General features: G+C 45.3%; 1 protein-coding gene across 1 annotated transcript; it reads left to right on the forward strand.

The window, feature by feature from the left end:
* The first annotated feature begins 16,853 nt into the window (after nt 1–16,853).
* Nucleotides 16,854–111,560, forward strand: LOC122927339 (low affinity immunoglobulin epsilon Fc receptor-like). Its single transcript, XM_044279089.1, has 18 exons — nt 16,854–16,935; nt 24,603–24,737; nt 31,546–31,599; nt 33,028–33,072; nt 35,501–35,551; nt 43,138–43,188; nt 43,264–43,380; nt 48,088–48,159; nt 49,562–49,615; nt 57,304–57,375; nt 58,776–58,829; nt 67,109–67,180; nt 68,580–68,633; nt 89,535–89,606; nt 90,956–91,009; nt 103,829–103,980; nt 106,880–106,992; nt 111,274–111,560. Exons 1-18 carry the CDS (start codon nt 16,902–16,904, stop codon nt 111,404–111,406), a joined length of 1,389 nt encoding a protein of 462 aa, XP_044135024.1. The 5' UTR covers nt 16,854–16,901; the 3' UTR covers nt 111,407–111,560.
* Nucleotides 111,561–136,453: the final 24,893 nt, after the last annotated feature.

A 136,453-nucleotide genomic window follows, 5' to 3' on the forward strand; every position in this document is an offset into this window, starting at 1 on the left:
TCCCATGCTGTTCTAGATTTCTGTGTTGGTGCACGCACCTGCACAGATGCACCACAATCATAAAACGCTGTGTGCCTCTTAACAATTATGGTGCATCTTATGCCAGGGAGAGACAGATTAAGACCGACCTGTTTTACACTGGTCTTAGTAAATGTCCCTATATGTGCTTCCGAAGCTTTGTATCTTAATCCATAGGGATCTTCTGGCGGCATTAATAATTGCCAATGAACGGGACGCAAATCTCAACAAATCTAGTGGAGAATCGCACAAGAATTCAGAAGCATGTTTAAACCCGGAATACTTTTTAGAATTTCCTCCCTTGGGACCCTATCTTCTAGGTCATGGGATAATTGGGAAAGCCAGATCCCCAAAGATCTTGCCACTGGTGCAGAGGCTAGGGCCGGTAAACAGGAAGTGGGCGCATATGTTTTTTTAAGAAGAGACTCTGCCTTTTTGTCAACCAGATCCCTGATAAGGGAAGCCTCTTCAGAGGGAAAAAACACCCTTTTTGACAATCTGGCTACTGGAAGATCTACTTTAGGGACCGACATTCATTCTTTGCATGTATCGTCCGCTAACCTATACGTATACTTGAATCTGGAACTTGGATCTGGTTTCTTGTCTGGTCTGTCCCAGTCCTGCTTCAGCCAATCATTAAGCAGCGGGTGCCCTGGAAAGACTTTGCCTCCCATTTTAGGAAAATAAAACAATTTGTCACATTTTAATTTGTCAGAAACATCTCTGTCGGATTCAATAGTGTCCTTGACTGCTTAACCCCTTAAGGACACATGACGTACCGGTACGGCATGTTTCCCAAGTCCTTAAGGACACATGACGTACCGGTACATCATATGTTGTTCCAATCACTCGCGCCCGGCCGGCTGTGATCGGAACAAGGTGCCTGCTCAAATCATTGAGCAGGCACCTCGGCTAAATGCGCGGGGGGGTCCCGTGACCCCCCCCCATGTCCGCGATCGCAACAAACCACAGGTCAATTCAGACCTGCGGTTTGTTGCGATTTCTGCAGTTTCTGATCCCCGCTGTCCCTAACCGCAGCGATCAGAAACTTTAGTGTGCCGAAAATATATATTTATCACCCCCCCCCCTGCACCTCTGAATGATTTTAGCCCGGTGGGGGGTGCAGGGGGGGTGCGGGCGGTGCGGCAGGCGGGATCGCGATCACCCGCACGCCTCCCATTGAATAATCGTTGGTGTACAGTGGGTATACCAGGGTGCCAGCACATTGCTGACACCCTGGTATAAACGGCTGGACCGCTGTATGGAAAAGGTTAACAGCTCAGGGAGCTCCCTCCCTCTCCGATCGGGGGGCTGCTGTGCCTTTGTAGCCCCCCGATGGGAGAGGGAGAGAGCTCCCAGACAGCCCCCCGCCAGCCCCGTCCTCACCCTTCCCCGTCTGCGAAGTTGTGGCAGACGGGGAAGGTTCCCATGGCAACAGGACGCCTTCTCAGGCATCCTGCTGTCCATGGTGCTGAACAGATCTATGCTGAAGGCATGAAGGCATAGATCTGTTCAGTGTAAGTAAAATACAGTACAGTACCCTATATAGTGTACTGTACTGTATTATACAGACATCAGACCCACTGGATCTTCAAGAACCAAGTGGGTCTGGGTAAAAAAAAAAGTGAAAAGAAAGTAAAAATCAAAAAACACATTTATCACTGATTAAAAATTAGAAAAATAAAATTCCCTACACATGTTTGGTATCGCTGCGTCCGTAACGACCTGATCTATAAAACGGTCATGTTATTTTACCCGAACAGTAAACACCATAAAAATAAAAAACTATGATGAAATTGAAATTTTGCCCACCTTACTTCCCAAAAAAGGTAATAAAAGTGATCAAAAAAGTCGCATGTACGCCAAAATTGTAACAATCAAACAGTCATCTCATCCCGAAAATCATACCCTACCCAAGATAATGAAAAAACTGAAAAAACTATGGCTCTTAGACTATGGAAACACTAAAACATTATTTTTTTGTTTCAAAAATGAAATCATTGTGTAAAACTTACATAAAAAAATTACATAAAAAAAAAAAGTATACATATTAGGTATCGCCGCGTCCGTATTGACCGGCTCTACAGGGAGTGCAGAATTATTAGGCAAGTTGTATTTTTGAGGATTAATTTTATTATTGAACAACAACCATGTTCTCAATGAACCCAAAAAACTCATTAATATCAAAGCTGAATATTTTTGGAAGTAGTTTTTAGTTTGTTTTTAGTTTTAGCTATTTTAGGGGGATATCTGTGTGTGCAGGTGACTATTACTGTGCATAATTATTAGGCAACTTAACAAAAAACAAATATATACCCATTTCAATTATTTATTTTTAACAGTGAAACCAATATAACATCTCAACACTCACAAATATACATTTCTGACATTCAAAAACAAAACAAAAACAAATCAGTGACCAATATAGCCACCTTTCTTTGCAAGGACACTCAAAAGCCTGCCATCCATGGATTCTGTCAGTGTTTTGACCTGTTCACCATCAACATTGCGTGCAGCAGCAACCACAGCCTCCCAGACACTGTTCAGAGAGGTGTACTGTTTTCCCTCCTTGTAAATCTCACATTTGATGATGGACCACAGGTTCTCAATGGGGTTCAGATCAGGTGAACAAGGAGGCCATGTCATTAGATTTTCTTCTTTTATACCCTTTCTTCGCAGCCACGTTGTGGAGTACTTGGACGCGTGTGATGGAGCATTGTCCTGCATGAAAATCATGTTTTTCTTGAAGGATGCAGACTTCTTCCTGTACCACTGCTTGAAGAAGGTGTCTTCCAGAAACTGGCAGTAGGACTGGGAGTTGAGCTTGACTCCATCCTCAACCCGAAAAGGCCCCACAAGCTCATCTTTGATGATACCAGCCCAAACCAGTACTCCACCTCCACCTTGCTGGCGTCTGAGTCGGACTGGAGCTCTCTGCCCTTTACCAATCCAGCCATGGGCCCATCCATCTGGCCCATCAAGACTCACTCTCATTTCATCAGTCCATAAAACCTTAGAAAAATCAGTCTTGAGATATTTCTTGGCCCAGTCTTGACATTTCAGCTTGTGTGTCTTGTTCAGTGGTGGTCGTCTTTCAGCCTTTCTTACCTTGGCCATGTCTCTGAGTATTGCACACCTTGTGCTTTTGGGCACTCCAGTGATGTTGCAGCTCTGAAATATGGCCAAACTGGTGGCAAGTGGCATCTTGGCAGCTGCACGCTTTTCTCAGTTCATGGGCAGTTATTTTGCGCCTTGGTTTTTCCACACGCTTCTTGCGACCCTGTTGACTATTTTGAATGAAACGCTTGATTGTTCAATGATCACGCTTCAGAAGCTTTGCAATTTTAAGAGTGCTGCATCCCTCTGCAAGATATCTCACTATTTTTGACTTTTCTGAGCCTGTCAAGTCCTTCTTTTGACCCATTTTGCCAAAGGAAAGGAAGTTGCCTAATAATTATGCACACCTGATATAGGGTGTTGATGTCATTAGACCACACCCCTTCTCATTACAGATATGCACATCACCTAATATGCTTAATTGGTAGTAGGCTTTCGAGCCTATACAGCTTGGAGTAAGACAACATGCATAAAGAGGATGATGTGGTCAAAATACTCATTTGCCTAATAATTCTTCTTCTTATTTGAGGCTCTGAGTTTATCAAATATAGACGACAACTGATCTTTAAACCAGTCCAGAAAACCATTATTCTGAGGAGACTCAGATTCCACAGAAGTGCAGCCCTGACACAGATCAGAAGGAGCATCATCTGGCATAGGTTGTTTGCAATTCCTGCAGGAGTGGTGTCTGGACTTTTTCTCTTAAGAGATTCCTCTTGAGAGGCAGATATCTGAATAAATAAATAAATAAGGAGTATCAGCAAAGAGTTTCTTAATACCCCAACAACACCGAAGAGTGTGCCCAGAGGAAGACAGCCGCATCCCAAAGCTATGCCAGATCTTGCCAAGTATGTTATCCCCTTACGCTATCCTTTCTTACCTTGGCAAGCAGCAGGAGTAGCGTCCTGGTGAGCACACATAGTTACTGTGCCACGGAGTTAAATACTTCCGGGATGCGCCAGCGCGTGCACCTCCGCTATAGCGCGCGTCTCTGCTGCCTCAACCTCAACCCACGTCCATACAGAGGGAGGCAAGCAGAGAATGGAGCGAGGTGCTGCCTGAATGCACTGGGGAAAACACTCTCGCCACCATCTTCAGGGTGAGGGACAAAAGTATCACGCCTGGCAGGGGATAACTGTGGGTGATGGTCTCTTCAAGTTTTTCCTAGAGAAAATAAAATTAGTGGCTCTGCGTGTTCTGTGGGGCCTTATACTGGGAGGTACCATGCTAATTATTCAATCTATGGCTTGTTAATTGGTCTCTATTTCTGGTTGTACCTCACGTCCGTGTGTGCTGCCAAGGACGATCAGAAAATATATATATATATATATATATATACAGTATATCAAGAAAATACAACCTAAAATCTGGCACACAAGAATAATACATTCCATCACTAGTTGTGCTCTTGAGCTTCCCTAGAATCAGGCAATTTGCACAATCAAGCAGTTTTTTTGATGCATTAGCTTTGGTTAAGAAGTTTAGGTAAACATTTTACAGGCCTGCTGTATATTATTCTAGGATGCCTTGAAATCCTCCCTTGAAAATGTCAATTACTGGATTGGACTGAAGCGTGATACAAAACTTGGAAAATGGAAATGGTTAGATGGATCAGTGTTGTCTTACGGGTAAATATGACTTCTACTTAACTTAAAGGGACAAGCATTACGCACCAGATGCCCTTATGTTTCACTCTTTCCAGTTTAGTGGCATAGTCCAATTAGACCTCCGACAAGACCAGGCATTTAAGAGACCTTTTAGACATTTTAAATCTACGACAAGTGCATTTGGTGCATATCTGGTAATACTTGCACTTTTTACCAATAAAAACTAGACTGTGGGAACATGGTTACTTTTAATACTATTTGGATGTGCCCAAGGGTATACTGGTCAGTTTAGATTACCCACCATCATTTTTGGGAAATGGGGAAATGTAATCAAATATATTTATGCACTTTATCCTTATTGGCCTTGGTATTTGGTTTATAAATTTTCAATTACCCCAGATGGCAGCCCTATAATAAAGGAGGGGGTCTCCCACCCAGACCCCCCATTATGAGCCAGAAAGGAGTTCATCTCACTCTGGAGCCCCCGGGACTTCTGTGCATTACATGTACAGCCCATTGATTTTAGTTATGCCTATGATGATTTATTTTGCTTTTGTTGGCGTTGTCGAAGAATTTATTGTATTGATTAGTGGGCTCATGAACTGCGTACCCTTGTGATGCCAAACTTTACGTACCTTAGTCCCTCGTCCCTCTAGGTAGAGGTAAGAAGTTATCCCGATTAGTTAGACTTCTACCTATCTAATGTGTAATGCAATGGAATGATGGGGATCCCAGGATCGAATGTTGTCTCTCTAGTTTTGTTTTGAAGAAGGTAATGAATGTAGATTATTTTCTAGGAAAAAATATTCAATTTTTTGCTATTTTTTTTATCCTTCTCTAGTAACTGGAAGAATGGAAAGCCAAGCACATTGAATGATAAGAACTGTGTTGAATCCTCAAATGGGTGCTGGAATAATCTGTCCTGCAGCAGTAAAAAGAAGTATATTTGCAAGAAATGGTGCTGCTGCTGAATCTGGTGTACTTATAGCTTCTGAACCAAAGCTCTTCTGACTTCAAGAAGATTATCTCTACTATCATACATCAGTCAAGTTATCACAAAAAATAGCTCAGCAATATAATTTCAAATGGGATTAGAGGCTGGATGGGGCGGGGGGGGGGGGCACAATATTTTGTTTTTGCTTTTTTACACATTTTTCACATGCAGTCTTAATTCACAATAATTCACAAGACTAATGATGTTAAATAAAGATCTCTATTAAAGCGCCAAATCTGTCCCATTGCTTGTTGAATAAGAGTCCTACACTGAAATCTTAGCCAAGAACACACAAGAAGGGTTTTTTAGCACAAGGTAGGAACGAGAATCTATGGAAAAGTGAGTAGAATTTACAAAGGCCTACTGGTTACAGGGAGGAGTCTTCAGGAACTTGCACTTGGTCAAGGCAATGAAAACCTGAGCCACTTGACCATTCATGAAGTTTGGAAGAGGCTAGCTAATATATGAGGAATTACGAGATGTACTTCTATATGGCTGTGGCGAAACCAACCTCGCCACTGTGTTTTGGAGGGGGCTGTTTACCAGCCTCCTGCCCTGGGATTATGGTCCCTTAAGTTATTGGGTCTTAAGGCACTTGGGACGGAGCCCTCTGTCCCTGGATTGCATCATTTGCCTTACTTGCTTGGATGAAGCACATGGTGAGAACAATAGATAGCGGCCATTTTAGCTCACAGACACTGTTCTGACTTTTCAACACGGTGCTATCTTGCCTGTATTTGTTGCACAGAGACATCATTCAGTAGTTTGAAACTACCAAACAGGGGACACATTTATTAGTGACTATTTTCGGTATAACTTGTATATTTTCAGTGTAACTGTATCTTCCAAACTACTGAACGGATGTGGGTGAATTTTGGACATGTGGTTCACCCAGATCCCCTGGTTCCGAGGATATATTGGTTATGGGGTTATTGCATGTTTTGGGGTTCCTGTGATATGTTTTATAAAACTGTATTTCTCTGCCTTTGATAATTATATTCGCCCTTGTGTTCAAATAATCATCATCAGCAGAGGGGAGGATTTTGTGTGGGTGTGTTTCTATTGTCCCATTGTCCCATTGTGTGTTTAAATGGTGATGTCTGTCCTGTTGTCTCCACATGTGTATTGGCGATCTCCCCTTTGTCCTGAGAGATAATTGGATTGCCTTCAGTTGTCTCCCAGGCAGAGAGGAGGAACCCATGATGCATTGTGGGGATGTGTTGTATCTGTTCTGTATTTGCAAAACTGTAATAAAAACCAGGCTGGGTGTGCCAGCACATCAGAGCACTGCTTGACCCTCAACACGGAGCCTTGTCTCGTTATTGGGGGGATTCCCTGTATGCTGTTAGAGACTGATTGGCCAGGAGTGTAAGCTGACTGATATGCTTTTCCTGTTCGTCTGCTGACAGCTATTCGCGAGGTTCCAGTTTGGAGTGCTATTTTGTATCCAGTTCGGGAGGTTGGTGTTCTGCAGTAGCTGTGCCTGTCTCTCGGAAAGGGGCATATCGCCTAAACTGATTTTAACCCCTTGTCTGCTGAAACGGTCCGTTACATTGGTGGCAAGCAGCGGGATCGTTCTTACAGCCAGAAGGACAGCTACAGGAGACACCATTTCTTTAGATTTTACAACTTAAGGGCAACGCATGTCTCAGTACAGCGACCCTAAAAGCACCAGGATGGAACCAGCAGTGGAGTACAGATACTCTGTGGAGGAATTTGACCGTATGATGTGGTTGCGGCTGAACTTCTTCGGACCCAATCCAGCTGAGAAATACCTGAAGTTCGTGAGGAGTCTAGTGTCTAAGACCCTACTATACCCGGCAGAAGGTGACGGTCAGCTGCCATGTTGGCTGGACCTCCATCGGAAGTTACGGTTGCGGGACAGTGGGAGCCCAGTCTCCATTCCCCAGCGGCAGTGTGAAGTAGAGGGAGGGGAGAGCAGCGGCCTCCCTCCCCAGCGGCAGGCTGAGTTACAGGGGGCAGAGGTAGTTGTTCCTGCCCCCCAGCAGCAGCAGGATTTTTGGGGAATTGGGAGCCTAGTCTCCATTCCCCAGTGGCCGTGTGATGTACAGGGAATTGGGAGCCGAGTCTCCATTCCCCAGCGGCAGGCGGAGTTACAGGGGGCAGAGACAGTCGGTCCTGTCCCCCAGCAGCAGCAGGATTTGTTGGGAACTGGGAGCCTAGTCTCCATTCCCCAGCGGCAGCTTGGCGCACCAGGGGGAGACAGTGGGCCCCACAGCTGTGCAGATGGGACCGTGGTCTCTGCACTCACAGCACAGGGGGTAGGGACAGTCGGTCCTGTCCCCCAGCAACAGGGCTGTTTAGCCAAAGAGGAGACAGTCGGTCTCCCCCTTGAACGGCCAGATCTCCAGCCATCTCCGCAGGGATACCAGGAGGAGGAGGTAAGCGAGCCCTCCCCTTCCCAGCTACTTCCCAACCGAGTTCTGGGGGGCAGGTGATGAGCCTGCAATACCCGCTGATCCCTTCCCAGCGGAAGAGCTGGCATCAGGGCAGAGAGCCGCTAGCCTCTGCTCCACCAACCCCCTTGTTACAGGACTGGCTTGTACCCCCCTCACCCCAGCGGAAGAGCTGGCATCTGGGCAGAGCACAGTCGGCCTCTGCCCACCAAGTACCTACAGCTCCAAGCTGGAGAACCACAAAGCAAGGAGTAGCAGATGCCCACTCAACAGCTGGGGACCTACAGAACAGAGCCAGGCCCCAAAATTCAACAGGTCCAGTATTGGGTTGTGGGTGGGCTGCCAGGCTAACTCAGGTACCGACCGGCGTGAGGTCAGGTATCTGGTTAGTCTTCCCTGGGGGGGGGGGATGTGTGGCGAAACCAACCTCGCCACTGTGTTTTGGAGGGGGCTGTTTACCAGCCTCCTGCCCTGGAATTATGGTCCCTTAAGTTATTGGGTCTTAAGGCACTTGGGACGGAGCCCTCTGTCCCTGGATTGCATCATTTGCCTTACTTGCTTGGATGAAGCACATGGTGAGAAAAATAGATAGCGGCCATTTTAGCTCACAGACACTATTCTGACTTTTCAACACGGTGCTATTTGGTGCACAGAGACATCATTCAGTAGTTTGAAACTACCAAACAGGGGACACATTTATTAGTGACTATTTTCGGTATAACTTGTATATTTTCAGTGTAACTGTATCTTCCAAACTACTGAACGGATGTGGGTGAATTTTGTACATGTGGTTCACCCAGATCCCCCGGTTCCGAGGATATATTGGTTATGGGGTTATTGCATGTTTTGGGGTTCCTGTGATATGTTTTATAAAACTGTATTTCTCTGCCTTTGATAATTATATTCGCCCTTGTGTTCAAATAATCATCATCAGCAGAGGGGAGGATTTTGTGTGGGTGTGTTTCTATTGTCCCATTGTCCCATTGTGTGTCTCCACATGTGTATTGGCGATCTCCCCTTTGTCCTGAGAGATAATTGGATTGCCCTCAGTTGTCTCCCAGGCAGAGAGGAGGAACCCATGATGCATTGTGGGGATGTGTTGTATCTGTTCTGTATTTGCAAAACTGTAATAAAAACCAGGCTGGGTGTGCCAGCACATCAGAGCACTGCTTGACCCTCAACACGGAGCCTTGTCTCGTTATTGGGGGGATTCCCTGTATGCTGTTAGAGACTGATTGCCAGGAGTGTAAGCTGACTGATACGCTTTTCCTGTTCGTCTGCTGACAGCTATTCGCGAGGTTCCAGTTTGGAGTGCTATTTTGTATCCAGTTCGGGAGGTTGGTGTTCTGCAGTAGCTGTGCCTGTCTCTCGGAAAGGGGCATATCGCCTAAACGGATTTTAACCCCTTGTCTGCTGAAACGATCCGTTACAATGGACACTCCATATTTGAGATATCACATTCCAGTCTTTACCAATACCTCCAACTGCAACAAGTTGATAAGAGCTTGGTTAAGCCCCATCTAAGATATAAGTAGGAGAATGATTCGGTACCCATAGAGGATGGTTATCAGGTATCCTTAAGAGAGATGTTTATAGTACTTACATCTTGTGCTCTGTTGTATCATTTATAACTTAGACCAGATGTTCATGCTGTGTACTAGTTGCTGATATTATTCATATGGAATTGTCCCAAACTTAAGCGATATTGGGATAAAATATTTAGTCGCACCTACTGTCTCAAGAGAGGCAATGACATAATACTAAGTTCCATAATTGGCCATTGACTTTAATAAGATAAAAGTGCAACCTCCAGAAAAAGCTGGGCAAGGAGACAAAGTGGTATTACACTTTCCTGGCGATTCTTCTTGTTCTGATGATCGGTGCTTGTCCCCTAGTGATATTCCATTGATGTTTACAAAGACGGGTTCACATCTGCATCTGTCCTACGTATCTGGCACTTCCGTTATTCCGTTGGACACCAGAAGAAAAACTCCTGCTTGCAGATCTTTTTTGTAGGGTGAAAAAATTTAATTCAGAATGGAAACTGAATGGGCTCGATTAAAGTCAAAGAATTCTGTTCAGCAATGTTTGGGTCAGTTATGTGTCCATCTGGCACTTCCGTTATTACCATTATTCTCTTCCTCTAACTGAACAGAACAATGGAAATATAAAACGGTGGTGTGAATCGGGCCTTATGAGACAATTCCTATAAAATCTGCTGTCAGGCTTAGTTGCTTTGTACAGAACCACTGATATGTCTAGATTTTGTATGCAAAATAAATTTGCTGATTAGATTAGAAAGAGCAGTGGGGTAACTACCGGGGAAGCAGAGGAAGCGGCTGCTTCAGGGCCCTGGCTGACAAGGGGTCCGGGTGCGTGTCAGTCAGATTATTTAAAGACTAGGACCTTTCATGGGTCCGGACTTTGTTAACTAAGTAGCAGGACATGTAGAACGGCCCACTGTGGCCCCCGTTACCGCCAGGGAGAAGGTGAGTTTTTTTTCTCCCTGGCTGTGACACTCTGCGCTGCGATTGGACAGCGCTACAACCAGGAAAAACGGCTATTGAGGAAAAAGGGCAGTCTCCTCCTCCCTGCTCCGATAGTAGTAATTATCATACATACAGTGCGGGAGACAGACGCCACAGCGGGAGAATGGAGCGGCGCCCAGATATAATAGTAAGTGTAGGGAGATCCCTGGGCGCCGCTCAACATGTCCTGCTACATAGTTAACAAAGTCCAGACCCACGAAAGGTCCTAGTCTTTAAATAATCTGACTGACATGCTGCTGGGCACCGGGCCCCTTGTCAGCCGGCCCCCCGAAGCAGCTGCTTCCCCGGTAGTTACACCACTGCCTGTGTGCTCCCCTTGGCTGCACCTCCCTGGCCCCTGTATGTGCCCCTGGGCCCTGGCCCTTATCTGTGCCCCCCCCGGCCTTTGTCTGCACCCCTGGCCCTTGTCTCTGCCTCCTTAGCCCCTGTGTGCGCCACCCTGGACCTTTCTGTGCCCCCACCTGCCCCTGTCTGCACCTCCCTGGCCCCTGTCTGCGCCCCAGGGCCCTGGCACTTATCTGTGCCCCTCCTGACCCTTGTCTGTGCCCCTGGCCCTTATCTGTGCCCCCTTATCACATAACTTATGATGCTGTGAGCTCCTGTGCACACGATCAATGCCGCTCCAGGACATATGGCTCGCTCCGGACTGTATGTCTCGGAGGGCATACGGTTGTGTGCATGTGCCCTAACAATGATCAAAAAATTGCACGCACCACAAAAATGGTACCAATAAAAACTACAGTTCACCCACAAAAAAGCCCTCATAATGAAATTTGAAAAAGTTATCGCTGTCAAGGAAATGATCTGCTTTTGTGAAACTGATAACCGATCCGGATAGGACATCAACATTAGAGCTCATGCACACACTATAATTTTTCCCCCATGTCCATTTTTTTTTTTAGGCCTGTGTGTATAACCATTCACTACAATGGTCCTGCCAAAAAATTGAAATGACACAAAGTGCATTACATGCCTGTATGTCCACCGGCAAGGATAGGAAATTTCTGCAGGAGCCAAAAATAAAGGACGGCACGCCCTAGGGCATAATCAGTGTTTCGCGTTTTTTTTAAACCGATTTTAAAATGGGTATCAGAAGTCCGCTTCGGTACTGACTGGTACCTTGGTTCTGAAGCCGACTTCAGATACCTGTTTAAAATCTGTTTTAAGTTAAATAATCAAATACCAAAGTTATTGACCAAAGACTCCTAAGATTTCGGCAATAACGAAGTTTGAAGCGAACTGACTTTGGATCTTGGCTTCGAAGATCAGTACGCTCAACTCTAGTGAGGATGCTTGTTACTGATAATCTGACCATGTAAGGGGTCTTTCACACGAGCGGATCCTGTGTGTGGAATCCGCTGCGTGAAAGAGTGTCAAGCCCCGTTCCGGACAGCAGAGACACAGAGCATTAAAGTGTAACTGCCATTTCACTACCAAATATGAAATTCCTAACATATGTGATGCTGAAGGGAAGATATTCATGAAGCTGCATTTTTCAGCTAATTTTAACTTTCTGATGTGTGTATTCAGCCCTTAGCAACCATATTTCTCTGTGCCTCTATTTCAGCAACTTCCTAAGATGGCCTCTGCTGCTCTTCCTGTGATTATCTTTGCCCTCCCTTGAGGCCATCCTGTATTTCCCTCACTTCCCATAAGCCCTTGCTCTCCTCACATGAACTAGCAGAACCAATCAGAACGCAGATAACTTCCCACAGTACCCAGAGCAGTGTGTATCCTCACCAGGGGCAGCCATACCACCTGTGCAGCTGGTTCAGCTTTATTTTTTTTATCTCATCATATTTTTCATTCCTTACCTCTGCCAACAGGGTAACCTGGTCACCTTGGTGTGGAGATCGTGAGGGGGCTGAGTTTTTTTTTGGGGGGGGGGAGCCTGATTAGCACTTACTGAGTGTCTACACTCCATAGCTGAAGGACCTTTGATGACATCATAGTCATGTGATCTTTTCAGCAGTGGAAGTGGAGGTAGGACCTGTGATGAGGTCACCTTCATGTGACCCCAGCAGTGGAGACCTGTGATGCCATGGAATGGATGTAAGTGTCAGAGAAATGCTGGGAGATGTGGTTCTCCCATTATGCCTCCTCCCTGCTTAGTGGGAGGGAAATATGTTTTTTAACTGGGACTGTATGTTAGAGGGGCTGAAGGGAGGGGAGGGGTGTCAGTTACATAGGACTGTATGTTATAGAGGACTATAAGAAAGATATGTTTTTTTACATGGGACTGTATGTTATAGAAGATTGGAAGGAGATGACTGGTGTTATGTACATGGGACTGGATATTTTAGAAGACTGGAAGGTAAGGAGTGATGTTATTTATTTGGGACTATGTGTTGGAGGGGGGTGAGGGAGGGGATTTAAGTTATTTACATGGGACTGTATGTTATAGAGAACTGTAAGTAAGATACGTTATTTACATGGGACTGCATGGTATAGAAGACGGAAGTGGAGTGCTATAGCTGCTTATATCTCTGGTTTAGTACCAGCTAGAGATTTGTATTGTCTGAAAGCTGACATTCCAAGATTTCAGACAATACCAGAATGACATAAATCTGTTCAGTACAGGGTAAGATATTAATGATAAAAATATGGATGCTGACAATGAAGCTGAAAGTAAAAGCAGATTTTTCCCGCGATTATTCCCGACTCTATTTCTAACAGTGATTTCTTGGACTAGAGCTGTCATTCTGGTCTTGTATGAAAGCCTGGACTGTCAGCTTATAAACAAGATCAGTTGCATATTTATAGCTGCTACCATTGAGAAGATATCACCATCTAAAGCAGCCCTCCCCCTCCACTTTCTGCCTCAGCCCAGCTCCGGGCTGTCAGGGCTGAGCTCCTTCTCCCACAGCTCATCCGTCTCTTGTTATAATACTGAGAAGACGGACTACACATGGCAACGCTGTGAGATGAGACGGACTGCACATAGCTACGCTGTGAGATGAGACGAACTGCACATAGCTACGCTGCGAGATGAGAGCTGCTGAATAGGAAGGTAGCATCCATTTGTGGGAGTTATTAGCAGGTAAAACTGAAAATGATCAAATTTGAAAACACAAAAACACTTATACAGCAGGGTGTACTATACCATTAGGGAATAATACATGAAACGGCAGTTACACTTTAGCATGATTGATAATGCCTTTCTTTGACCTTTTTACTACAAAATCATGGTGACAACTTTATCTCACTGTGATTTTGTAGTAAAAAGGTCACAGAGAGGCACATAGCATTATCAATCATGTTACATAACAGATAGTGTGTGTGTGTGTGTGTATATACAGTGGATATAAAAAGTCTACACACCCCTGTTAAAATGTCAGGTTTCTGTGCTGTAAAAAATTTGAAAAAGATAAATCATTTCAGAACTTTTTCCACCTTTAATGTGACCTATAAACTGTACAAACAGAAATTATTTGGTAGAGGGAAGAAAAAATATAAAACTAAAATAATGGGGTTGCATAAGTGTGCACACCCAGGCTCGGACTGGCCCACAGGGGTACAGGGGAATCCCCCAATGGGCCCATGAGCAAAGTAGGCCCCTAGTCTCCCACCCCCTGCACAAGTGGCACATAACACAGTAGACTTACTACACTACATACATATATACAATGTACAGACCCTGAACCAGCCTCTGTTCATATAAAAACTTGTTAGATTATTTATTATATTTGAATGTATCCATACAGTGGGCCCCCAAAATAAATTTTACTGGTGGGCCCTAGGTAGCCTAGTCCGACACTGCGCACACCCTCTTATAACTGGGGATGTAGCTGTGTTCAGAATTAAGCAATCACATTCAAAATCATGTTAAATAGGAGTCAGCATACACCGGCCATCATTTCAAGTGCCTCTGATTAACCCCAAATAAAGTTCAGCTGCTCTAGTTGGTCTTTCCTGAAATTTTCTTAGTCGCATCCCACAGCAAAAGCCATGGTCCACAGAGAGCTTCCAAAGCATCAGAGGGATCTCATTGTTAAAAGGTATCAGTCATGAGAAGGGTACAAAAGAATTTCCAAGGCATTAGAACACATGGAACACAGTGAAGACATCATCAAGTGGAGAAAATATGGCACAACAGTGACATTACCAAGAACTGGACGTCCCTCCAAAATTGATAAAAAGACGAGAAGAAAACTGGTCTGGGAGGCTACCAAGAGGCCTACAGCAACATTAAACAAACTGCAGGAATATCTGGGAAGTAATGGCTGTGTGGTACATGTGACAACAATCTCCCTTATTCTTCATATGTCTGGGCTATGGGGTAGGGTGGCAAGACGAAAGCCTTTTCTTACGAAGAAAAACATCCAAGCCAGGCTACATTTTGCAAAAACACATCTGAAGTCTCCCAAAAGCAAGTGGGAAAAGGTGTTATGGTCTGATGAAACCAAGCCCCTGAGAAAGAGTCTTTACTGTCAGAGAGGCCTTTGTGATAAATTGTGTACACCAAAGCTTCATAGAGGACAATTATTAAGACCTATTTTGAATTATAAAATCTTAAAATTATGTGTATTCTCTTAAAGGGGTTATCCGAGGCTGGAAATGGCCCCACACACAAACGGCCCCCTCACACTGATTCTACTTACCTGGATCCCCACCCCCCACTTCGCTCCTGGTCCACGTACAGCCCCAGCTGCTTCTCCCCATGTGCGGATGAAAACATACGGTGTTGGGGAAGAGCAGCCAATGGCAGGTGCGTGACAGGAACAAGCCTCCCTGGGATCGCGGGTGACTCTATGAGCTTACTGGGGGGAAAGATTTAGCAAAACTTACATGTCCATAGCAACCAATCAAATTCCCTTTTTCAAAAAAATATTAATTAAAGGATAAAACTGATTGGTTGCTGTTAGAGATGAATGAAGTAGTAAAGAATTTAATTCGGCTGCTTCGCCGAATTTTAAAAATAAATTTGCCTTGTGACAAATGTGCTTCGTCTTTGTAAGTAGTGGGTGCAATGACAGGGAGCTGTGATCGCTGCGCCCACAAACATTGTACCCCTCAGATGCCGCATTCATAGCTGATCACGGCATTGGACAGTAATGATACAGTGTAAAATTTTAAGAAAAAAAAAATCATACCTCCTCAGTTTGATTATGAAGAGTCGGCCGCCGCCATCTTGATTGTACCGCCATTCAGGGAAAATCAATTTGCTACCACGAAGCACAAGGAAATTCAACTTCACAGCAAATTAAATTTTTCTTTCTTCGACTTCGATTCGCTCAACACTAGTTGCTGAGGGCAACAAATCCAGTTTTCCTTAGCATTAGTTTTGAGTTAAAAGTGTATCTGTGGAACAGATTTGGAGCGCTGATCGCTATAAAGATATCTGAAGCAATTTAACAGTTAATTAAAAAATATCACATCATTTTGGACTTAGGGCACTTTCACACTAGCGTTATTCTTTTCCGGTATTGAGTTCCGTCCTAGGGACTCAATACCGGAAAAAAACTGATCAGTTTTATCCTTATGCATTCTGAATGGAGAGCAATCCGTTCAGGATGCATCAGGATGTCTTCAGTTCAGTAACTCTTACAGTATTTGGCCGGAGAAAATTCGGCAGCATGCTCGGAACACTTGCCGGAATGCCGGATCTGGCATTATTTTCCATTGAAATGCATTAATGCCGGATCCGGCCCCAAGTGTTCCGGCATGCGCAGACCTTTAAAAAATGTGAAAAAGATAAATACCGGATCTGTTTTTCCAGGTGACAACCAGAGAGACCGGTGTTGCAATGCATTTGTGAGATGGATCCGCATCTGGCGGCGGAACTGCCTGCCGTAATCCAGCAACGCAAATGTGAAAGTAGCCTTAGATTTAAAAAAATGGAGCTCAGTGGTAAACATTTCCTTTAAGACCAAAACCGCTTCAGTACTGACTGCCTAAATATCATGAAAACATCATCCCTTGTAGAGTTGTTTCTAGTTGGGTGTGGGTATAGTTCTGCTTTGATGGTCTTGTAGAGGAAGGAAAAGTAAGCTTTGTAATAGCACTATAAACCCACAAAACAAACATTTACTGTACATGCCGATAAACCGCAACAACACAATCACCAAATATCTGGGCTGGGAAAGGGGAAGTTTGGTTGTGGGTTGATTATTTGAATGTGGTCTGACAGTCATCTTCTCATATAAAGGTTATCCTAACTCATAACGATTATCAGACGTCAAGTGGCAAAAAGAAGAACATGTATGGGAATTCAATTGGAACATCAAAACAAGGTATGGGAAGCCTTTTTTATTTTAGACTTATAGTTATTGTTTTTGGGGAGTTCAGGAGGAATAAGAACCATTAAATGCCAGTAAGAATCATGTTTTCGATTAGACACTTGTGTAACCGGGACAGCTATTGTTTTTTTTTGTTTTTGTATTTTTGTGTGTACGTGTTTTGTAGTGTTAGGCTAGGTCTACACGACGACATTTGTTGCGTGACATTTTGTTGCACCAATGTCACGCAACAATTTTTGAGATGGATTTTTCTGCGACTGTCGCGTCGCAGTCGCAGCATGTCACATGTTGCAGTGCGAGACAATAGACTGCCATTATAAAAATTGTTGTGCAACATTGGTGCAACAAAATGTTGCACAACGAATGTTGCAGTGTAGTTATGCCCCATCTGTCGGGCGACAAATGTCGTAGTGTAGACCCAGCCTTAGGGTGACCATACAAATTAGACTTATCTCGTGTGGGAACAAAGGATCTGACATTTGTAATGCAGCATGTTACACAGGTACAGTACAATGGTGGTAATCAGGCATTTTAAGGTTCCGATATATCCTTTAGGCTCTATATGGTACACCAAGGAGCGTCATCACAAGAAGCTACTACACACAACATGCCCAATCCTTTGTTTTCAAGGGAGACAACGCAAAACACTGATGGCAGGGGCTTAGCTATAGGGGAAGCAACTGCTTTGGGGCCCAAACTCAGATGGGGCCCGCTCAGGAGGAGGACTGAAAGATTTTATTGTCAGGGCCCCCTCAACATTACATACGGTGACAGTGTAGGAAACGGATGAAGCTGCTGACGGTTGTAGTCTGAGAGAATGATCTTGATTAGCCACAGGAGTGAGGGTTGCATAGGTGAAGGGGATTTCAAAGAAGTTGCTGGGAGGAGGGAACGGGAACGTTCAAAAATTTTCTTTGGGGTCTAGTCAGTTATAGTTACGCCACTGACCAAAAGTGTCTGCCCTCTCACCATTCAGAACACACAAGCAAGCTCTGCCAATGCAGGCGCTTGATGGGCTTCTGCCCACCAACAAAAAGGCAAGCAGGTCCTCCAGATGTGTTCCATAGCCTTACATTTCTTTAACTGTATTTTCACACATGGAAGATTTGTTTCTGAATGGGGCCTGCAGAAATCCATGATCATCATGCAGGAACAACCAATTCAGATGAGCGGACCTTCTGTAATTAATGTCAGTTGCAGAAGGTTCTGCAACAAATCTGAAAAGTGTGACTATGCCAATCATTTTTTTAAACTTTTGGCAGATTATAGTGACACATGAGAGGTTTCTCTTGTTGGTTGGTTAGTGCATTCGCCGAGCACTAAAACATGAGTGCAGAAGCGTTCCATTGAACGCCTGTGCCTCTTTGTTTCAATTTGTTTCTGCTCAGTTCTCGGAGAAGAACCGAGCGTGTGATGTTTGGATGTATAGAAAGCTGAGCATAAAAAATCTGATACCTTAGGAGGTAAAAGGAGGTAAAATTAATTTGGGTGGTAATTTATAGAGCTTTCATTTGGTAATATTTCATTGCTGCTGACATTTTTACTTTTTTGTTATTAATCGAAATTTACCGAAATTTTTGCAAAAAAATGACATTTTTCACTTTCAGTTGTAATATATATTTTTTTAAACTACATCTTTATATAAATTGTTCTCTAAACTTATTGTTCTACATTTCTTTGATAAAATAAAAAGTTTGGGTAAAAAAAAATGGTTTGGGTCAAAGTTATAGCGTTTACAAACTATGGTACAAAAATGTGAATTTCCGCTTTTTGAAGCCGCTCGTCATGTTTCCTAAGGTTCTACAATGCCCAGACAGTAGAAAACCCCCACAAATGACCCCATTTCGGAAAGTAGACACCCTAAGGTATTCGCTGATGGGCATAGTGAGTTCATAGAAGTTTTTATTTTTTGTCACAAGTTAGCGGAAAATTATGATTTTTTTTGTTTTTTTTTTCCTTACAAAGTCTCATATTCCACTAACTTGTGACAAAAAATAAAAACTTCCATGAACTCACTATGCCCATCACGAAATACCTTGGGGTGTCTTCTTTCCAAAATGGGGTCACTTGTGGGGTAGTTATACTGCCCTAGCTTTTTAGGGGCCCAAATGCATGCAAAGTAGTTTGAAATCAAAATGTGTAAAAAATGCCCTGTGAAATCCTAAAGGTGCTCTTTGGAATGTGTGCCCCTTTGCCCACCTTGGCTGCAAAAAAGTGTCACATGTGGTATCGCCGTACTCAGGAGAAGTTGGGCAATGTGTTTTGGCGAGTCATTTTACATATACCCATGCTGGGTGAGATAAATATCTCGGTCAAATGCTAACTTTGTATAAAAAAATGGGAAAAGTCTTTTGCCGAGATATTTCTCTCACCCAGCATGGGTATATGTAAAATGACACCCCAAAACACATTGCCCAACTTCTCCTGAGTACGGCCATACCAGATGTGTGACAATTTTTTGCAGCCTAGGTGCGCAAAGGGGCACACATTCCAAAGAGCACCTTTCGGATTTCACAGGCCATTTTTTACACATTTTGATTTCAAACTACTTCTTACACATTTGGGCCCCTAAAAAGCCAGGGCAGTATAACTACCCCACAAGTGACCCCATTTTGGAAAGAAGACACCCCAAGGTATTCCGTGAGGGGCATGGCGAGTTCCTAGAATTTTTTTTTTTTGTCAAAAGTTAGTGGAATATGAGACTTTGTAAGAAAAAAAATAAAAAATCATCATTTTCCGCTAACTTGTGACAAAAAATAAAAAATTCTAGGAACTCGCCATGCCCCTCACGGAATACCTTGGGGTGTCTTCTTTCCAAAATGGGGTCACTTGTGGGGTAGTTATACTGCCCTGGCTTTTTAGGGGCCCTAATGCGTGAGAAGTAGTTTGAAATCAAAATGTGTAAAAAAAAGCCCTGTGAAATCCGAAAGGTGCTCTTTGGAATGTGTGCCCATTTTGCCCACCTAGGCTGCAAAAAAGTGTCACACATGTGGTATCGCCGTACTCAGGAGAAGTTGGGGAATGTGTTTTGGGGTGTCATTTTACATATACCCATGCTGGGTGAGAGAAATATCTCGGCAAAGACAACTTTTCCAATTTTTTTATACAAAGTTAGCATTTGATCAAGATATTTCTCTCACCCAGCATGGGTATATGTAAGATGACACCCCGAAACACATTCCCCAACTTCTCCTGAGTACGACGATACCACATGTGACACTTTTTTGCAGCCTAGATGCGCAAAGCGGCCCAAATTCCTTTTAGGAGGGCATTTTTAGACATTTGGATCCCAGACTTCTTCTCAGAATCAGAATCAGAATCAGAATTAACTTTATTCGCCAAACATGACACGAGCGATCGTGCTCGGAATTGGGTTAGGCACAGGTACAGGCATAGTAACTAGGGGGTGGAAGGGGGGGGGGTTAAGCAATGGGCACATTAGGGGCGAGGGAGGGATTATGGGTGGGAGATGGGGCGTGATGAGTTCAGCAGTCTGACGGCTGTTAGGAAGAAAGTGTTCAGCCTCCTCGATGTCCTTGCAGGGATGGCCTGATACCTGCGGCTGGACTTTAGACGTCTGAAGAGATGATGGCCCGGATGGGAGTGGTCATCGAATATTTTCAGAGCCCTGGAGCGCAGTCTGTTGGAGAAAATAGAGTCAAGGGGTGGTAGTGGCAGTCGAGTAGTTCTCTCCGCCGAGCTGATGACCCTTTGTAGTTTGCGCTTGTCACTGGCTGATGAGCCGGCATACCACACCAGAAGGGACGAGCACAATACCGACTCGATGGTACAGGAGTAGAAGGACTTCAGTAGGTCCTGAGCCATGCCGAACTTCCTCAGTTGTTGAAGGAAATAGAGCCGCTGGTGAGCCTTCTTTATGATGGACGAGATGTTGGGACGCCAGGATAGGTCTTCAGAAATTGTCGTGCCTAGGAGGCGGGTACTGGGTACCCTTGCGACTTCAGATCCATCTATATGGGTCGGGGGGGGCTACCCTTCCCTTCCTGAAGTCGACGACCAGCTCGACCGTCTTTGTGGCGTTTAGGACCAGGTTGTGCGCGCCGCACCAGTTGCTGATCCTGTCAATTTCCTTACGGTAGGCCTGCTCATCGCTGTCGCTAATCAGGCCCACAAGTGTGGTGTCATCAGCGAACCTAATGACTTTAACTGAAGCCTCCTCCGATCTGCACTCGTTCGTGTACAGAGAGAACAGGAACGGCGATAGTACACATCCCTGAGGGGCGCCAGTGTTTGGAGGTCAGATTGCCTAATCTGACGACCTGGGACCTGTTAGTGAGAAAGTCCATGATCCAATGTCGTAGTGTTGGATGGACATCAAGTGCCGTAAGGTTCCTCTGCAGGATGCTGGGGGAGATGGTATTAAAAGCTGAGCTGAAGTCTAGGAGGAGGACTCTCGCGTATGTGTTGGGTTTGTCGAGGTGTTCAGTGATGTATTCTAGGCACATGTTAATCGCATCGTCAGTGGATCTGTTTGCCCTGTAGGCGAATTGCAGAAGGTCCAGCCGGTCCAGAGTGGCGGTCTTCAGGATGGAGAGGACCACCTTCTCTAGGGTCTTCATGACCACCGAAGTCAGAGCCACGGGCCGGAAGTTGTTTAGATCAGAAATGCCCTGTTTCTTCGGCACAGGGATGATAGTTGAGATCTTAAAGCAGGCGGGGACATGTCCTTCCTTAAGGGATCTGTCAAAGATTTGGGTGAGGGCCGGGGCCAGTTGGACTGAGCAATATTTCAGGCATGCAGGAGTGACACCATCGGGACCAGGGGCTTTACTCGCATTTAGCTTGGACAGCAGGGTGCGAACCGAAGTCACATTCACTGTAGGTGGATCAGCGAAGTCAGCGAGCGGGCCAGATAATGTGGTAGCCGGGACTGGGGTGCCCACTCTGGGGGGCATTGTACGAGTTACATCACCCTCGGTCGAGGTCTCGAATCTGCAGTAGAACCTGCCCAGCTCCTCTGTCAGCGCCTGACGAGGGGTGGTGAGCGCCGGGGGGGGGGTTTGTAGTTGGTCGCGGACCTAAGACCCTTCCAGATCGCCCTCTGGTCGTTAGAGCGCAAGGAATGGTGGATGCGTTCCGCGTATGCCCGTTTCGCCGCACGCAGTTCGCGATTAAGGCAGTTTTTGGCCAGTCTGTATTCTAATTGATTACCGGTTTTATGCGCGGTCTCCTTGTGCCTGCGTAGGTGTTTGAGCTTGTTTGCGAACCACGGTTTGTCATTTGGGTAAATCGTGTAAGATCTTGAGGGGACACAGGAGTCTTCGCAGAAACTGATGTACGAGGAGACAACAACCGCCCAGGTGTCAAGGTCATTCTCTTCTAGGGCTCCCCAGTCTGTGAAGTCAAAACAGGCCTGTAGTTGTAGCTTGGCCTCCTCGGACCACACTCTGGAAGTTCTACGGATCGGTTTCGAAGACTCTAGGCGACGTCTGTAGGAGGGGACCAGGTGGACAAGGCAGTGGTCGGATGAGCCTAATGCGGCTCTCGGGATGGCTTTGTACGCTTTCCTTAGAGGCGTGTAACGATGATCCAAGGTGTTCGAGAGTCTCGTGGGACAATCAATGTGCTGGGAGTAGCGTGGTAGGACACGACGGAGGTCCGCTTTATTAAAATCACCCAACACGATGAACAGTGAGCCAGGAAGGGCCGACTCCCAGTTTGTGATGGTATCGCTGAGGGCCTGTAGAGCATTACCGGTGTCAGCGTTGGGGGGAATGTAAACACCCACCAGCACGTACGAAGAGAACTCACGCTTTAGGGCCCCTCTAAAATGCTAGGGCAGTATAAATACCACACATGTGACCCCATTTTGGAAAGAAGACACCCCAAGGTATTCAATGAGGGGAATGGCGAGTTCATAGAAGATTTTTTTTTTTGGGCACATGTTAGCGGAAATTGATATATTTTTTTTTTTTCTCACAAAGTCTCCCTTTCCGCTAACTTGGGACAAAAAGTTAAATCTTTCATGGACTCAATATGCCCCTCAGCGAATACCTTGGGGTATCTTCTTTCCGAAATGATGTCACATGTGGGGTATTTATACTGCCCTGGCATTTTAGGGGCCCTAAAGCGCGAGAAGAAGTCTGGAATATAAATGTCTAAAAAATGTTACGCATTTGGATTCCGTGAGGGGTATGGTGAGTTCATGTGAGATTTTATTTTTTGACACAAGTTAGTGGAATATGAGACTTTGTAAGAAAAAACTAAAAAAATCAATTTCTGCTAACTTGTGCCCAAAAAATGTCTAAATGGAGCCTTACAGGGGGGTGATCAATGACAGGGGGATGATCTAGTCTATATGGGGTGGTCACCCCCCTGTCATTGATCACCTCCCTGTAAGGCTCCATTCAGACGTCTGTATGTGTTTTGCGGATCCGATCCATGGATGCGTGGATCCGTAAAACACATACGGACGTCTGAATGGAGCCCTACAGGGGGGTAATCAATGACAGGGGGGTGATCAATGACGGGGGGGTGATCAGGGAGTCTATATGGGGTGATCAGGGGTTAATAAGTGACAGGGGGGTGTAGTGTAGTGTAGTGTGGTGCTTGGTGCTACTTTACAGAGCTGCCTGTGTCCTCTGGTGGTCGATCCAAGCAAAAGGGACCACCAGAGGACCAGGTAGCAGGTATATTAGACGCTGTTATCAAAACAGCGTCTAATATACCTGTTAGGGGTTAAAAAAAATCGCATCTCCAGCCTGCCAGTGAACGATCGCCGCTGGCAGGCTGTAGATCCATTCTCTTACCTTCCGATCCTGTGAACGCGCGCGCCTGTGTGCGCGCGTTCACAGGAAATCTTGCGTCTCGCGAGATGACGCGTATAAGGCGTCACTCTGCCTGGGGCAGCCGCCTCCGGACCGCGATCCTGCGTTAGGCGGTCCCGAGGAGGTTAAAGGCGTTGTCCAGGATTTTGTTATTGATGACCTATCCTCAGTTGGAGTATGTTGGAGATTGTTGGAGTATGACACTCCGCACCCTGCCATGCAACTGTTTCAGTATAGCTCCAGATTCTGGAGCCGGAAATACACAGATCTGCCCATTGGGTGGTGGACAGAGCTGGTTGCTGCATCACTACTCTCACTGAAGTCATTGAAATTACAATCTTTTTTGATAGCTCGGCAATTCTAGACTTTCCAAAAAAAAATCCAATTCAAGGGGGTGCCTGGTTTAGAAAACGTATTTGAAAATCAGCAATAAGGTACATTAATATACATCTTAGAGCCTGTTCTCATCACGTTTTGACTTTTGAGCCTTCTATCACAAAGGTAGGTCTGGAGGACTTAAAACATATACCTCTGATGGAAGGCTCAAAAGTATATCACTGTATAGGCATATATGTTTTGTTGCTGTATACTGATGATACTCTTTTGGCCTCCATCTGACTAATGGAGCCCTATGTACACATTTAGCGTATACATCAGGAGGTTTCCTGGTGTACATGCTAGACGTAGGGCAAAAATGTTATATGATCAAGCCCTTACTGGGGAATGCGCAGGGAACAGAGGTGAGCCAGCAGAAGGTGCCCTATATATGTATTACTGTACTTGCTGGAGGTATCATATCCCCTATTAAGTACTGTAATTTGCACGATAAAATGAGCATTACTGACGTTATATCAACTTTGCCTTTATGTCCAGCCAACACTTTGACTAATGATATGGATGATGATGATGACTATGAGAACGCCAATCCTTGTGACTCAGAACCAGTTGTGCCCTCCAGGAAGACTAGGAGAATTAAGAATGCTATGAAAGAGGACCTGGCTTTGAAATGTAATGTATACACATTGAAAAACTAAGCTCTACTACGTCTATACTGAAGAACATTGCTGCTTTCGTTCTGCCAAATAACAGCCCAAAATGTTAAATTATATGCCAATGAGATTTCAATTCAGTATCTCCAGCAGAAGAATGACTTGAAAACCCAGTACAAAAAACGGTAACAGGGCCCCTGGCATTTATAGTATTGTCTCCTCATATATAGGCAGAAGTCCCCCTTAGTCTCCAGGGGATGGGTGTGAATAAATCTTCTGCATGCCCTATAGTTATTGTATACCACGGATGAACAGTAAGTGCTATCAACCCAAGTGCAGTGACTCACCAGGATACTGCTAGTGATAGGACTTGATATGTTACATAGTCTTAATGAGAGATGAGCAAAGTTTTGAAAAATTCGAATTGGCAACTTTGCCGAAGTTAGCCAAGAAAGTTAATTAGTTACAAATTAATTTGTAAAAAATTAGTATAAATCAGGTATACCCAGGCCACTTAGGGTACGGCCACATGGAGCAGCTAAACTGCTGTGAAGAACCGTGCGGCCAACTAGCTGGCAGCTGCCTTTCATTTATTTATGAAGACCACGCTGTACTGTATAGTTCTTCTTCAATGTTAAAGGCCATGTGGCACCTTTAAACAGGGGCTGTTGCTGTTATGGGGTGGCTGGTTAGGTGGGGGGACAATATGCATATTATTGCTGTTCTTCCCTGCAATCTCCTGCAGGTTATTTGACAGTAAACACAGAATATTAATCATCTCTGGCATACCCACTTCTCCAACCCCAGCGCTCTCCTGCCCTACAGGTGGAAGCCCTTCTTCAGCCATCTGCTTTTCCTCCTTTATCACATCATCTAATATCAATGAGAATTGTCATCAAGAACATCCAGCTCCTTCTCTCTCTGCATTTTGCTGACTTTTCTAGGACATGGAGACTTTGAAGGATGATTTGGAAGAAGTAAAGCCAGCAATAGATGAGGATGGTCATCATTAAGATCTGGCCACTCTAAGGGGTGTAGACTAGATGGTATTGGTTGGCACGCTGGCACCGGAATAATAAAGGCTTTTCATCTTATTGGTATTGAATTATATTTATGACTGATGTAGGAATGAGTAAAAAATAAAACTGATGCAGCATAAGTATCACTGCACTGTCCCTGCATTGTCCTTGCAGTCTCCCTGCACTCTCCATGCACTCTCCCTGCAGTCTCCCTCTCTAATATTAATATTAATCATTTTCAGTAACACTGTCCCTAGCACATCAGCACTTGTCACATCTCTCCCTACAATCAGCTCACAGGACAATGGCGCAGACGCGTAGGGTGGCCACTGGCTTCCCCCCAGAAAGCCGGACCACACCAGCCACGCCCCCATACTGATAATCCAATCCCGCCTCCGTAAACCATGCCCCCGCCTCCGTGAAGCCACACCCACATTGATGGCCAGGGAAAAAACGTAGGGAGGAGAGGGAAGAACTTTCTGAATGGAAGGTGAGCTGGGGGCAGCCGGGGTGATTCTCTCCCCCTCAGTCAGCCACAGGTCTCATGTCTGAGGCTCTAGTGACTGACTGGGGGTAAGAGAAGCCTCAGTCAGTTGCTGCAGCTCACGCTCAGACAGCGCAGTGCCGCTGTCTGAGCGTGAGCTACTGAATGGGTGGACATACCTGTGTCCGTCTAGGCTCTGCACCGGACGGAGGACAGGGAGCCAAAAAACCAGACTGTCTGGCCTAAAACTGTATGTCTGGCCACCCTAACCGCGCAGTATTAGGGTTTTATAGGGCTGTGACATCAAAGGGGGTGGCTATCCGCCGCACGGCTGGCTGCACGGCATTATGGGTGATCTCGTGTTCCCGGGCTTTCTAACCTTTTTAACATGTGCAGCCGCCATTTTAGGAAAACCTGATTTGTTACAATGAAGCACAAGAAAAGTTGGACTGAATTCCTCTTTGCATGCTTCGCTTCGCTCAATACTAGTCTTAATATTTCATAAAGTATTATACTATACTATGTCAATTATTTATACTTCTGGCTAAATCACATGTTTAAAGGGATTTTCTCATTTCAAATATTGGTGTCTTATCGCTAGGATATGACACCACCAATGCCAGATAGGTGTGGGACCCGCACCTATATCGAGAACGGAGCTCTGAAAGTGTTGGAGGGCACATTGCTCTTGCGCAGCCGTCCTCAATGAATTTTTTATGGGGCCACTGAAAATGGACGTGTGTTGACTTGGCTATTTCCACCTGGCCCATAGAAGTGAATGGGAGCAATGGCCGGTCATGTGCTGTGTGCTCCCATTCACTTCTATGGGGAGAGCGCTTGGTGGTGACTGGACCAGAGTCCTCCAGCCACCACTTTACAGGGCTCCGTTCCCAATATAGTTGCGGGTCCCAGCGGTGGGACCCGCCCCTATAAGACAATGGGGGCATATCCTAGCAATATGCCCCCATTGTCTGTGATGAGACATCCCCTTTAATGAAGAGCACACCGTAGGTGCAAGCTCTCCATTAACTTCTATGGGTGTTCCGATAATAGTGATGTCAGTCCAGCCATAAGTGGATACACTGGAGGCTTCACAGACAGTGGAGGAACGCAGCCACGGGGAGGATGGAAAGGACTGTAAGTATTCTCTTCTCCCTGTATAGCACTCTTTCCCTTCTCCAGAAGCTCCACTGAAACCAGTAAGTGCTGGCACCTACATATTGCCCACAGCACGTTGATGAAATCATGTAATCCTAGGGAAATGAATGATTTAGCTAAAACACACACTAATGCCAAAATAACAAGGGACCACCAATAACTAAGTGAGCCACAGCACATGAGCCAAAAGACAGGGCTAGGCATCAAAAGAGCAGGATGGAGTGAACGGAGTACAGGGATGTAGCAGTAGCAGCGCTCCATGCCAGCCTGTCAGTGCTTGAAATATGTAATTTGCTTAAATGTAAAAAGTATTATATCTCGACAGCTAGAGACAAAAGGAGGGTATCATTTTACTCAGCAACATGCCTGTTTTAATTGGGTTGATCATGCTCATTAAGGCAAAGGACCTTAGAATTCATTGATCCCTCAATGATCACAAGATGTCTAGGCCCTGAGGCAGGATGTTCCCTCTATTTCACTGTTGGGATGCGGTATTGGTTTTGTTGTACAGTGTTCTTTTTTCTCCAAGCATAGCATTGTGCATTTGTGCTAAATTGTCTCATCTGTCCATAGAAGGCTTTTCCTTGAAGCCTTATGGAGCATCCAGGTGGTCTGGAACATCTCAGACAAACTCGAAGAGGGTCACAACGTTTGTTTTGGACAGCAGTGGCTTGTGTCCTTCAGTGAACACAATTCTTGTTCATTGTTTTTCTAAAGGTATGGTCCAATATTCATGTTTTCTGGTGTAGTTTTGGAAGCTATAACCTGGCATGAACTCCAAAAAGATCTCCTTTTATGATGATCTATTCATTATTTAGGCTTTCAAACCTTTATCAAGCAACCTGAACTTGCGGTCATACCCTAGTAGTGAACATAGGTTATTAAAGTTTGTAGGATCTTCTGTAGGTCTTTTGCTTGTAGCTTTGGATCCTTTCTCACCTCTTTTAGAGGTGCTTATTGTGCTCTTGGAGTGATAGGAGCAGGATAGCCACTCCTAGGCAGATTAGTAACAGTCCTGCATTTTTTCCATTTGTATAGAACATTCATCTAAGCCTCCTGTACATGACTATATCCATTTTGTGGTCCGCAATTAACAGATCCACATAATACGTACACAGTCTGTGTGCATCCCACAATTCTCATGGGACCCATTGTAAAAAACAGCCTATTCTTGACTGCATTTACGGCCCAGCCGCATAGAAGCGGACAACTCACGGATGACATTTTTTTGTGCACCCATAGAAATTAATGGGTCTGTGTGCTATCTGCAAAAACTGCGGATCAGACACAGACCAAAAAGATTGTCATGTGCATGAGGCCTAACTGTGGAGTCATAAATACCCAGGTCTTTAGCAATGCTTTTTTTAAATCCTTTTTCACCTCATTTTGTCCTTTTAACATGTCTTCTGAAAGTTATTTGCATCAAGGCATGGTTCACCCTAAACAGGCTTTCTTGGGAAAAAAGATGTGTCAGTAACCAGGCTTTGAGTGAAATCCACACCTCCAATTTCACCTTTAGAAAAATTATTAACGCAGTGGTTAACTTATCCTTGCACCATGGATGTGCAGTACCCCATACCTGGGAATATCTGTAATTGTTTGCCTAGTTATTAGTGTTGAGTGAGCATGCTTGGCCGAAAAGCAGTTCGGGTTGAGCATCACTACGCTCAGCACATCAGAGTGTTCGGCTAAATGAAAATCAATGGGAGACCCGAGCAGTAAACCAGGCACCCCCTGCTCTGAAGAAGAGAGGGTGTCTGGTTCTCAGAAAAAGGTTAGAAATTAATGGGAACACTACTGAAATGGTTTGGAAACAGCATAGGGAGGATGTCTGGATGCATCTTGGACTCCTATTACCTATGACATGCAATAGACAACCACACAAAGCCTATATGCCAAAAGCCAGGTATGTGCAAGCCAACAATCTATCCATGAGACAGATACAGTCAGCACACATTACAATGGCAGCCTTGTGCACTATGAGACATTCAAAACCAGCTCTCAGCTGACTGAAAGCCAGTAAGCCTCAAAGTTGCTTCATATCTGTTGGATGGCTTGGGTGGACCTGTGTACCTAGATCAATATCATTAGGGTGACAAAAAGTTTTCTTATTGTCCTAACATAATATTCAATAACCTTTCTATACAGTTTTGTCATGTAAACTCATTTGCATAATCGTGGGCATATGCAAATTAGCTGAATCTGCTTGTTTTTCAGCTGAAACACCATTTGCATGGAAAATTCACGATAAAAATTTGCGATTAGAATATTCGCGATCAACACTACTCATGAACAGCGCCATCTATTGGATTCATAGTCTTGTCATGACTCATGAACAGAGCCATCTATTGGTTTAATAGTCTTTTTTTATATACATTTTATTAGGTTTTGATATAATTTGAACATTTACATTGAAAGGTACATATTGGATCAAATTACAGTTCATATTCCTTTTTTACAGATATGTGCAGTGAAAACAAAGATAAAACACATATAAAAAGTGCAATAATACTTTACCATAACATTTCCCTTCCCCCCCAACCCTCCCCCCTTCTATACAGGTGGTGTGGTTTAAAGTTTTCTTTTTATTATAGGTATTCCTGAAGGTGTACAGTGTTTTATTTCGGAGTTCATGTGGATTTGTTGTCATGTAGTCTCATTGTAGTGCGTCTTTATGTAAGGATTGATGATGCTTTATATGTTATTGGTTTCATAGTCTTATGACAAGACTATAAATCCAATAGATGGTGCTGTTCATAACTAATGAACAGCGCCATCTCTTGGTTTCATAGTCTTATGACAAGACTATGATTCCAATAGATGGTGCTGTTCATGACTCAGGAACAGCGCCATCTATTGGATTCATAGTCTTATGACAATATTGTAATCGCAAATTTTTATCGTGAATTTTCCATGCAAATGGTTTTTCAGCTGAAAAACAAGGCAGATTCTGCTCATTTGCATGTCTTTCCCATATGCCCATGTTTATGCAAATCAGTTTAAATGACAAAACTGTATAGAAAGGTTGTTGAATATTATGTTAGGACAATCAGAAAACTTTTTGTTACCCTAATGATATTGATCTAGGTACACAGGTCCACCCAAGCCATCCAACAGATATGAAGCAACTTTGAGGCTTACTGGCTCTCAGTCAGATGAGAGCTAGTTTTTAATGTCTCATAGTGAACAAGGCTGCCATTGTAATGTATGCTGACTGTATCTGTCTCATGGATAGATTGTTGGCTGGCATATAGCCTTTTGTGTTGGTTGTCTATTGCATGTCATAGGTAATAAGATTCCAAGATGCATCCAGATGTCCTCCCCATGCTGTTTCCAAGCCATTTTGGTGGTGTTTTTTCATCAATTTCTAACCTTTTTCCGTGAACCAGACAGACTCTCTTCTTCAGAGCAGGGGGTGCCTGGTTTACTGCTCGGGTTTTTCCAGCACCCGAGCATCACAATGTGATTGGCCAGAACACCCGGGCACTTTGGTGCTTGATCAACACTACTAGTTATGTTTTACAATGTTATGTAATGTACACCCAGCATAACATGGTATAGATGGCGAGGATAAGGCTAACCACCCTGATCATCCCATCTTGGCAGGAGTTGGAGTTCTAGTGTACATAGTGTGGAGTGAAGAAGCAAAGTCTAGAGCTCCTACTAAGGTTATTTGGGAACAGCACTATACTCTACTCTTCTGTAAGACCACTACTCCAGAGAGAGAGAGAAAGAGCTCAGGAAAGCCCAAGATAAAAAGCATTTTATAGTCAGCAGAGTGACCAGCCAGCCACAACTTTACAGATCTTGCTGCATGTGAGGGACTAAGGCTCAGACTCCCATCCTCTTAGTTTGCATCCAGGCCAGCCCAACTGAAAGCATGTATTACACAGTGGACACCTAAATCCACAAGTTCAAAGCAGAGTCATCAGCAACACATCATATCAGAGGTGCCTTTATCTGCCACTTTGCCAACCACCATACCTCCCCATCTGGAAACAGAAATTGCACTTTATACAAACTACTGCTGAATGTACTACAAGTTTTATTTAGCATTTTTGAATGCTATATTTTGGCCAACACAGATTATTTATGTTCTGTGTGAAATTATTATCCAATGCTAAAAAGTTTCTCCAATAAAAAGTAACATGTTAACTGATCTATAGGTATGGAAAAGCCTGCTAAGCAAGCTCCATCTGTCTGGACCACTCCCCAAAAAGGTAAGTCCCGCACTCTGAGGCCTTCATTTACTACTTCAAATGGCCTTATTTGATTTTTTTTCCTCCCTAATAAGTTTTTATTTCAGGGCGTAGTGAGAGGTGGGCTTGCTGGGCGATTGCCCAGGGTGCTAGGTGCCAAGCTACCCGGTCTTGAGCAGAAAATTTAGATACAGGTTTCAAATGTTTCCACTTTTCTTATTGTAAAAGGGTAGGTAACCAAGATAGGGTGTAGACACTGTTAACAGTTCTTTTGTATATCACACAGGAAGGGCTGGTGCACCGCTTACTCAATGCATCAATATTTATAGAACTCCCCATTTCCGAAAAATGTTCTGTGCTTACTGCCTGTTACGTGTGTGAATGGCGCATAAAAACAGGTTGTTTATCTCCATCAGTTATGAAAATTTGGAACAAGAAAGGGAGAAAAGAGCAGTAAAGTATAAACGTGGCGTGGGCGGTTATCTGGCCAATTATTTTCTACACTTGTCAAATGTGAAGGTGAGGTAGACAGGGGCTTATGTTAAACAAGGCTCCACATACTTCTGGAGCTAACTCTGCCCAGGACAGAAGGAAATGTGGACATTCTAGAAGTTAGGGTGGACACTTGCATACATAACATTAAAGGGCTTGTCCAAAGTACTTTTTTTAAAAATTTCTTTATAGAGAAGCAGTGACACTATAAAATAAATAAATAAAAATACCATCCCGAACCTCCTTCATTCCAACGCCGCCACTCTGTCCACCTAGCTAGTCTTTGTTTTCCTGACTGCAGCAGTCATGTGCCTGTATAAGGCATGTGGCCACTGCAGCCAATCACTGACCCCCAGGCCAGTAGTTGGCTGCAGTGGTCAATTGCGATAAACAAGCACATGGCATAATCATGGACAGAGTTGGCTTTTGTAACCCCTAGAAAATTTATGTCTGAGGGCCCCCATAGCAACACCCCATAACTCTGCTACGCTCCACCCAAATAGCCTGCAAATTCTCACCTCATTGGATATCCGAGCCTCACTGTCAGCTTAGCAGTGCAACCCGGGCACTTCTGCTACTGCTCTACAGAGTAGAAGGGCCCTTCTAACCCTCTGGGCCCCTGTGCACCTGCACAAGTGGTACGACAGCCCATTTAGTCAATTGTTTTCCAGTCAACTGCTTATAGCAAGCAGGGACCCCCTGATCTCTGGGGACCAACCATTTCCTGGTTTGCATGTTGGTCCACCACTAGACATCATGGCTGGTAGACATCATGGCTGCAGTGACGGGGAGCAGTGGCACTGGAATCAAAGGGGTTCAGGAGTATAATTTTTTTAAATTATTTTTATTTGAGAAAATAATAACTAGTAATACAGACAACCCCTTTCATCTTTTTGAGGTTGCGCGTTATGTCTTCTGTTAACCCATATAATCTTTTTTCATTTTCTGTACCTGTAGAAGTTTTTCCAAAACAAACCCCAAGTTTTCAGCCACCACCTATAGGTAAGAATAAAGTGTTATGTTGGATGATACCAAGTGCACCATAATCACGCCTTAGGCTACTTTCACACTAGCGTTTTGGCTTTCCGTTTGTGAGATCCAATCAGGGCTCTCACAAGCGGTCCAAAACGGATCAGCTTTGCCCTTATGCATTCTACATGGTAAAGGATCCGCTCAGAATGCATCAGTTTGCCTCCGATCAGTCACCATTCCGCTCTGGAGGCTGCCTGCAGCATTTTGCCGTCCGCCTGATGAAGCGGAGTCAAAGGGGATGGATCCGTTTTCTCTGGCACAGTAGAAAAACTGATCCGTCCAACCTTGACTTTCAATGGTGTTCAAGACGAATCTGTCATGGCTATAGAAGACATGATACAACCAGATCCGTTCATGACGGTTGTATTATTGTAACTGAAGCGTTTTTGCAGATCAATGACGGATCCGCCCAAAACGCGAGTGTGAAAGTAGCCTTACACTGCCTGTGCCGTACAGTGCGGTGCCTAAATTATCCTTCCATATAGTAATTTGGTTTTTAAAAAAATTACAGTGGCCTAAATAACAATGCTACACTGTATCACCATCACATAATATCATGTACAATGCCTAAGAAGCTACGCCATGTGATGCCTAGGTACAGTATACGCAGAACCATACATTGCTCAACATGTAATTCAAAGTGATAACATCCTACATAATCTTATGAAGGTGTAATACAATGTCAATACAAATAAAATGCTATAACATTTATATTAATGCCTTCCCACCGATGAATGTTCCCTTATGTACAAGATGCATTGCTCTTTCTGTAAATGGTCATGTCTGTGCTATTAGCAGCTGGAATTCCACTGCAACAGCTGGAATCAGGTAGCATTTGACAGATGGAGGAGACTACAGTACCTTTGCCATCCTTTAAAGGAGTTGGGCCATCTAATACACTGGTGTTATGTCATCACTGTCAGATAGGTATAGGCTCCACCTGTGGACCACGCTCCTATCTCCAGAACGGGGCCCACAAAGTGAAGGAGAGTTCCAAAAATAGCTGAGCGAGCACTATCGGTTGTTTTTGGTGATCCCATAGCGGAGTATGTGTATGTACAGCTGCTCTCTTTTCACATCAGAGGTCCTATTCTGGAGATAGGTATGGGTCCTAGAGGTGGGACCAACACCTATCTTATATTGATGACATATTCTAACGATATGCCATCAATGCCCAAGGTAGGCCAACCTCTTTAAGTTCCCCTAAAGCATTATGTATGAAAAACTGCTTTTAGTCCCCTATAGGGAACAAGAAAAAAAGTCAACTTAAGGTCAAGAAAAAACATTTGGAGGGACCCCCCCCCCCCCCCATAAAATACAAGCCTTCGTACGTCAACGACAACAAAAAAAATAAAAAGGTTATAAGCTTCTAGAATATATATATTTGGTATTTGTGGGTTGTGCCACAAATAAATATACATTTTTTTTGGTGGCACAGCGTTCACCTTTGTAATTGCAAATTTAGTATAGCCACAGAGCTTTTTAATAAAATGTATCTGTATATTGTCACCTACTGTTTGTTCTTTTCCTAATTTCTTGTCCACCTCACTGAGGTGTTCTTTACATCAATCATGGCATAATCCCTTTAAGGGGTTAAAAGCCTCAGGTACAGTACATGGCCATCTGCTGTGTCCACTTCAGCCAGGCCAGCATGTGCCATATGCAGCCGCACAGACAACATACTCCTTAGGCCATCAATGGGAGCAGTAAGGGGATCGTTTTATATAGTGTTTTATAATAAGTAAAAAGCCAGGTACACTGACTACATATAACTTTTTTCTAATTATGATGCACCAATAATATACTTATACCCTTGAGAAAACGGAGCGAAACGTGCGTCGGGGTGCGCTCCCTGCTGACCAGAGGTCTGATCTCTTTACTGGCTGACTACCAAGGTATTCTAACATTTCTCCTCTCCTTAGCCGTTAGTTATTTGTGTCTCCACAGTAGGTGACCTTGATTGAGCCCTATGGTGGACAATTCTATATATGGCAGTTGATATGTTTGTTGGAGTAACCTTGGGGGCTACATTTATCATTGCTCTTTCATTCATCTATGCATAGAGCATTGTAGTTTGTGGGGATCGGGCACCCTGTGGTGAGCTGCTTGTCGCAGGGCTAGCCTGCATTGCTGCTATATTGTAATAATTGACTTTGGATTTATGATTTGTTTGTAAGGATTTATTACTAAATAAAGATCTGATATTTAATGTGTGTCCCCTATGGTCTTTTTGGTGTTTTATTTGTTGTCACGCATTTTTCCATCTAATAGATGGTTAAGTAGGTTGTACCAATAATATACTGTAGATCCAAGTGAGTAAATGACAGCTCACATATTTAAACTGATAAAACATAAAAATGTAAGGATCCTGTTTGATGTTATTTTTCTCTATTTTAAGGTCTTGATTTTTCCTCCGGAGCAGTCAATGCAGCATTTTCAGATATAGAAGGTAATAATGACCTAGTAATTGGGAGTCGATGTGAAAGACACTGGTATTTCCAATATTAACCCGATCTGCCAGAGATGTCTCTTTATTACTGAAGGATTTTCTTCTTCCTTCTTTATCTCTCATTGTCCTTCTTTGTTCTAGTCTTAACCTTTTCTTTGTATCGTTCCCCTACTCACCTTCTCTTTTAAAAATTCCCTATTTCTCTTTCAGCTCCTACTTTGTTCTTCTTTTGCCTTCTTCTCCTCCTCTTCTCTTTTCTTCTCCTCCTTCACCTTCATCTCCTTTTTTACTCTTTTCTTCACTTCCTTCTACTTTATCTCCTTCATATTTTCCTTGTCTCCACCTTCTGTTTCTTTTCTCCTCCTCCACCACCTCCATTTTCTTCTCCTTAGTTACCTTTTAGGCCCCTTTCACACGGGCGAGATTTCCGTGCGGGTGCGATGCGTGAGTTGAACGCATTGCACCCGCACTGAATCCTGACCCATTCATTTCTATGGGGCTGTTCACATGAGCGGTGATTTTCACGCATCACTTATGCGTTGCGTGAAAATCGCAGCATGTTCTATATTCTGCGTTTTTCACGTAACGCAGGCCCCATAGAAATGAATGGGGTTGCGTGAAAATCGCAAGCATCCGCAAGCAAGTGCGGATGCGGTGCGATTTTCACGCATGGGTTCTAGGTGACAGTCTATTCACTGTATTATTTTCCCTTATAACATGGTTATAAGGGAAAATAATAGCATTCTGACTACAGAATGCTTAGTATAATGGTGCTGGGAGGGTTAAAAAAAATAAAAAAGTTAACTCACCTTATCCCCATGATCGCCTAGTTCCCGGTCGGTCTCTTCTTTAGCTGTGGCTAAAGGACCTTTGGTGATGTCAGATCACATGCTCCATCACCATGGTGATGGACCATGTGATTGGAGCATGTGATCTGACATCACCAAAGGTCATTCAGCCCAAGCCCACAGCTAAAGAAGAGACCGACCGGGAACTACACGATCATGGGGATAAGGTGAGTTAACGTTTTTTTTTTTTTTAACCCTTCCAGCACTATTATACTAAGCATTCTGTATTCAGAATGCTATTATTTTCCCTTATAACCATGTTATAAGGGAAAATAATAGAATCTTCAGAACATCAATCCCAAGCCCGAACTTCTGTGAAGAAGTTCGGGTTTGGGTACCAAACATGCGCGATTTTTCTCACGCGAGTGCAAAACGCATTACAATGTTTTGCACTCGCGCGGAAAAATCGCGGGTGTTTCCGCAACGCACCCGCACATTTTTCCGCAACGCCGGTGTGAAAGGGGCCTTAGGCTGAGTTCACAAGAGCGTGACAGATTAGGTCCGGATGCGTTCAGGGTGCGTTCAGTTAAACTCGCACCATTTTGCAAGCAAGTTCAGTCAGTTTTGGCTGCAATTGCATTTAGTTGTTCAGTTTTTTCCGCGCGGGTGCAATGCGTTTTGATGCGTTTTTCACGCGCGTGATAAAAAACTGAAGGTTTACAAACAACATCTCCTAGCAACCATCAGTGAAAAACGCATTGCATCCGCACTTGCTTGCAGATGCAATGCGTTATTAACGCAGCCCCATTCACTTCTATGGAGCCAGGGCTGCGTGAAAAACGCAGAATATAGAACATGCTGCGATTTTAAAGCATTGCAGAACTGATGCATGAAAAAAAATGCTCATGTGCACAGCCCCATTGAAATGAATGGGTCAGGATTCAGTGCAGGTGCAATGCGTTCACCTACTGCATTGCACCCGCGCGGAAATCTCGCCCGTGTGAACTCAGCCTTAGAGACAAGCGATCTTCTTGAAATCCCTGCCTGATTCATTACATTTTTCAATTCTTGTCCGATTCAATTCTACCTGGATTAAAAAAAGCTGCAATTACCACTCTGATGTCTCCTAGGAATTATATTTTTTCTATCTTGTTTTTCATTATTATTATTTTTGATCTCTCCCCCCCTTTCATTGCATTTTAATGCAATGACAGCAATAGCAAATAATATCAGAGTGACACTGACATATATATACATGGTTGACGGTTTTACCAAACAGCTTATTTACAACAGGTTCACTAGAACAGGTACAGGATACTAAGCAGTTATTGCAGTAAAATGCACAGTATCTCGGAGTACTACAGTGCATTCATTAGCACAGGATACTACTGCAGTTTGTGCAGTACAACGCAGTCACTGAAACGCCACAATATCTTGAAGTAATGCAATGTTTTAACTGAAACCAGGGCCGGCCTTAGGTGTTCAGGCGCCCTGTGCGAGCTAACCTTGTGGCGCCCCCCAACCCCCCCCCCCCGTCAAAAAAATAATAATATATATATATATATATATTGTGTGGCACAGTGTAGCGGTATATGTGTATAACAAACATATTTCACATGAAAACTTACAGTTACTTGGCTTGGCCCTTGGGGATCTCGGACGCCACTTCCACACTTTGGCCGGGGGCTCGGCGGAGCTGATGTTGTGTTTTATCCTAATGAGAAAGATTTCATAATAAGTATTTGGAGAAGGGGCAGAGGGATAGCAGAGCATGGAGAGGATGGTGCTGCTACTAGGGGGTCATACCATGGGGGAGTAATAAAGCCCACCATAATGCCCCCCCCCCCCAGTAGTAATAATTCTCCTTATAATGTGACAATGCAAAAAATACCCCCTTGTAATGCCCCCATTTGAGCTAATGTCCTCATAGTGCCCCCATAATGTGCCAGTATAAAATACCCCTATATAGTGCCCCTAGTAAATGACCCCATAGTGCTCCACACCCTCCTTCCTCCTAGTGCCCCCCATAATGCACCAGTATAAAATGCTCCAGTAGATGCCCTCAGTGTCCCCCATAATTTGCAAGTATAAAATACCCCTTAGTGCCCCCCGTAGATGACCCCATAGAACTCCTCTCCCCCCTTCCCCATAGTACCCACCATGTGTCCCAGTATAAAATTGTACTGTACAGAGAGCCCATATAAAATACCCCTTTTTTGTGGCCTCAGTAAATGCCCCTATAGTGCCCCCAATCATGTGCCAGTATTAACAGCCCCCCCCGTGCCAGTAATAATAGCCCCCTATGCCAGTAATAGCAGCCCCCCTGTGCCAGTAATAGCAGCCCCCAGTAATAACAGCCCCCCTGTGCCAGTAATAGCAGCCCCCAGTAATAAGAGCCCCTCTGTGCCAGTAATAACAGCCCCTGCCAGTAATAACAGCCCCCCCTTTGCCAGTAATAACAGCCCCCCCTTTGCCAGTAATAACAGCCCCCCCTTTGCCAGTAATAACAGCCCCCCCTTTGCCAGTAATAACAGCCCCCCCCTTTGCCAGTAATAACAGCCCCCCCTTTGCCAGTAATAACAGCCCCCCCCCTTTGCCAGTAATAACAGCCCCCCCTTTGCCAGTAATAACAGCCCCCCCTTCCCCCTTTGCCAGTAATAGTATTGTACATAATAAAAATAATAAAAAAAACCACATACTTACCTCCATGTCAGTGATGCGATGCAGGCCTCTTCTGGCCTGTGTCCCACGCTGTATGGCTCAGGCGGCGCGATGACGTCATCGCGCCGCCTGCGCCGGCCTCTGATAGGCTGCCGGCCTAGTGCCTGCAGCCTATCAGAGGAAGGGAAAGGGACACGCCTCTCCCTCCCCTACCGCAGCACAGGCAGCCATCTGTATCGCTGTCCTGAGGACGGCGATACAGATGACTGGAGATGAGCGCTTCCACAATGGAAGCGCTCATCTCCCTGTGCCCAGCCGCCGCCGCCATTACACTGCGGGCTGTCGGCCGCCGGCGCCCCTGTTGCTATGGCGCCCTGTGAGGCCGCACAGCCCGCCCACCCCAAAGGCCGGCCCTGACTGAAACAGGTATATTGATGCATTGAAATGCACTAATTGCCCAGTTACAAACAGTAGATAAACTGACACTGTTTTTTTGAAAAAAAAATGCGACAAATGCTCGACGTGTATGCTATTGACACTGTAGGTGCTGTTAATAATACGATTAACTGTAGAAACTTTAGGTTTTCACACAGAAAGGCTATCTGGCTGTCCATTTATGGAAAGAAGTAAAGGTTGCTGCAGGTATTTGTAATGTGACTGTATGAAACCCACAACGCTGAGTGACTCACTCTCTATGTTTTCCATGATAAAACCCGCTCATATGAAGCAGCCCTTAGAATGGTGTTCTTGCTTCTGAGAAATCAATTGGTTGTCAGCCTCTGTGTCACTCTGGACAAGCCCCTTCCTCCCTCCCAGTGTCATGTGATCTCTCATCCTCATCCTCCGGGTGCTGGGACACCCTGCAGTTGTGCTGCGTATTTGGTGCATCAAATAAACGCACACAAAAAATGCAACAACATACCTACATTTATGGTGCATTTTCTTCCATCAAACACAAAACACACAGCAAAACCGAATGACATTAATTACAAAATAAAAATGATGATTTACAATATACAGCAGTGGAGGTGCACAATGACAAAAATATGCAGAGTGGAGATTTGACAGTGCGGTGATTGTCTAGTAGCGGTTTCTACCTTCAGTGGGTACAGTAAATGGCTGTGTCCATTTGTGTGCAGTCCATAAAAATTGTCTTTCTGTACCACCGGTGTTGGTCACATAGAAAATATATAGTATATGGATAGAGCGGTAAAAAGGTAAAAAATATAAAAATATATATAGGTGGTAAGTCAGTCGGGTGCTGTACTTAGTGTGGCGTCCCACACATTAGAGAAGACTGCACCCTGACTGTTTACCTTCTTTGCGGGGTATCCTGGCTGTTGGAGCAGCCTTGCTGCGCTTTGCAGTGTCTGTTTCCAGGTCTTCTCGGCGTGCCGCGTGGGTATGACGTCACTTCGTTGGCGTCTCACGTGTCTTTGCCGGACTTGGTTTGGAGATTTTCGCTGGTGGTCTTTTTCGATCTGGAGGATTCAGATGGAGTTAGTTATTCGGAAGCGCTTCCAGGATAAGGTTCTTGGCAGGTTTTAGAGGGAGGTCACCAGACGCGTTTCGATGGACTTAGCTGCCTTCTTCATCAGTGGTAGCCCTCTGACTGCTGTTGTACTGCCTTTTATGCTGCTGGTGGATCTTTCAAAGACCTGGACTGGATCTCATTTTATATGGTCCAGACTTTTGGATGTGATGTATCTGGATAAGTACTAGTTAGGTGTCTTCTTTTATTTGCTTTATGTGTGTGTATGTTTGCTTTTTGTATTGTTGTTGGCAGTGTGATGTGTTTGCTGATTATTGCTTTGGTTCTTTGTTGACTTATGGTTTCTGATTAAATTCTGCGGTTTTTGCAGTGTCTATGTTTGCTGCGGTACCGCTGCGGCTTCTACTAGTTGTGTATTTTTGTATTGGGGCCTGTTTGGAGACCCTAGTGTAGGTTCTGTGGTTTTTTGTACCGCTGTGTTTTTTCTTCTCAGTGATTTGTTCTTTGTTGAATTCTGGTCTCTAATGTACTATGGATTCTGTGCTTTTGATCTTTCCTGCGGTATTTTATCCGTGTTGCGTTTTTATTTTTATTTTTTGGGCAAATTTGGTATCTGAGAGACCTTGTGTGGTTTTTTGTTACCCTGCGGTATTGCTGCGTATTTTCAATAGTGCATTTGGTGATCATAACAGTGTGTTATGATGAGTGTTAGCGGGGGTGTGTCTGTGGAGACATTGGTGACAGGTAATGTGGGTGGTTGGGTTGGTGCGTTCCGTTCTGGGTGTTAGTGGGGGAATAGATTTTTTTTGGGGGGGTGCGTATTATCCTATGTGGTTTGTGCTCATTATACTCAATTTTGGTCCAGGATTTGGATGCGGTTTTTGGGATCCATTATTGTGATTTATGTGGTATTTTCCTGTGGTGCCTTTGCGTTTCTATGGTGCGTTTTCGATGGTGCGTTTTTTTCTCAGCAATGCGTTTTTGGGTAGATTTTAGGGATTTTTGATTGGGGTGCGTTTTTTGGGTAGGTTAGATTTTTTGGGGATATTTGGTGTCTAAGAGGCCTAGTGTGATTATTGTGTATGTGTTTTACCTACAGTATTGCTGTGTTTTTAGGTGATGTACCCACTGAAGGTAGAAACTGCTACTAGACAATCACCGCACTGTCAAATCTACACTCTGCATATTTTTGTCATTGTGCACCTCCACTGCTGTATATTGCAAATCATCATTTTTACTTTTGAGAACTTCATTATTTAGAACTTCTACATTTTTAGAACTTCTACCTTTTAGTTCCTCATTCTTAAACGTACCCTTATAAAATTAAATACATATTTTTTACTATCATACGTGTATATTGCCTCCTTAGCATTACTGATAGATGTAGAGTGCCGGTTTTTCACTATATATCTTTATTGTCATAAACCGCCTTTCTGATTGGGTGAATCAGTCCAGAACCAGAGCACCTACACATTGTATTGATCAGGTGAGCCACCAATAACCTACCTTCTCTCCTTAAAATTACAAAATAAAGTTTCATTAATTCCATTGAGGTCTGCTGGGTGTTTTGCTCTGCCTGCTGCTATATTATTGCAAAAACTACATGCGTTTTTTTTATTTTTTTTTATTTTGTAGCACCAAAAAAAATATGTTTTCCTTACTACTTTTCACAGTAAAATGGCGCTGGCACAATTTTCACAAATTTTTTTGTGAAATTCAAAATTAATTTAGATTAATTTGCTCATCTCCAATGTCTATACCCTTTATTTACCTTCTTGTTCTTCTTCTCCTTCAGTTTCGCCTTCTTCTTCACCTTGTTCTCATTAATCTCTTCACCTTATTCCTCTCACTATATTAATTTACCTCTACCTCCTCTTCATTAACTTTCTCCTCAAAACTTGTTCATTCACCTTCTTTCTTCACTTTCCCTTTCTTCACCTCATTCTTCTCTTCTGCAGTTCTTTTTTACATAATAATGTTGTTATACAGGATATTCTTTGCTTTAAAGATGCAGTTTACCTGTTTGTTACATATCAGCGTAACACATAGCATGGTGTTATGTGGGTAGATGGATGGATAGACAGACAGTTTTGGGCTACTCATATTCTTATATGCCAGCATTAAGGGGCAGCTGTCAGCAGATTTGTACCTATGACACTGGCTGACCTGTTACATGTGCGCTTGGCAGCTGAAGGCATCTGTGTTGGTCCCATGGTCATATGTGCCCGCATTGCTGAGAAGAATGATGTTTTATTAATTACATGCAAATGAGCCTCTTGGAGCAGCGGGGGTGTTGCCATTGCACCTAGAGGCTCTGCTCATGCCCTCTGCACTTTGATTGACTTTAGGGAGAAGTCAGGGTCAACCAGTAAAAACATCATCACACCTGGCCCTGCAGAGAGTGCGCCAATTGCAGAGAGAGCTGAGCCTCTAGGTGTAAAGGCAACGCCCCCTAGAGGCTCATTTGCATATAGTAAAACATAATTTTTCTCAGCAATGAGGGCACATATGAACATGGGACCAACACAGATGTCTTCAGCTGCCAAGTGCACATGTAACAGGTCAGCCGGTGTCACAGGGACAAATCTGGCAAGCAAACCTGGTGCATTGGTGACCATTGCTCATTTCTTGTTTCTTGTTAATAGATATGAAAACGGCATCGACTTTTGCTAACAATACATTTTCAGACTTGGAAGGTAATTCAGTAAATGATATTTCAATATAATCCCACTAAAGTGCAATCTCTATGCAACCCCTTCTTTGTGTTTTAGTTATGCCAAATAGAAATAAGCAGAGATGTGGAAGGTCCATGTTGGTGGTCTTGATGTGGTTGATGTTCATCATGTTCATCGCCTTTGGGGTCATCACTGGATTCATATTCTTACATTGTGAGTAAAAGCTAAGCACATATTCTTCCTAAGAACGTCAAATTACCGTAGTCGTTCGCTTTGTCGATGGATGGCTTTACTTACAGTACCTGCTGTACTTCTCCATTTGTAGTTAGCGCTCCCTAGTGGTGGCTGCATGCAACTAAAAATGTATTATATAAAGAGGAGCTGTCACCTCTACTGACATGTGTGGTTTAGTAACTACTTGCTTTCCCCGTGTAATAACCAGGGGAGTAGCTAAAGGCTCATGGGTCCTGGTACAAGAGTTCAGCTTGGCCCCCCTTCCCTCAGTGCTTGGTGGCAAAGGGCAGGAAAGCACATAGGGCAGCACAGGGGCTCAGTGGTTAGCACTGGTGCCTTGCAGCACTGGGGTCCTGGGTTTGAATCCCACCAAGGACATCTGCATGGAAGTTTGTATGTTCTCTCTCTGTTTTCGTGGGTTTCCTCCCACACTCCAAAGACATACTGATAGGGAACTTAGATTGTGAGCCCCATTGGGGACAGTTGGATGCTAACGTCTGTAAAGCGCAGCGGAATATAGTAGCGCTATATAAGTGCATATAATAATAATAATAATAGTAGTAGGCTTTGTGCTGCCTGAGGCAAAAATAGTACCCCCCCCCCCCATGCCAAATTCTTGAACTAACCCCTTACCTCCAGCCAGAGGTGTAACTTGACCTGCATGCACTTTTATATAATACTTACCTCTGGTAATACCAATTCTGATGCATTTATCCTTATGACTCTAAGTTGTTCCATTCCTTTATGTATCCTGCTAGAATTTAGGAAATAATTGCTAACAGTTTGCAAACAAGGTCCACCTGAGTGTTACCATTTGAAGGGGGGTGTTCTTGCACAGTCGGACACTGGCAGCACTGATTGGATAGTGTCAGACTATGCAAGGACCCCCAACTGGTGACACCCAGCTGGACCTTTATTGCAAACTGTTAGAAATTACTTCATAACTTCGAGCAGGAATAATAAAAGAATGGCGCTACATAGAGTCATAAGAATAGAGGCTCCAGAATTGTTATTACATGGGGAATGTATGTAGCTACTAAAACAGACATGTCAGGAAAGGCGAGAGGTCCTCTTTAAAGGTATTGTCCAAGGCTTAATACTAGGTCATCAATATCAGATTGCTGGGGTAGATTCCCCTTGCCAATCAGCTGTTTGAAGGGGTCATGGCACCCGTACAAGAGCTGAAGCCTCTTCGTAATATACCAAGCACAGCGCTGTGCATTGTAGAGTGGCTGTGCTTGCGCTTGGTATCTGAGCTACAGAAAGGCCAGAAGCCCAATGGACGTCCCAGGAGTTGGACCCCCACCTGATGTGTCTGTTAAATTAAATGGACCATCATCTATTAGTGAAAGGAGAGAGCAGTTGCAACGAGCATCTCTCATTTGGAGGACTCAGACAACTCATTGATTTAAATGGAAACTGTGTAATACTTCATTTCCAGACCTTTTCTTGGCAGACCTTTTCATTCCATGTTTTGTTTTGTTTTACATTGCAGTTTTATATTGAAGACATGAAAACAGTGAAGGAACATATATGGGATTATGTATTAAACAAAAAACAAACCAGAATATGTTTTATATTTTAGATTTTTCAAAGTAGCCCCCTTTTGCTTTGTTGGCCGATTTGCACACTCTTGGCATTCTCTCAATAAGTTTCATGAGGTACAACCCTGGAATGCTTTTCCAACCATCTAGAAGAGGTGCCAGCGGTGCTGAGCACTTGTTGGCTGCTTTTCCTTCACTCTGCGGTCCGACTCATCCCAAACTATCTCAATTGGGTTAAGGTCAGATGATTGTGGTGGCCATGTCATCTCATGGAGCACTCCATTATGCTCCTTCTTGGTAAAATAGCCCTTACATACCCTAGAGGTGTGTTTGGTGTCATTGTCCTGTTCCAAAACAAATGATGGCCCCACTAAACTCAAACCAGATGGGAGAGCATGTCACTGCAGAATGCTGTGCTAGTCATACTGGCTAAATGTACCTTGAATAAATCACCAACTTTGTCACCTGCAAAGCTCTCCCACACTATTATATCTCCTCTTCCATACTTCATGGTGGGAAACACATATGTAGAAACAGTGTGCTCACCTTTTCTTCATCTCGTGAAGCCATGACGGTTGGAACCAAACATCTCAAATTTTGACCCAGGTTTCCACCAGTCTAATATACATTGTGCTTCTTTGTCCGAGCAATTCTTTTCTTATTCTCCTTGTTCCTCTTCAGTAGTGGCTTCATTGCTGCACTTCGACCACAAAGGCCAAAATTCTCACAGTCTACATTTGATCTTTAAGTTGTGTCTGGTATGTGATCTCTGTGAAGCATTTTTGTAGTAATTAATTTGAGGTGGTGTGTTAATTTGAAATTTCTGAGGCTGATAACTGTAGTGAACTTCTCCCCTGCTGCAGAGGTTACTCGTGGTCTTCCAATACTGAGGCGGCCCTCATGAGAGCCATATTTTTGCTATAGCATATGATAGTTTTTGTGACTGAACTTGAGGATACTTTCAAAGTTCTGGAAATTTTCTGGATTGATTGACCTTCATGTCTTAAAGTAATGAGGAAACATCGTTTCTCTTTACTTAGTTCAGTGGTTGCCATCATTTGGATTAGAACTGTAGAAGAATAGGGCTAAACACTGCATGAAACCAGGCCTGGATTGGCCCACCGGGGTAAAGGTGAATCCTCCGGTGGGCCCCTGAGCAAAGTAGACCCCTAGTCTCCCACCTCCTTCACAAGTAGCACATGACACAATATAGTTACTGCACTAGATATAGATAGGCATTGTATGGCACCAAAACCAGCCTATGTTCATATAAGATACTGGGTAGATAATTTAAGAAACTACCCAGTTATTATTTTTGACGCAGTCAGGTGGCTGAGATGACTTCTAGGTACAGAGGCCGCCAGCTTGTATCCTCTTTTTCCTGGGACCCACCTTCTCAATTACTTTGTAGGGACCCCCATAATCAATCATCTGGTAGCATCTTGCTGCTGTGTGAGCAGGTAATTTTAGAATTTATCCATATGGTGGGCCCTTAAAATAAATTTTACTGGTAGTCCCAAGAGTGTGCAAAGCTGTCATCAAAGGGGCTACTGTGAAGAATCTAAAATATAAAATATATTCAGGTTTGATTCCATATGTGTTCCTTTATCATTTTCATGTCTTCAATATGAATTTACAATGTAAAAATAAAAATAATACAAGAAAAGCCATGGAATAAAAAGGTGTGTCCAAATTTTCCACTAGTACTGCATGTTGTGTTTTTGGGACTATGAACACCCACGTTGTACAAAGCTGTAGTATGGAACCAAACCCACAGATGTTTATAAGGCACAAATGTAAGTCCATAGCATACTGATCGTATGGGACAAAAATGGTGGGACCAAAAAAATAGACCCCTGTTTCCACTTGTGTGGTTTGCACAGGATAATGCTTATTGGGCCTCATTCATAAAACTGCCAGTCATGTGGTTCACCTTGTGGAGGGCAGTAGTGTTGCTCTTGAGTGTGTCCAACATACAGGAATGTTTCTATCATTTACTTGCCCTTTACTCAAACCAAATCTCTATTCTTCGTGGGTTACACTCCCTTTAGTAATGCATCACCCCCCCCCCCCCCAAATGTACACGTGGGCCTCAGAGATCTGATGATGATATAGCATTAAGGTACATAAAGCACTGCTTTCTAAGAGTATACAGCCCTTTATGAGACACCTAGGAGATCTGCTAGCTCTTTTGAATGTCCAAGAGGAGGTCTATTCTTTTTTTAGGAGCCTCATCCACATACAGGACAATAAGCACTGTAGTGGAGGGCTATCTGTACACACAAGCTCATTCAAAGAAACCCACGGCTGTTTTGATGGTTGATTTCCCATTGGAAGGTCTAGAAAGTGGCTAACCCATGTGACTTGGTGAAGAAGTAGATCACAGAGGATCTGTGGTCAACCACAAAAAAAAAAAAAAAGAAACCGGACACCATATGTTCAGAAACCTGCCATTGTTGCAGTCATCTAGTAGAAGATTATGAGAAGCTTGAGGGAATTGGCGAAAAAATTATCTCAGAAGGCGCAGGTCAGCAGAACAGCATGTCGCTCGTAGCCATTTGCACCCATTGTTATACATCATGAATAGTGGTTCCATCTAACCGGGTGTGTTATTGCCACAGAACAATAGGTACTGGCGCACAGAAAATCCACACAGGCTGCACCAACAGCTACTTCATGATCCAAAAATTGTTTTTTGATGCACGGCTATGGGTACATGGATTGTGTGCCCAATAGTCTCTGATGGAAATGTGAACATAGCCATCATCAAGCAGTATACTTTCTTTAAGCAAGACTGTGGGGTTACCTGAAGGAAAGGATTTATAAAAGTGATCCCCAGACAGTGCCCACATTATCTCTAGAATATGTCATGTGGTGTTCCTCAACATAAGGTGGCACAGCTTTGTATAACCGCTGGCGGAAACCATTTCATAATGAGTAAGTACGTCATTCTTCCATTATCCTGTGTAAACCACCCAAGGGAAACACGCTTCTGTTTTTTTGTGGCCCACCTTGTATACCATTGTCATAGCGTATGATACAGATAGTATATGACGGACATAGCATAACAGTATAGTATACCATAGTCATAGCATATCCCAGTCCAGTTATTTCAGCAATACTCTAATATCTCCACCTTCAGATTTCCAGAAGAATTCTGAGGAGGAGCAGGGCAATCTAAAGACTAAAGTGGCCAATCTCAGCAATACGATGGGTAAGCCAATGTTCGTATGATTTTTCCTTTACTCTGATTCAGTTAGACATATCGTATGGTAAATGTCACAGACTTTAATACCATTTGGTTTATGTTAACCTAAACAAGTCCAATATCTTTATAGTTGTCCAAGCGTTTTTCGTGGTTGCTTGCAGTCACTATACGTTTAATGCATATACAGTATGTGGTAAGCTCCCACTAGTGGTGGCTGAAGTTTTTTTTTTTTTTTTTTTCCATTTACCTCTATCTCTACGCAGGAGATTTGGAGTTCTGTGTAAGCACCGACCACTGTAAAGATATCTGAAGAAATTAATCAGTCCACAGTCTTTGACCTAAAGAGGGTCTGTCTTCAGTTCTACTGAGCACTGAAGACTGCAGGGTGATGGGCAGTAACAGGGCACATGAACATAGTCAGGGACTTGGGTAGTGACAAGAGACAAGCTGGAAGGGTCTTCAGTGCTCGGTAGAACTAAAGACAGACTCTCTATAGCAATGCTCAGTTAAAGTGATGTTTAGAAGACTCTTTGCATGCTGTTTCCTAGTACAAAGAAAATCTTTCACTAATAAATTACATTACTGAAAATGAAATGACAATTACATGTTAAGGACCTTCAGAAGTTGCACAAAGCAGTTTTGTTGCAATTTTGGCATGACTTATGCTAAAAACAGCTGTAATAGTGCACAGTCTTTTAAAGGGCATCTGTCAGCAGATTTGTACCTATGACACTGGCTGACCTACAACATGTGCACTCGGCAGCTGAAGGCATTAGTGTTGGTCCCATGTTCATATGTGCCTGCATTGCAGAGAAAAATTAAGTTTTAATGTATGCAAATGAGCCTCTAGGAGCAACGGGGGCGTTACCATTACTCCTAGAGGCTCTGCTCTCTCTGCAACTGCTCCACCTCTGCACTTTGATTGACAGGTCCACATGTGATCACGTTTTCACTGCCTGGCCCTGTCACTCAAAGGGCGCATCAGTTGCAGAGAGAGCAGAGCTTCAAGGAGTAATGGCAATATCCCCATCATTTTTCACAGCAATGCGGGCACATACCGTATGAACATAGGACCAACACAGATATCTTTAGCTGCTAATAGAAAGATGCCCTTTAAGTCACAGGCCAGAGATCATTGCACAAAGCAGTTTTGCTGTGGTTGTGATCAAACCACAATTTGTATCAAGTATCTGAGCCACCCAAACGCCCATATTATAATCTGCCATTGCCTTGAGGGGTGGTATGTTAAGAAGAAGGCAATATACATAGGATATAATAAATTGCAAATTTATCAAAGAAAAATCTGACCTTGATCGGGGTGGTCTACTCAGAAGCGGTTCACTGTACCAGTTCTCTATTCATTGCCATACTCGCTAGCTGTGTGCTCATATTTTGTTTTATGTTGCAGGGAACTTGCAAGACACACTTATGGCCAACATCAAGCACACTAACAAGACATTGGGTACGTTGTAAACTTAGATGTATTACTATTGTTTTCATTCCTAGTGATGGATCTTGCTACTTGTAGTGTTTTATAGGTTCTCTTTACATTAGTCTTACTGAGCCTCTAGCTATCATCCCTGACAGTGTTGTTACAAGAGAATTTTCTAGACAGTTCCTTCAAAACACTGGGAAAGTTCTATGGCATTCCTCCCAACTGTCTTGGATCTGGCAGGACAGTCCCTTATTGCAGTGGCTGTCCGGCGGTCCCGGTATGGGGGAGGTATGTCCTGCTTTCTGGCTGCTGTTCCTGCGTTCATAGGAAGTATAAACAGCTGCCTGTAATGATGAAGCAAGACCCGGCCGTCCGCTCTCTGCTTCATCATTCCTCCTCCCTGCCGGCGCTCCACACTGCAGGTCTGGGTAAGGGGTGGGGCTGGGGGCGTGGCAGGGGTGGGGCCGGCCACAAGCTCCGTGTGTCCTGCTGCTTCTGGGGAAGGAGGTGAGTATGTGGAGTCTGTTTTATTTTATTTTCTACTGCCTGTGAAGGGGGCATTTTACTGGCCATATTACTGTCAGGGGACACTTTACTGGGCATATTGCTATCAGGGGGCACTTTACTGGGCATATTACTATCAGGGGGCACTTTACTGGCATATTACTGTCAGGGGGTACTTTACTGGCATATTACTGTCAGGGGGCACTTTACTGGGCAAATTACTGTCAGGGGACACATAACTGGGCATACTATTATAAGGGGCACATATCTGGGCATGACTACTGTGACGGGGCACCTATCTGTGCATAGCTACTGTGAGGGGGCACCTATCTGGCCATAACTAGTGAGAGGGGACACATATCTGGCCATAACTACTGTGAGAGGGCAAAAATCAGGGCATAATTGCTGTGAGGGAGCACATATCTGGGCATAACTACTGAGAGGGGGCAAATATCTGAGCATTGCTACGGTCAGGGGGCACATATATGAGCATACCTACTGTGAGGGTCACATATCTGGCCATAACTACTGTGAAGGGAGCACAATACTGGCATAACTACTGTGTGGTGGCATAAAGGGGGAATAATTACTATGTGGGGGCATTTAGGGGACTGGTTAGGATTAGGTGTTTAGTTATGTGGAAAAAATTTGCCGCACATAGTGTCCCTCTACCTTTGTTTCAAAGGTTGGAAGGCATGCTATGGGCGATAACATGGAACATATAATGTGGCCTTCCCCTTGTCTTTAAATATATACTTACTGTTTCAAAAAAGCAGGAAAATTATGAAAAGCTGAAAATTTAGACAGCATAAAATGGGACCGGCAGATGTGACTGTGTGATAGATTTGGAGCCTCTTGGTACATCTTGCAAGTTAAGGATTTTTTCACTTTTTTACACCAGATCAATGCTGGCTTACTTTTCCATAAAAAGTATTTTATTGTGAAAAATTTGTAAAATAAAGAGAAACTATACATATTTTTTTTGTTGTATAAATTTTTATTTGTAAAAGCATGGATACAAATAAACACGGCGCAGAGGAGAGTTATGACATTTCTCCCTGTACCACATGAGAATTAAACAATCAACATTAGTATGATACATGTATGATCGTAGACTGAAAATAAGACAGCACAATGTTTACTTATATGACTATTATTGGTCTAATAATAGGTAGCGAGAGTTCTAGCAGATGACCAAATTCCAAGAGAGAAACTTCACTTTTGGACTATGCTACTCAGACAGAGGATATATATACCACTTTGAACGTGTGCGACATGATTATATTGAGCGAATTGGGAGAGAAGAAATAGGAGATTCCCAATTTACCTGAATACTACCGATGGTTACCCATTCTTGAAACCTCTGTATGATTCCCAAGCAAGCCAGTTGGATCAAAATTTTTGAATAGTTCTGCATTCCCAGTTGGATATTTCCTCAAGCCTATATACCTGGTCTACTCTGGAGCACCATTTTTCAATAGAAGGGACTTCAGGTGACAGCCAGTGGAGCGGGATCAAGAATCTAGCTGCGTTGATCAATTGTTTATATAGGCCGTTATTTAGGATTCCATTGGTTTTAGGAAATAAGTTTAACAAAGCCAGCTCCGGTTGAGGTGCTAGTGAAGAAGAACAGACTTTATTGCATATTACAAATATCTGTTTCCACCATTCCTTTAAGGGAGGGCAATCCCACCAAATGTGTATGAAGGATCCTCGGGCTTTTAAGCATCTCCAACATGTGTCGGACGCTGATGCAGAATATAGAAAGGTTTTATCAGGCGTTTTATACCACCTTGTTACTACTTTATAACAGTTCTCTTGGATTCTAACACATCTTGATGCTCTATGTGGAGAGATCAGTATCTTATCTATTTCTTGTCTGGAGAATGTTTTATTCAGATCTCTTTCCCATAGTCTAATATACGCCGGGGTAAAGAGGGCATTTGGCATTCTTAATTTCTCGTATAACTGGGAAATTAGTCTGGTTGGATATTGTGTACTGTCTAAGAGGTTCTCTAGCCAGACCGGTGAGCGTGAGAGCTCCTTACAGGTTATATTTTGTTGAAGATACGCCTTTAGGAAAAGTAGAGGGGAGGTATTTGTGAGGTTATAGCTAAGTTTGGTTTTCAGGTCTATTAAGGAGTAAGAATGGGATTCGTTCAGTATGTCCCTTACACGAGTTGTGGAGTTTTTAAGTGAACCTATCACACTATCCAGCAAAGCTTTAGGTGCCAAATTCACAATATCTCTAATTTGCAGGGTTATGGAGGGAAAGGGTATACAATGTTGTGAATCGTTGAGCCCCTTCCAGACAGAAAATGTTGCTCTTATTAAGGAGGAAGCTGATGGGGGTAATGTTTGAACAGTTCTGTGACCTAATAAGTGTAACAATACAGCCTGGACCGCAGCGGCTCCCTGTGACGATACGCTGGTTTGCGCTCCAGCGTGGAACGCACCGGCCGTCTGCGATGATACGCTGGCTTGCGTTCCAGCGTGGAACGCAGCGACCGCCTGTGTTGTTACGCTGGCTTGCGCTCCAGCGTGGAACGCAGTGGCTGCCGGGCCTTCTGTGACTCCGCCCACTTACCATTCAGCCCTTAAATTGAAGACAGGTGCTAAGCAGGGTGTTCCACTAATGGAGTGCGCACCCTGCTAGCTCCATGGTATCTGAAGACTCTGTCCACATATCCAAACCTGGATGCCTAACTACATCGTGAAGGACTGTCTTCCTTCTTGCCACTGGCTATCTAGCCAGGACCAACTAACCGCAAGTATATGCCTGTTACCTGCTCTGATTAATGTCCTGGAACTCTGAACCTACTGCATAGTACATACCAAACTGTGGACATGCTATACTAACTCTGAACCTACTGCATAGTACATACCAAACTGTGGACATGCTATACAAACTCTGAACCTACTGCATAGTATATATCAAACTGTGGACATGCTATACTAACTCTGAACCTACTGCATAGTATATATCAAACTGTGGACATGCTATACTAACTCTGAACCTACTGCATAGTATATATCAAACTGTGGACATGCTATACTAACCCTGAACCTACTGCTTAGTGTATACTAAACTATGGACATGCTATATTAACTCTGAACCTATGGCATACTATATACTAAACTGAGGACATGCTATATACTAACCTTGAACCTATGGCATACTATATACTAAACTGAGGATATGCTATATACTAACTCTGAAGCTATTGCATACTAGATGCTAACTCTGAACGTTGCACAAGCTTATACTAACTCGTGACTCCTGTAATTCTGAGAGTCCCTCCTTACCATCAGTAAAACTAATTAGATGGATAGCGGTAAATGATTTTGTTACCCCAAACTCTCCGCCTAAGACTGAGAGTGACGCCTGGGGTACATACTGAGTAACCGCGAATCCCACAGCCAAACACAAGGGTGGTGGGATAATAGTGGAGGTCCATTGCTTCCGCAGTTGAGATCCTAACTGATCAACTAGGTGCGTTACAATAAGAAGGCTCTAAGGTTGTAACCCACCAAGTCTTGTTCCATAGAGACCCAAGACTTGTTGGGGGGTTCCCTCAACCAGTCTATTGCTCTGGCTAGAAGAACAGCCTTACCATAAATTTCGGGGTCAGGAAGAGCAATGCCGCCCCATTTTTTTGCTCTATTCAAAGCCTTGTAAGACAGTCTGGGTTTTTTATTAAACCAGATAAATGAGCTAAAAAGGGATCTTACCTTTTTATAGAATACGGAGGGGAGCTGAATAGAAAGAGTCTGCTGTAGGCAAGTCAGTTTCGGAAGAATAAATGAGGCCAAAATATTTTTCCTCCCAAACCACAAGAGAATTGGCAGTTCGAGATTTTTAATTATCTTGGTTATCTCCAATAACAGAGGGTCATAATTCAGAGCAAACCATTGGGATGGATCTATGCTAATTTTGACCCCCAAATATGTCAGGAAAGGAGCTGTCCAATTAAAGGGGGATGTTTGTGCTAGTTTATTTTTTGTTGAGGTTGATAGTCCTGAGCATATGATAAATGATTTACTATGGTTCACTTTAAAGTTGGAACAAATTCCATAATTCTCCAAATGTTGGTAGATACTAGGCAGCGCGGATTTTGGATTGCTGATCATAACAAGCATGTCATCCGCGAAGGCTGCAATTTTGTGTTCCTGATCTCCGAGGGTTATGCCTTTGATAGTAGAGTCATTTTTGATTTTTTGAAGAAGGGGTTCAAGTGACAGAACAAATAGCAGGGGGGACAGTGGACACCCTTGTCTAGTGCCATTTTTTATTCTGAACGGGCGTGACATTGTGCTATTAACTGAAATAGAAGCGGAGGCGTTAAAGTACATGGCATCTATGGCATGTAAAAAGGCGTGTGGAAAGTTCTGGGAAATGAGGACTTGCTTCATGAAGGACCAGTTGACTCTGTCAAAGGCTTTTTCGGCATCTGTGCTGAGAAGTGCCACTCGTAACGATTTTGTCTTTGCATAGTGTAAGATATTTAGGACTCTAGCCGTATTGTCCTTACCTTCTCTGCCTTTGACAAAGCCAACCTGGTCCCTATGAATAAGCGAGGGGAGAAATTTTGCCAATCTATTGGCTAATAACTTTGCGAGAAACTTGAGATCTATGTTAAGGAGAGAGATGGGCCTGAAGTTTGGGCACTGAGTATGGTCTTTGCCTTCTTTTGGGATAAGGATGATATTTGCCTTTGTCATATCAGCCGAAAGAGGTTTGTTCTCTAGGGACGCATTGTATATTGGAAGCATATGTGGGATCAAAGTATCGAGGAAGGCTAAATAATAAGGGGTTGTGAGCCCGTCTGGACCTGGGCTTTTCCCTTTAGGTGAGTTCATTATGACTTCTCTCAGTTCATCTTTGGTGAATGGGGCTTGGAGGGATGTTCTGGCTTCTTCTGACAGTTTTGAGAGTGAGAGATCTTTCAGAAAAGTATTGCCAGGGTTTCTACTTTGGGTGGCGTTCGTGGTCGGTTGGGGGGGGGGGGGGGTCTAAATTGTATAGGGCTTCATAATAGTTCCTAAATTGGGATGCAATTTTTGAGGGGTCGAAGATCAGGGATCCTGAAGCCTCTTTTAGTTTATGAACATAGTTGTCTAGTTTTCTGTTTTTGATTCTCTGGGTGACATACTTCGAAGCTTTATCGCCGTGGGCAAATACCTTCTGTTGGGAATGCAAGTAATATTTAGCTGAGGCTGTGTTTAAAAGATTTTTGAGAGATGTTCTAAGTTTATTAAGTTCCTCTAGATGTGAACTAAGAAGTGAACTCTTATGTAAACCCTCTAATTTTTTCATTTGTTCATATAGTAATTCCAGTTGTTTTTCCCGTTTCTTTTTAAGATAGGAACTTAAGTTAATACATTGGCCTCTGATAAAAACCTTGTGGGCATCCCAGAGAATCTGAGGTGATATATCTTGAGTGTTATTTAAATTAAAGTATTCCTCTAATAGAAGTTGAAGTCGCTCTTTGGTCTCTGGGGTCCCCAGTAGGGATTCATTCAGCCGACAAGGTTTGTTGTAATTCCTTTGTTGAGGTGCCGACACTGATAAGTAAATCGGAGCATGATCTGACCATAGGATAGATCCCATCTCTGCCTCAGAGCATAGCCCAATGTGATTTTTAGTGATAAATAAGTAGTCCAGGCGTTGATATGAGTTGTGGGCATAAGAATAGAAAGTACGGTATATTCCGAGGCCTCAGGGTGTAGTGTTCGCCATGTGTCTATTAAGTGTGAATTCCATAGATTGTTTGTTAAGGAGCTGAGAGCTTTTTGGGGAGAAACTATACATATTGAAAATCATCCTATTCATATGAACCCAGAAGATAAAATTTATACTGCAGGCATTTCTTAAAAATAAACAAATATTTCATTTGTTAAATTCCTGATTACTGGGAATGACAAAACATGGAGAGAATGGGACAAGAGGTTAGAGGGAATATGTAATCAGAAAGCAATTAAAAAAAAAAAAATTCTATGTCACTATATAAAAAAAAAATCCTAAAATCCTTCAGTTTTCACACTAGCCAGTAGGCCTAAAATACGTGGGCCTCAGAGATCTGATGATGATATAGCATTAAGGTACATAGAGCACTGCTTTCTAAGAGTATACAGTCCTTCATGAGACACCTAGGAGATCTGCTAGCTCTTTTGAATGTCCAAGAGGAGGTCTATTCTTTTTTTAGGAGCCTCATCCACATACAGGACAATGAGCACTGTAGTGGAGGGCTATCTGTACACACAAGCTCATTCAAAGAAACCCACGGCTGTTTTGCTGGTTGATTTCCCATTGGAAGGTCTAGAAAGTGGCTAACCCACGTGACTTGGTGAAGAAGTAGGTCACAGAGGATCTGTGGTCAACCACAAAAAAAAAAAGAAACCGGACACCATATGTTCAGAAACCTGCCATTGTTGCAGTCATCTAGTAGAAGATTATGAGAAGCTTGAGGGAATTGGCGAGAAAAAATTATCTCAGAAGGCGCAGGTCAGCAGAACAGCATGTCGCTCGTAGCAAGACATTTGCACCCATTGTAATACATCATGAATAGTGGTTCCATCTAACCGGGGGTGTTATTGCCACAGAACAATAGGTACTGGCGCACAGAAAATTCACACAGGCTGCACCAACAGCCACTTCATGATCCAAAAATTGTTTTTTGATGCACGGCTATGGGTACATGGATTGTGTGCCCAATAGTCTCTGATGGAAATGTGAACATAGCCGTCATCAAGCAGTATACTTTCTTTCAGCAAGACAAGGCATTTGCCATATGTCACATGTGTGAGAAAAAGGTTGAGGCCACCTTGTTCCTCAGACCTAACGGTGTGCAACTTTTATCTGTGGGGTTACCTGAAGGAAAGGATTTATAAAAGTGATCCCCAGACGGTGCCCACATTATCTCTAGAATATGTCATGTGGTGTTCCTCAACATGATAAGGTGGCACAGCTTTGTATAACCGCTGGCGGAAACCACTTCATAATGAGTAAGTACGTCATTCTTCCATTATCCTGTGTAAACCACCCAAGGGAAACACGCTTCTGTTTTTTTTGTGGCCCACCTTGTATACCATTGTCATAGCGTATGATACAGATAGTATATGACGGACATAGCATAACAGTATAGTATACCATAGTCATAGCATATCCCAGTCCAGTTATTTCAGCAATACTCTAATATCTCCACCTTCAGATTTCCAGAAGAATTTTGAGGAGGAGCAGGGCGATCTAAAGACTAAAGTGGCCAATCTCAGCAATACGATGGGTAAGCCAATGTCCGTATGATTTTTCCTTTACTCTGATTCAGGTAGACATATCGTATGGTAAATGTCACAGACTTTAATACCATTTGGTTTATGTTAACCTAAACAAGTCCAATATTTTTATAGTTGTCCAAGCGTTTTTCGTGGTTGCTTGCAGTCACCATACGTTTAATGCATATACAGTATGTGGTAAGCTCCCACTAGTGGTGGCTGAAGGTTTTTTTTTTTTTTTTCCATTTACCTCTATCTCTACGCAGGAGATTTGGAGTTCTGTGTAAGCACCGACCACTGTAAAGATATCTGAAGAAATTAATCAGTCCACAGTCTTTGACCTAAAGAGGGTCTGTCTTCAGTTCTACTGAGCACTGAAGACTGCAGGGTGATGGGCAGTAACAGGGCACATGAACATAGTCAGGGACTTGGGTAGTGACAAGAGACAAGCTGGAAGGGTCTTCAGTGCTCGGTAGAACTAAAGACAGACTCTCTATAGCAATGCTCAGTTAAAGTGATGTTTAGAAGACTCTTTGCATGCTGTTTCCTAGTACAAAGAAAATCTTTCACTAATAAATTACATTACTGAAAATGACAATTACATGTTAAGGACCTTCAGAAGTTGCACAAAGCAGTTTTGTTGCAATTTTGGCATGACTTATGCTAAAAACAGCTGTAATAGTGCACAGTCTTTTAAAGGGCATCTGTCAGCAGATTTGTACCTATGACACTGGCTGACCTGCTACATGTACACTTGGCAGCTTAAGGCATTAGTGTTGGTCCCATGTTCATATGTGCCTGCATTGCAGAGAAAAATTAAGTTTTAATGTATGCAAATTAGCCTCTAGGAGCAACGGGGGCGTTACCATTACTCCTAGAGGCTCTGCTCTCTCTGCAACTGCTCCACCTCTGCACTTTGATTGACAGGGCCACATGTGATCATGTTTTCACTGCCTGGCCCTGTCAATCAAAGGGCGCATCAGTTGCAGAGAGAGCAGAGCTTCAAGGAGTAATGGCAATATCCCCATCATTTTTCACAGCAATGCGGGCACATACCGTATGAACATAGGACCAACACAGATATCTTTAGCTGCTAATAGAAAGATGCCCTTTAAGTCACGGGCCATAGATCATTGCACAAAGCAGTTTTGCTGTGGTTGTGATCAAACCACAATTTGTATCAAGTATCTGAGCCGCCCAAACGCCCATATTATAATCTGCCATTGCCTTGAGGGGTGGTATGTTAAGAAGAAGGCAATATACAGTACATAGGATATAATAAATTGCTAATTTATCAAAATAAAATCTGACCTTGATCGGGGTGGTCTACTCAGAAGCGGTTCACTGTACCAGTTCTCTATTCATTGCCATACTCGCTAGCTGTGTGCTCATATTTTGTTTTATGTTGCAGGGAACTTGCAAGACACACTTATGGCCAACAGCAGGCACATTAACAAGACATTGGGTACGTTGTAGACTTTCATTTCTAGTGATGGATCTTGCTACTTGTAGTGTTTTATAGGTTCTCTTTACATTAGTCTTACTGAGCCTCTAGCTATCATCCCTGACAGTGTTGGTACAAGAGAATTTTCTAGACAGTTCCTTCAAAACACTGGGAAAGTTCTATGGCATTCCTCCCAACTGTCTTGGATCTGGCAGGACAGTCCCTTATTGCAGTGGCTGTCCGGCGGTCCCGGTATGGGGGAGGTATGTCCCGCTTTCTGGCTGCTGTCCCTGCGTTCATAGGAAGTATAAACAGCTGCCTGTAATGATGAAGCAAGAGCCAGCCGTCCGCTCTCTGCTTCATCATTCCTCCTCCCTGTGTCACGACCGATATCCCAGCAGCAGTCGTGTCGTACCAGACGGAGGGGAAAGGGGACCCTTATCTATGGATGGGAGATAGAACGGCCACCCCTGACTAACCCTAAGCTGGCACCTGTCTGCCCTGATACCCTAGACGGGGTGTGAACCCGTGCGGCGAGCAGGATGCCTAAACCCTCAGTCACCCTAGCAAGACTAGACTGGGGAAAGGCAGATGGGAGCACTAGTCACCATCACTCATGTCTAGAAGAACAACAGGGGAAGACAGCAACAAACAAAGAATCTATAACAGAGATAGACTTATCCAGTCACGAGCAGAGAAGGTGATCCCAAACACGACAGTCCACGCCAGACAAGAGCTCCACAGCAATACCGTCAAACCATCTCCTTCAAAGGTCAGAAAAGCACTGGAAGTAAGGACTATATCTGGCAATGACTGCAAGTGAAACTGAAACGAATATAGTAGCTGGGAGTGGCAGACAGGACTCACCTGAGAAGGATGCCTACAAACTCCCAGTCAGGACAAAAAGTTTCACAAGACAAAACCCGGATGACATACCCTGAACCACAGATCAAACCCACAAGCTATCGCGAGCAGCAAGTCGCTGCGACCTTCTCCTCCCAGACCTGTCTGGATCAGTCACAACCGTGACAGTACCCCCCTTTCTACGAGGGGCCACCGGACCCTCAAGACCAGGCCTCTCCGGATGGGACCTATGAAAAACCCGAATGAGTCTGTCCGCCTTTATCTCTGATGCTGGCACCCACATTCTCTCTTCGGAACCATAACCTTTCCAGTGCACCAGGTACTGAAGAGAGCGGGGAACATATCGTGAATCAACAATCTTTTCTACCTGAAACTCAAGACTGCCATCAACAACCACCGGTGGAGGCGGTAATGGCAATGGTTCAGGAGGTTCTACATATCTCTTAAGCAGAGACCTGTGGAAGACATTATGGATCCTTAGAGTCTGAGGTAGCTCCAGACGAAAAGCCACCGGGTTAATGATCTTAATTACCCTATAAGGACCAATAAATCTCGGACCTAATTTCCACGAGGGAACCTTCAACTTGATATTTCTGGTAGACAACCACACCAAGTCATTCACCCCAAGGTCCGGACCTTCAGAGCGCTTCTTATCAGCCACACGTTTGTATCTACCACCAATTCTCTTCAAACTTTCTTGCACACTCTGCCACACTGATGAAAGTGAAGACGCAAATCATTCCTCCTCGGGAATCCCAGAGGGCCCCCCCTCACTAAACGTACAAAACTGAGGATGGAAACCATACGCACCAAAAAATGGTGACTTATCGGTGGATTCTTGACGACGATTATTAATGGCAAACTCGGCTAATGGTAAATAAGATGACCACTCCTTCTGATTTTCGGAAACAAAGCATCTCAAATATGTCTCTAGGTTTTGATTGGTACGTTCAGTCTGACCGTTGGACTGTGGCTGGAAAGATGAAGAAAACGACAGATGAACCCCTAAACGAGAACAAAAAGCTTTCCAAAATTTAGAAACAAATTGGGTACCACGATCCGAAACAATATCGGAAGGGACCCCGTGAAGCTTCACGATGTGGTCAATAAAAACCTGAGCCAGTGTGTTAGCATTAGGCAATGCGGTAAGAGCAATAAAGTGCACCATTTTACTGAATCTGTCAACAACTACAAGAATAACAGTCTTCCCCGCTGATACTGGTAGATCCGTAATGAAATCCATTGATAGGTGCGTCCAAGGCCTGTTGGGGATGGCCAGAGGTAAAAGACGCCCTGCCGGACGAGTATGATCTACCTTAGAACGAGCACAGGTAGCACATGCAGACACAAAATTCAACACCTCCTGGCGCCACTTAGGCCACCAGAACCAACGATACACTAATTCAGAGGTTGCCCTACTACCTGGGTGTCCTGCCAGTGTGGAGTTATGGTGTTCTTTTAGTATCTCCAGGCGTAAATTTTCTGGCACAAACAGTTTACCCGAGGGGCAGGAGGCCGGGGCATCCCCCTGAGCTTCCAACACCCTCCCCTCTAAACCTGAGTGTAATGCAGAGACCACCACCCCCTTTTGCAAAATAGGCTCTGGTACATCAACATCACCCCCTCCAGGGCGATAGGTTATTACAAAATTAAACCTAGTAAAAAATAACGACCACCGAGCCTGTCTAGGGGTAAGACGTTTAGCAGACTCCAGATATAATACGTTTTTGTAATCAGTAATCACCGTGACGGGATGAACCGCCCCCTCCAAAAAATGACGCCACTCCTCAAAAGCCAACTTAATAGCCAAAAGTTCCCTGTTGCCAATATCATAGTTCCTTTCTGCAGTAGACAATTTCTTCGAAAAGAAAGCACACAGACGCCATTCACCAGGGGACGGGCCCTGAGATAGTACCGCTCCCACCCCCACCTCTGATGCGTCAACCTCTACAATAAAAGGAAGCGATACATCTGGCTGTACGAGAATAGGGGCTGAGGTGAATCTCTCCTTCAGAGATGTAAAGGCAGTTTTGGCTGCATGTGACCATTTGGAAAAATTGGATCCCTTTCGGGTCATGTCCGTCAGTGGTTTGACCACCAAAGAATAGTTCTTTATAAACTTTCTATAAAAATTGGCAAACCCCAGGAAGCGTTGCAATGCCTTCAGGTTCTCAGGCAGATCCCAGTCCATAATCGCCCGGACTTTCTCTGGATCCATGCGGAAACCTGAATCTGACAACACATACCCCAGAAATGGCAGTTTTTTTACGGCGAACACACATTTCTCTAATTTAGCAAAGAATTTGTTGGCCCTTAATATCTGCAACACTTGTCTCACATGGATCTTATGTGTATCCAGATCTGGAGAATAGACCAGGATGTCATCAAGATATATCACAACAAATCTCCCGATAAGGTGACTAAAAATATAGTTGACAAAATGTTGGAACACCGCAGGCGCATTAGTAAGACCAAAAGGCATAACCAGATTTTTATAATGCCCTTCTGGAGTATTAAAAGCAGTCTTCCACTCATCCCCCTCTTTGATGCGAACCAGGTTATAGGCTCCTCTGAGATCCATCTTGGAGAACCATTTAGCACCAGCAACCTGATTAAAGAGGTCGGGAATGAGAGGAAGAGGATAGGGATCTCGGATAGTTATCCGGTTTAACTCCCGGAAATCCAGGCAAGGACGCAGGCCCCCATCTTTCTTTTTAACGAAAAAGAACCCTGCAGCCACGGGTGAAGAAGAGGGTCTGATGTGTCCCTTAGCCAAACTCTCCGAGATATAATCTTGCATAGCCTTCCTCTCCGGGCCGGAAAGATTATATAACCGGGTTTTAGGTAGTTTTGCCCCAGGTAATAGGTTAATTGGGCAATCATATGGACGATGAGGTGGTAACCCCTGACAACCCTTCTCAGAGAACACATCCATAAAATCTGACAGAAAGGCAAGTAGAGATGTTACAGAGAGTGTAGAGCACCTACTACTCAAGCAGTTGTCCTTACAATGTTCACTCCACTCCACAATCTCCCCGGCCTGCCAATCCACCACTGGATTGTGAGTCACCAGCCAGGGAAGCCCCAATACCATAGGAGCCGGAAGACCGTCCAGGACATAACAAGAGATATGCTCTTTATGGAGGTCCCCTACCTGCAGATGGATGTTATGGATGATCTGAGTTAACTCTCTCTGAGTAAGAGGGGAGGAGTCGATGGCAAAAACAGGAATAGTTCTGCGTACCGGTTCTGGAGTAAAACCCAGAGCCTGAGCAAACCGTGAATCCACCAAGTTGACCCCCGCCCCACTGTCCAAAAAGACGGAACAGATCTCAGTCTTATTGCCAGCCTCAACGGTAGCGGACAACAAAAACTGAGACATGCGTATGGAGGAAACGAATACGCCCAGACTGTTATCCTCCGCACAATCTGGGGACTATAGTTTTCCGGCGGCTCCTTTGTTTGTTCTCTTGGGTTCTGAGGGACATACCTTTCGACTGGATCATAACAAACCGATCCCTGCCCTATAGAGGCCTCTGTAGAATTTAATAGTCTCTCCTTGAGTCGTCTGTCGATTCTTATAGACAGAGACATAGCAGCCTCAAGAGACCCAGGGACCTCGTATACCGCCAGCGCGTCTTTTAATTTTTCAGACAACCCCTGGCAGAACTGACTCCTAAGGGCAGAGTCGTTCCATAATATATCAGTAGTCCACCTACGGAATTCGGAACAATATAGTTCAGCAGACCGGTTCTCTTGCCGAAGTCCACTTAGCTTAGACTCAGCCAGTGAGACCCTGTCCGGGTCATCATATACGAGACCCAGGGCTTCAAAAAACTCCTCCACTGATCGTAAGGCCGGAGAGTCTGATGGTAGGGAGAAAGCCCAAGCCTGCGGATCTCCTTGCAGGAGAGAAATTACAATGCCCACCCGTTGTTCCTCGCCGCCAGAGGATCTAGGGCGTAACCTGAAGAACAATTTACAAGCTTCTCTGAAGGTTACAAATTGGTCACTCCCTCCTGAGAACCTATCAGGTAAAACCACTTTTGGCTCAGGAGTACCTTGGTTTCCCGTAGCAACGGTGGAACCCAAGGATTGCTGCTGCTGCTGCTGCAGCACTGTTGCTTTTAATCCTGCCACTTCAAGGGATAACCCCTGTAATTCTTTTGCCAAAACCGTAACCGGATCCATAGTGGAACAGAAAAAATACAAAGCAAAACAGCAAGCAAAAAAAATAAATAAAGAAATATCACTTTTTTTTTTTTTTTAAAGGCCAGATATACTGTCACGACCGCTATCCCAGCAGCAGTCGTGTCGTACCAGACGGAGGGGAAGGGGGACCCTTATCTATGGATGGGAGATAGAACGGCCACCCCTGACTAACCCTAAGCTGGCACCTGTCTGCCCTGATACCCTAGACGGGGTGTGAACCCGTGCGGCGAGCAGGATGCCTAAACCCTCAGTCACCCTAGCAAGACTAGACTGGGAAAAGGCAGATGGGAGCACTAGTCACCATCACTCATGTCTAGAAGAACAACAGGGGAAGACAGCAACAAACAAGCAATCTATAACAGAGATAGACTTATCCAGTCACGAGCAGAGAAGGTGATCCCAAACACGACAGTCCACGCCAGACAAGAGCTCCACAGCAATACCGTCAAACGATCTCCTTCAAAGGTCAGAATAGCACTGGAAGTAAGGACTATATCTGGCAATGACTGCAAGTGAAACTGAAACTAATATAGTAGCTGGGAGTGGCAGACAGGACTCACCTGAGAAGGATGCCTACAAACTCCCAGTCAGGACAAAAAGGTTCACAAGGCAAAACCCGGATGACATACCCTGAACCACAGAGCAAACTCACAAGCTATCGCGAGTAGCTGCGACCTTCTCCTCCCAGACCTGTCTGGATCAGTCACAGTCGTGACACCCTGCCGGCGCTCCACACTGCAGGTCTGGGTAAGGGGTGGGGCTGGGGGCGTGGCAGGGGTGGGGCCGGCCACAAGCTCTGTGTGTCCTGCTGCTTCTCGGGAAGGAGGTGAGTATGTGGAGTCTGTTTTATTTTCTACTGCCTGTGAAGGGGGCATTTTACTGGCCATATTACTGTCAGGGGACACTTTACTGGGCATATTGCTATCAGGGGGCACTTTACTGGGCATATTACTATCAGGGGGCACTTTACTGGCATATTACTGTCAGGGGGCACTTTACTGGGCATATTACTATCAGGGGCACTTCACTGGGCAAATTACTGTCAGGGGACACATAACTGGGCATACTATTATAAGGGGCACATATCTGGGCATGACTACTGTGACGGGGCACCTATCTGTGCATAACTAGTGAGAGGGGACACATATCTGGCCCTAACTACTGTGAGAGGGCAAAAATCAGGGCATAACTGCTGTGAGGGAGCACATATCTGGGCATAACTACTGAGAGGGGGCACATATCTGGGTATAGCTACTGTGAGGGGGTACCTATCTGGCCATAACCAATGAGTGGGGGCAAATATCTGAGCATTGCTACTGTCAGGGGGCACATATATGAGCATACCTACTGTGAGGGTCACATATCTGGCCATAACTACTGTGAAGGGAGCACAATGCTGGCATAACTACTGTGTGGTGGCATAAAGGGGGAATAATTACTATGTGGGGGCATTTAGGGGACTGGTTAGGATTAGGTGTTTAGTTATGTGGAAAAAATTTGCCGCACATAGTGTCCCCTACCTTTGTTTCAAAGGTTGGAAGGCATGCTATGGGCGATAACATGGAACATATAATGTGGCCTTCCCCTTGTCTTTAAATATCTACTTACTGTTTCAAAAAAGCGGGAATATGATGAAAAGCTGAAAATTTAGACAGCATAAAATGAGACCGGCAGATGTGACTGTGTGATAGATTTGGAGCCTCTTGGTACATCTTGCAAGTTAAGGATTTTTTCTCTTTTTTACACCAGATCAATGCTGGCTTACTTTTCCATAAAAAGTATTTTATTGTGAAAAATTTGTAAAATAAAGAGAAACCATACATATTGAAAATCATCCTATTCATATGAACCCAGAAGATAAAATTTATACTGCAGGCATTTCTTAAAAATAAACAAATATTTCATTTGTTAAATTCCTGATTACTGGGAATGACAAAACATGGAGAGAAGGGGAGAAGAGGTTAGAGGGAATATGTAATCAGAAAGCAATTAAAAAAAAAAAATTCTATGTCACTATATAAAAAAAATCCTAAAATCCTTCAGTTTTCACACTAGCCAGTAGGCCTAAAATACGTGGGCCTCAGAGATCTGATGATGATATAGCATTAAGGTACATAGAGCACTGCTTTCTAAGAGTATACAGTCCTTCATGAGACACCTAGGAGATTTGCTAGCTCTTTTGAATGTCCAAGAGGAGGTCTATTCTTTTTTTAGGAGCCTCATCCACATACAGGACAATGAGCACTGTAGTGGAGGGCTATCTGTACACACAAGCTCATTCAAAGAAACCCACGGCTGTTTTGCTGGTTGATTTTCCTATTGGAAGGTCTAGAAAGTGGCTAACCCACATGACTTGGTGAAGAAGTAGGTCACAGAGGATCTGTGGTCAACCACAAAAAACTAAACAAAAAAACCGGACACCATATGTTCAGAAACCTGCCATTGTTGCAGTCATCTAGTAGAAGATTATGAGAAGCTTGAGGGAATTGGCGAGAAAAAATTATCTCAGAAGGCGCAGGTCAGCAGAACAGCATGTCGCTCGTAGCAAGACATTTGCACCCATTGTAATACATCATGAAGAGTGGTTCCATCTAACCGGGGGTGTTATTGTCACAGAACAATAGGTACTGGCGCACAGAAAATTCACACAGGCTGCACCAACAGCCACTTCATGATCCAAAAATTGTTTTTTGATGCACGGCTATGGGTACATGGATTGTGTGCCCAATAGTCTCTGATGGAAATGTGAACATAGCCGTCATCAAGCAGTATACTTTCTTTCAGCAAGACAAGGCATTTGCCATATGTCACATGTGTGAGAAAAAGGTTGAGGCCACCTTGTTCCTCAGACCTAACGGTGTGCAACTTTTATCTGTGGGGTTACCTGAAGGAAAGGATTTATAAAAGTGATCCCCAGACAGTGCCCACATTATCTCTAGAATATGTCATGTGGTGTTCCTCAACATGATAAGGTGGCACAGCTTTGTATAACCGCTGGCGGAAACCACTTCATAATGAGTAAGTACGTCATTCTTCCATTATCCTGTGTAAACCACCCAAGGGAAACACGCTTCTGTTTTTTTTGTGGCCCACCTTGTATACCATTGTCATAGCGTATGATACAGATAGTATATGACGGACATAGCATAACAGTATAGTATACCATAGTCATAGCATATCCCAGTCCAGTTATTTCAGCAATACTCTAATATCTCCACCTTCAGATTTCCAGAAGAATTCTGAGGAGGAGCAGGGCGATCTAAAGACTAAAGTGGCCAATCTCAGCAATACGATGGGTAAGCCAATGTCCGTATGATTTTTCCTTTACTCTGATTCAGGTAGACATATCATATGGTAAATGTCACAGACTTTAATACCATTTGGTTTATGTTAACCTAAACAAGTCCAATATCTTTATAGTTGTCCAAGCGTTTTTCGTGGTTGCTTGCAGTCACCATACGTTTAATGCATATACAGTATATGGTAAGCTCCCACTAGTGGTGGCTGAAGGTTTTTTTTTTTTTTTTTCCATTTACCTGTATCTCTACGCAGGAGATTTGGAGTTCTGTGTAAGCACCGACCACTGTAAAGATATCTGAAGAAATTAATCAGTCCACAGTCTTTGACCTAAAGAGGGTCTGTCTTCAGTTCTACTGAGCACTGAAGACTGCAGGGTGATGGGCAGTAACAGGGCACATGAACATAGTCAGGGACTTGGGTAGTGACAAGAGACAAGCTGGAAGGGTCTTCAGTGCTCGGTAGAACTAAAGACAGACTCTCTATAGCAATGCTCAGTTAAAGTGATGTTTAGAAGACTCTTTGCATGCTGTTTCCTAGTACAAAGAAAATCTTTCACTAATAAAATACATTACTGAAAATGACAATTACATGTTAAGGACCTTCAGAAGTTGCACAAAGCAGTTTTGTTGCAATTTTGGCATGACATGCTAAAAACAGCTGTAATAGTGCACAGTCTTTTAAAGGGCATCTGTCAGCAAATTTGTACCTATGACACTGGCTGACCTGCTACATGTGCACTTGGCAGCTGAAGGCATTAGTGTTGGTCCCATGTTCATATGTGCCCGCATTGCAGAGAAAAATAAAGTTTTAATGTATGCAAATTAGCCTGTAGGAGCAACGGGGGCGTAACCATTACTCCTAGAGGCTCTGCTCTCTCTGCAACTGCTCCACCTCTGCACTTTGATTGACAGGGCCACATGTGATCACGTTTTCACTGCCTGGCCCTGTCAATCAAAGGGCGCATCAGTTGCAGAGAAGGCAGAGCTTCAAGGAGTAATGGCAATATCCCCATCATTTTTCACAGCAATGCGGGCACATACCATATGAACATAGGACCAACACAGATATCTTTAGCTGCTAATAGAAAGATGCCCTTTAAGTCACGGGCCAGAGATCATTGCACAAAGCAGTTTTGCTGTGGTTGTGATCAAACCACAATTTGTATCAAGTATCTGAGCCGCCCAAACGCCCATATTATAATCTGCCATTGCCTTGAGGGGTGGTATGTTAAGAAGAAGGCAATATACAGTACATAGGATATAATAAATTGCAAATTTATCAAAATAAAATCTGACCTTGATCGGGGTGGTCTACTCAGAAGCGGTTCACTGTACCAGTTCTCTATTCATTGCCATACTCGCTAGCTGTGTGCTCATATTTTGTTTTATGTTGCAGGGAACTTGCAAGACACACTTATGGCCAACAGCAAGCACATTAACAAGACATTGGGTACGTTGTAGACTTTCATTCCTAGTGATGGATCTTGCTACTTGTAGTGTTTTATAGGTTCTCTTTACATTAGTCTTACTGAGCCTCTAGCTATCATCCCTGACAGTGTTGGTACAAGAGAATTTTCTAGACAGTTCCTTCAAAACACTGGGAAAGTTCTATGGCATTCCTCCCAACTGTCTTGGATCTGGCAGGACAGTCCCTTATTGCAGTGGCTGTCCGGCGGTCCCGGTATGGGGGAGGTATGTCCCGCTTTCTGGCTGCTGTCCCTGCGTTCATAGGAAGTATAAACAGCTGCCTGTAATGATGAAGCAAGAGCCGGCCGTCCGCTCTCTGCTTCATCATTCCTCCTCCCTGTGTCACGACCGATATCCCAGCAGCAGTCGTGTCGTACCAGACGGAGGGGAAAGGGGACCCTTATCTATGGATGGGAGATAGAACGGCCACCCCTGACTAACCCTAAGCTGGCACCTGTCTGCCCTGATACCCTAGACGGGATGTGAACCCGTGCGGCGAGCAGGATGCCTAAACCCTCAGTCATTCTAGCAAGACTAGACTGGGGAAAGGCAGATGGGAGCACTAGTCACCATCACTCATGTCTAGAAGAACAACAGGGGAAGACAGCAACAAACAAACAATCTATAACAGAGATAGACTTATCCAGTCACGAGCAGAGAAGGTGATCCCAAACACGACAGTCCACACCAGACAAGAGCTCCACAGCAATACCATCAAACGATCTCCTTCAAAGGTCAGAAAAGCACTGGAAGTAAGGACTATATCTGGCAATGACTGCAAGTGAAACTGAAACTAATATAGTAGCTGGGAGTGGCAGACAGGACTCACCTGAGAAGGATGCCTACAAACTCCCAGTCAGGACAAAAAGGTTCACAAGACAAAACCCGGATGACATACCCTGAACCACAGAGCAAACTCACAAGCTATCGCGAGCAGCAAGTCGCTGCGACCTTCTCCTCCCAGACCTGTCTGGATCAGTCACAACCGTGACAGTACCCCCCTTTCTACGAAGGGCCACCGGACCCTCAAGACCAGGCCTCTCCGGATGGGACCTATGAAAACCTGAATGAGTCTGTCCGCCTTTATCTATGATGCTGGCACCCACATTCTCTCTTCGGAACCATAACATTTCCAGTGCACCAGGTACTGAAGAGAGCGGGGAACATATCGTGAATCAACAATCTTTTCTACCTGAAACTCAAGACTGCCATCAACAACCACCGGTGGAGGCGGTAATGGCAATGGTTCAGGAGGTTCTACATATCTCTTAAGCAGAGACCTGTGGAAGACATTATGGATCCTTAGAGTCTGAGGTAGCTCCAGACGAAAAGCCACCGGGTTAATGATCTTAATTACCCTATAAGGACCAATAAATCTCGGACCTAATTTCCACGAGGGAACCTTCAACTTGATATTTCTGGTAGACAACCACACCAAGTCATTCACCCCAAGGTCCGGACCTTCAGAGCGCTTCTTATCAGCCACACGTTTGTATCTACCACCAATTCTCTTCAAACTTTCTTGCACACTCTGCCACACTGATGAAAGTGAAGACGCAAATCGTTCCTCCTCGGGAATCCCAGAGGGACCCCCTCACTAAACGTACAAAACTGAGGATGGAAACCATACGCACCAAAAAATGGTGACTTATCGGTGGATTCTTGACGACGATTATTAATGGCAAACTCGGCTAATGGTAAATAAGATGACCACTCCTCCTGATTTTCGGAAACAAAGCATCTCAAATATGTCTCTAGGTTTTGATTGGTACGTTCAGTCTGACCGTTGGACTGTGGCTGGAAAGATGAAGAAAACGACAGATGAACCCCTAAACGAGAACAAAAAGCTTTCCAAAATTTAGAAACAAATTGGGTACCACGATCCGAAACAATATCGGAAGGGACCCCGTGAAGCTTCACGATGTGGTCAATAAAAACCTGAGCCAGTGTGTTAGCATTAGGCAATGCGGTAAGAGCAATAAAGTGCACCATTTTACTGAATCTGTCAACAACTACAAGAATAACAGTCTTCCCCGCTGATACTGGTAGATCCGTAATGAAATCGATTGATAGGTGCGTCCAAGGCCTGTTGGGGATGGCCAGAGGTAAAAGACGCCCTGCCGGACGAGTATGATCTACCTTAGAACGAGCACAGGTAGCACATGCAGACACAAAATTCAACACCTCCTGGCGCCACTTAGGCCACCAGAACCAACGAGACACTAATTCAGAGGTTGCCCTACTACCTGGGTGTCCTGCCAGTGTGGAGTTATGGTGTTCTTTTAGTATCTCCAGGCGTAAATTTTCTGGCACAAACAGTTTACCCGAGGGGCAGGAGGCCGGGGCGTCCCCCTGAGCTTCCAACACCCTCCCCTCTAAACCTGAGTGTAATGCAGAGACCACCACCCCCTTTTGCAAAATAGGCTCTGGTACATCAACATCACCCCCTCCAGGGCGATAGGTTATTACAAAATTAAACCTAGTAAAAAATAACGACCACCGAGCCTGTCTAGGGGTAAGACGTTTAGCAGACTCCAGATATAATACGTTTTTGTAATCAGTAATCACTGTGACGGGATGAACCGCCCCCTCCAAAAAATGACGCCCCTCCTCAAAAGCCAACTTAATAGCCAAAAGTTCCCTGTTGCCAATATCATAGTTCCTTTCTGCAGTAGACAATTTCTTCGAAAAGAAAGCACACAGACGCCATTCACCAGGGGACGGGCCCTGAGATAGTACCGCTCCCACCCCCACCTCTGATGCGTCAACCTCTACAATAAAAGGAAGCGATACATCTGGCTGTACGAGAATAGGGGCTGAGGTGAATCTCTCCTTCAGAGATGTAAAGGCAGTTTTGGCTGCATGTGACCATTTGGAAAAATTGGATCCCTTTCGGGTCATGTCCGTCAGTGGTTTGACCACCAAAGAATAGTTCTTTATAAACTTTCTATAAAAATTGGCAAACCTCAGGAAGCGTTGCAATGCCTTCAGGTTCTCAGGCAGATCCCAGTCCATAATCGCCCGGACTTTCTCTGGATCCATGCGGAAACCTGAATCTGACAACACATACCCCAGAAATGGCAGTTTTTTTACGGCGAACACACATTTCTCTAATTTAGCAAAGAATTGGTTGGCCCTTAATATCTGCAGCACTTGTCTCACATGGATCTTATGTGTATCCAGATCTGGAGAATAGACCAGTAGACATCAAGATATATCACAACAAATCTCCCGATAAGGTGACTAAAAATATAGTTGACAAAATGTTGGAACACCGCAGGCGCATTAGTAAGACCAAAAGGCATAACCAGATTTTCATAATGCCCTTCTGGAGTATTAAAAGCAGTCTTCCACTCATCCTCCTCTTTGATGCGAACCAGGTTATAGGCTCCTCTGAGATCCATCTTGGAGAACCATTTAGCACCAGCAACCTGATTAAAGAGGTCGGGAATGAGAGGAAGAGGATAGGGATCTCGGATAGTTATCCGGTTTAACTCCCGGAAATCCAGGCAAGGACGCAGGCCCCCATCTTTCTTTTTAACGAAAAAGAACCCTGCAGCCACGGGTGAAGAAGAGGGTCTGATGTGTCCCTTAGCCAAACTCTCCGAGATATAATCTTGCATAGCCTTCCTCTCCGGGCCGGAAAGATTATATAACCGGGTTTTAGGTAGTTTTGCCCCAGGTAATAGGTTAATTGGGCAATCATATGGACGATGAGGTGGTAACCCCTGACAACACATCCATAAAATCTGACAGAAAGGCAAGTAGAGATGTTACAGAGAGTGTAGAGCACCTACTACTCAAGCAGTTGTCCTTACAATGTTCACTCCACTCCACAATCTCCCCGGCCTGCCAATCCACCACTGGATTGTGAGTCACCAGCCAGGGAAGCCCCAATACCATAGGAGCCGGAAGACCGTCCAGGACATAACAAGAGATATGCTCTTTATGGAGGTCCCCTACCTGCAGATGGATGTTATGGATGATCTGAGTTAACTCTCTCTGAGTAAGAGGGGAGGAGTCGATGGCAAAAACAGGAATAGTTCTGCGTACCGGTTCTGGAGTAAAACCCAGAGCCTGAGCAAACCGTGAATCCACCAAGTTGACCCCCGCCCCACTGTCCAAAAAGACGGAACAGATCTCAGTCTTATTGCCAGCCTCAACGGTAGCGGACAACAAAAACTGAGACATGCGTATGGAGGAAACGAATACGCCCAGACTGTTATCCTCCGCACAATCTGGGGACTCTAGTTTTCCGGCGGCTCTTGGGTTCTGAGGGACATACCTTTACAAAATGACCCCTCCCCCCACAACGATAACAAACCTCTGACCTACGGCGGACCTTCGGAGGATTCACCCGTCTAGTGGCGCCCCCCATTTGCATTGGTTCGACTGGATCATAACAAACCGATCCCTGCCCTATAGAGGCCTCTGTAGAATTTAATAGTCTCTCCTTGAGTCGTCTGTCGATTCTTATAGACAGAGACATAGCAGCCTCAAGAGACCCAGGGACCTCGTATACCGCCAGCGCGTCTTTTAATTTTTCAGATAACCCCTGGCAGAACTGACTCCTAAGGGCCGAGTCGTTCCATAATGTATCAGTAGCCCACCTACGGAATTCGAAACAATATAGTTCAGCAGACCGGTTCTCTTGCCGAAGTCCACGTAGCTTAGACTCAGCCAGTGAGACCCTGTCCGGGTCATCATATACGAGACCCAGGGCTTCAAAAAACTCCTCCACTGATCGTAAGGCCGGAGAGTCTGATGGTAGGGAGAAAGCCCAAGCCTGCGGATCTCCTTGCAGGAGAGAAATTACAATGCCCACCCGTTGTTCCTCGCCGCCAGAGGATCTAGGGCGTAACCTGAAGAACAATTTACAAGCTTCTCTGAAGGTTACAAATTGGTCTCTCCCTCCTGAGAACCTATCAGGTAAAACCACTTTTGGCTCAGGAGTACCTTGGTTTCCCGTAGCAACGGTGGAACCCAAGGATTGCTGCTGCTGCTGCAGCACTGTTGCTTTTAATCCTGCCACTTCAAGGGATAACCCCTGTAATTCTTTCGCCAAAACCGTAACTGGATCCATAGTGGAACAGAAAAAATACAAAGCAAAACAGCAAGCAAAAAAAAAATAAAGAAATATCACTTTTTTTTTTTTTTTTTTTTTTTAAAGGCCAGATATACTGTCACGACCGCTATCCCAGCAGCAGTCGTGTCGTACCAGACGGAGGGGAAGGGGGACCCTTATCTATGGATGGGAGATAGAACGGCCACCCCTGACTAACCCTAAGCTGGCACCTGTCTGCCCTGATACCCTAGACGGGGTGTGAACCCGTGCGGTGAGCAGGATGCCTAAACCCTCAGTCACCCTAGCAAGACTAGACTGGGGAAAGGCAGATGGGAGCACTAGTCACCATCACTCATGTCTAGAAGAACAACAGGGGAAGACAGCAACAAACAAACAATCTATAACAGAGATAGACTTATCCAGTCACGAGCAGAGAAGGTGATCCCAAACACGACAGTCCACGCCAGACAAGAGCTCCACAGCAATACCGTCAAACCATCTCCTTCAAAGGTCAGAATAGCACTGGAAGTAAGGACTATATCTGGCAATGACTGCAAGTGAAACTGAAACTAATATAGTAGCTGGGAGTGGCAGACAGGACTCACCAGAGAAGGATGCCTACAAACTCCCAGTCAGGACAAAAAGGTTCACAAGGCAAAACCCGGATGAAATACCCTGAACCACAGAGCAAACTCACAAGCTATCGCGAGTAGCTGCGACCTTCTCCTCCCAGACCTGTCTGGATCAGTCACAGTCGTGACACCCTGCCGGCGCTCCGCACTGCAGGTCTGGGTAAGGGGTGGGGCTGGGGGTGTGGCAGGGGTGGGGCCGGCCACAAGCTCCGTGGGTCCTGCTGCTTCTCGGGAAGGAGGTGAGTATGTGGAGTCTGTTTTATTTTATTTTCTACTGCCTGTGAAGGGGGCATTTTACTGGCCATATTACTGTCAGGGGACACTTTACTGGGCATATTGCTATCAGGGGGCACTTTACTGGGCATATTACTGTCAGGGGGCACTTTACTGGGCATATTACTATCAGGGGCACTTCACTGGGCAAATTACTGTCAGGGGACACATAACTGGGCATACTATTATAAGGGGCACATATCTGGGCATGACTACTGTGACAGGGCACCTATCTGTGCATAACTAGTGAGAGAAACACAAAAATGGATGGTAGGACAGCACCACTTACTTGAATAGTTCAAGGGGCTTTGCGGCGGTGCTCGTGACGGCAGGTCTCGGCCTCAGAGACCCCAAATTTACCAGTGAAGATGAGGAAAGTCACAGCACTCCAAAAGCTTGTTCAGTGTTCTTTAATTCACCAAAGGTTCAGCAGCAACGTTTCGACAACAGTCTTTATCAAGCTACATACATGTTTACAAGTGACTCATGTTATATAAGGGTACTAATTCATACCAATTACACAGTGGGTGTGCTTCAACAATAATCCCGCCCCCTCTCAGATAAAAACAATCTCAGTATTAATTCATCCTATCAAATAGAGTGCATGTTAATTATAAGGCTTACCAGGCGTTTATATGAGGTCTATTACTCTGTTCTGTGTCCATGGTGTGCGGCGTCTTCCGCATACAACTGCGGCTGCGCGAGTGTTCAAACGGGATTCTCATGTTTCACATCGTCAGCTGAATAGTCACATGATCAGTGACGTTACCATCAGTCACCTGACTGGTGACGTGTATAAGCGTCTGATCGCTGTCATGGTGACCACAGGTCCTACAGAAAAGATGAATCCTTTCATGTAGAACTTTTCTTTTAATATCATTTCTAGTACGCATAACTAGCTAGAAAGACGCCGATCACCAAGGACACAACATCAGAGAAGTGACATCGTTTAATGTCAATATAGGTCTGTTTGACAGCAACACAGTACTCAATCCCAGCAGGTTATTTGAGAAAACTCATTTATATCTATACTATGGTTCAATACCAAACCGGGCATATGTAAAGCGGAGATGTATAGCGCCACACATAAATATGGCCATATAAAGGGGGGAAAAGAGGAGAAAAAGAAAGATCTTCCAAATGGGCTGGGGGCTGTTCAAAGGATGCGGTCCTCCTGACACTCATTTATAAGGAAATGTGTTCAGAAGTGGCAGGAATGGCATATAGGGTGAGGTCCCGTGCTTTGCACGGTACAGAGTACTCAAACCCATACCTCCCATAGGCTAATACCATGGGGTGAAGTGGTATGATATACCCCAAACATGTTAAAGAATACTATTGGGCAAGGGATACTAGGGCCACAACCATCGCCCCCCTCTGTCAAAAGAGAGACCACCGATGTGTGCCCTTGCTCGGTCTGGGTCCCACCGTCAGGAGGAAGCCCCCTACCGCGCTTACCCCCATTATCTCCTGTATAGAAATTTATTTTTATGATATTACCAATAAGTAACACCCTATGCCACCAAACCTCAAGATAGCCCGCCCACATCAATCAGCTCCCAAGCCAAATATTTTAGGACTTATCAAACCACCCATCATGTATGTGGTATACATCCGCCACGTATATCCAGTCGATGGAATCAAACCTTGTGCACAATTCGTGTGATGGTATAATAAGCCTGCTAGGCGACTCCCAGGTCACTGCTTCCAAAACACCTTGGTCCATCTCTCGATCATATCACGCCTGGATGCCTTATCTATTAGTGATAAACAAAAAAAGAGGTGAGATAAAAAAGGATAAAATTTACAAATAATCTCGATATAATATCGGGTACTATTACTTAATACATATAAAAAAAAAACTTCTTTTCACATCCCATATGATGACTCAGAAGAGGGAACCCACCTTGAACTCCCGATTGAGTCCCTTAGGCTCAATGGTGTCCAGTTCAAAGATCCATCTGAGTTCCAGCCGTTTTAATAGTCGTTCCCGATCACCACCTCTCCGTGGTGCGGGGACGCCATCAATGATCCTGGACCTCAATTGTGCAACGCTGTGTTTATGTCTGTAAAAATGTTCCGGGAATGGAAGTTCACTTTCCAAATTTCCAGAAGTATTCTCCATCTTAGAAAACAGTTTCTGGATGGAGTACCTATGCTGGTTAATCCTCAATTTGCAGGCCTGTGTGGTCTCACCCACATAGATGAGACCACACGGGCACTGCAATGTATAGATCACAAATTCAGAGGAACATGTGTAGAAACCCCTTATGTCATACTTCTTTCCAGTGTATGGATGGAAAAAGGTCTGTCCCTTCAGTACATTGTTGCAATTGCAACAGTTGAGGCAGGGGTAGCATCCTTTTCTGGAGACGCGTGATTTTTCAGGCCTCTGCAGAAAAGAATGCACCAACTGATCACCCAGATTTCTGGACCTCCTGTATGACATAAGTGGTGGTGTCTGAAACTCCACAATGTCTGGAAAGGATCGTGTCAGAATTTGCCAATTTCGTCTGAGCGAACCAGCTATTTGTTTGCTCAGAACCGAATGTGTAGACACAAAAGGTAATCTCTTATTATCGGTTTTCGTTTTTGTCTTGGTCAACAAATGAGTCCGTGTATGTTGCCTGACCTTGTCAAGATGCCTCTGGACCAACTTTTCGGGATATTGTCTGGCTATGAACTTAGAGCTCATTGCCTGCAACCCTTCATCCACTTTTTTATCATCTGAAATGATACGCCTTACTCTAAGGAGTTGGCTGTATGGGAGAGAGCTCAACATATTTTTTGGATGGGCGCTATCATAACGTAACATGTTGTTTCGGTCCGTTAACTTGACAAAAATGTCTGTTTGGAGACCCCTCTCAGTCACATAGACTAGTGTGTCTAGAAATTGTATAGAGTGTGGCGAGTCCACTCTAGTAAACTTCAGTTGCGTATGGACACTATTGATGTAGTCATGAAACTCCCCTAACTCCATGTCCGTCCCTGACCATATGAGGAAGATGTCGTCTATATACCTCATCCACCCGGACACATATTGGAACAGGGTGGATGGGTATATAAACGACTCCTCCACATATGTCATATAGATGTTAGCATATGTCGGGGCCATATTAGACCCCATGGCGGTCCCACGATTTTGGATGTAGAACCTATCATCAAAACTGAAATAGTTACACGTCAGCAGGATCTCCAACAGTGAACTAACAAATTCACATAATTCCGCGGGATAGTCAGTGTGTCGCAAGGCCCACTGTACAGCCTCCAAACCCTTCTCATGTTCAATGCAAGTATATAGACTGGTGACGTCAAAAGACACCAGTCTATCACCTGCACCGAATGTTAGCTGTTGGACCCTGCTGAGGAATTCAGTCGTGTCCCTCACATATGACTTCGCTCCTGTAGCCGAAGTCCTCAACAATTTGTCAATGAACACAGCTGCAGGGGCAAAGACTGAACCTATTCCCGCCACTATGGATAGTGTAAGTCTTTGTGTATCTTTGGTAAGATATAGAGGGTTGGCGTAACAGGATGTTTCTCTATCAAATAACTGTGGAGTTTTACATCAATGATGTTATTGGCATAAGCATTATCTACCAGTATTTAAATTTTTTTCATCACTCCGAATTTCGGATCCTCATTGACCTGTCTATACACTTCTGTGTCTTGCAGTTGTTTCTCTATTTCAATAGTATAATTAGTTGTATTCATTACTACAATTGCCCCTCCCTTGTCGGCTGCTTTGATCGTAAGCTCTTTGCGCCGACTAAGGGAGGTCAACGCAGTTTTTTCTTCCTTGGTCAGGTTAGATCTGGAGACATACTCATTTTGTTGTCTCAGTCTATTGACATCTGACCGGACCAAGGATATAAAAGTATCTATTGCTTTATGGTATATCGGGGGTTGAAAATCACTCTTAATATGTAGCCCCAGCTCAGTCAAAGTTAAAATACTGTGTTCAATATCGTCAGAGGCCTCAGGAGGTAATCCATCCCTAGGTCTCTGAGTCTGACCATTGAAAAAAACTCTCAACTTTATCCGCCTAAAGAAATGTAACAAATCAATCTCATTTTGAAACCAGTCAACCATAGATGTAGGGCAAAAAGACAGTCCCTTATTTAATACTCTCAGTTCCACATCTGTGAGATCATAAGAGGAGATATTTACCACCAATTGAGTCCCATTTATTGTGTCGACTTCTGTGCACCTCTCCTCCCCTGCTGTGATGCAGGAGTTTTGGTTCCCACTGGTGGTTTGGCTGACCGCGTTGAGCGAACATTCCTGGATATTCCTTCTGTATTGGCGATGTTTACATCCTCCCCTCCTTCTCCTCCTGTGTCTCTTGGTAGTCCCAATCCTAAAAAATCAGTCCCATTGCCACATTCAGTAGATGAGTCCGTATCCGTGAGATCTGTGCGTCGTCCCCTTGGCTCTGGAATCTGCGGTTCTTCTGTGACCTAAATTTGTTGACCTCAGGCTGTGTTCTTTTATAGATATTCCCCTTGGCATAATCCTCCTCATCTCTAGACCACTTTTGTCTTTTGGTTTCCTCTATATTTAAACGGTACTTATGCAAACCCCCTTTAATTTGTTCAAGGAATTTATCATAATCCTGAGCGTTGGAAATAGATTTAAGTCGCTCCTCGTGTTCCTGGACCCTTGTATTGATTTTTATTGTATCCTTCTGTAGATACTCCATGTTTAGTAACATAATGTCCATAGAAAACCGATTTCCATGAATTTATTAAGAAATTCTTGATTGTCAGGGAACAGGATTGGCCTGAGGTGTGTCCTCAGCCCCCGAGGTATGCGACTTACCCTATAGTATTCTCTTAGGGTTAGGAGATGTAATTCCGTATTGATAAGTTGTTTTCTTTCATTCACCAACCTGCGCTTGATGGAATCAGCAGTCGGTTTGTTCAGGAAGGCTCCCTCCCCCTCGTCGCCACTTAGGATGTGAGTAATTTGTTCACTTGAATAAACAGAGCTGTGTGGTGTGGCCATTGTGCTAATGCCGCTCAAATCCATGAAAAAATATATATGCAGAAAAAACTATTTTCAATCCATGGACAGTGTGCAAGTCCTCAGGCCCATGCGAAAAACAAAAATGGATGGTAGGACAGCACCACTTACTTGAATAGTTCAAGGGGCTTTGCGGCGGTGCTCATGACGGCAGGTCTCGGCCTCAGAGACCCCAAATTTACCAGTGAAGATGAGGAAAGTCACAGCACTCCAAAAGCTTGTTCAGTGTTCTTTAATTCACCAAAGGTTCAGTAGCAACGTTTCGACAACAGTCTTTATCAAGCTACATACATGTTTACAAGTGACTCATGTTATATAAGGGTACTAATTCATACCAATTACACAGTGGGTGTGCTTCAACAATAATCCCGCCCCCTCTCAGATAAAAACAATCTCAGTATTAATTCATCCTATCAAATAGAGTGCATGTTAATAATAAGGCTTACCAAGCGTTCATATGAGGTCTATGTCATGGTCTTACCTTCTTGCTGTTCTCCTTCGTTTGACATGTGCTGGCGGCCATCTTGGTTTCTGGGTTTCTTGTAGCCTCCCACCCTGCGGCTTCTCCTTCCCACTGGGAGGAGCTGGATGCCTAGCTCATATATATAGGAGGTCTGTGGCTTCAGTTCCTTGCTTGGTCCTCCTGTGTTCACATGCCTCTAAGACTGCTGCTGCTTCTGGTTCCTGATCCTGGCTTCGTCTGACTACCCTGCTGGTTCCTGATCCAGGCTTCGTCTGACTACCCTGCTGGTTCCTGATCCAGGCTTCGTCTGACTACCCTGCTGGTTCCTGATCCAGGCTTCGTCTGACTACCCTTCTGGTTCCTGACCTCTGGCCTCGCAAGACCCTGCTTCGGTTTAGCCATCCGTTTGGACTTTTGCCTTACAGCTTGATTTCCAATAAAGCCTTATTATTTCCACTTATCTCTTGTTGTACGTCTGGTTCATGGTTCCATGACATTAGGACCAAGCCATGAATTCTGACGGTACAGGGCCATCCTCGCTACCTACGCTGGTTGCCAGACTTGATCAGCAGGATCACCTGTTGGGTCGGTTCGCTGTGGCGTTGCAAACCCTGCTTGAACGCACGGCTCATTTAGCTTCCGTTGCCGATGGGTCGGTTGTCGCTCCTGGGCCCGCTCCTACTGCCGCTCCGGTTGTTGCGCCAGAGTCTACCCTGACACCTGTTGCTGCGCCTGCGGTGTTTCGGGGTATGACCGGTTCTGCCCCCCTTCCACAGCGCTTTGGGGGAGAGCCAACTCAGTGCCGAGGTTTCCTTAACCAGGTGGGCATTTATTTCGAGTTGCTGCCACATGCCTTTCCTACTGAGAGATCAAAGGTGGGCTTCTTGATCTCGCTGCTCTCAGACAAGGCCTTGGCCTGGGCCAGCCCTTTATGGGAGAACAACAATCCGGTGGTTGCCGAGTTTTCCGGTTTTGTTGCTTCTCTTCGGAAGGTATTCGATGTGCCGGCTCGTGCTGCCTCTGCTGCGAAGCTCCTTATGTCCATCAGACAGGGTTCACGATCCGTAGCTGAATACGCCATTGAGTTTCGTACCCTGGCAGCAGAGGTGGGCTGGAATAATGAGGCTCTGGTCGCTGCTTTCTCTCATGGTCTCTCGGATGCCTTGAAGGATGAGGTTGCAGCTAAGGACCTACCAGTGGAGCTCGAGTCTCTTATTTCTTTCCTGATTTTGATTGACACCAGACTCAGGGAGAGACCTTCCTTTAAGGAGAGCCTGCGGAGGTCTTCTAACAGATTGGCGCCTACGTTTGCTGTCCCACCCGTGCCTCCCTCTCCTCCCACGCCTCCTGGGGATGACTTGTCTGGGGGTGAACCCATGCAGCTGGGGTTTGCTCGCCTGTCCGAGGGGGAGAGGGTACTCCGGAGACGCGAGGGCCGATGCATGTACTGTGGTCTCGGTGGGCATTTTCGGTTGGCATGCCCGAACCGTCCGGGAAACGCTCGCACCTGAGATCCTGTCGGGGGCAGATCTTGGGCGGAGTCTCCTCGTCCCCGGTTTCCCGTGTTGACAAACCACTGATTACTGTTGTCCTCTCCTGGGTCGGGGGCTCGGTGACGACCCAGGCGTTGGTGGACTCTGGTGCTGGTGGTTTGTTCATTGATAGTGTGTTCGCTGCCGCCAATTCCATTCCTCTGCAGCCTCGAGGTTCCCCACTGGCTCTTGAGGCGATAAACGGCAGACCCCTTCTGCCGCCACACGTGACTCAGGAGACCCTTCCAGTGGGGATGGCCATTGGTGCCGTTCACAGAGAGTCGGTCTGTCTCCAGGTTATTTCGTCTCCACACTACTCGGTGGTCTTGGGGCACCCCTGGCTCCAGAAGCATAATCCGACTTTCGATTGGAGATCGGCCGAGATCCTCTCGTGGTCACCGCAGTGTGGGGCTAGTTGCATCCATGGGCCTGTCAAGTTGCTGTGTACTTCCTCGGACTCTCTGTTGCCTCCTGAATACGAGGAGTACCGGGATGTATTCGATAAGGTGCGTGCGGTTGCCCTACCTCCGCACCGCCCATACGATTGTGCCAATCTTACAATCTGACGGCACCAGAGTTACAATCTGGTGCCGTTCCTCCTCGTGGCAAAGTCTATCCACTGTCGGTAGCGGAGAATGAGGCCATGGAGGAGTACGTGAGGGAGGCGCTTTCACGCGGACACATTCGCAAATCCTCGTCCCCGGCAGGGGCTGGATTTTTCTTTGTGAAAAAGAAGGGCGGTGAGTTGAGGCCTTGCATCGATTACAGGGGTCTCAATCGCATCACGATCAAGAACGCTTACCCGATTGTAATGACCGGCAACACGCACAGGGAGGAAAACAGGGAAAGCCCTGCCCAAGGGAGAGGGAAAGGTGGTGACCCCTAACTCACCTTGCAGCTGGCACCTGCCTGCCCTGACGTCCCTAGACGGGTTCCTCACCCGTGCGGCGATCACGTGCCTAAACCCTGGCTTTCCCTGAAATGAGCCCTAGATAATGAACGGGCCGGTGGGATCGCTAGTCCTCACCACTGCACTAAGACCTGGAAACACCAGGGAGAGGACAGACAAACACAGACAAACACAAACACCCAGGTGGACGGCAATAATTGTCCACAAAGGTCCAACAGGGATCCGGAGGGTAGCGTTCTAAGGCAACACTCAGAGAACGCAGCAACACAGCTCCAGTGGGTCAGAATAGATGTCCAGGCAGGAAGCTCTATATCTGGCAACCAGAGAAGTGTGAGAGGGGAATATAAGGAGGATTGGGAGTGCTGGACAAGGAACAGCTGAGAGAAGGAGCTACGGATCCCTGAGTGAGCCAAAAGGGTTTGTAAAGCAAACCCAGAAAGCTACAATAAGGAAACTTCCCTATCTGACATAGAGCGTGCAGCCAACCGCTGCGACCTCCTGACCCCGGGTACAACGGAGTCAGGCGTGGCTCTTGACACCCTCGTGACACCGATACCCTTGATTTCCGAGCTGTTCGATCGCCTCAAAGGGGCCACGGTCTTTACCAAACTCGACCTGAGGGCGGCATATAACCTGGTAAGGATCAAGGCGGGCGATGAGTGGAAGACCGCGTTTAACACCAGGACCGGTCATTATGAATCCTTGGTTATGCCCTTTGGGTTGTGCAATGCGCCCGCAGTCTTCCAGGAATTCATCAACGATGTTTTCCGTGACCTGTTGCAGCAGTGTGTGGTGGTCTATTTGGATGACATCTTGGTATATTCTGAATCCATGGAGGCCCACATTATGGATGTCAGACGAGTGTTGCAACGGTTACGAGAGAACAAGCTGTTCGGTAAGCTTGAGAAATGCGAATTTCACCGATCCCAGGTAACCTTCTTAGGTTACATCATTTCCGCTGAGGGGTTCTCCATGGATCCTGAGAAGGTTTCGGCTGTCTTACAGTGGCCCCAGCCCAGTGGTCTTCGTGCCCTGCAGCGCTTTTTGGACTTCGCCAATTATTATCGGAAGTTCATCAGGGACTTTTCCATGCTAGCCAAGCCTCTCACGAATCTGACCAGGAAGGGCAGTAATCCCCAGGTCTGGCCGCTCGAGGCCATCCGAGCTTTTGAGGCTCTAAAATCCGCCTTTGTGTCGGCTCCGATTCTGTCGCATCCCAACCCTGGGTTGCCTTTTGTCCTCGAGGTGGACGCGTCTAAGACGGGAGTAGGCGCCCTTCTGTCTCAGCGTAGAACACCAGAGGGTCCTCTGCTTCCTTGTGGGTTTTACTCCCGGAAACTGTCTTCTGCGGAGTGCAACTATCAGATTGGTGACAGGGAGTTATTGGCCATCGTGCAGGCCCTTAAAGAATGGAGGCACTTGCTCCAGGGCTCGGTGGTTCCGGTTCTCATCCTGACGGACCACAAGAATCTGACCTACCTCTCTGAGGCCAAGAGATTGACACCACTTCAGGCCAGATGGGCTCTGTTCTTGTCACGTTTTAATTACGTGGTCTCCTACCTACCCGGTTCCAAGAACATCAGAGCGGATGCCTTATCACGGCAGTACTCCGAGCTGTCCGGGGAGGAGTCGATTCCGACTTCGGTCATACCTCCGAATCAGATCCTGGCCGCTATTCGCACCAGCCTGACCTCTCCCCTGGGTGAGCAGATTTTGGCGGCTCAATCTGGTGCTCCCTCTGGGAGACCCAACGGCGGATGTTTTGTGCCTGAGGAGTTGCGCACTCGGTTGTTGCGAACCTACCATAACTCCAAGGCCGCGGGGCATCCTGGAAAGAATCAGCTGTCCTGGGCTGTTTCACGTCTGTTCTGGTGGCCTTCTCTACGTTCCGACATCGCCGCATATGTAGCGGCATGCTCCGTTTGTGCCCAGAGTAAGTCCCCTCGGCACCTTCCGTTGGGCCTTTTGCAACCCATAGCCACCGGGGAGCGTCCATGGTCACACCTGGGGATGGATTTCATTGTGGACCTCCCTGCATCCCGAGGCCATACGGTCATTCTCATGATTGTGGATCGGTTTTCCAAAATGTGCCACTGTGTTCCTCTCAAGAAGTTACCCTCTGCACAAGAGTTGGCCTCGATTTTTGCCAGAGAGGTCTTCCGGTTGCACGGTTTGCCCAAGGAGATTGTGTCGGATCGGGGGAGTCAGTTTGTGTCCAGGTTCTGGCGCGCCTTTTGCTCCCAGTTGGGGATTCATCTCTCTTTCTCCTCGGCCTACCACCCTCAGTCCAATGGGGCCGCAGAACGATCCAATCAGGCCTTGGAGCAATTCCTTCGTTGCTATGTCTCCGATCACCAAGACAATTGGGTTGACCTCCTGCCTTGGGCTGAGTTTGCCAGGAACACGGCGGTGAACTCTTCCTCTGGGACGTCTCCCTTCATGGCCAATTATGGGTTCCAACCTGCCGTGTTACCGGAGGTATTCTCTCCCCAGGATATTCCGGCTGTGGAGGATCACCTTTCCGTCCTACGTGCTTCTTGGGTACAGATCCAGAGGTCCCTTGAGGTCTCTGCGCATGGTTGTCCACCCGCAACCTCAACCTTCGAGTGCCCACTCCCAAGCTGGCGCCTCGCTTTGTTGGTCCCTTCCGAGTGCTTCGCAGGGTAAACCCGGTAGCCTATGCCCTTGCGCTTCCTCCTGGCATGCGGATCTCCAACGTGTTTCATGTCTCCCTGTTGAAGCCACTGGTGTGTAATCGTTTCACTTCCTCGGTTCCTCGGCCTCGACCGGTCCAAGTGGGCAATCGTGAGGAGTATGAGGTGAGCAATATCCTGGACTCACGCCTGGTCCGCGGTCGGGTGCAGTTTTTGGTCCATTGGCGTGGTTATGGTCCAGAGGAGCATTCCTGGGTCCCCTCCGCAGATGTCCATGCTCCTGCCTTGCTCCGAGCCTTCCACGCACGCTTCCCTCAGAAACCGTTCTTTACTCCGCGGAGGAGGGGCCCTTGAGGGGGAGGTACTGTCATGGTCTTACCTTCTTGCTGTTCTCCTTCGTTTGACATGTGCTGGCGGCCATCTTGGTCTTGTAGCCTCCCACCCTGCGGCTTCTCCTTCCCACTGGGAGGAGCTGGATGCCTAGCTCATATATATAGGAGGTCTGTGGCTTCAGTTCCTTGCTTGGTCCTCCTGTGTTCACATGCCTCTAAGACTGTTGCTGCTTCTGGTTCCTGATCCTGGCTTCGTCTGACTACCCTGCTGGTTCCTGATCCAGGCTTCGTCTGACTACCCTGCTGGTTCCTGATCCAGGCTTCGTCTGACTACCCTGCTGGTTCCTGATCCAGGCTTCGTCTGACTACCCTTCTGGTTCCTGACCTCTGGCCTCGCAAGACCCTGCTTCGGTTTAGCCATCCGTTTGGGCTTTTGCCTTACAGCTTGATTTCCAATAAAGCCTTCTTATTTCCACTTATCTCTTGTTGTACGTCTGGTTCATGGTTCCATGACAGTCTATTACTCTGTTCTGTGTCCATGGTGTGCGGCGTCTTCCGCATACAACTGCGGCTGCGCGAGTATTCAAACGGGATTCTCATGTTTCACATCGTCAGCTGAATAGTCACATGATCAGTGACGTTACCATCAGTCACCTGACTGGTGACGTGTATAAGCGTCTGATCGCTGTCATGGTGACCACAGGTCCTACAGAAAAGATGAATCCTTTCATGTAGAACTTTTCTTTTAATATCATTTCTAGTACGCATAACTAGCTAGAAAGACGCCGATCACCAAGGACACAACATCAGAGAAGTGACTTCGTTTAATGTCAATATAGGTCTGTTTGACAGCAACACCAATACCAAACCGGGCATATGTAAAGCGGAGATGTATAGCGCCACACATAAATATGGCCATATAAAGGGGGGAAAAGAGGAGAAAAAGAAAGATCTTCCAAATGGGCTGGGGGCTGTTCAAAGGATGCGGTCCTCCTGACACTCATTTATAAGGAAATGTGTTCAGAAGTGGCAGGAATGGCATATAGGGTGAGGTCCCGTGCTTTGCACGGTACAGAGTACTCAAACCCATACCTCCCATAGGCTAATACCATGGGGTGAAGTGGTATGATATACCCCAAACATGTTAAAGAATACTATTGGGCAAGGGATACTAGGGCCACAACCATCGCCCCCCTCTGTCAAAAGAGAGACCACCGATGTGTGCCCTTGCTCGGTCTGGGTCCCACCGTCAGGAGGAAGCCCCCTACCGCGCTTACCCCCATTATCTCCTGTATAGAAATTTATTTTTATGATATTACCAATAAGTAACACCCTATGCCACCAAACCTCAAGATAGCCCGCCCACATCAATCAGCTCCCAAGCCAAATATTTTAGGACTTATCAAACCACCCATCATGTATGTGGTATACATCCGCCACGTATATCCAGTCGATGGAATCAAACCTTGTGCACAATTCGTGTGATGGTATAATAAGCCTGCTAGGCGACTCCCAGGTCACTGCTTCCAAAACACCTTGGTCCATCTCTCGATCATATCACGCCTGGATGCCTTATCTATTAGTGATAAACAAAAAAAGAGGTGAGATAAAAAAGGATAAAATTTACAAATAATCTCGATATAATATCGGGTACTATTACTTAATACATATAAAAAAAAACTTCTTTTCACATCCCATATGACGACTCAGAAGAGGGAACCCACCTTGAACTCCCGATTGAGTCCCTTAGGCTCAATGGTGTCCAGTTCAAAGATCCATCTGAGTTCCAGCCGTTTTAATAGTCGTTCCCGATCACCAGCTCTCCGTGGTGCGGGGACGCCATCAATGATCCTGAACCTCAATTGTGCAACGCTGTGTTTATGTCTGTAAAAATGTTCCGGGACCGGAAGTTCACTTTCCAAATTTCCAGAAGTATTCTCCATCTTAGAAAACAATTTCCGGATGGAGTACCTATGCTGGTTAATCCTCAATTTGCAAGCCTGTGTGGTCTCACCCACATAGATGAGACCACACGGGCACTGCAATGTATAGATCACAAATTCAGAGGAACATGCGTAGAAACCCCTTATGTCATACTTCTTTCCAGTGTATGGATGGAAAAGGGGGCACATATATGAGCATACCTACTGTGAGGGTCACATATCTGGCCATAACTACTGTGAAGGGAGCACAATGCTGGCATAACTACTGTGTGGTGGCATAAAGGGGGAATAATTACTATGTGGGGGCATTTAGGGGACTGGTTAGGATTAGGTGTTTAGTTATGTGGAAAAAATTTGCCGCACATAGTGTCCCTCTACCTTTGTTTCAAAGGTTGGAAGGCATGCTATGGGCGATAACATGGAACATATAATGTGGCCTTCCCCTTGTCTTTAAATATCTACTTACTGTTTCAAAAAAGCGGGAATATGATGAAAAGCTGAAAATTTAGACAGCATAAAATGAGACAGGCAGATGTGACTGTGTGATAGATTTGGAGCCTCTTGGTACATCTTGCAAGTTAAGGATTTTTTCTCTTTTTTACACCAGATCAATGCTGGCTTACTTTTCCATAAAAAGTATTTTATTGTGAAAAATTTGTAAAATAAAGAGAAACTATACATATTGAAAATCATCCTATTCATATGAACCCAGAAGATAAAATTTATACTGCAGGCATTTCTTAAAAATAAACAAATATTTCATTTGTTAAATTCCTGATTACTGGGAATGACAAAACATGGAGAGAAGGGGAGAAGAGGTTAGAGGGAATATGTAATCAGAAGGCAATTTAAAAAAAAAAGTTCTATGTCACTATATAAAAAAAAAAATCCTAAAATCCTTCAGTTTTCACACTAGCCAGTAGGCCTAAAATACGTGGGCCTCAGAGATCTGATGAGGATATAGCATTAAGGTACATAGAGCACTGCTTTCTAAAAGTATACAGTCCTTCATGAGACACCTAGGAGATCTGCTAGCTCTTTTGAATGTCCAAGAGGAGGTCTATTCTTTTTTTAGGAGCCTCATCCACATACAGGACAATGAGCACTGTAGTGGAGGGCTATCTGTACACACAAGCTCATTCAAAGAAACCCACGGCTGTTTTGCTGGTTGATTTCCCATTGGAAGGTCTAGAAAGTGGCTAACCCACATGACTTGGTGAAGAAGTAGGTCACAGAGGATCTGTGGTCAACCACAAAAAACTAAACAAAAAAACAGGACACCATATGTTCAGAAACCTGCCATTGTTGCAGTCATCTAGTAAAAGATTATGATAAGCTTGAGGGAATTGGCGAGAAAATTATCTCAGAAGGCGCAGGTCAGCAGAACAGCATGTCGCTCGTAGCAAGACATTTGCACCCATTGTAATACATCATGAATAGTGGTTCCATCTAACCGGGGGTGTTATTGCCACAGAACAATAGGTACTGGCGCACAGAAAATCCACACAGGCTGTACCAACAGCTACTTCATGATCCAAAAATTGTTTTTTGATGCACGGCTATGGGTACATGGATTGTGTGCCCAATAGTCTCTGATGGAAATGTGAACATAGCCGTCATCAAGCAGTATACTTTCTTTCAGCAATACAAGGCATTTGCCATATGTCACATGTGTGAGAAAAAGGTTGAGGCCACCTTGTTCCTCAGACCTAACGGTGTGCAACTTTTATCTGTGGGGTTACCTGAAGGAAAGGATTTATAAAAGTGATCCCCAGACAGTGCCCACATTATCTCTAGAATATGTCATGTGGTGTTCCTCAACATGATAAGGTGGCACAGCTTTGTATAACCGCTGGCGGAAACAATTTCATAATGAGTAAGTACGTCATTCTTCCATTATCCTGTGTAAACCTCCCAAGGGAAACACGCTTCTGTTTTTTTGTGGCCCACCTTGTATATGTATATGACGGTCATAGCATAACAGTATAGTATACCATAGTCATAGCATATCCCAGTCCAGTTATTTCAGCAATACTCTAATATCTCCACCTTCAGATTTCCAGAAGAATTCTGAGAAGGAGCAGGGCGATCTAAAGACTAAAGTGGCCAATCTCAGCAATATGATGGGTAAGCCAATGTTCGTATGATTTTTCCTTTACTCTGATTCAGTTAGACATATCGTATGGTAAATGTCACAGACTTTAATACCATTTGGTTTATGTTAACCTAAACAAGTCCAATATGTTTATAGTTGTCCCAGCGTTTTTCGTGGTTGCTCGCAGTCACCATACGTTTTTTTTTTCCATTTACCTCTATCTCTACGCAGGAGATTTGGAGTTCTGTGTAAGCACCGACCACTGTAAAGATATCTGAAGAAATTAATCAGTCCACAGTCTTTGACCTAAAGAGGGTCTGTCTTCAGTTCTACTGAGCACTGAAGACTGCAGGGTGATGGGCAGTAACAGGGCACATGAACATAGTCAGGGACTTGGGTAGTGACAAGAGACAAGCTGGAAGGGTCTTCAGTGCTCGGTAGAACTAAAGACAGACTCTCTATAGCAATGCTCAGTTAAAGTGATGTTTAGAAGACTCTTTGCATGCTGTTTCCTAGTACAAAGAAAATCTTTCACTAATAAATTACATTACTGAAAATGAAATGACAATTACATGTTAGGGACCTTCAGAAGTTGCACAAAGCAGTTTTGTTGCAATTTTGGCATGACTTATGCTAAAAACAGCTGTAATAGTGCACAGTCTTTTAAAGGGCATCTGTCAGCAGATTTGTACCTATGACACTGGCTGACCTGCTACATGTACACTTGGCAGCTGAAGGCATTAGTGTTGGTCCCATATTCATATGTGCCCACATTGCTGAGAAAAATTACGTTTTAATGTATGCAAATGAGCCTCTAGGAGCAACGGGGGCATTACCATTACTCCTAGAGGCTCTGCTCTCTCTGCAACTGCTCCACCTCTGCACTTTGATTGACAGGGCCACATGTGATCACGTTTTCACTGCCTGGCCCTGTCAATCAAAGGGCGCATCAGTTGCAGAGAGAGCAGAGCTTCAAGGAGTAATGGCAATATCCCCATCATTTTTCACAGCAATGCAAGCACATACCGTATGAACATAGGACCAACACAGATATCTTTAGCTGCTAATAGAAAGATGCCCTTTAAGTCACGGGCCAGAGATCATTGCACAAAGCAGTTTTGCTGTGGTTGTGATCAAACCACAATTTGTATCAAGTATCTGAGCCGCCCAAACGCCCATATTATAATCTGCCACTGCCTTGAGGGGTGGTATGTTAAGAAGAAGGCAATATACAGTACATAGGATATAATAAATTGCAAATTTATCAAAGAAAAATCTGACCTTGATCGGGGTGGTCTACTCAGAAGCGGTTCACTGTACCAGTTCTCTATTCATTGCCATACTCGCTAGCTGTGTGCTCATATTTTGTTTTATGTTGCAGGGAACTTGCAAGACACACTTAAGGCCAACATCAAGCACATTAACAAGACATTGGGTACGTTGTAGACTTAGATGTATTACTATTGTTTTCATTCCAAGTGATGGATCTTGCTACTTGTAGTGTTTTATAGGTTCTCTTTACATTAGTCTTACTGAGCCTCTAGCTATCATCCCTGACAGTGTTGTTACAAGAGAATTTTCTAGACAGTTCCTTCAAAACACTGGGAAAGTTCTATGGCATTCCTCCCAACTGTCTTGGATCTGGCAGGACAGTCCCTTATTGCAGTGGCTGTCCGGCGGTCCCGGTATGGGGGAGGTATGTCCCGCTTTCTGGCTGCTGTCCCTGCGTTCATAGGAAGTATAAACAGCTGCCTGTAATGATGAAGCAAGAGCCGGCCGTCCGCTCTCTGCTTCATCATTCCTCCTCCCTGCCGGTGCTCCACACTGCAGGTCTGGGTAAGGGGTGGGGCTGGGGGCGTGGCAGGGGTGGGGCCGGCCACAAGCTCTGTGTGTCCTGCTGCTTCTGGGGAAGGAGGTGAGTATGTGGAGTCTGTTTTATTTTATGTTCTACTGCCTGTGAAGGGGGCATTTTACTGGCCATGTTACTGTCAGGGGACACTTTACTGGGCATATTACTGTCAGGGGACACTTTACTGGGCATATTACTATCAGGGTGCACTTTACTGACATATTACTGTCAGGGGCACATATCTGGGCATGACTACTGTGACGGGGCACCTATCTGTGCATAGCTACTGTGAAGGGGCACCTATCTGGCCATAATGTCACGGACGGGGTACAGGAAACAAGACAAAGCAACATGCATATATGACTCACTGGATCCAAAGCTAAGGAACCAAAAGGGAGACCCCTGCACAAGACCTGAGACTTTCCCTGGCTGCTCAGCCTATGCAAAGATCCCAAAGGTGGATGGTTGCATATCCACGTACCTCGACTATATAACACCTGAACACCCTACAATAGTAAGGGGACATGACCACCGGCTCCCTACACCAGACACGGAGGGAGTCAGGGTCACCTGGGATCCAGCAAACAGAAAATAACAGATAAATGTACAGCACTTAACTTTGTAGCAGACTGGGAAACAGGATCAGCATGCACACACACTCCAGGAAGAAGTATAAGCCGCCCAGTAATGCATTATGGGGCGGAATTTAAAGGGATGCAATCAGTCCAACTACATGACAGCTGAGAGAGGCTAACGAGATGAGGAACTGAATACCACAACAAAGAAAACTCAAGGAGGAGGTTCTGAAAGGCTTCTGTCAGAGCTTCTCAGCTGTCTGGTTGTGATAGTACCCCTCCCTCTATGAGTGGACTCCGGACACTCAGAGCCCACCTTCTCAGGATGGGACCTATGGAAAGCCCTGATGAGACGAGAGGCCTTAATGTCCGTCACTGGGACCCACATCCTCTCCTCAGGACCATAACCCTCCCAATGAACAAGGTACTGGAGAGAACCGCGGACAAGAAGAGAATCCACAATCCTAGAGACCTGAAATTCAAGAATCCCATCAACCATAATCGGAGGAGGAGGCAAAGGCGAGGGTACAATGGGTTGAACATAAGGTTTCAATAAGGACTTATGAAAAACATTATGGATCTTCCACGTCTGAGGAAGATCAAGACGGTAGGCAACAGGATTGATGACAGACAGGATTTTGTAAGGCCCAATAAACCTAGGACCCAACTTCCAGGAGGGAACCTTCAATTTGATAGTCTTGGTAGACAACCACACCAGATCACCAACATTCAGGTCCGGACCAAGCACACGTCTCTTATCTGCCACACGCTTATATCTCTCACTCATGCTCTTTAGATTATCCTGAATCTTTTGCCAAATAGATGACAAAGACGAGGAGAATCTGTCCTCATCAGGTAAACCAGAAGACCCCTCTCCCGAGAAAGTCCCAAACTGCGGATGAAACCCATATGCACCAAAAAATTGTGACTTATCAGAGGACTCCTGACAACGGTTATTTAAAGCAAACTCAGCAAGGGACAAAAAAGAACACCAATCCTCCTGATTCTCCGCCACAAAACAGCGCAGATATGTCCGTCTGGCCATTCGACTGCGGGTGGAAAGCAGAAGAGAATGACAACCGAACCCCCAAGCAAGAACAGAAAGCCTTCCAGAATCTGGAAACAAACTGCGTGCCCCTATCAGAGACTATGTCTGAAGGAATACCGTGCAATTTGACAATGTGATCAATAAATGCCTGCGCCAGCGTCTTAGCATTGGGCAAACCTGGAAAAGGGATGAAATGCACCATTTTGCTAAAACGGTCCACCACCACCAGAATCACAGTCTTCCCCGAGGAACGAGGCAGGTCCGTTATGAAGTCCATGGACAGATGTGTCCAAGGATGGGAATGAATGGGTAAGGGAAGGAGAGGACCTAACGGCCGTGAATGAGGGACTTTGGCACGAGCGCAAGTCTCGCAGGTTGCCACAAAACCCTCAACCGACTTACGAAGCGCAGGCCACCAGAATCTCCGATCGATGAGATCCAGTGTGGCTCTTGCCCCCGGATGCCCAGCAAGGACCGTATCGTGGTGTTCCTTAAAAATCTTGTGTCTTAAAGCGAACAAACAACCTCCCAGGAGGACAAAGATCAGGAGCCTCTGACTGGGCTGCCTGCACCTCTGCCTCCAATTCAGAAAAAAGAGCAGAGACCACCACACCTTCGGCCAAAATGGGACGTGGGTCTTCAAAATTCCCGCCTCCTGGAAAACAACGTGACAGGGCATCTGCCTTCACATTCTTAACCCCCAGGGCGGAACGTGACAACAAAATTAAATCTTGAAAAGAACAAAGACCATCTGGCCTGTCTCGGGTTCAGACGCTTGGCTGACTCCAAGTAGGCCAGATTTTTATGGTCAGTAAACACGGTAATAGGGTGTCTGGCTCCCTCTAGCCAATGGCGCCATTCCTCAAAAGCCAACTTGATGGCCAACAATTCCCTATCTCCCACATCGTAATTTCTCTCTGCGGAGAAGAGTTTTTTCGAGAAAAAGGCACACGGTCGCCATTTGGCAGGAGAGGAACCCTGAGACAAGACCGCACCCACACCCACCTCAGAAGCATCAACCTAAACTATGAAGGGTAAAGAAATATCAGGTTGCACCAAGATGGGAGCGGAAGCAAAACTCTCCTTGATATTAGAAAAAGCCTTACGCGCCTCTACCGACCAAGAAGAAAAATCTACCCCCTTTCTGGTCATATCAGTGAGTGGATTAACAATAGAGGAATAATTCTAAATAAACTTCCTGTAATAATTGGCAAAGCCCAAAAAATGCATCAGCGTCTTCTGATTCTCAGGAAGCTCCCACTCAAGCACAGCGCGGACCTTCTCGGGGTCCATGCGAAAACCAGAAGCGGAGAGAAGAAACCCCAGAAATTGAATTTCTGGAACCGCAAACACACATTTTTCCAGTCTCGCATATAATTTATTCTCCCGCAGAATGAGCAAGACCTGACGTAAATGTTCCTTATGAGTTTTGAAATCCGGAGAAAAAAAAATCAAAATGTCATCCAAATACACTAATACAAATTTTCCCATCAAATGATAAAAAATGCTGTTCACGAAATGCTGAAAAACGGCTGGGGCATTCATCAAACCAAAAGGCATAAGGCGGATAAGGGTCACGAATACTGATACTGTTCAGCTCCCTGAAATCCAGACAAGGTCTTAAAGAACCATCTTTTTTCTTAAGAAAAAACCAGCGGCAACAGGTGACTTCGAGGGTCGTATGTGTCCTTTTCTCAGACTCTCAGAGATATAAGCACGCATAGCGATCCTTTCAGGTTGGGAAAGATTGTATAAACGAGATTTAGGCAGCTTGGCGCCTGGGATGAGATTAATAGGGCAATCGTACTCCCTGTGCAGGGGCAAATCCTGAACTCCACTCTCAGAGAAGACATCCGAAAATTCAGAGAGAAAAGATGGTACAGTCTTAGTAGCAACCTCAGAAACAGATGTCGTGAGGCAATTCTCTCTGCAAAAGTCACTCCAATGGTGGGATTATGTTTAGTGAGCCAGGGTAGCCCCAACACTAGAGGAGTAGGCAAACCGCTAAGGACGAAACATGACACATCCTCAACATGAGCATCACTCACAATTAAACGGATATGGTGAACTATGCCCTTTAATGATTTCTGAGAAAGTGGAGCGGAATCAATAGCAAAAACAGGAATATCCTTTCCCAAAGTGCACACCTGGAAACCATGAGTTATTGCAAATTGATTATCAATGAGATTGACCGCTGCTCTACTATCCACAAAAATCTCACAAAAAATGATCTTGCTCTCTAGCGCTACCCTAGCCGGCAGGACAAAACGGGAACTACAAGCAAACAGAAAACCTTCAATTTCCGCCTCAACCCTGCCAATAGTAACAGATGGAACATTTTTAAAAGATTTTGTCCTCTTTGTTTCTTTATTACTCCCAGAGAACTGCCTGAATCTCCTAGAGGGACAAACATTTGCCAAATTATTTATACCTCCACAACAAAAACAAACCCTCCCATGCGGGCTGAATCTTCTATTGTCAGAGGCAATCAACCCCAGCTGCATTGGCTCCTGCTCAGAAGGGGTTGACAGCGACTGAGACCCCTGCGCACAGAATGGGACTGCTGCACTGTCCTGGGACTGAGTATGACAGGAAGGAGAGATCTCTCCTCTCTCTCTAAGACGCCTGTCAATACGAACGGCCTGAGACATAGCAGAGTCCAAGGAAATAGGCCTTTCATGAAAGGCAAATGCATCTTTCAATCCCTCTGAAAGACCATGGCAAAATTGACTTCGGAGTGCAGCATCATTCCAACCAGTATCAGCTGCCCATCTCCGAAATTCTGAGCAGTATATCTCTGCGGATTGTTTACCCTGGTATAATAGACGTAGTCTAGACTCAGCCAAAGCAATACGATCCGGATCATCATATATCTGACCCAGGGCTAAAAAGAATTCATCCACTGAACGGAGGGGCCGTGCCCCCTCTGGCAGCGAAAAGGCCCAGGACTGAGCGTTACCCCTGAGCAGCGATATAATGATCCCCACCCTCCGTTCCTCATCACCAGAGGAATGGGGAAGAAGGCGAAAATGGAGTTTGCAAGCCTCTCTAAAACGCACAAAATTCTCACTACCCCCGGAAAACGTATCCGGGAGCGAGATCTTAGGCTCAGAACAAACTCCATGAACACCAGCTGAACCGGTCACTTGAAGCTGAGAAAAAGTCCTGCGGAGATCAGCTACCTCCAATTAAAGACCCCGAAGGCGTTCAGCCAAAAGTGAAACCGGATCCATGCTTGAGACGGTTTTGGCGGCTTATAATGTCTCGGAAGGTGTACAGGAAACAAGACAAAGCAACATGCATATATGACTCACTGGATCCAAAGCTAAGGAACCAAAAGGGAGACCCCTGCACAAGACCTGAGACTTTCCCTGGCTGCTCAGCCTATGCAAAGATCCCAAAGGTGGATGGTTGCATATCCACGTACCTCGACTATATAACCCCTGAACACCCTACAATAGTGAGGGGACACGACCACCGGCTCCCTACACCAGACACGGAGGGAGTCAGGGTCACCTGGGATCCAGCAAACAGAAAATAACAGATAAATGTACAGCACTTAACTTTGTAGCAGACTGGGAAACAGGATCAGCATGCACACACTCCAGGAAGTAGTATAAGCCGCCCAGTAATGCATTATGGGGCGGAATTTAAAGGGATGCAATCAGTCCAACTACATGACAGCTGAGAGAGGCTAACGAGATGAAGAACTGAATACCACAACAAAGAAAATTTAAGGAGGAGGTTCTGAAAGGCTTCTGTCAGAGCTTCTCAGCTGTCTTGTTGTGACACATAACTAGTGAGAGGGGACACATATCTGGCCATAACTACTGTGAGAGGGCAAAAATCAGGGCATAACTGCTGTGAGGGAGCACATATCTGGGCATAACTACTGAGAGGGGGCACATATCTGGGTATAGCTACTGTGAGGGGGTCCCTATCTGGCCATAACCAATAAGTGGGGGCAAATATCTGAGCATTGCTACTGTCAGGGGGCACATATATGAGCATACCTACTGTGAGGGTCACATATCTGGCCATAACTACTGTGAAGGGAGCACAATGCTGGCATAACTACTGTGTGGTGGCATAAAGGGGGAATAATTACTATGTGGGGGCATTTAGGGGACTGGTTAGGATTAGGTGTTTAGTTATGTGGAAATAATTTGCCGCACATAGAGTCCCTCTACCTTTGTTTCAAAGGTTGGAAGGCATGCTATGGGCGATAACATGGAACATATAATGTGGCCTTCCCCTTGTCTTTAAATATCTACTTACTGTTTCAAAAAAGCAGGAATATGATGAAAAGCTGAAAATTTAGACAGCATAAAATGGGACCGGCAGATGTGACTGTGTGATAGATTTGGAGCCTCTTGGTACATCTTGCAAGTTAAGGATTTTTTCTCTTTTTTACACCAGATCAATGCTGGCTTACTTTTCCATAAAAAGTATTTTATTGTGAAAAATTTGTAAAATAAAGAGAAACTATACATATTGAAAATCATCCTATTCATATGAACCCAGAAGATAAAATTTATACTGCAGGCATTTCTTAAAAATAAACAAATATTTAATTTGTTAAAGGGCTTCTGTCAGCCCACTAAACCGTTTTTTTTTTTTTGGGGGGGGGGTTAATATTAATCCCTACACTGCGAGCTCCCTATACATATGCTAAATATTCATTTTGGTTCTCTAGATTTTGTTAAAAAGCAAGTTTTATAATATGTAAATTAACTTGCTATCAGAAAGTAGGGCGGCTACTTGCTGGTAGCAGCCGCATCCTCCGCTGCTAATGACGCCCCCTCCGCTGTGTGATTGACAGGGCCAGGGAACGGGATCGTTCTCTGCTGGCCCTGTTTGTAATTCACAATATCGTGCCTGCGCCGTACCTGTCTTTAATCGGCGCAGGCGCACTGAGAGGCGGCCGCTCTCGGCCGCTCCATCCTCAATGCGCCGGGTGTAGATGTGACGTCATCGGCGCAGGCGCACTGATAGGCGGCCGCTCTCGGCCGCTCCATCCTCAATGCGCCTGCGCCGATGACGTCACATCTACACCCGGCGCAGGCGCATTGAGGATGGAGCGGCCGATCAGTGCGCCTGCGCCGATTAAAGACAGGTACGGCACAGGCGCAATATTTGGAATTCAAACAGGGCCAGCAGAGAACGATCCCGTTCCCTGGCCCTGTCACTCACACAGCGGAGGGGGCGTCATTAGCAGCGGAGGATGCGGCTGCTACCAGCAAGTAGCCGCCCTACTTGCTGGTAGCAAGGTAATTTACATATTATAAAACTTGCTTTTTAACAAAATCCACAGAACCAAAATTAATATTTAGCTTATGTATAGAGAGCTCGCAGTGTAGGGATTAATATTAACCCCCCCAAAAAAACCGGCTTAGTGGGCTGACAGAAGCCCTTTAAATTCTTGATTACTGAGGATGACAAAACATCTTTTTTTGGACAAAGGGGAGAAGAGGTTAGAGGGAATATGTAATCAGAAGGCAATTTTAAAAATAAATTCTATGTCACTATATAAAAAAAAAAACTTCAGTTTTCACACTAGCCAGTAGGCCTAAAATATATCAAGACTTCCTGTTCTTTGAGAGCAGCTACATGGGCCATCGGTGCAAAGCACAGGATAGGACCACATTGGCTTCTAAGGGAAAGTTTTCTAGGCATGCTCTGTGACCTGTGCAGAGGTCATGAGGGAGTAGATAAGCTGTGATATCAACTACTGTGAATTGTAGATCCTATGTTATCTATACAGAGGTGATATCTGTCACTGCAGTTCTGCTTGTAATAAAAGGTAATTCAATAAAAAATAAATAAATAAAAATTCAACTCAAATTCAACTCAACTGTAAGATTGTATCTAGATCATATAAGACTGACACTGTTTGTTGTTAGTATGGCTGTAAAGCCGATCCGGGCCGGCTCTTAGTGGGATTAGCCAAAGTGCTGGGTGGTTGGCTGCTCCCCACGCTCCGGGCCGGGTCTTTTTTGGCCTATATAAAACCAAGCCAGCAGTCTCAGCTGTGTGTGGTTTATCCTCCATCTGACAGAGAAGCTGGGGAGTCTCTGTGTTTTGGGACCTGTGAATTTGTGCCGTGCTAAAGGGCTGAGAGCCGCATGCCGTATAGCTGTTCGCATCTTTTGCGCACCCATTGAAATGAATGCAGCAAAAAAAAGATGAAACGGCTCTCACCTGCTCTTCATCTGCTATGAGCACGGAACAACCGCACTTGGATGCGGGTAAGTGGAAATCCAGTAGAAAGAAAGGTAATCCAGCTCAATACGCAGACTGTGCAACAATACTTTATTTCAGCGGTTAAAAATAAAAACATCCAGTTAAACAAAATCCTCGTCTACCGGTTTCGGGCTGTTGTGATGTCTGCCCTTACTCATGACATACTGAGGATACCTATGATTCCAGCATATAAGCCGGCCACACAGCTGCACCTACGATTAGGGCGTCATGTGACTAGACAACATGCCGGCAATCAGGTACAAAAACACTCCTATTTAAAAAAATCTTATAAAGAGAAAACCATATCAATACATAAAAACACAGAATGTGTGGTGGGAGCGATATCATATCATTGTTGCTAAATTGAAATGAATGGTTCCGTATACAGACCATATGCGGAACGCAGAAAACGGCCTGTATACGGAGCGCAAAATACGTTCATGTGAACAAGCCCTAACCAAAAGATTTGAAGAAATCACATAGTAGGTAATCATCCCCTGTAGGTACTACTTACATATCATTTAGAGCTCCCGTGATAACACTTTAGAGGCAATCAGTACACAGGAATTGGTCAGCAAATGAAGGTCTAAGGGAGCTCATGAGAAATATTGTTTAGGATGTCCGTTTTAATTGTTATTGAAGGATGCAAAATGAGTGTGGAGGATCACATCTCCCGGAGATGCAGTACCTTGGAATAGGGTCACTGCAAAAAGGTTGATTGTTCTAATGGTGAATTGTTACAGTAACCCTAAGTTCACACCTGAGCGTTTTACAGTGCGTTCCTACACGCTGTAAAACACTCAACAAGGAGAAACCAATGCTTCCCTATGGGAATGGTTCTCACCTGGGCGTTTTACAGCGCGTACGATCGCGCTGTAAAACGCCCGACGCTCAAACAAGTTCTTGAGCTTTTTTTGGGGCGTTTGTCGCGCGTTCCCGCACATAGATATTCGGGAACGCGCGACAATGTGTGCACGCCTGTCTCTGTATGCGCGATTGTAAACGCCCGTACAATCGCGCATACAGAGCGCTAGTTTCAGAACGCTCAGGTCTGAACCCAGGGTTAGGCCTCATGCACACGACAGTATTTTTTCACGGTCCGCAAAAACGGGGTCCGTAGGTCCGTGATCCGTGACCGTTTTTTCGTCCGTGGGTCTTCCTTGATTTTTGGAGGATCCACGGACATGAAAAAAAAGTCGTTTTAATGTCCGCCTGGCCGTGCGGAGCCAGCCAAACGGATCCGTCCTGAATTACAATGCAAGTCAATGGGGACGGATCCGTTTGGCGTTGACACAATATGGTGCCATTTCAAACGGATCCGTCCCCATTGACTTTCAATGTAAAGTCTGGAGTCCCTTTTATACCATCGGATCGGAGTTTTCTCCAATCCGATGGTATATTTTAACTTAAAGCTTTCCCATCACCATGGGAACGCCTCTATGTTAGAATATACTGTCGGATATGAGTTAGATCGTGAAAATTCATTTCCGACAGTATATTCTAACACAGAGCCGTTCCCATGGTGATGGGGACGCTTCAGGTTAGAATATACTACAAACTGTGTACATGACTGCCCCCTGCTGCCTGGCAGCACCCGATCTCTTACAGGGGGCCGTGATCAGCACAATTAACCCCTCAGGTGCCGCACCTGAAGGGGTTAATTGTACTATCATAGCCCCCTGTAAGAGATCAGGGCTGCCAGGCAGCAGGGGGCAGACCCCCCCCTCCCCAGTTTGAATATCATTGGTGGCCAGTGCGGCCCCCCCCTCTATTGTAATAATTTGTTGGTGGCACAGTGTGCGCCCCCCATCAGCCCCCCCTCCCTCTATAGCATTAACAACATTGGTGGCCAGTGTGCGGCCTCCCATCTCCCCCCCCCCCCCCCCGATCATTGGTGGCAGCGGAGTTCCGATCGGAGTCCCAGTTTATAATAGTAAAAGATTCATACTTGCCTGGGAGCTGCGATGTCTGTGTCCAGCTGGGAGCTCCTTCTACTGGTAAGTGACAGTTCATTTAGCAATGCGCCGCACAGACCTGTCACTTACCAGTAGGTGGAGCTCCCGGCCGGACACGAACATCGCAGCAGCCAGCAGGTAAGTATGAATCTTCTACTATTGTACTATTGCTAAGTAACCATGGCAACCAGGACTGCAGTAGCGTCCTGGTTGCCATGGTTACCGATCGGAGCCCCAGCGATTAAACTGGGACTCCGATCGGAACTCCGCTGCCACCAATGATCGGGGGGGGGGGAGATGGGAGGCCGCACACTGGGCACCAATGTTGTTAATGCTATAGAGTATAGAGGGAGGGGGGCCGATGGGGGGCGCACACTGTGCCACCAACGAATTATTACAATAGAGGGAGGAAGGGGGGGGGGCGGGGGGGGGGCGCACACTGTGCCACCAACAAATTATTACAATAGAGGGAGGGAGGGGGGGGGCCGCACTGGCCACCAATGATATTCAAACTGGGGAGAGGGGTCTGCCCCCTGCTGCCTGGCAGCCCTGATCTCTTACAGGGAGATATGATAGTACAATTAACCCCTTCAGGTGCCGCACCTGAAGGGGTTAATTGTGCTGATCACAGCCCCCTGTAAGAGATCGGGTGCTGCCAGGCAGCAGGGGGCAGTCTTTTAAACAGTTGGTAGTGTATTCTAACTAGAAGCATCCCCATCACCATGGGAACGCTTCTGTGTTAGAATATACTGTCGGAAATTAGTTTTCACGAAGTGAAAACTTAGATCTGAAAAAGCTTTTATGCAGACGGATCTTTGGATCCGTCTGTATGAAAGTAACCTACGGCCACGGATCATGGACACGGATGCCAATCTTGTGTGCATCCGTGTTCTTTCACGGACCCATTGACTTGAATGGGTCCGTGAACCGTTGTCCGTCAAAAAAATAGGACAGGTCATATTTTTTTGACGGCCAGGATACATGGATCACGGTCTCGGCTGCAAAACGGTGCATTTTCCGATTTTTCCACGGACCCATTGAAAGTCAATGGGTCCGCGAAAAAAAAACGGCACAACGGCCACGGATGCACACAACGGTCGTGTGCATGAGGCCTAAGTAAAATGTTTTTATTGTATTTGTGTACTGATTAGTATTGTATGGAGAGGTAAGGGTTAACAACCTTGACTCAGCTCCTTTAGGTTGCTAGCAGATGGACCTGGGTCCGTCCCTAGTCTATAGCGAGAGTCTGTGTCTAGCTCTGCTGCTGAGAGGATACATGTCTACTTGTCCCTCGGTACTAGGCCAGAGGCCAAGAGAACTCTCATCTCTGAGACAGTTACAGCTATCCAGAGTGAGAGAAAGAGAGAAGAGAGACTAGAAGGTCCGGAATCTGCAAAGCCGTGCACTGAAGGCAGTCAGCAACATGCTGTGCTAAAGACATTGCTGCTGTGAGAGGGACTATTGCCAGTGCCTCATTCCACAGTTTGAGATGGTTTGACAAAGGCCAACCATAGAATTACAGAACATTTACGAGACCCTCAGTACCACAACCCCTATCATTGCTGCTATCCATACATTGCCCCTGAGAAAGAATTAAACTGTGATTTGCTTGGAACTGCCTTCATACTGCAGGATGTACTACTACTGCCATTCTGCACTTTAGTGAAGAGACGCCTATTTATTTGCACAAACTGGCCTGGTCACTGACTCAATTACTGTATGCTGGCCATTGCACCTGCATCCATACTCTTGCCTTGCACCCTGCCAAAACACTTAAAAGGGTTTTCCAGGATTTTTATACTGATGACCTATCCTTCTCGCAGCTCACCAAGAACAGCACCGTACATTGTGGAGCAGATGTGCTTGTGAATGGGGCTGCTCCTAGGCCACCTGAAACATGAACGTGTCGTCACTCAGCCTAGGAAAAGCGGAGAGAAGGTCACTGTGCTAGTGCAAGCGTCGCTGCCTTCTCAAATAGCTGATTGGCTGGGGTCCCAGGTGTCGGACCCTCACCAATCAAATACTGACGACCTATCTTGAGGATAGGTCATCAGTATCAAAAACTCAAAAAACCCCTTTAACACCAAGAGCACCCCAACTACCATCAGACAGGAGCCCCATCACCAGGTTGTGCGCCGTGGGAAGAAAGAGTATGTCCTTGTGTCATTGCACAGCCCTATGAGGGTGCTGGTTTGAGGATTACCATTGTGTTCTATGTGCATAACTATTATTGCCAGAGCCACTACCCCTCCCATCCTCTTATCGATCCTCCTGGACTTGCCCATCTAGCTCATTTTTCAGCATCAGACAATTGGACATATCTGAATCTCAAAGGATTCCACCTCTGAAAAGCTGTCCAGTGTGAGGTCTGCATATCCTATATCTCTGCATTCTGGAAGTCTATGAGTATAGCTTGGGGAAGATGTAAGACTTTGTATGTCTGGCTGTTGGGAGTTCATATGTTTGGGAGTTGTTATATTGTAAGTGCCATACTGTAATTTCCATGATCAACCAGGAATCTGTATTTTTTAATCACCATCTCTCAACTGCTACTGTCTAATCTGTGTATATTCCCATCACATAGAGACTGTCTGCACGCGGTGCCCTGTTGGCTGGTCTGTGATCGGCTCCTCATGTTATTTTGTCTCTCGGGAAGAAATAACCTGGGATAGTGCTCGAAACGAATGCTACAGAATGAACTCTGTTCTTGTCATGATAAAGGACAAGACTGAATCCGTAAGTGCTATGTACAGGAAACCACATTTATTTTATTCTTATTAATACAAAGTAACAGCAATAGATGTACAAACTGGATTCCAAAAAAAGTTGGGACACTAAACAAATTGTGAATAAAAACTGAATGCAATGATGTGGAGATGGCAAATGTCAATATTTTATTTGTCATAGAACGCAGATGACAGATCAAACGTTTAATCCGAGTAAATGTATCATTTTAAAGGAAAAATACGTTTGGCAACATGATTGGGTATAAAAAGAGCTTCTCAGAGTGGCAGTGTCTCTCAGAAGCCAAGATGGGTAGAGGATCACCAATTCTCACAATGTTGCGCAGAAAGATAGTGGAGCAATATCAGAAAGGTGTTACCCAGCGAAAAATTGCAAAGACTTTGCATCTATCATCATCAACTGTGCATAACATCATCCGAAGATTCAGAGAATCTGGAACAATCTCTGTGCGTAAGGGTCAAGGCCGTAAAACCATATTGGATGCCCGTGATTTCTGGGCCCTTAAACGACACTGCACCACAAACAGGAATGCTACTGTAAAGGAAATCACAGAATGGGCTCAGGAATACTTCCAGAAACCATTGTCAGTGAACACAATCCACCGTGCCATCCGCCGCTGCCAGCTGAAACTCTACAGTGCAAAGAAGAAGCCATTTCTAAGCAAGATCCACAAGCTCAGGCGTTTTCACTGGGCCAGGGATCATTTAAAATGGAGTGTGGCAAAATGGAAGACTGTTCTGTGGTCAGACGAGTCACGATTCGAAGTTCTTTTTGGAAATCTGGGACGCCATGTCATCCGGACCAAAGAGGACAAGGACAACCCAAGTTGTTATCAGCGCTCAGTTCAGAATCCTGCATCTCTGATGGTATGGGGTTGCATGAGTGCGTGTGGCATGGGCAGCTTGCATGTCTGGAAAGGCACCATCAATGCAGAAAAATATATTCAGGTTCTAGAACAACATATGCTTCCATCTAGACGTCATCTCTTTCAGGGAAGACCCTGCATTTTTCAACAAGATAATGCCAGACCACATTCTGCATCAATCACAACATCATGGCTGCGTAGGAGAAGGATCCGGGTACTGAAATGGCCAGTCTGCAGTCCAGATCTTTCACCTATAGAGAACATTTGGCGCATCATAAAGAGGAAGGTGCAACAAAGAAGGCCCAAGACGATTGAACAGTTAGAGGCCTGTATTAGACAAGAATGGGAGAGCATTCCTATTTCTAAACTTGAGAAACTGGTCTCCTCGGTCCCCAGACGTCTGTTGAGTGTTGTAAGAAGAAGGGGAGATGCCACACAGTGGTGAAAATGGCCTTGTCCCAACTTTTTGGGGATTTGTTGACACCATGAAATTCTGATTCAACATATTTTCCCTTAAAATGGTACATTTTCTCAGTTTAAACTTTTGTTCCGTGATTAATGTTCTATTCTGAATAAAATATTAGAAGTTGGCACCTTCACATCATTGCATTCAGTTTTTATTCACGATTTGTATAGTGTCCCAACTTTTTGGGAATCCGGTTTGTACCTGCCTATTGTATATTCTCTAACATTCACCCTGTTTACATGTTATGTAATGGGTAGTGTAGTGTTCCCCCATTACAGTAGGTGGCACTGTTGCATAATATATAAGGGCTTGTAGAAGGGAACATGCAGTAGGATGTAGCTGAAGCCACATAGTGTGAGAAAGGAGACTGCTGTATTAAGATGTGGGTCTTAACTGAGGAGTCGGGTCAAAGTGGTGGGTCAATTAGCCAGGCAGGGTGCAAGCTATCAAAGAGAGGCTGGAGGTTTATTGTATGATGCAGGGGGTTGCAAGGAGGCACTCACTGGTCGGCAAGGAATCTGGATTAGCATGGTTCAAGTAACAGTGAGGAGTGAGTACTGTCCCTACAGACTTAGAGACCTAAGTGCTGTGCTGCAGAGTATACATGACCATTTCCCTGCACCAGGGGCATACACAGATCTCATAGGCCCCCTGCACCCAGTTTCCCACCACTTCAATCACTCCCAGGCAATGCAGAACATGTGCAATGTCCCAGATTTAGGATGATTGCAATTTCAATTGAATACAAATTGTAATAAGAAAAAGTTGTCTTTGTCCTGACTCCTCACCCACTTTATATAGGAAAATGTGGACCAGGTGCTTCAAATATATGGCACTGATTCTGATCGCCACATTTCTCAATGCATTTACACCAGAATAATACATTGATACCCTTCTATTACAAACTAGATGGCTGGGGGGAGCTCAGTGAATAGGAATTAATACAACTACCATGGAACCTGAAATAATCTATTTGCATTGAGCTCCCCCTAGTGGCAATTGTATGAAAGTGCAGTGTATTAACCCGGGGTAACTTAAGGCCCCTCCTTCCCCAGGTCCCATAACAGTTGAGTGGTCTTCCTCAACTGCAGGAACACTGCTGCCTTGTAGAACAGACTTGAGTAGACATTGTAGGCCTCTTAAAGTAGAACAGACCTACAGTCAAGATAGGGCTGGAAATAAAAAATACTTAGTTATTCCACAGACAGGAAGAAATCACCTATCCACAGCATAGAAGATATATGTGGGATGGCTGGAGGTCCCAAAACCTTGGGCCCCCTAGTGCCCTGGGTGAATGGAGTGGTAGTTTACATGTCGGTCCACTTCTCCACTTACTTCTATGGGCCTGATGGAGCACTGTCACTACTACCACTCCATTCAGACAGTGCACTTGGGGACCCCCAGTGATTGCTGGGGCTTGCAGTTAATGAATCCTGGACAACCCCTTTAAGAAGAAAAAAAAGGATTAACCTTGGTTGATCCATAGAAAGACAACCAAGATTCAGATGTTATCAGATGTTTCATATAAACCCCAAATTCAGAATTTTTTTGGTTCTTAGGATTCTTTAAAGCAATTATATAACATAAACAAGAGATACTGGATTGGACTAAGGCGAGACTTAAATAAAGTTTACATCTGGAAGTGGTTGGATGGGACACAAGTCACCTTTACGTAAGTACTGAGCCTAAGGTATTCATTTGATAATCTCTTAGAGGAACCTCTATAGTAATCAGATAATGGTTTAATAGTCACTTACATTTTTTAGCATAATTACTGAACACTGTCTCTATGTATAAACCAAAGGTGTTTACAGAGCAAATATAGCCCCATAACAAAGATTAAAATGGGCCCCCTTATGGGGCTGATTGATAACACTAAACACCTTACCATATGAGAGTAGGATCTGACCCTGCTTTGCCCATCATCTCCTGATTCATTAGCCTTACGTTTACTTCTCACATGTTTGTTGTCATAGGGCTTGTAGAAAAGGTAACTCTGCACAGGTTCTCATCAGCCATAAAATAAGTGATGAAACCAACCTGGACTGGTATTCTTCTGTCTGCCTGTTCCATAGTACCAACAGTGGATGCCTCTATGTTATGCATGTCCTGGGTATGAATATATGCATCTATATTCATCAGATAATACAACAACAGGCGCAACGACTTAACAGTGGATAGGTTGAAACCCAATGGCCCACAATTACCAATTCTGTCTTAGGGGAGGGCTGGCAGCCTTAGTCCTGGGGAGCAAATCCAGTCAAGTGGCCCATTCTAGCCCCGCCCATTATTAAAGCCCCTCCTACATATAATAGGCCACTCCCAACAAACACTGTACAGCTGAAATTCTATTGTTGAGGGCTGTCTCTACACATCATACGGAGAGGGGAGGTCTGTCCTGGCTGCACTGCCTGCTTCACATCATACAATAAACAACAGCAGGCTACAGCCAGGAAGCTCCTCCCTCCCCAGATCCTGCTCAAGGCTTGTGGTTCCCCCCACCATCTGTCACCCACCTGTGGCCTGCTGCCCCCTTTCGCTGTCCTCACCCAGCTCTGAATCCTCCTTCTGCAAATGGCAGGAGTTGGAGCCGGAGCATTTCCTCTCCTACATAGCGCCCCATACATCTTACATCCAGTGATGTCACCTTTGTTCTCTTTCTTTATCTTCTCCATTCAGACCAAACCGCCATGATGATTTTTCTGCCATCTCCCGTCTCTGCAGAGATTGAGAAACGGATATTAGTTTCCCATATTTCCATCATCTTCACATCTTCTGAACACCCTTTCCTGCCACCCCCAATACTGTACTGCAGAAACAGTCCCCCTGGAAATACTACTACCACACAGATAGTGCCCCCAATACTGTGCCCGCTGTGCCCCCAATACTATACTGCAGAAACAGTCCCCCTGGAAATACTGCTACCACACAGATAGTGCCCCAATACTGTGCCTGCTGTGCCCCCAATACTATACTGCAGAAACAGTCCCCCTGGAAATACTGCTACCACACAGATAGTGCCCCAATACTGTGCCTGCTGTGCCCCCAATACTATACTGCAGAAACAGTACCCCTGGGAATACTACTACCACACAGATAGTGTCCCAATACTGTGCCCGCTGTGCCCCCAATACTATACTGCAGAAACAGTACCCCTGGGAATACTACTACCACACAGATAGTGTCCCAATACTGTGCCCGTTGTGCCCCCAATACTATACTGCAGAAACAGTACCCCTGGGAATACTACTACCACACAGATAGTGCCCCCTTAAACAATTATTGGCACACAGCGCTCTAAAAAATAACTGCGCCCAGACACTAATAGTATAAAGATAATGTCCCCCAAAAATAATTGTGCTAAGCTGATACTATGCCAGGGTGCCCCCCAAAGTAACAGTGCTCCCCAAAATCCCACCAATAGAAATAATTCTCTGCCAGAGCACACTTAGTAGTAGTAATGCCCCTTTAGTGCCCTAGTAATCATGTTCCTCATAGCCCCCCAGTAGTAGTAAAGCTCCCCATAATACCCCCTAGTAGTACTAATTCTCCCTATAATATGAGAGTACATGAAATACCCCCGCTTAGTGCCCGCAGTTGAGCTAATGTCTCCATAATGTATGCCAGTATAAAATACCCTTATATAGTGCCCCAGTAAAAGCCCTCATAGTGCTCCTCTCCCCCTTCCCCATAGTGTCCCCCATAATATGCCAGTAAAAAAATGCCCCTTGTTAGTGCCCCAGCAGATGCCCCTATAGTGCTCCTCTCCCCCACAATGTGCCAGTAAAAAAATGCCCCTTTTTAGTGCCACCATATGCCCCAATAGTGCTCCACTCCCCCATAGTGCCCCTAAATAATGCCGCATAGTGCCGCTCTCACCATATAGTGCCTCCCATAATGTGCCAGTAAAAAATGCCCCCTTAGTGCCACCAAATGCCATAGTGCCCCCCATAATGTTCCAATACAAAAGGCCCCTATAGTAACACCAGATGCCCCATAGTGCTGCTCTCCCCTTTAGTGCCCCCCAAAATGTGCCAATAATTAAAAAAAGCCACTTTAGAGCACCAAGATACCCCCATGGTGCCCCCCATAATGTGCCAGTAAGAAATGCCCCCATAGTGCCAGCCCCCCTATAGTGCAAGCCCCCCATAGTGCCAGATACCCCCCCAATAGTGCCAGATCCCCCCCATAGTGCCATCTCCCCCTCAAAGAAAAAAAAAACCCACTAATACTTACCTCCATCAGCAGCTATGCAGGCCTCTTCCGGCCTGTGTCCCTGCTGTGTGCCGCCCGACTCAGGCGGCGCGATGATAAGGACGTCATCGCGCTGCCTGCGGCCTATCAGAAGAACAGGGGAGGGACACGCCTCTCCCTCCCCTGCCCCACAGCACACAGCCGCCTCCACCGAAATAGAAATTATTTGTGTTAAAGATGGGCTGCCCAGCGGACGTTTTTTTAGGGCGGCCTGGGGGGCAATTGCCTGCCTGCCCCCCGGCCCAGCCCTCCCCTGTCTGTCTAATACTTAGACAGGGTAACGTACCAGCAAACAGTCTGACGATGCACAACATTTATCAAAGTGGTGCTCAAGTGTAATACAACAGAAAAGTGCAATTTGTAAGACATTAGACACTTCTCTGTTACTTAAAGGGGTTTTCCAGGATTTTCAATATGACGGCCTATGCTCGGGATAGGTCATTAATATCTGATTGGCGGGGGTCCAACTCCTGGAACCTCCGCCAATCAGCTGTTTGAAGAGGCCACGTGCTTCGTGAATACTCAGGCCTCATCCTCGGCAACGTGACATCACGTTCATCGATCACATGGCCTAGGCCAGTGGTGGCGAACACTATGGCACGGGTGCCAGAGGCGCCACTTAGAGCCTTCTCTGTGGGCATCCGCACCCTGGAAAATGTCTATGGTGTACCAGTATGCCTTAGACTTTTCCTGTCATTCATCAGCACAGGGCGTGCTATAATTGGCACAGGCAGCGCATTGAATGTAGGCAGGATATTATAGCTAAATGATAAAGTACATGGAAGATATTCTATATTGGTATTCAGGTTAAATTGCCATGTTGGCACTTTGCGATAAATAATAGGGGGTTTTGGGTTGCAGTTTGGGCACTTGGTCTCTAAAAGGTTCGCCATCACTGGCCTAAGAACAGCTCAAGAGAATGGGGCTGAGCTGCATTACCATGCACAACCGTTATCAAATGGATGGTGCTGTGCTTGGTCAGCTGTGGAAGGCCGAGGTACTTACAGGAACTCTGCAGCATCCTCAAATAGGTAAGGGATCAGACCCCTGCCAATCTCATATTGATGACGTTTCCCGAGAATAGGTCGTCAGTATTAAAAAAACTGAAAACACCTTTAAGCTTTAACTGTTGAAAAGAGTCTGGTCAAGGTGCAAAAAGTCTGTGAAAATCAATAATTCATTTGTCTAGACTGATTTGTGCAAAAAAAGACAAAATTCCACCAGAATTGGTACAATAATGATAGTAAATGTGCCCCGATGTTTCTACAAGTAAGTTCTTGAAAAAAAAATGTGGCCACACAAAGGCACCTCTTTTATATAAAGTGAGATGTCTACATACCAACCAGAATTCACCAGGAACATTGGCCAAGATCGCGTATAAAAAGGGTAAGATCATACCATTACATATGTAGACTTCCATGCAATAATGACCCAATGGAGCCTCTACATGGCTCAGTTTGCCCCTAGCAGTTACCTTATGACCTCAAATTATGTCTACTCCTCCATGATCAGTCATAGATAGCACTAGAGATAGGATCTTCATATTCTAAATTCAAGGAGCAACGCAAGGAGACCAGCTATGGACAAGGTCAGAAGTGCCTTGGATTGATACTTTTACTGTCCATTAGCTTATATTACTCTTTTTTCATCCATGAAAAGGTTATTCGTTGTTACCCATTAATTGTTTATTAATTTACAGCAACTGGGCAGCGAATGAGCCCAACTATCATGGGAAGGAAGAGGACTGTGGAGAAACCATATCTGGACCTTGGAATGATCGACCATGTTCTAATAAATTGTTTTATATTTGTAAAAGGGTAAGAACATGCTGAGATCCAATCTATATCAAGCAGAGGTATAACATGGAGCTACTAAGCCTTAATGTAAAATTTGGTGTCTTTTATGTTCCAGAAAGACTTTTTACTCTTTAAAGGGAACCTGTCACCTGGATTTTGGGTATAGAGCTGAGGACATGGGTTGCTAGATCGCCGCTAGCACATCCGCAATACCCAGTCCCCATAGCTCTGTGTGCTTTTATTTATTAAGCTGAGATGAGTCAGAGCTTGAAAATATGACTCTTCTCTGGTCACACCAGTAAGATATGACTCTTTTGTGTTAATTTGCATATGTATCAAATCGTTGTTTTTTTTACACAATAAAAGCACACAGAGCTATGGGGACTGGGTATTGCGGATGTGCTAGCGGCCATCTAGCAACCCATGTCCTCAGCTATATGCACAAAATCCTGGTGACAGGTTCCTTTTAAGGCATCAGGGTCTGGATTTCAATATTATCGCTACAACCCATATAGCTATACCACAGATGCCAAGGCTATATAAACCAAATAATTTGGTAAAAAGCATACCAAATTTATCATGACCTTCTTATTTTCAATGCGCATGGTACCACCTTCAAATTTGTGCTGTCTAACCAGAATCCAAACTGACCTTCATTAGCCACATTATAATCAACATAGTAGATTCCTGACCATTGGCATTTAGATACTATTATATGGGGTCTAGAGAGGGTATAGAATTATTGTAACCTTACTGAACCTAGTGGCCTCTGTGTGCCTTAACCCCTTAAGGACCCTGGGGTTTTTGCATTTTTGTTTTTCACTCCCTGCCTTCCCATAGTTCTAACTTTTTTATTTTTCCATTCCATTCACATAGTCTTATGAGGGCTTATTTTTTGCGGGACAGGTTGTACTTTCTAATGGCACCATTTACGGTTGCATACCATGTAGTAGGGAGCGGGGAAAAAATTCCAAATGGAGTAGAATTGGGAAAAAAAGCAATTCTGATTGTGTTTTTTTGTTTGTTTTTTTTACACTGTACACTAAGCGGTACAATTGACCTGTTAATTTCAATCCCCTGTTCAGTACGGTTCCAACGATACCACACTTGAATAATTTTTCTTGCGTTTTAATACTGAAAAATAAATTAAAACCTTTGAGGGGAAAAAAAAAAATTCAGAACCATATTCTGACCCCTATAACTTTTTTTGTAGCTATGTGTACGGGGCTGTGTGAAGGCCCCTTTTTTGAAGGAAGATCAGTTCTTTTCAGTGATACCAATTTTTAGTGTGTGTGAATTGGGTAGTTGAAGTGACAAAAAATGGCAAATTGGCAGTTTTTATTTTTTTCCCCACTGCGCCATTTGCCATATGCCAATAATATTGTTATATTTTAATAGTATGGGCATTTTCACACGCGGCGATGCCCCTGGATGTTTATTTTTTTTATTGGTTAAGTATTTTTATTTTAAGGAAAGGGGACTGATTTGACCTTTTTTTTTTCTTATATATGAATATAAATATATATATATTTGTAAAAACTTTTATTTTTTTTTACTTTTTTTAAGTCACCTTGAGTGAAAATAACTGGCAATCATTCGATTGCCCATAGTTTTCAATGATGGCTAAATAGCCATCATTGAAGACTTCAATTGCACTATATTAATACAAGGCTGCCACCTAGTGGCCTGTATTGATATATACATCTAATTGACTCTGAAGCCTGCTTGGGGCTTCGGTCAATTAGATCAAGGTAACAGGTCCCCCGTTCTCGGCCGGGGAACGCCGTTACCGGACCGGAAGCGCTCAACTTCCGGTTCCAGTCTGCGCAGATGCCGTGGTCACATTTGACCACAGCATCTAAAAGGTAAGATGTATGCGATCAGCCTTATGGCTGATCGCATACATATGCCGCGGGTCTCTGCTATTTAAAATAGCAGAGACCCCGCGGCTAAGGCGCTCGCTGCACACGCGAGCGGGCGCCATGTTAAGGGATCGGACCCATGGGGGGTTAATTTTGATGCTTTCTTCAGTATAATTTAAAAAAAGGGTCTCCCTAGATGGTGGAAACTCTCAGGCATTTACCTTAAGGTAAACATAAGGTTTATAAATGAATGTAAGAAGTTACATTGTTTGATACATAACTTGTGATTATTATTTCATGCATACCTGTATATTATCAAGATTCCTATACAATTCACTGTCTTTTATGCTGTTGAAAAGAAATAAACAATATGATAAAAAAAAACTATTTGTTGAGTGCTTCTTAGCTCATCCCCAAACTCTGACTGTCACATACTTAATAGTCGTACCCTTAAAGATCAAGAGATCAAGGGACCACTTCCGTCTCATCATAGATATAACCATTACAGCTGTTTCATCCTCTCTATCCCCTCTATATCACCTCAATAATCAGTGCAGGGAGGATGTTAAGGCCAGGATAACCCTGGAGCCTTGAGAGGTGAGTAACCACTGGACCACATAAATATAGCATTAACCTTTTCACTGGCTGCCATATCTGACTACCCTAGAACACAACTAATCCTTACGTAAACTTTTTAATTTGCCTAGGTTGCCTAGAATAGTGAACTAATCCCCTCACTGCCCAGGACCACAGATACAATTGCAAGAAAAAGTATGTAAACCCTTTGGAATTATATGGATTTCGGCACAAATTGGTCATAAAATGTGATCTGATCTTCATCTAAGTCACAACAATAGACAATCACAGTCTGCTTAAACTAATAACACACAAATAATTAAATGTTACCATGTTCTTATTGAACACACCATGTAAACATTCACCGTGCAGGTGGAAAAATTATGTGAACCCCTAGACTAATGACATCTCCAAGAGCTAATTGGAGTGAGGTGTCAGCCAACTGGAGTCCAATCAATGAGATGAGATTGGAGGTGTTGGTTACAGCTGCCCTGCCCTATAAAAAACACACACCAGTTCTGGGTTTGCTTTTCACAAGAAGCATTGCCTGATGTGAATGATGCCTCGCACAAAATAGCTTTTAGAAGACCTACGATTAAGAATTGTTGACTTGCATAAAGCTGGAAAGGGTTATAAAAGTATCTCCAAAAGCCTTGCTGTTCATCAGTCCACGGTAAGACAAATTGTCTATAAGCGGAGAAAGTTCAGCACTGCTGCTACTCTCCCTAGGAGTGTCCGTCCTGTAAAGATGACTGCAAGAGCACAGCGCAGACTGCTCAATGAGGTGAAGAAGAATCCTACAGTGTCAGCTAAAGACTTACAAAAGTCTCTGGCATATGCTAACATCCCTGTTAGCGAATCTACGATACATAAAACACTAAACAAGAATGGATTTCATGGGAGGATACCACAGAGGAAGCCACTGCTGTCCAAAAAAACATTGCTGTACGTTTACAGTTTGCACAAGAGTACCTGGATGTTCCACAGCAGTACTGGTGTTTGGAAGAAGCACACAACACTATGTGTGGAGAAAAAGAGGCACAGCACACCAACATCAAAACCTCATCCCAACTGTGAAGTGTGGTGGTGGGGGCATCATGGTTTGGGGCTGCTTTGCTGTGTCAGGGGCTGGATGGATTGCTATCATCGAAGGAAAAATGAATTCCCAAGTTTATCAAGACATTTTTCAGGAGAACTTAAGGCCATCTGTCCACCAGCTGAAGCCTTCTGGAGTGGCCCAGTCAGAGTCCTGACCGCAACCCGATTGAGATGCTGTGGCATGACCTCAAGAAAGCGATTCACACCAGACATCCCAAGAATATTGCTGAACTGAAACAGTTCTGTAAAGAGGAATGGTCAAGAATTACTCCTGACCGTTGTGCACGTCTGATCTGCAACTACAGGAAACGTTTGGTTGAAGTTATTGCTGCCAAAGGAAGATCAACCAGTTATTAAATCCAAGGGTTCACATACTTTTTCCACCTATACTGTGAATGTTTACATGGTCTGTTCAATAAAAACATGGTAACATTTAATTCTTTGTGTTTTATTAGTAGCATAAGCAGACTTATGAAGATCAGATCGCATTTTATGACCAATTTGTGCAGAAATCCATATCATTCCAAAGGGTTCACATACTTTTTCTTGCAACTGTATATTTACATTAATACCTTCACTTCTCTAAAACCACCAGGGATCCTTACATCAGCCCCTTCACTGCTAAAGACCACCATACTGGAATGAACCTCATCACTGTCCTAGACCACCAATCATACTGATATTAGCCCCTTTCACTGCGCTAGATTACTAAAAATGAAAACTGGAGGAATGGGTCACCTACTGAGACATGAACAGTATAGCATGATATTGTAGTTCCAGTAAGACAGGAAGGGGGAAAGCTGCTCTGACCTGTTGCTTGCTGTACGGTATAAATCTGAAGGTGTCGGCCCTTTAAAGAGTAGCGATGAGGAGAAAGCAAAGCTGTTAAATATTTTTTTCTCCAATGTATTCACTGAGGAAAATAAACTGTCAGATGACATGCAGAATGTAAAAATAAATTCCCCATTAAAAGTGTCCTGTCTGACCCAGGAAGAAGTACAACATTGACTTAAAAAGATTAAAATAGACAAATCGCCAGGACCGGATGACATACACCCCCGTATCCTAAGGGAATTAAGTAATGTCATAGCCAGACCCTTATTTATGATATTTGCGGACTCTATACCGACAGGGAATGTCCCACAGGATTGGCGCATGGCAAATGTGGTGGCAATATTCAAAAAGGCTCCAAACACAGACCCTGGAAACTATAGGCCGGTAAATTTAACATCTGTTGTGGGTAAACTGTTTGAAGGTTTTCTGAGAGATGCTATGTTAGAGCATCTCAACAGAAATAAGCAAATAACATCATATCAGCATGGCTTCATGAGGGATCGGTCATGCCAAACTAGAAAATAATCAGTTTCTATGAGGAGGTAAGTTCTAGACATGACAGCGGCGAATCAATGGATGTCGTATATCTGGACTTCTCCAAAGCATTTGACACTGTACCACATAAAAGGTTAGTATATAAAATGAGAATGATCAGACTGGGAGAAAATGTCTGTATGTGGGTAAGTAACTGACTCAATGATAGAAAACAGAGGGTGGTTATTAACGGTACACACTCAGATTGGGTCACTGTCACTAGTGGGGTACCTCAGGGGTCAGTATTGGGCCCTATTCTCTTCAATATATTTATTAAGGATCTTGTAGAAGGCTTGCATAGTAAAGTATCAATTTTCGCAGATGACACTACACTGTGTAAAGTAATTAACACTGAAGAGGACAGTATACTACTACAGAGGGATCTGGATAGATTGGAGGCTTGGGCAGATAAGTGGCAGATGAGGTTTAACACTGACAAATGTAAAGTTATGCACACGGGAAGGAATAATGCAAGTCACCCGTACATACTAAATGGTAAAACACTGGGTAACACTGACATGGAAAAGGATCTAGGAATTTTAATAAACAGCAAACTAAGCTGCAAAAAACAGGGTCAGGCAGCTGCTGCCAAGGCCAATAAGATAATGGGTTGCATCAGAAGGGGCATAGATGCCCGTGATAAAAACATAGTCCTACCACTTTGCAAATCGCTAGTCAGACCACACATGGAGTACTGTGTACAGTTCTGGGCTCCTGTAAACAAGGCAGACATAGCAGAGCTGGAGAGGGTCCAGAGGAGGGAAACTAAAGTAATAACTGGAATGGGGCAACTACAGTACCCTGAAAGATTATCAAAATTAGGGTTATTCACTTTAGAAAAAAGACGACTGAGAGGAGATCTAATTACTATGTATAAATATATCAGGGGTCAGTACAGAGATCTCTCCCATCAGCTATTTATCCCCAGGACTGTGACTGTGACGTGGGGACATCCTCTGCGTCTGGAGGAAAGAAGGTTTGTACACAAACATAGAAGAGGATTCTTTACGGTAAGAGCAGTGAGACTATGGAACTCTCTGCCTGAGGAGGTGGTGATGGTGAGTACAATAAAGGAATTCAAGAGGGGCCTGGATGTATTTCTGGAGTGTAATAATATTACAGGCTATAGCTACTAGAGAGGGGTCGTTGTTCCAGGGAGTTATTCTGATTGCCTGACTCCAGTCAGGCAGGAATTTTTTATTCCCCTAAAGTGGGGAAAATTGGCTTCTTCCTCACAGTTTTTTTTTGCCTTCCTCTGGATCAACTTGCAGGATAACAGACCGAGCTGGATAGACAAATGTATTTTTTCGGTCTTATGCACTATGTTACTATGTACTAGCTTATAAAGTTTTCCTTTTCTGGTAGACGGTGACGCAGGTAATCGCAGGTTTGTTGGGACCAGACAGCACTATCAGCAGATCTTCTTTCTTGGACCATTCCTGAAATGTGATTAATTTCAGTGGTCTGACTTTTAGCTGCCTGGTCTGAGGTCTGAATTAATTTTACATGTTTGGTTTGGGGTCCAAAATAGGTTAAACGAGTAGAGATATTTATATATATTATTAATTAATAACGTTTGGGAACCTTTGTCACTATGTGTTTGCGATAGGTTCATTATATTTTTAGCACACTTATTTATGAATGGTCAGTTTTGGTCACATTCCCATAGTGATCTACATTTATAATGGAAATCAGTCCACTGTGTGTCACTTGAACACATGTGATAGACCTCAGCAATACCCCCATTAATTTATAATGGGGTACATTGGACTCCGCCAAGGTGTCCCTCTCATATGCCACATACTGTATGTGAAATTACTACAGCTCGAAAAGCTTTGGAGACAGTGGGATAGTCAACCACCCATTTCACCACCTGTGGGGAGGGCATATACAGGATGAGAGCAATGGTTACATACAGATGGGTGCAGTTTATTGGGTGCTGTAGGGGAAGGGAGTAAGGACACATTTTAGAAATAAGACTTTGAAAAACCATAGTGCATAAGATCTGACTGTCAAATAACAGCAGTTCACATATGTGTTTAGTAAGTAAAGTATCTACATTCACAACGTACAAGCACATTACACACACTGAATACATAGGAGCACAAATACAGTGCATACATTGTGACTTACACCTTGTAGGGAAAAACTGCTGGAGTCATGTTTTTCTTGCCTTGTGTGTCAGTCATATAGTAGATATTACTACTGTGGGCACTATAGAGAGTGTAGTTAATACTGCAGTCACTACATCACCTGTGAGTCACTGGATGTAATAGATATGCAATCCTGTATTCTCCTGTGTGTTTGGTAGTTCTGGTCCTGCCCTGAGAGACCAGACAGCATGATGAAGGTAGGGCTGGCTCAGTGCTTCAGCCCTCAACTTCATATCATACTTAGAGACAACTGGAGCGATAATTTGGGCTGCACTAACTTATTGCTGACCCTGGCCGATTCTATTGTTCCTGCCTTCTTGTGTTAGCCCTGCCCCCATGTGTTGCCCCTCCTTCTGTCAATTTAGACTCGCCTATAACATGGGGCCACTTTTAGTTTAGTTTTTTTCCAGGGCCTCTTTAATTTCCCAGTCCGCCCTTGAAGGAGGTGGAAAGAACATGGTGGCCATGAAGAACTCCTGCCCGATACTGCTATAGAGGTAATATCCATGGTGCTAGAGAGGTAATATGGGTAATACAAAGTGGTATTTGGCGCTGTAGAAGCTCCAGCATCACCATGGATTGATTTATGGGGCTGAAGTAGAACATTTATAAGAAACACTGCACAAGGCAGTAGACCACCAAAGACAGAGCTTCTAAGAGTGAGTGGATGAAGGTCAGCATTAAGTCCCACGATAGTAACATTTCACATGACATCAATGTCTTGCACCAAGCATTAAAGAGGACTTGTCTGATGAGGTCTGTGTTAGTAACTACAGGTACTTGCATTTACCATATAATAGGAATTTTGCAGCATCTTTTTATATAACTGTATGTTGTGCTCTTGTTTTTGTTGTTTTCTTATCATTCCTATTTGACGTTTATGAATGAATAGCCAACTCGCTTTTATCAGTGGGTCCTGTGTACAGTCTGACACTAGCCAATCAGTGCTGCCAGTGTTGGAAAGTGCAGGGACACACCCCCAACCAGTAACACCCGTGTGGAACTTTATTGCAATTCAAATCTATTTAGTATTTATTAACCGCAGAAAGAATCTTAGCAGAAACTATTTTTTTCACAGATATAATACAACTTGTCACCACAGTTTTTATCATTCCAGGGTCCGGACAGGTTTTCTCTGCAGTGCTCTTGATTCTTGTTTCCAATTTCTCGGAAAGTCCAAGAGGCTTCTTGAAGGTTTGGCAAATCTCACAGGCCCCGAAGGATGGATGCTTTCTCCTGGAATGCAGCTCTCCATAAGATTTAGATATTTTTGGCACTAGGGTCCAGTGGCGGATCCAGAGCCTGGTCTCGGGAGGGGCACTTTCAGATTATTTTCTGTCCGCCGCCACAAAACAATGGTGCTTATAGAGCAGACTCCACAGTGTAGCGGTATACTGTATATTGTGTGGCACAGTGTAGCGGTATACTGTATATTGTGTGGCACAGTGTAGCGGTATACTGTATATTGTGTGGCACAGTGTAGCGGTATACTGTATATTGTGGGGCACAGTGTAGCGGTATATGTGTATAACAAACATATTTCACATGAAAACTTACAGTTACTTGGCTTGGGGGTCATACCATGAAGGAGTAATAAAGCCCACCATAATGCCCCCCCCCCCAGTAGTAATAATTCTACTTATAATGTGACAGTGCAAAAAATACCCCCTTGTAATGCCCCCATTTGAGCTAATGTCCCCATAGTGCCTCCATAATGTGCCAGTATAAAATACCCCTATATAGTGCCCCTAGTAAATGACCCCATAGTGCTCCACACCCTCCTTCCTCCTAGTGCCCCCCATAATGTACCAGTATAAAATGCTCCAGTAGATGCCCTCAGTGTCCCCCATAATTTGCAAGTATAAAATACCCGTTCTTAGTGCCCCCCGTAGATGACCCCATAGTACTCCTCTCCCCCCTTCCCCATAGTACCCACCATGTGTCCCAGTATAAAATTGTACTGTACAGAGAGCCCATATAAAATACCCCTTCTTTGTGGCCTCAGTAGATGCCCCTATAGTGCCCCCAATCATGTGCCAGTATTAACAGCCCCCCCTTTGCCAGTAATAACAGCCCCCGCCAGTAATAACAGCCCCCCCTTTGCCAGTAATAAGAGCCCCCCCCTTTGCCAGTAATAAGAGCCCCCCTTTGCTAGTAATAACAGCCCCCACCAGTAATAACAGCCCCCCCCTTGCCAGTAATAACAGCCCCCGCCAGTAAAAGTATTGTATATAATAAAAAAAAAAAAAAAACACATACTTACCTCCATGTCAGTGATGCGATGCAGGCCTCTTCTGGCCTGTGTCCCACGCTGTATGGCTCAGGCGGCGCGATGACGTCATCGCGCCGCCTGCGCCGGCCTCTGATAGGCTGCCGGCCTAGTGCCTGCAGCCTATCAGAGGAATGGAAAGGGACACGCCTCTCCCTCCCCTACCGCAGCACAGACAGGCATCTGTATCGCTGTCCTGAGGACGGCGATATAGATGACTGGAGATGAGCGCTTCCACAATGGAAGCGCTCATCTCCCTGTGCCCAGCCGCCGCCGCCCGCCGCCAGCTCGGGGGGGGGGGGGGGCAATTGCCCCGTTGCCCGCCCCCCTGGATCCGCCACTGCTAGGGTGCTGCATCTTCAGACGCCAAACAGTCTGCAAGAATAGGCATTTCTATATAGGGCTGGCCCTGTGGGTTCCGCAAAATGTGGAACGCACACGGCTGGTATCCCTGTTTTGCAGGCCGCAAAACACTTACGGTCGTCTGAATGTAGCCTTATGCTAATACTATGCTTAACTCTAATACTAGCCCCTAACAGTAATGCAATGCCTAATTCTCATACTTTCCGCTAATTCTAAAACTGACTCTAACCCCAATACTGCCTTCTTATTCTAATTTACTGTCCCTAATGCTAATACTAACCCTAAAACTGACCGTGACCTTAACTACAACCCCCCAATACCTCATGTATCTCACACAGTGACCCATAATATATGAATGTCCACATATATCTGTACCCACTGCATCTATTATATCTTGTACATAGTATACACATAGAGTACTGATACATCAGTTATGAGGTATAATAGATGCAGTGTGTACAGATATATAGTATATACAGCAGTGTACTGATATGTGAGGAATGAAGTATAATACATACAGTGTGTACAGGTATATAGTATACAAAACAGTGTACTTATGTCAGATACGAGATGTAATTTATACCTTATACCTCACATATCAGTACACTGCTGTATATACTATATATCTGTATACACTGCATATAGTATACCTTATACCTCACATATCAGTACCCTGGCTGTGTATATGATACAGTTGTATATACTGCATGTATTATAAAAGATGCAGTCGGTACAGATATATAGTATACACAGCCATTGTACTTATATATGAGGTATAATAAATGCACTATGTACATATATATAGTATATACAGCAGTGTACTGATGTAATGACTGGTGTCACGCACAGGGAGGGAAAAGGGAAAGCCCTGCCCAAGGGAGAGGGAAAGGTGGTGACCCCTGACTCACCTTGCGGCTGGCACCTGACTGCCCTGACGTCCCTAGACGGGTTCCTCACCCGTGCGGCGATCACGTGCCTAAACCCTGGTTTTCCCTAAAATGAGCCCTAGATAGTGAACGGGCCGGTGGGATCGCTAGTCCGCACCACTGACTCGAAGAGGAAAACACCAAGGAGAGGACAGACAAACACAAACACAAACACCCAGGTGGGCGACCACAGCAGACCACAAAGGTCCAACAGGGATCCGGAGGGAAACGTTCTGGACCAACAACCAGAGAACGCAGCAACACAGCTCCAGTGGGTCAGTATAGAAGTCCAGGCAGGAAGCTCTATATCTGGCAACCAGAGAAGTGTGAGAGGGGAATATAAGGAGGTTGGGAGTGCTGGACAAGGAACAGCTGAGGAGAAGGAGCTACAGATCCCTGAGTGAGCCAAAAAGGGTTGCAAAGCAAACCCAGAAAGCTACCATAAGGAAACAGCCCTATCTTACTACATAGAGCGCGCAGCCAACCGCTGCGACTTCCTGACCCCGGGTATAACGGAGTCAGGCGTGGTTCTTGACACCCTCGTGACAACTGAGTAATGAAGTACTCTGTAAATATGCATGTATTATAAAAATATAATAGATGCAGTGTGTACAGATATATAGTATATACAGCAGTATACTAATATGTGAGGTATGAGGTATAATAGATGCAGTGTGTACAGGTATATAGTATATACAGCAGTATACTGATATGTGAGGTATGAGGTATAATAGATGCAGTGTGTACAGATATATAGTATATACAGCAGTGTACTGATTTGTGGGGTAAGATGTATAATAGATGCAGTATGTAAAGATATATAGTATATACAGCTGTGTACTGATATGTATGGTAAGAGGTATAATAAATGCGGTGTGTACAGATATATAGTACATACAGCAGTGTCCTGATATGTGAGGTACGGGGTATAAGAGATTCAGTGTGTACAGGTATATAGTATATACAGCAGTATACTGATATCTGCAGTAAGAAGTATAATAGATTCAGTGTGTACAGGTATATAGTATACAGGGAGTGCAGAATTATTAGGCAAGTTGTATTTTTGAGGATTAATTTTATTATTGAACAACAACCATGTTCTCAATTAACCCAAAAAACTCATTAATATCAAAGCTGAATATTTTTGGAAGTAGTTTTTAGTTTGTTTTTAGTTTTAGCTATTTTAGGGGGATATCTGTGTGTGCAGGTGACTATTACTGTGCATACTTATTAGGCAACTTAACAAAAAACAAATATATACCCATTTCAATTATTTATTTTTACCAGTGAAACCAATATAACATCTCAACATTCACAAATATACATTTCTGACATTCAAAAACAAAACAAAAACAAATCAGTGACCAATATAGCCACCTTTCTTTGCAAGGACACTCAAAAGCCTGCCATCCATGGATTCTGTCAGTGTTTTGATCTGTTCACTATCAACATTGCGTGCAGCAGCAACCACAGCCTCCCAGACACTGTTCAGAGAGGTGTACTGTTTTCCCTCCTGCCAGCCACGCTGTGGAGTACTTGGACGCGTGTGATGGAGCATTGTCCTGCATGAAAATCATGCTTTTTCTTGAAGGATGCAGACTTCTTCCTGTACCACTGCTTGAAGAAGGTGTCTTCCAGAAACTGGCAGTAGGACTGGGAGTTGAGCTTGACTCCATCCTCAACTCGAAAAGGCCCCACAAGCTCATCTTTGATGATACCAGCCCAAACCAGTACTCCACCTCCACCTTGCTGGCGTCTGAGTCGGACTGGAGCTCTCTGCCCTTTACCAATCCAGCCACGGGCCCATCCATCTGGCCCATCAAGACTCACTCTCATTTCATCAGTCCATAAAACCTTAGAAAAATCAGTCTTGAGATATTTCTTGGCCCAGTCTTGACGTTTCAGCTTGTGTGTCTTGTTCAGTGGTGGTCGTCTTTCAGCCTTTCTTACCTTGGCCATGTCTCTGAGTATTGCACACCTTGTGCTTTTGGGCACTCCAGTGATGTTGCAGCTCTGAAATATAGCCAAACTGGTGGCAAGTGGCATCTTGGCAGCTGCACGCTTGACTTTTCTCAGGTCATGGGCAGTTATTTTGCTCCTTGGTTTTTCCACACGCTTCTTGCGACCCTGTTGACTATTTTGAATGAAACGCTTGATTGTTCGATGATCACGCTTCAGAAGTCAAGTCCTTCTTTTGACCCATTTTGCCAAAAGAAAAGGAAGTTGCCTAATAATTATGCACACCTGATATAGGGTGTTGATGTCATTAGACCACACCCCTTCTCATTACAGAGATGCACATCACCTAATATGCTTAATTGGTAGTAGGCTTTCGAGCCTATACAGCTTGGAGTAAGACAACATGCATAAAGAGGATGATGTGGTCAAAATACTCATTTGCCTAATAATTCTGCACTCCCTGTATACAACAGTGTACTGATATGTATGGTAAGAGGTATAATAGATGCGGTGTGTACAGAATTTGCGACTATTTAGAATATAAGGTTGTAGAACAAATTTGGGTGCCTCCGCGAGTAAGTGAGATAGTTGGGTGCTACTATTAAAAATGATTCCACCCTCTCATTAAAAGTAAATTAGATCAAAAGTGTAGATAGGCACAACCAAATATCTGGGTCATTTGGAAACACAGTATTTGAATTCCACATCTATTGCAATATAAAAGATACAATAAAATTCTATCTCTGGTGCGTATTACAGTTCACCTATATGCGGTAAAAAAGGGACATATATCCTAGATGTCAATCAATGAGCAGAGGTCGACCTCCATAAAATATCCAGAGAATAAAATGACATATGCAATAAAAATAAACTTAGGTAATGATCAAAGATAATTTATATTAGATCTTATTGTTCATCCTTCCAAGGAAAGCAATAGGTTGCTCATATGCTTGGCGTCCTGACACTGAAACGTTCAGTGTGTCGACTCAGAGTTCATATAGTCGAGGATATGCTGTCACTAATCCACTTTATATTTGCCCCAATTGTCTGAGAAAATGTTCTTTCCAAAGTATCGGCATAAATCAGGGTACTCGCGGTTATTTCGATCAAACTGCGGTCAGAGTTTCACGCTGTGTGGCGTCCCACCTGTGTTCAGCGTGATCGTCGGGTACTTTGTAAATAAATTGCCTAAACCAAACGCGTTTCGGAGTGTATATAGTTTTGTACTCCTTCTTCAGTGGTAACTCAACTATGGACAGACGTACCCTTATATACCTTATCTTTAATTGAAGTCTAGGTCATCCTAAAAATATGGAACTGGATTGTTGTATCAAACAAATCATCAACTCTTCATTTGCTTCACATAGAATATGTACTGATGCATGTATAGGCTTTCAATAGCATACTGGTCATTCAAAACATCTTTCCGCACAAAAAACGCATGTAACTTAGCATTGCGGTTTTGGTGCGTCTTCAATGCGTTTTTTAGTCCCGCATGCGTTTTTTTGCTTCATTGTTTCCAGAAACAAAAAAAAAATTCAATTCTATATATCTGATTCATGTTTTCTCATTGCTGCTAACAGGTATTAAGCAAAATATACTTTTGCAATTGAGTAATATACAGATCTGGGGTCGGACATATGTATTGTTATAAAGCCTACTCCAAATGGGTTATATTTAATACTGTATAGGCAGAAATTGCAGTTATAGTACGTTTATCATCTTGATTGCGTTTTATCCAAAATCTGTATGTTATAGATCTATCTTGTCAGGACACATCTATGCAGTCAGACATTTTTCCGAAATGGACATAATGGTAATAATAATAATGAGGGTGGCCCTCACTGGACAGATGGTAAAGCCAGGAGCAGTGAACCACCAGCACACACCAAGCCAACTAAGCCACAAGTTACCACCGGCAACAGCTTGCGAGGCAACCATGTCACGGCAATCGCCCAGAAGGCCGAGACACTGCCACCGCATGCCCTAACAGGAACACATTGCCGTGGGCAACCGCAAGTGTGGCAACCATGTCACGGCAATCGCCCAGAAGGATGAGACACTGCCACCACATGCCCTAACAGGAACACGCTGCCGTGGGCAACCGCAAGTGTGGCAACAGTGTCACAGTGTTCACCATAGGCCGTGACAGCATTGCGCATTTTCAAAAGAGACCTCCTGGACTCCCGGAAAGTTGGAAGATCTCCCAGGCGGTGAATGGAGGGCTGCTTTTTAGCAGAAGCGTTTATGTGTTACAGTTATTAGACTATAGCTTCAGCTCCCAAACGTGCATTGAGGGGGCAGTGCTGTGGCATGGAAAGGGGCATGGCTAAGCATAAATGAGGCATGGTCTGTGAAAAAGGACATGGTTTATGTGCCACACACCTTGACCATCTGGAAGACATCTTTAAGAAGTTGGTATTTATGTCATTGCATCAAGCACATTTCTATTGGAAGGTTCATCTTATAATATAGGACACGAAAAGCAAAGGTTTCTTAAACAGTGTTGATGCCCTAAAAAATTGCGGTACGTTTAGACACAAGATTTCCGTGACTTTTAAAAGGGTTAAAAACATTTAAACATTTGACCACATCTAAATGTTGTGACAAAATAATAACAGAGGCTATACTCACCAGTTTAATCTTCAGTCACCTCCAACGCCATGCTCCGGTCTTTATTTACATGGCTGTAGCGATGACGTAGCCATATTCCCACTTGACCACTTCAACCTACCAGTGACTTCAACGATGTAGGAGATATTGAGAAAGAAATAACAATTTGGAGGCTCACCCGTCTATAGGTAGGGACAGGGGCGGACTGACCATTCGGGCACTTCAGGCATGGACCGAGGGCCCGCGGCCACTAGGGGGCCCCTAGGATTACAGACAGTGTCACACAAACTTAACTTTAGCAAGTGGCGAGGATGAATTGATCACCTCGCCACTTCACTTGATATGGCTGCTGCAGCGCTGCCCGGTGCCTCCGTTCCTCAGCTCGTTGTGCTGTCTGGGTCGGGTCCGCCTTCCCCCATGGTGTGCCGTTCCTGCCCTGCTCCCTGGCTGGATCCCTACGCACGCACAGGCTGTCAGGAGGGTCCCTCTGAGTCTGCTGGGGTGTATAAAGTTTGGTCTGATCTCAGGAAGGTCCTCTTGCTGCCGCTATTGAGTATATGAAGACAGGGCTGATGTCAGGAGAATCCCTCTGCTGGTGCTGCTACAGAAGTGTATGAGGATAGGGTCTCATTGCAGGGGGTCCCTCTGGTGATGCTGCTTCTGGAGTGTACAAAGTCTGATCTCAGGGGGTCCCTGGAGTATATGAGTGCAGGTCTGACCACAAGAGGGTCCCTCCCTCTGCTGCTGCTACTGGGGCCTCTTTTGCTTGGCTTCCGTTTATTTTCTTCCCCAGCACCCTCCTCCTGTTTGTTTCACTACAGGAGCTTGCTTCAATCCTCCTGTCTAGTGGGATACACACAGGTAGCTGCTGGCTAGTGGGGCTATGTCTATGTGTTTGAGGAGACAGTCCGTAATGAACTTCTGATCCTATCATCATCAGATAAGGAGATCCCTATTATGGACAGTATGCTCCCACTGCCTGCTATAGACAGATCAATGCACCACCCTCCCATCACATCTCCTGAGCGGTATGCCAGTGTCCACAGATGTCCTCCTGCATGTATCCTGACTTGCCCCTGGATGACTTCTTCCCTCCCACACAATGCACTTTATGGCCTCATGCACACGACCGTTGTGTGCATCCGTGGCCGTTGCGCCGTTTTCAGTTTTTTTTTTTCGCTGACCCATTGACTTTCAGCCGTTTGGCAGCCGCATCCGTGATCCATGTTTCCTGGCCGTGAAAAAAATATGACCTGTCCTATTTTTTTCACGGCCAATGGTCCACGGACCCATTCAAGTCAATGGGTCCGTGAAAAATCACGGATGCACACAAGATTGTCATCCGCATCCGTGATCCGTGTCCGTTTTTTCCTATCATTTCAATGGCAAACTTGACTTAGATTATTTTTTTTTTCATTTTGCATGTCCGTGGATCCTCCAAAAAACAAGGAAGACCCACGGACGAAAAAACGGTCACGAATCACGGACCTACGGACCCCGTTTTTGCGGACCTTAAAAAAAAAACGGTCGTGTGCATGAGGCCTAAGTCTGTGCAGAGTTCTAAGCCCCTGTGTCTCCACCATCCATATGGGATCCCTGCTGTATGATGTCTCTCATTCCCAGTCCCTATTTGTGTCCTCACTACCCCCCAGGCTAGTAGGGTTTGTGGATGTGATTAGGCCACTTACCTCTATAGCTACTTTCACACTTGCATTCGGGGCTCCGCTTGTGAGTTCCGTTTGAAGGCTCTGACAAGCGGCCCCGAACGGATCCGTCCAGCCCTAATGCATTCTGAGTGGATGTGGATCCGCTCAGAATGCATCAGTCTGGCTCCGCTTGGCCTCCGTTCCGCTCAGAAGGCGGACACCCGAACGCTGCTTGCCTGGCCGCGCGGAGCCAAACGGATCCGTCCAGACTGACAATGGAAGTCAACGGGGACGGATCCGTTTGACGTTGACACAATATGGTGCAATTTCAAACGGATCCGTCCCCCATTGACTTTCAATGTAAAGTCTGGACGGATCCGTCTGACTACAAATTGGACTTACATTTAAAAAAAATATATAATGCAGATGGATCCGTTCTGAACAGATACCATTGTTTGCATTATAGGAGCGGATCCGTCTGTGCAGACACCATACGTATCCGCTCCGAACACAAGTGTGACACTGCTTCCCCTCCGCCTGTCACCCCACTAGTGACCCTGCTTCCCCCCCTCCTGTCACCCCACTAGTGACACTGCTTCCCCTCCGCCTGTCACCCCACTAGTGACCCTGCTTCCCCCCCTCCTGTCACCCCACTAGTGACCCTGCTTCCCCTCCGCCTGTCACCCCACTAGTGACCCTGCTTCCCCCCCTCCTGTCACCCCACTAGTGACCCTGCTTCCCCTCCTGTCACCCCACTAGTGACCCTGCTTCCCCTCCTGTCACCCCACTAGTGACCCTGCTTTCCCCTCCTCCTGTCACCCCACTAGTGACCCTGCTTCCCCCCCTCCTGTCACCCCACTAGTGACCCTGCTTCCCCTCCTGTCACCCCACTAGTGACCCTGCTTCCCCTCCGCCTGTCACCCCACTAGTGACCCTGCTTCCCCCCCTCCTGTCACCCCACTAGTGACCCTGCTTCCCCTCCTGTCACCCCACTAGTGACTCTGCTTCCCCTCCTGTCACCCCACTAGTGACCCTGCTTTCCCCTCCTCCTGTCACCCCACTAGTGACCCTGCTTCCCCTCCTGTCACCCCACTAGTGACCCTGCTTCCCCCTCCTCCTGTCATCTCACTAGTGACCTTGCTCCCCCTCCTCCTGTCATCTCACTAGTGACCTGCTCCCCCCTCCTCCTGTCAGCCCACTAGTGACCCTGCTTCCCCTCCTGTCACCCCACTAGTGACCCTGCTTTCCCCTCCTCCTGTCACCCCACTAGTGACCCTGCTTCCCCTCCTGTCACCCCACTAGTGACCCTGCTTCCCCTCCGCCTGTCACCCCACTAGTGACCCTGCTTGCCCCCCTCCTGTCACCCCACTAGTGACCCTGCTTCCCCTCCTGTCACCCCACTAGTGACCCTGCTTCCCCCCTCCTGTCACCCCACTAGTGACCCTGCTTCCCCTCCTGTCACCCCACTAGTGACCCTGCTCCCCCCTCCTCCTGTCATCTCACTAGTGACCCTGCTCCCCCCTCCTTCTGTCATCTCACTAGTGACCCTGCTCCCCCTGCTTCCGCTCCTCCCGTCATCCCAACTAGTGACCCTGCTCCCCCCCCCCACTAGGGACCCTGTGCGTTCCTGTACGAAGAGGAGCCTGGCTGGAGTGTGATGAGGCCTAGCTGTGCGTCTGTCCCTGTGTGTGTGCGCGCGTGTCTCTCCCTATGTGTGTGTATCTGTCCCAGTGTGTATTTGACCGTCCCAGTGTGTGTGTGTCTCCCTGTGTGTGTGTCACCATCACCATGCCCACAGTGTTTCTATGTCTTGATGCAGCTGCATCAGGACGTTCTGTGCGGGGCAAGAAGAAGAAGGAAGAGGAGGCAGATACGCCAGCATGGAGTCCGTGGGAGAGACACAGGGAGGCACACTAAGGACGTAGGTAACACTACCACATTATCTACACTAGTGTTATCTGTGGTTTTACATAGGACTGCAGGTAACGCTACTACATGATCTACACTAGTGTTATCTGTGGTTTAACATAGGACTGCAGGTAACACTACTACATTTTCTGTACTCAGATAGCCATCACTGTGTTATCTGTGTTGTTACATGGGACTGCAGGGGACATCTACTATATTATCTGTACTCAGAGAATTATCACTGTTTAAGGGGGCCCACCGAGACTTTATCACCCAAGGGCCGCATGAGCCTGGAGCCGATGTGGCGCGATATGTGGGTGGGGCTGTGTGTGGGTGTGGCTTGAGGGTGGGTGGGGACACAGGGGCCCCATAATGTCCTATTGCCCGGGGGCCCTATGAGTTGTCAGTCCGCCCCTGGCCACCCCCTCTACTCCTCCTACTCCATTCTCCTCCATAACCTCCTCGGCTGAGTCCTCTTCTGCTGCTGCGTCATGCTCCACATCAACGGCACCCCCCCAGCTCCCTAGGGGCTATTCCACATCCCGGATACGACAGTGTCACGCTGTCTTGGGGTTGACTTGCCTGAAAGCAGAGAGTCACACCGGACCAGCACTCCTGTCCGCCCTGAACGCACAGGTGGATCAGTGGCTGAATCCGCACCAACTGGAGATCGGCAAAGTGGTGTGTGACAACAGAAGCAATTTGTTGGCGGCATTGAATTTGGGCAAGTTGTCACATGTGCCGTGCATGGCAGATGTGTGTAATCTGATCGTACAACGCTTTGTGCATAAGTACCCAGGCTTACAGGACATCCTCAAGCAGGCCAGGAAGGTGTGTGGCCATTTCAGGTGTTCCTACACGGCCATGGCACACTTTTCAGACATTCAGCGCCGAAACAACATGCCAGTGAGGCGCTTGATTTGCGACAGCCCGACGCGTTGAAATTCAACACTCCTAATGTTTGACCGCCTGCTCCAACAAAAAAAAGCTATCAACGAGTATTTGTATGACCGGGGTGCTAGGACAGCCTCTGCGGAGCTGGGAATTTTTTTACCACGTTACTGGACACTCATGCGCAATGCCTGTAGGCTCAGGCGTCCTTTTGAGGAGGTGACAAACCTAGTCAGTCACACCGAAGGCACCATCAGCGACATCTGTAGTGTCCCACTAGGTAAAGGTGGGCACTGCACAGGTTAATGTGTTGCATTGCATTAAATGTCATGTGCTTGTTTTCCCTGTATTATCTGAGTGTCAGGCCTGTCAGGGTGTAGTTTAGCCTCCCAGACGTTAGAGGGAGCTGGAGAGCCCTAGTTACATATAGGAAGGCCCAGACAGGGAAGAGTTAGTTCATTCCAGGGGACTAGAGGAGTCGCTTCGTCCACCTGAAGCTCCTGAGGCTAGGATTAGCTCAGTAGAGACACCCCAGTTGCAGGATCCAACCTCCTGGGAGAAACCCACAGTTATCCATCTTACAAGAGAAGGCGACTCAGGGTAAGCTAAGTAACCCTGATAGGCAAAGAGGACATTAGAAAGTGTAGCAAGAATCTAATACCTGAGGAAGAAAGTAACCAAGGATTTAAGCCACCCTTTTAGGCATCCGGGCCTTGGGAGATATAAAGCCAGAGCAGGAGTTCTAGAAAGGACACTGTACATTGATTCTGAGGAAAGGTACAACCTGCTGCTGAGTGCTTGTGAAGTTTACCCTCTGCGTATCTTGCATGACTATTGCCTGCCATATTGTGAACAAGCCTACCTGTGGAACTGTAATACAAAGACTGTACTACATCTGCTGTACAAAGTTGGATTGTCCAGTAAAGTTACGTTTGGTTCACTATATACTTGTGTACCTCCATCATTCCAACCACCAACCGGCGTGCCACCGTCCAAAGGCACTGGCGTCACGAATACCACAGGGACCTTGCCCCAGGCACACAAAATACCTGTAACATCCAGGGCACCTCATCCACCATCCGGCCTGGTCCCTATCTACAGAACGTGCCCCAGAGGAACCGTGTCAACCTCTCCTTCACTGCCACGCGCCTGCCCAGGATTCTCCAATTCAGTGAGTACCCTCGATTGCCCATAACCGTGACCTCACTTCGTCTATACCCTGCAGGTCTGGCGTGTTGCATAAATTGGCTTCACGAACAGGATCCGAATATTCCTGCGCCATTGCGGATTTAAAAACTGTGTGCTGAAAATTGTCTTAAAGTGACATGCCCCAATTGTTTTATTGAAAATTGCTGGGCCAAAGTGAACTGTAATAATTGCGGTGTGAAGATTGCATTGTATGGACTATTTTCTGCCGATTTGAGTCACCGCTTGCTGTCAGTGAATAGACAGCCATATTGCTCATTTAACCTGATCGGATTACAAGTGCGCCTCGTGGAGCTGTTTGGCGCGAAAAAGAGGACTTTGGCGCGAAAAGAATCAGGCGGAGACATTGCCCAGCCAACCAGGAAGAAGAACCCCGCCTACCTGAGTCCCGGAGCTGCGAGAGGCCGCGCCTACCTGCTGACGCGGTACGCAGGACGTCCGACACCCGTAGCTGCGCATCTCGCGAGACTTGGAGCGAGCACCACCGGAGGGAGTACCGACTTTAAAAACTTTTGCCGGCTTCTCCGCTTACCTGTCCGGAAGCTTCCCGACCCCTGCCAAGGCACCGGAGGGATCCCCGCTAGTAGTGAGAGACTTGTCTGAAAAAAAAGTTAAAGTTACTGCCATAGCCGCTCCGGTCCGCTCCGCTACATTTAAAGGGCCATACCCACCTAGCAACGCCATGTCCGCGGTCGAGGAAATCGCACAGGCAGCCCCAGTCGTGCCTGCTGAAGTACCCGCAGCCGACTCTGGGGCCCCTGCCGCCGCGGCACCGCCAAGCCTGATGCCGCTAACCATGCCGTACTATTTCGGGGCCCCCTGGTTTCCACGTTATTCAGGGGAAGCCCACAAGTTAAAAGACTTTAGGGAACAGATACTGGCTCTGTTCCGGCTTTATCCCATCAATGCTGAGCAGCAAATGGAGATCCTCTTAGCTCAGTTAGAAGGGGCCGCCCGCAGGGAAGTAATGTCATGGCCCCGTTCTGAGAAAAATAGCCTGGAACAGATCTTTGAACGTTTGGGCACCACGTTTGAAGCCAGAACGGTGTCAGAAGTTAAAATGCGTTTCTTCAGCAGAAGGCAGCAGCCTGGAGAGTCGCTCCGTGATTTTGCCCTGTCCTTACAGGAGACGCTGAGAGCTGTAGTCCAAGTGGATCCTAAAGAAGCTGAGGACCAGGACCGGACTCTTAGAGAGCAATTCATTGCAGGCATAAGTACTGAGCATTTAAAGGGCCAGCTACGGATGTTGTCAGCTCAACAACCTCACTGTACATTCTTGGATTTTAAAGAATTGGCCATCAGCATACTGGGCCAGAACCCTGCTCCAGGGCCAGCAACCTTCCCTGAACCCCAGGCTTGTCAGCCGAAGACGATTAATGTGGGGTCTGCAGGAGTCGGTCAAGCCACCCAAGCTCCAGTCACAGATGTAGTGGCAGCACTAATGGAGCAAGTGAACTATCTTACGCTAAGTCTAGAGAAGGTGTGCAAAAAGTGGGAGAGTCCATTGATACTGGAAGATGAAGATCCTCTTCCTCCAAGGCTCCCACCTGCATATGGAGATGTGTATCCAAAAAAGCCTGATGGGCGACTGAAGTACCGGCCCAGAAGTAGAAAACAGCCTGTCTGCCATCATTGCAAGAAATATGGACATACCGAATCCATGTGCTGGCAGTTAAACGAGTAACCCCTGAGGCAGAGGACCGCCCCTCGGGAGGTAGAACAGAAGGTCCAAAGGATCCAAACTGGATGCCTAAGTATGTCGGGTCCCGTCCAAAAATTAATATATGTATCAACGGGATACCCTTTGAAGCCCTGTTGGACACTGGGTCACAGGTCACCACCATTCAACGGCCTGCCTTTGACAAATTCTGGGATCCAAGTCTCCTCACCCAGCCACCAGAGTCCTGGCTAGATATTATCGCTAGCAACGGTAAGCCAGTGAAAGTGCATGGGTATTGGGAACCTACTCTTCAGGTGGGAGAAGCCACCCTGCCACAGCAAGGCGTGATTGTGGTACAAGCCGGAGGTAAAGGAGGACACCCTGTGATCTTAGGGACTAATGTTCTTAAAAATTGTTACTCCGAAGTGCTTGAAGCCTTGAATCAAACCATATCATCCGCCTCACCTGCTTCCAGAAGAGTTATTCAGAAAACTATTAGCGTGCTGTGTGCTCAACAAAGGTTCGCCAACAAGAAAGGAGAAATTTGCACTGTCCGGATCCGGGATAACCGGCCGGTGATTTTGCCTCCAAATTCCCAGATCATCCTGTGGTGCCGTGCTGTATTAGGGATCCAGGGCCAGGACTATCAAGCCCTAGTGGAACCTATTCCTATTAAGGATCATCCTTTCGTACGGACAGCCAAGTGCATGGTGACCGTGTCTCAAGGTAAAGTGCCTGTTCGTTTAATCAACTTTGGTGATCATCCCGTTACTCTCTTTAAACACTACCCCGTTGCTCAGCTTTTCCAGGTGTCTTTCCAGGATGTGATCCGTCTGCCTGCCGCGGAGGCGTTCCAGACCGCGCAGAACAGCAGCACCCCAACGGCATCCTGGTGGGAAGAACTACATGTGGGGGACGAATCCACCCCAAAAGAGCAACTAGAGGGAGTCCTGAAGCTGGTGAAGGAGCACCACCAGGCTTTCAGCAAACACTCCACAGACTATGGAGAGGTCAGTGTAATCCAACACACCATACCCACTGGCTCTCACCCTCCTATTAAGGAGAGGCACAGACCCATACCACCTACTACCTATCAGTCTGTGAAAGAAATTATACAAGAGATGAAAGACTCTAATATAATCCGGGACAGCCATAGTCCCTGGGCTGCGCCCCTAGTACTTGTGCGAAAAAAAGATGGCAGCATAAGGTTCTGCGTGGATTACAGGAAAATTAATCAGATCACCCACAAAGATGCATATCCCTTGCCACGCATTGAGGAGTCCTTGACTGCCCTGGGGTCATCCACCTATTTCTCCACCTTGGACTTAACCAGTGGGTACTGGCAGGTACCCATGGCCCCGGAAGATCGAGAAAAGACTGCTTTCACTACACCTATGGGCCTGTTTGAATTCAATTATATGCCATTTGGACTGTGTAATGCTCCAGGAACGTTCCAGAGGCTGATGGAACGTTGTTTAGGCCATAGGAATTTTGAGACGGTGCTATTATACCTGGATGACGTCATTATATACTCCAAGACGTATGAGGACCATCTAAAGCACCTGGGTGAGGTGTTTCAAGTTCTTACTAAATATGGCCTCAAAATCAAGCCATCCAAGTGCCACCTGCTGAAACCAGCCGTCAAATATCTCGGGCACATTGTCAGTGCCGAGGGAGTACAGCCCGATCCTGACAAACTTGCTGCTGTCCGTAACTGGCCTACTCCTACGAACGTGAAAGAGGTGAGAAGCTTTCTCAGTTTTGCAGGGTATTATAGGCGTTTCATCCCGCATTTCGCACAAATTGCGGATCCCATCCAGGAACTCTTGAGGGGGCATCCAAAGAAGAGCCCAAAGACTCCTATTCCTGTTGAGTGGAATGAAGAGCGGGAAATTGCCTTTCAAACTTCTAAAGAAGAAGCTGACTGAACCCCCTGTTCTGGGTTACCCAGATTATCAGAAGCCATTCCACCTCTACACAGATGCCAGTAAAAGAGGCCTGAGGGCCGTGTTGGCTCAAGTGCAAGATAACAAAGAAAGGGTAATTGCCTACGCCAGCAGATCCCTGAAGGGAGCTGAGAAGAATGACCAGAATTACAGTTCTTTCAAGCTGGAATTTCTTGCCTTAGTGTGGGCTGTGACCGAAAAGTTTAAGGACTATCTCGCTGCCACACCGTTTGTTGCCTTCACAGATAATAATCCCCTGGCGCATCTGAATACAGCCAAATTGGGGGCACTGGAGCAGAGATGGGCCTCCCGCCTGGCCAACTATGATTTTACGGTAAAGTACCGGGCAGGCCGCTCCAATGAGAACGCTGATGCTCTGTCACGACTCCCACTACAGAAGCCCCAGATGAACCGAAAGATGCCTGGGAAGAGGTGGAGATGCCAGCGTTCTATAATAAATTTACCCAGCAGGATAATATACGTACTGAAGATTCCCCTGCTGCTGATCCTTCCTCATCAGATGGTCCTGAGTCCAGAGGCGATCAAGAAAGATGGATTAAGCTCCAGTCCGAAAGTAGAGTCCTCGGTGAACTGCTCGACTTCTTTACCAGTGGAAAAGTCCCTGAGAGGATCCACAGG

Source organism: Bufo gargarizans, chromosome 2, assembly GCF_014858855.1.
Source record: "Bufo gargarizans isolate SCDJY-AF-19 chromosome 2, ASM1485885v1, whole genome shotgun sequence".
NCBI lineage: Eukaryota > Metazoa > Chordata > Amphibia > Anura > Bufonidae > Bufo > Bufo gargarizans.

Bases quoted from the DNA above. Each gene is read 5' to 3' on its own strand.
- LOC122927339 (XM_044279089.1), top strand. From the start codon at position 16,902: ATGTATGGGAATTCAATTGGAACATCAAAACAAG. The intron at 89,607-90,955 runs GTAAGCCAATGT...TTTATGTTGCAG, and splicing joins CAATCTCAGCAATATGATGG to GGAACTTGCAAGACACACTT. The intron at 103,981-106,879 runs GTAAGTGCTATG...TTTGGTTCTTAG, and splicing joins TAAAGGACAAGACTGAATCC to GATTCTTTAAAGCAATTATA.